Source organism: Mustela erminea, chromosome 10, assembly GCF_009829155.1.
Source record: "Mustela erminea isolate mMusErm1 chromosome 10, mMusErm1.Pri, whole genome shotgun sequence".
Taxonomy (NCBI): Eukaryota; Metazoa; Chordata; class Mammalia; order Carnivora; family Mustelidae; genus Mustela; species Mustela erminea.
Window position 1 is genome coordinate 92,252,668 of NC_045623.1, and position 140,817 is coordinate 92,393,484.

Below are 140,817 nucleotides of genomic sequence, written 5' to 3' on the forward strand. Positions count from 1 at the left end.
CCAAGATAACAACCAAGATTCTCAGGCAGAGAGGAAAATGGGCTGCAGAGAGTTCACATAGATGAGTGTGCCCAGGGCCAGAGAAGTGACTAAACATGCCCAAGATCACACAGCAGATGGTGACAGGGTGTGTCTGGGATTCAGACCACTTTCTCCCAATTCCTGAGTTCTTTCCACAAACCAGCAACCTGGAACTTTCAGGAAACGCCCACAGAAATGCAAATTAGCGCAATAGTAAGAAAACATTGGCAACAAGTTTTGAGGAGATGAAAGGTTGATGAGGATGTTGGGAAAAGGATATCCTCGTGTAGGCTACTGGTAGGGGTTAGATTGGTTTAGCCGCTGTGCGGAGCAATTCACAGTATCTGTGACTTTTTTTTTTTTTTTTTAAGATTTTATTTATTTGACAGACAGAGATCACAAGTAGGCAGAGAGGCAGGCGGTCGGGGGTGTCGGGGGCAGGGTGCTGGTGGAAACAGGCTCCCTGACGAGCAGAGAGCCTGATGTGGGGCTCAATCCTGGGATCCTGGGTTAAGCCAGGATCCCAGGCTTAACCCACTGAGCCACTCAGGTGCCCCTACCTGTGACATTTTTAAAATGTATCCTTTGACCCAGCAGACCCACACCTCAGTATTGTCTACCCCAGAAAAACACCCACCTAAGTGTACACAGGGGTGATCATTGAGGTTTTTTGTCTTCTTGAAAAATTAAAACCATTCTACATATCGATCAACTGGAGGAGGGGCAAAGAAAATACGACACATATGACCTGTGGAATAGTTTGAACGGCGGAAAAAAAAAAAGTCTCCATGTACTATGTATCCAATGTAGGAAGTTCTCCATGGAGTTTTGTGGAGTGAAAAATGCCAGAAGCAAGTTACAGAATGTTAGAGTATAAAACTACTTACATAAAACCACACAGACAGATGCACACTATTGTCTGTTTTCCATGGGTCAGTAGAAAAACACTTGGAAAATCCACCCCCCCCGCCCCCCCCCCCCCGCCACCCCGCCAAACTGATAATGGCAGTGACCTGTGGTTTGGGTGTGACCGTAGATGGGAGACCGTGAATCTGTGCTCTTTAAACGTGTGAAGAGGAAAGCCTATTAATTTATTGCTTGTGTCATCAAAAATTCATTATTAAAAAGAAACAGGTAAGAGAAAGACATAGAGGAGGAAGGCAGGAGCCCCCCAGGAGGCTGTGGCCCCTGAAGGCCCGCAAGAACAGGCGAGAAGAACCCCACCGAGATGGATGACTCGGGCAGGGGCTGAGGCTGGGGCGCTGAGCTGCGCAGGCCTGGAGCCGCCCCCGCTTTCCCAGAAGGTGCGGGCGGGCCTGGGGCGCTGGGCCCGGTCCCGGCAGGTGCCCCGCGGTCCCTGCACGCCCCGCGGTCAGCACACCTGGGAACCGCTGTCAAGCGCCCGGGGGCCTTCCCAGGCCTGGAAGGAGCAGACAGAGGCAGGTTTGGAAAGAGCAGGGCTGTTCTTACTGGAAAGGGAGAAGGGTTCCAGGCCAGCACCGCCCTGCCCTCCCCAACCCCCCCCCCAGGCGCCCCCGCCCCCGCTCTGGTGGCAGCGCCTCCCCCATGTCCTCCTCCCATCAGGGCCTGAGGGAACTTCAGGGATGGCTGAGGCCGGTGGGGAAGAAGGAGGTGGCTTGCCCCAGGTGAAGGGCTGTGCCAAGGCGGTAATCATAGGCTCTTTCCAGGCTGCCATATGCCCCTGGGTTCAAATCCCAGCTCCACCCTTCTGTCTGTGCCCTTAGCAACCCCCTCTCTTTAATCTAGCTGTCATTCACCTACCACAGAATTCGCCTTTTTGAAGTGCACCATGTTTAATAGAGTCAGAGTCATGCCACTATCACCTCCATCTAATCCCAGAACATTTTCATCACCGGGGAAAAGAAAGGCTATAGGAGCAGTCACTTCCCTAAGTTTCTCGCCCCGCCCCTGGCAACCAGGATTTGGCTTTCCTGTCGCTGTAGATTTGCCCATTTTGGGCATTTCATATCAATGGAATGATACAATATGTGGCCCCTTGTGTCTGACTTCGGCCACTCAGCACAATGGTTTCAAAGTTTACTCATGAGACAGCCCATGTCAGTCCTTCCTGCCTGTTACTGCTAAATAGTTGTCCGGTGCGGGGACCTACCACACTTCGTTTATCCTCTCATTCGCTGAGGGACAGTGGGCTTACTTCCTCTTTGGGGCTATTATGAATAACGTTGTTATGATCACTCCTGTAGGTTTTCTTTTAAGATTTTATTTATTTATTTGACAGACAGAGACACAGTGAGAGAGGGGGAGTGGGAGAGGGAGAAGCAGGCTTCCTGCCGAGCAGGGAGCCCGAGGAGGGTCTCAATTCCAGGACCCTGGGACGTTGACCTGAGCCCAAGGCAGACGGTCAATGACTGAGCCACCCTGGTGACCCTCGTGTCCAGTTTTTAAGCAGACATGTTTTTCATTCTCTTGGGGCTATGCCCAGCAGCAGAATTGCTGAGCCATATGGTAACTCAAGGGTTAACTTTTTGAGACACTGTCAGCCTTTCCTCCTATGCCCTATTTCTTATCCTCTCTGAAGCAAAGCTTCACTATTGAGACTTAACCTTGCAGACTGGCTGTAAGAGTTGGATGAGCTAAAGTATCGAAAGCATTTAGCACATAGTAGGTGTTCAGGTAGTGGAGTTATTATAACTACAAAAACTATAGGACTCTGAGACTGTTCCTTCTGCTTCCCTTCAAATCTGACCTGGCATCTACTCTTCCTTATCCCCACCTATTTTAACTATTTCTTTTTTTAATTTTTTTTCTCCCCCACCCTTTTTTTTTTTTTTTAAGATTTTATTTATTTACCTAGAGAGAGAGTAAGTGAGTGGGAGAGAAAAAAAAGCACATGAGCCAGGTGAGGGGCAGAGAAGCAGACTCCTCACTGAGCAGGGAGCCCGATGGGGAAATCAATCCAAGGACTCTGGGATCATGACCTGAGCCAAAGGCAAAGGCTTAAACCCCTGAGCCACCCCAGGCATCTATTTTACCTATTTCTTGAAATTTCCTTGAATTAGCCTTACTGTGAAGCCCGATTTCTACTCCCTGCTCACTTGGGTGCATATGCACACACACACACATTCTTTCTCTCTCTCTCTCTCTCTCTCACACACACACACACACACACACACACACACCCCATTCAATAGTGACCTAAGCTCAAGCTAAGTGGAAAGGTAAAATCTTTTCCTATCCCCACCCCCACCCCACATCCCGGTATGTTAGAGCTGGAATCCATTACTACCGGTAGTTCTCAAAGTGTGGGACCCAGACCAGCAGCCCCTGGGAAGTTGTTAAAATGCAAATCCTCAGATCCCATTCTAGAAACACTGAATCCAGGGACACTGGGGATGAGCCCCAGTGATCTGTGGTGATTCATTCTAATACACACTAAAGTTCCCAACTTGTGAAGGAGGAAACTGGGGCACAGACAAATGAGTTAACTTGCTTGAGGCCATAAAGTGATAAAGAACAGAAGCTTTGGAGTGATGTGGTCCTGGATGCGAATTCCACCTTCCCCATTTCTCGTTGTGTGACTTTGGACATGTCTCTTAACCTCCTTTACTACAATATCTGTCTCCGTTGGGGCTGTTGTAATAGAATGTCATAGACCAGGTGGCTTAAACATTTATTTCTCACAGTTCTGGAAGGTGGGAAGGGTAAGATCAAGGTGTCAGCCAGCTCTGTTCCTGCTGAGAGCACTCTTCCTAGTTTAGAGATGGCAGATGTTTTCTCCTTGTATCCCATGCCAGAGAAAAAATAATAATCTCTTGTGTCTTTTCTTCTGAAGGCACTAATCCCATTCATGGGGGCTCCACTCTCTCGACTCCCAAAGGCTCCATCTCAGAATACGATTGTTTTGGGGGTTAGGGTTTCAACATACGAATCTGGGGGGCTACAGTTAGGGTTTCAACATACGAATCTGGGGGGCTACAGTTAGGGTTTCAACATACGAATCTGGGGGGCTACAGTCTCCTCATCTGTAAAATGGGAACAGTGCACAATTACTCCGAGGGTGGCCGCTACTCCGTGTTAAAGGCAGAGTGAGGGCTGGAGCTCAGGCCTCCTGATTTCCAGGCTGGTCTTTTATCTTCGAGAAACTGGTGATCCTCCCTACACCACCTGGTAACAAGAATCCAGGAAACGTAACATCTGGAAGGTTGACATGCAGAGGAGGATTTCGTATTATTCTGTGATGCTCCAAAATGAAGAGCTGGGTTATTGGGGGTCGTTACAAGGAAGTAGGTCAATCGACGGGAGACGTTCCTAACTGAAATGGTTCAGAAACAGCATTCGTGGCTCCAAAGAATGATGAGAGCTCATCAGTGGAAGACCTCAAGCAGCACATGGATGCCCATCTTTCCATGATATTGGAGAGGAGAGACTCTCAGGGCAGAAGAAGAAGCTGGCGGGGGTGAGCTCTAAAGTCTCCTTATATGTAACCCACTGTAGTAGACAGGATTCGCATTTCCTCTGCGGCATTTGGCAGGAAGAACTGTCAATCAGGATGCTCTATTCACCCCTCCCGCCCCAGGGGAGGGCATATTATCCAGACTGGCCAACTACAGCATCCTTTCCTCCCTGACCACGCTGATTGGTTCAGGGAGTGCCATGTAATCCAAGCCAGGCCAATCAGACTCTTTTTCTGCTAGAGACGTCCCGTAGCCACGCCCATTCTTGAATTTCCCTGTCTCGAGAGTTTGTAGAATTGGTTTTTTGCTTGGGCGGCTCTGGGGTTTCGGTTCTTGCTACTGGTAGAAGTCTTAAATATGCCATGTAAAAAGGGGCCTCCTGGTGTTGGAGACTGCCTCGCCCAGCATTTCATTAAAAAATAATAATAAGAGGGGTGCCCGGGTGGCTCAGTGGGTTAAGCCTCTGCCTTCGGCTAAGGTCATGATCCCAGGGTCCTGGGATCAAGCCCCATACCGGGCTCTCTGCCGGGTGGGGAGCCTGCTTCCTCCTCTCTCTCTGCCTGCCTCTCTGCCTACTTGTGATCTCTCTCTCTCTCTCTCTGTCAAATAAATAAATAAAATCTTTTTTAAAAATAATAAGAAAAACAACACTCAAGGGCACGTGGGTGGCTCAGTGGATTAAGCGTCTGCCTTCGGCTCAAGTTTTGATCCCGGGGTCTTGGGATGAAGTTCTACCTGGCTCCCTGCTCCAGGGGTAGCCTGCTTCTCTCTCTGCTTCAGCCGCCCTCTCACTGTCTCTCAAGATAAAATCTTGAAGGAAGGAGGAGAGAGAGAAAGAAAAAGAGGGAGAGAGAGAAAGAAAAAAGGGGGAGGGGGAGGGACAACACTCAGAACAATAGAGGGTCCTTGGCTGGCTCAGGTGGGTTGAGCATGAAACTCTTGATCTCAGTTTGAGCCCCATGTTGGGATGGAGATTACTTTAAAACTAACAAGGGGCACCTGGGTGGCTCAGTGGATTAAAGCCTCTGCTTTCGGCCGCTGGGATCGAGCCCCTCCCCCCTCCCCCATTGGGCTCTCTGCTCAGTAGGGAGCCTGCTTCCCTTCCTCTCTCTGCCTGCCTCTCTGCCTACTTGTGATCTGTCAAATAAATAAATAAAATCTTAAAAAAAAAAAAAAACTAACTAACAAAACTGCCCCGGAGTTTAGAGACATTTAAAATCTTTATTCCCTTGGGGAGGGGTGGGGGGTGGGGGGATGCCACAGGGATTCCAGGCCTAACAGAACAAAAAGTTCCAAAATCTATTTTCTCCCTTTCTCCCTTTATACATCTCACTTTCGCAGCAGCTGTTCCTTTCTTCTTCAAATGTCTAAGCCCCATTTGGTTCTTAACTTTCATCTGCCTTTCCCAGTGTTTATCCATCCAGTCTTGCTGGACCCCTTGCTGGCCCAGACAGGAGAGGGAGAGGCTGTGAACCGAAGTGCAGTGCAGTTTTATACACTTTATTCTCAGAGTCAGTGGAAGAGGTATGATTATAAAATCTCACCTATGGAGGGAGGCATGACTGTGAAGTCATACTTGCAGAAGAGATACTGAGGTCTTTTTAAGTATGAGTCAATGTCAAGTTCAGCTTGGTAAACATTTAGTGAGTGGCGACCAAGCGCCAGCTAGGAGACAGGAATGAGGCTGAGTTGTCTAGGGTGTACAGAATTGTTTGAGCCCCAGATGTTGAAGGTCTTTTGCTCTTACGTATCATGGGCCAGGCTCTGAGGATGAGGATTCAGGAAGAGAGAGAGAGAGATTAAAAGCATGAAAATGATTTCTCTGAAATGGTGGTTAAATACTACAAAGGAGACATATGTGGGGACTGGGAACAAATCAAAGTCAGGAGGTGAGGAAAAGCACCCTGAGAAAGTGACATCGGAGTGGAGACTGGAAGCAGGAACAGGAGCTGGCTGGAGGGCTAGAGGGGGGGAAAAACCTGGAAAGGGAAAAGGCTGGGAGGTGAGGGGGGAAGGGAAGGAGAAAGAGAAAGAGAAAATGTGAGAGGAAGGGAGGGAGCGGGAGGGAGGGAGGAAGGGCGAGAAACCGGCAGGACTCTCTGTGACGCTGGAGCCTGGAGAACTGGAGGAAAAGTTCGAAGGGGAGGTGGAGGCCATGTTGTAAACTTTGACTTTGTGTAAGAGATCCTGAGCCCCCGGCGGTGGACCAGACGCCCCAAAAGCCACTTAGGATTTGGGATGCGCTTTGTTCTAAATGCGGAGAATCTCGGTGATAGTTCTTTCACCTGTGGAAAAGCAGGCTTACATAACCAGCCGGGAGCATTTCTTCACAACTCTGTTCAGTGACCTCGCACTGAAATGGACTGTGGAGGACGTAGTCACACCTGCACATACGCTACCAAGCAGGGCTTCCTCCTGCCCACCGAGACCCAGTTGTGAAACATTTCCCAATTTCCACCTTCCCACCGCTGCTTCTATCTGAGATTCTAATCCAAAGAGGGAGCCGACATCCTAGCACTCATGAGAGTTTAATGCTGTGATCTTTGCAAATCAGGAAGTGATCAAGCTTGGGGGATTTTATTTTTGTCTGCCCTTAACCATCTGGAGGAGGAATAGCAGAAGTTCAAACCCCAGGCTTTGAGGACAGCCAGACCGAGGTCCAAATTCCAGCCCCGTCACTAATCAGCTGTGTGACCTTGGGTAAGCAGTGGAACCTCCCAGAGTTTCATGTGTGCAAAGGGATCCTAACACCCACCTCGGTGGGGTGGTTGTGAGGATCAAATACTATAATATATGTAAACTGTAGCACTTGCTGTGTAACAAGGATTCAAATAAACATTAATGCTATCAAGGGCTGTTTTCGATAAAGAGATCGAAAAAGAGAGTAGAAATACACTCATTTTATTCCAGAATGGCCTCATTCTCAGTATTTGAGAGAGTGGAAAGAAACCGGAGCAGGGGGTGCCTGAGTGGCTAAGCCTTTGCCTTCGGCTCAGGTCATGATCTCAGGGTCCTGGGATCAGCGCCCCCACCCACCCCCCGCATCACGCTCTCTGCTCAGCAAGGAGCCTGCCCCCCCACCTGCCTCTCTACCTACTTGTGATCTGTGTCGGTTAAATAAATAAAATCTTTAAAAAAAAAAAAAAAAAAGAAAGAAAGAAAAGGAAGAAGCCCAAGCAGCACAGTGAGGACCTTTGTGGAGGCTAGGTTGTGGTCACTGGCTGAGATTTTCTGGCCCACAACCAAGAGGACTTCTCTGAAGGTTTCAAGAGCTGCAATGAGCTTGACCTTTGTGGTCTCCAAATGTCCTTTCAAGATGATACAGAGAGGCACCCAGACACATGATTTCCTAACCTGATGTGGGGGGTGGGGCATAGGGGAGATCAAGCATGTGACAGGTTTTGTCAAAAGAACAGGTTCCAGGATCAGACAAGCCAAGTGGGTGGAACAAGTGGCAGATGGAGACATTTCCCCATGGCCCTGTCCCCACTGCCAAGTGGGATTCGGGGCCTGAAAACCGCAGCTCACTGGCAGCTCATTGGTGGAAGACCCAGGCTCTGACTCAAAAGGAGATTCAAAGATACATAGGGGTCCTTTCATCTTCCTTGCCTTTGAGGTCCAAATATGGTCCCTGTGAGCCCCTGTGAAGAAGTGCTGACTGCTTAAAAAAAGGGGGGGAGGGTGCACCTGGGTGGCTCAGTGGGTTAAACCTCTGCCATTGGCTCAGGTCATGATCTCATGGTCCTGGGATCAAGCCCCACATGGGGCTCTCTGCTCAGCAGGGAGCCTGCTTCCTCCCTCTCTCCTCTCTCTCTGCCTGCCTCTCTGCCTGCTTGTGATCTCTGTCTGTTAAATTAATAAATAAAATCTTTAAAACAAAAAAAAAAAACTGCCGACTGAGCTGAAGTCATGAGGCCTATCTCAGAACCGTCCACAACTTTCTGAAGGTTTTCACCCAAGACAAAATCAAGGCAACTTTGAGGTCCACCAAATTCGGTGAAAATGCGTTCTCTCAACCAAGAACTGCTGGGCTACAAGCTGAGAGCCAGCATCCCGCACGGAGATGAGCCCAGGATACTCTTTGCTCTGTGTCTGCTCCTTGTTCATGGGCATGGTCACAGCTGACCCACGGTCGCCCTGTCGGATACCCACAGACCCCCAGAGATGACAAAGCAAGTTACCCAGAGGCGCTTTGGTGGTGGAGTCCGGCCTGGGCTTGAACCCAGAATCCAGCACGTGCGTCAGCCCTCTGGGCCTCAGAATGGCCGTGTCCTCAGCTGTAAAATGGAGGCTATACTTCCTTGGAGAGTGGTGACAAGAAAAAAAAAGAACATTTAATAAAGGAGAACAATAATTCCTTTCAGAATCTGACTGGAAATGCAATACAGATAAATTATTGAAAAACTTAGAAACCAAACATGAGCAGAAAGAAGAAATTTAAATATATATATATATATATATATATATATATATATGATATATATCTCTTCATCACCCAGAAATTAACAACCACAAACATGCTGGAATAGATCCTTGATCTGTTATCCATGCCTATGGACATACAGATTTTTTTTTTTTTAAGATTTTGTTTATTTATTTGGCAGAGAGCACAAGCAAGAAGAGCAACAGGCAGAGGGAGAGGGAGAAGCAGGCTCCCCACCAAGCAGGGAGCCCCACTCTGGACTCAATCCCAGGACCCTGGGATTCTGACTTTGAGGGGAAGGCAGCCGCTCAACCCACTGAGCCACCCAGGCGCCCCATGGGACACAGTTTTGTTAATGGGGCCGTATTTGGCTACTTGCTTTTCTGCTACTGAGTATGTTGGAAACATCCCCGAGTCATTACATATCCCTGGGCAACATTCTTTTAATGACAGTAGAGGCTCATTCTTGCTCGGAGGCGATTACTGTTGGGGTGCGGGGTAACACACCAGGGCTCTGGGGTGGGAGGCTCCCGCCTCCCGCCCCACCCCCCCCGAACGAGTCCCTTAGCTCTGGAGGCTGCCACTCCCGGTGTGAAGGATACACACGGTAACAGGACCGACCCACCAGATTTTCAGAGGGATTAAAGTAGACAGTGTGTGGGAAGGGCTTGGCTTAGTATCTGGTGCATAGACCTCGCTCCGACACCGCCAGCGGTGTCTGGGGCTGTGTTGTTAAACTGGCTCTGAACACTTCTCTTAGTCCTCTTTGAAAGCCCATACTGGAACTCCTAACTGGAGCTCCGAACTGCGGCTATTGATAATAAGCCCTTCTCCTTCCCTGCCCTCCCTCCACGTACGGATTTAGAGATACCCCCACCCCCACCCTCAGCGCCCTGATCCGGCTGAACAAAGGGCAGTGCGGGCACAGAGGAGCCATAGCGGTCATGGAGCGGAGGCGGCGCGCGGAGCCGGCCGTCAGCCTCGCTCGCGGCTGCGGGACTACCCCGGGGAAAGCCCCCGTCCGGCCCCGCCCCGGGCCCGCGAGTCAGCCTCCCAGTGGCTGCTGGCCGCGGCAACCTGCGGGCCCGTGAGCCCGGAGGCTCCGGGAGGTGGGACCTGGCCGTGCCAGGCGGGCAGCGCTGGAGCCGGCCTGGCGGGGGCCGGGCCGTGGGTCCCCCTGCTGCTGGGCCTGCTGCAGTCCACTCTAGGTAAGCGCGGGCGCCGCGGGGCGGGCGGGCGGGGGCCGCGGGGCAGCGCGGGGCGCCCACCCGGGGTGGCGGAGCTCGGGAGGGAGGGACGGGGCCGCAGCCAGCCGGCAGCCAGCCGCGCTGGTGCGATCGTCCCCGCCCACGCACCTCCCGTCGTCTTCTGAATTGGGACTTGGGACGAAACAGACCCAAGGCTTTGAAATTCCTTTCCCGTAGGAAACTGATCCAGTTTCCTAATGCCAATTCCGCTTTAGGTGCACAGGGAAAGACAGTGGCAGTTGGAAAAGCAGCCGCGCTGTTTTATAAAGTGCTGCTTAAGGTTTCCTAAAGGCACCGTCTCCTGCATTAATAGGAGACTGGATCCTCGCTATTAGGGGAAGTCCTGCCCTCCCTCGCAGTCCCCTTCCCTTCTTCGGGCCAGACGGTTTCAGAAGCGCCCAGACTGAGCGGAATCTGTGCGCTGTTGTTACTCTAACAAGCCACCTTCTTTTGTGGGCTCCCACTGGTAAATAAGGAGGCAGGGTACAAAATACCCTAGGCTGGGACCCAATCACCAAACCCCAAACACTCAGGAGAAGGTCCAATAGAGCCCCCAGTCTTGGACTTCCTGGTCTCAGGCTAACCGTTTAAGAGCAAGAAGGGCCCTTGGGCATCATCTAATGCTAATATCAAAAGCCAACGTTTCTTGAGCAACTTCTATTCCCCTACTTAAGTGGCACAACCCCACCATCCTATGAGGTAGGGACTGTTCTCTCCCTTTTCAAATGGGGAAACTGAGGCTCAGAGCAATGAGGGGAGTTACCCAAGAAAGAAAGCTCAGGAAGAGAAGCCTGAAGCTGAAGCAAGCATGGCGGGCTCTGGCCGTGGGGTGGGCAGCAGGAGGAAGACCATCGGTCCACCTGGGTCAGCTCATGGATGCCCCAGCCCCAAGCACGTCCACAGCAGGGGCTGTCATTGCAGCTGGTAAAGGACAGTGCCTCTGTGTGTATGTGGGGGTGGGGAGGGATCATCTGTCCCCCTGATTCACTGTCAACTTCAATAGTTTTCCTATCTGGATCTAACTACACTTTTACCTGGGAAATATTTAATGTACCCAACACAAACTGCTGTTTGTGATGTTGAGGGTAAAGCACAGTCAGATCCAGGTTCAAATCTTGACCCCCACACAAAGTGGCTGCGTAGCCTCAGGCAAATTATTTACCATCTGTTTCTGAGTCTAGTCCCCTGAACGGAAGCAGAGTGACATCCACTCCATAGGGTGGTTTGTCCTAAGGACGGAAGAGGTTTTGTGCAGAAAGTGTCAAACCAGTGCCTCCCACCCTTCCAGGGCTCAGTGGCCCATAACCACTCTAGCTGCTGTTTCTGCTCTGGGCGTGTGCTGCCACAAGATAATGTATAATCCACAGACTTTGGCCTTTGCAGCTCACCTGCTAGAAAGCTGGCAACAGTGACAGCATCTGCACCCCAGTGATCCAGTTCCAAGTGGGGATCACAGGATGAGGTGGAAGCTGTATTTAACCCATATTTTAGCCCATATTTGGGTTAAAAGGGCCAGGGGTAGGGAACTGAAGCAAGAGCCATCTGCAGACCCTCCCCATCCCCCCCCATGCCATTCTGTAACCAGTATGGATTTCCATCATCAATACACATTTAATTTACGCATCTTAAATACACATAAATACACCCTGTGTGACCTGTGTGTATACTTCAGGGAACTGAATTCTCATAGGATCCATGAGCTCCTAAAGGGCAAGAATGGAATTCTATTCCTCTTTGAGACTTCTGGCACACAGTGGTCCACAGATGTCATTGGCCAGTAGCGGTTCAGAGATGCTGGAAGGATAAACTTGAACAAGGCCCCATGAGACCCTCAGGAAGGAAGTGTGGTCAACAGCTCAGGATTTGGAGTTGACTAGGTCTGGCTTTGGATTCTGATTTTATAACTTATTACCTGACAAGTCTTCTGTTTCCCTCAACTCTACTGTGTTGATCACGGTTAGTGCCTACCTCCTAGGGAAGTGGGGAGGATTGAAAGAAAATGGTTAGGACACAATACACATTAACTGCTACCATCACCACCATTATCCCCATCGCCCTCACTACTACTTCTTAGAGATGTCAGGGAATTGACATTTGAATCAAATCTTTAAAAGATTAGATGGTAAAGAAAAAAAAATGTAAATGGTGAACACCAGGCTGTCAAAGACTCCTGGGTTCGAAGTCACCCAAGAGAATGTAGTTGTTTGAGAATGACGGGAACCAAGATTGGCTTCAGCCTGGTGAGCCTGCTGGGGAGCTATCAGGGAGAGGTCGACAAGATGGCCTGTCAAGTATTTCAGTAAGGAGCATGGACTTTATCCTAAGGACCAAGGAAGGACATGGAACTGGGGAGAGGCGTAATCAGGTGTATATTTCAGGAGGTAAGGGTTAGCAGTAGGGAAGACATGTCAAGGAGGGGACATAGGGGCCAGGTCACTGAGACGGTGACATCTAAGCCAAGATGTGAAGGAAGCAAAGGCATGAGCCTGACAGAGATCCAGGGAGGGGTCTAGTCTAGGCAGAGGGAACATCTCATGGAAAGGCCTGGAAGGGGAGCATGCCTAGCATGCTCTAGAAACAGCAGAAAGGCCTGTGTGGCTGGGAGCAGGGAGCACAGGGAGAGCAGTGGGTGGGATTAGGTAGGTCTTGGGGGTGGGGGTAGGGTTATAAAGGCTTTTGATTTAGCCTTGAACGAAGTGAGAGCCATTAGAGGGTTTAAAGCAGAAGAGCGACATGATCCGACTTTCATATTAGCCCTTGCCGCTCTATGGAGAATGGACTGAAGAGACAATGTTGGAAACAAGGAGACCAGTTGGGAGGCCTTTGGAATGACCCAAATTTCACAAAATTTCACATTCATTCAACAAATACTTTTTGTTCATCTTCTCACGGTCAGGGACCGAGGCAGGCAAGCTCCAGGGACATGACTAAGAACTGAGCATCTGCTCCTGTGACCCTCAGGGCTGTTCCCTCCTGGAGTCCAGCAAATCCGGTAGATGTTAGATGGTTCCTGTTGGAGGTCTTCCACTGAAACCCTCAGGTGCCAGATGGGCCACGGAGGCCTAGGGAGGTGAAGGGGCTGCGGTACAGGCAGTTAGTGGCATGGCTGTGATCGGAATCCTGGCCCTGGGTGCCCAGCCTACTTCATGTCTCCCATGTTTTAGCTACCCCAGATGACGCCTGCTTCTCAAACTCACTGAGCATGTGACTGCCCACCACCCTGCTCATCAGCTCCAGATGGCCCGTGTCAAGACGGTCAGGAGCCCTAGGCTTCATGACTTCTTTCTCTCCCACAGGGAAGCCCCTTCTCCCCCCTCCCCAGAACGTGACGCTGCTCTCCCGGGACTTCGGTGTGTACCTGACATGGCTCCCAGGGCCTGGCTACTCCCAGAATGTGACCTATTTTGTGGCCTATCAAAGGTAGGTGTGGGGTGTTTGAGGAGCCTGAGGAGGTGGGCAGAGGCTGGAGGGGCTTGTCTGGGACACCTGCATTGGGTGTCATCAGCTTCCTGGTTCTGTGTCCCACGGGAGACAGCTTGTGGCAGGTGTTTGGAGAGTGCATTGATAAAGGTCTGGAGGTAGGGGAATGATGCTGATTAGAGGACAGTGCACAGGTGTTGGGCCTACTGGGGCTCTTTTTTTACTTTTTTATTTTTTTTAAATTAACATATAATGTATTATTTGCTTCAGGGGTGCAGGTCTGTGAATCGTCAGGCTTACACAATTCATGGCACTCACCATAACACATACCCTCCCAAATGTCCATCACCCAGCCAGCCTATTCTTCCATCCCCCATCCCCCAGCAACCCTCAGTTTGTTTCCTGAGATTAAGAGTCTCTTATAATTTGTCTCCCTCCCCGGTCCCATCTTGTTTCATTTTTTCCCTCCCTTCCCCCCATGACCTCCACCATGCCTCTCAAATTCCTCATATCAGAGAGATCATATGATAATTGTCTTTCTCTGATTGACTTATTTCGCTTGGCATAATATCCTCTGGCTCCATCCACGTTGTTGCAAATGGCAAGATTTCATTTCTTTTGATGGCTGCATAGTATTCCATTGTATATATATACCATATCTTCTTTATCCACTCATCTGTTGATGGACATCTTAGTTCTTTCCATAGTTTGTCTATTGTAGACATCGCTGCTATAAACATTGGGGTACGCATGCCCCTTCGGATCACTACATTTGTATCTTTAAGGTACATACCCAGTAGTGCAATTGCTGGGTCGTAGGGTAGCTCGGGAGGATCTTTGAGAAGAGTTGGAACAGGGCTTGAGTAGAGCTACAGGGACCCAGTGGTGGCATTCTCCAGGGCCTGAATGAGGAGCTTGGAGTTGTTCCAGCTGAAAAGGGAGGGCAGACGTATCTCCTGCAGAGTCTGTGGTGGGCATCCCAGAGGATCATGTTTTTCCCTACAGAGCCTTGAGATCCTTCTCAGCCTGGCATTCCAGGCAACCATAACGAATCCAGAGAAATCCAAACGTGGAAGCAGATTTGCTGATCTTTGCACATAGATAGCAATCACTTGATGCTCTTTAGTAAGAGAGTAAGATGATGAAAGCAGGTAGTCAGGAGGACTCCTCAAGGCCGGGTGAGGAGGGTGAAGCAGGAAGGGGAGGTGCGTGCGGAGTATGCAGGACCCACCTGTGCCAGGCTGAGTTCTAATGTCTCGCATGAATGTTTCACTTCCTCCTCCCTATATACCCAAGCAGGTCTGCACTTCCCCCATTTTATTTTATTTTTTTTTTTTCAAGATTTTATTTTATTTATTTGTGAGAGAGAGAGTGCAAGTAGAGGGAGGAACAGAGGGAGCACGGAGCCCGACAGGGGGGTTCAACCCAGGACCCTGAGATCAGGGCCCGAGCGGAAATCAAGAGTCGGACACTTAACCAACTGAGCCCTGCACTTCCCCCAATTTTAGAGACCAGGAATCTGAGCTCAGAGAGGGGCTGTCATCTGCCCGAGGGAACAAGGGATGGAGCCAGAAGAAAAACCCCAGCCTGTCTGACCCCAAAGCTTACGTGCTTCCTGTTCTGTCGTAGTCCCTCCGGATGTGAGTAAGAGGGTGGGAAGCCTAGCTTGGAAAAGGGCAGATTGCCAGCAATCTCTCAAAAGAAAGAACTGTACAGGGGTGTATCAGGAGGCAGGAAACACCTAACAGGAACTGTGTGCTTGTCGTGTGTCAGGCACTGTGTCCACACTTTAACCGAAGTTATTCTCACACAGCCCCGTGAGGAGGGGTGTGGCACCTGCGGTCTGCAGGGCAGAAAACGGGGGCGCCCAGAGCATGGTTTCTTCAGTCACGCCTCTGAGAATAGTGGAGCCAGGATGGGCTGATTAGAGGTCAAAGTCCATCCTCCGGACCTTTGTGATACTGCCCTTCTCTTTTACACTTTTTGAACACCTGTGAGGATTCTTAAATGATGATATTCTAATTGTACAATTTTTTTTCACTTATTAGGTGGAATTATTTTACAAAAAGATGCTTCCTCTCTTAGAGTATTTGACATTCAGTGTACCTTTCAGATAGGTAAGACAGGACAAATGTTTCATTTTTTTGTGCAAGTTTCCAAGGTCATGAATTGGTTCTCTGTCATCTCCCAAAGGTGATTGATTTGGTTTCTTATCATTATGAACTCTAGTACTTAAACGTAGCTGATGGTCTCAATCTAATGCAACTTGTCTATGCATTAAAACTTGAATTATCCCATTTGGAGGCAGTGAAAAATCCTTTCAAGTTCGGTCCCAAGTTCTTTTATGTTTATTTTTATTTTTTTAAAGATTTTATTTATTTATTTGACAGAGAAAGAGATTACAAGGAGGCAGAGAGGCAAGCGGGGGTGGGGGAGAAGAAGGCTCCCTGCTGTGTTCATCACTTTTAACTTCTATTTCCCACAAAACACCAAAATGCAATTCAGCCAATGTCTTTGCCACTCTGTAACAAGGATCACCTTTCCCCCAGTTTCCAGTAAGACGTTCTTCCTTTGCATCCAAGTTCTTCCTAGAACCGCCTTTGACTCCCTATCCCTACCAACAGTCTCTTCAGGGCACTCTGGAAATTTCTAGCAGGCATCTGAAAATTCTTCCCGCTTCTAGACATTCCCCAGTTGCAGAGCCACTTCCACATTTTTTGCTATTCTTACATTAGCACCCTATTTATGGTACCAAAATCTGTCTTAGTCTGCCAGAGCTCCCAAGACAAAATACCATAGCCTGGGGGTTTGAACAACAGACTCGTATTTCTCACAATTCCAGAGGCTAGAAGTCCAAGATCAAGGTGTCCGCAGGTTTGCTTTCTCCTGAGGTCTCTCTCCTTGGCTTGCAGATGGTCGCCTTCTCTCTCTGTCCTCATGTGGCCTTTTCTCTGTGTGAGAGTGTGCCTGGTATCCCTTTCTCTTCCTTAAAGGAAGAGAAAGTCCTTAAAGTCCTATTGGTTTAGGGCCCCACTCTTATGACCACATTTATTCCTCATTACCTCTTAAAAGGCCCTATCTCCAAGGGCCTGTACAGTCATGGTGGGGGGGCGGTTAGGGCCTCAGCATATGATTTGGGGGGAATACAATTAAGTCAGTAATACCTAATAAATTGGATTTCATCACATTTAAAACTTTTGCTGTTAAAAAAAAAAAAGCCTGAAGAAAATGAAAAAGCCAGCTACTATTAAAAAAAAAATTCACCATATATATATATATATATATATACACACACACACACACACACACACACTGGAAAAGGACTAGTATCCAAAACAGATAAAGAATTCCTGTGCCTTATTAATAAGAAGACCGATCGTCCAAAAATACTTGAATCGTCATTTCACAAAGGAAGATACTCAAGTGGCCAAAAAGTACATAAGAAGATGGTCAGTAGCCTTAGTCATCCGGGAAATGTGAATCAAAGGTACAATGAAACACTACCACACACCAACTAGAAGGCTTAAAATGAAAGGGATTGACAGTACTAAGTGTTGGCAAGCATGTGGAGGAAATGGAATTCTTGCATTGTTGGTGGAAATGTACAGGGGCTTTGGAAATCAGCTTGACAGTTTCTTGTCATGTTTCACCTTCAGTTGCCAAATCTCCCAGATTCTACTCCTAACTCTTTATTTATGAGAAATGAAAAGCTACGTCCATACAAAGACTTGTACATGAGCATTCATACCAGTTTAAGTCATAACAGCCCTGACATGGACTGAGTCGTATGCCAGCATATTCGTGTGCTGAAGCCCTAACCTCCTGACATGAGTGTATTTGGAGATGAGGCCTTTCACGAGGTAATTAAGATTAAATGCAGTCATAAGGATGGGCCCTAAACCAAGGGAACTATGTGCTAACATTTTTGTTCATATTTTGTTTCACATGTGGCTCAACTAGTTCAGTTCTATTTATGTTCATGAGACCAACTTTGATAATTACACTTTGCTTTTTTGTGTATTTTACATACTTACTGCTTATTTTTCTTGGTTCAGTCATCAATTACTGAGTGAGGTGTATTGAAAATCTCTCATGATGATTGTGGATTTTCTTTTTTTTTTAATATTTTTTATTTATTTATTTTGAGAGAGAGAAAGAGCGTGAGAGAGAGCATGAGAGGGGAGGTCAGAGGGAGAAGCAGACTCCCCATGGAACTCAACCCCAGGGCTCTGGGACCATGACCTGAGCCGAAGGCAGTTGCTTAACCAACTGAGCCACCCAGGCGCCCGATGATTGTGGATTTTCTGTTTCATCCTACAGTTTTGTCTGTTTTTGCTGTATAGTGTATGTAGCTGTTTAGCAGGTAGATAAGAGAGAATTTTTATATCTTCCTGAGAAATGAAATAATTTCTCATTTGGTAGTGGTTCTTCTCATCTTTCATATTTCTGTGAACTTTGAAGTCTATATTTGGTCTCCTATTAATATAACTACACCAGGGTTGTTTTAATTATTATTGTTAATGTTGACATGCTATAGCTCCACCAAGAAACAAAACAGAGGAATTCTTCCCAAAACTCTGTTCACTTTGCCATACCCATCTCAGCCTCCTCCATTCATGTATTGCTCGGTGCCCAAACCCAGGAGTGACTGTGGATTCTCCTCTCCATGTATTCCACATCCATGAGCAGGTCCTACCGACTTTACCTCCAGAACATATCAGTCTAGCCCCTTCTCGCCAACCTCACCTCCGTTCTCCCTTAGACCACTGCAGCAGCCTCCCAACTGGTTTATTTTTTTTTTAAGATTGATTTACTTATTTGACAGAGGGAGAGAGCATGCGTGCACACAAGAGCCAGTGGGGGAGGGGGAAAGGGGGTGGGAGAGGACGAGAATCTCACATTGACTCCCCACTCAACACAGAGCCCCATGTGAGGCTTGATCTCACAACCCTGAGATTGTGACCTAAGCCGAAACCAAGAGTCAGATGCTCAACCAACTGAGCCACCCAGGTGCCCCAAGAGTGATCTTTTAAAAACAGAAATTAGGGCGCCTGGGTGGCTCAGTGGGTTAAGCCGCTGCCTTCGGCTCAGGTCATGATCTCAGGGTCCTGGGATCGAGTCCCGCATCAGGCTCTCTGCTCAGCAGGGAGCCTGTTTCCTCCTCTCTCTCTCTCTGCCTGCCTCTCTGCCTACTTGTGATCTCTCTCTGTCAAATAAATAAATAAAATCTTTTAAAAAAAAAAATAAATAAATAATAAAAATAAAAACAGAAATTAGATCATCTCAGGTCCCCTATTCAGAACTTCCCAGTGACTCCCTCGCACACTTGGAATAAAATCCAAGCTCCTTACCAGGATGCAGAGGTCCCACCTAATCTATCCATCCGCCCCTCCCCCCACCTCTCCAGCCTGTGCACACATCTCCCTCCCTTGCCCACTGGCCTGCTGCCATGCTGGCCTCCTTGCTTTCTTCCGGACAGGTCAGACTCCTTCCCACTGCAGGCTCTGCTTTTGCCATGCCTTCCTGCGGGCCTACCCTGACTTACTTGCTATCAAGGCCTCAAAACGACTTTCCTGGCCTACCTTTGGAAAGCAGTCCTCTTCCATTCCCCATTCCCGCTGCCTTTACCCGCTCCTGGGTTCACCTCACTGGTGGGATGATTGTCTTTCTCCCCTTCCCACCAGAATGGAAGTTCCCGAGGGCAGGACCTGTCAGGCCTTGTAAGTTCCCCAAGAATAATGCCCAGTATGCAAGTCCCTTCTTCGGACCCCAGTGACGTCTGAAGGTTGGCATCGCAGACATGCGTGTCCCCTCTGACAGCCACACAGCACCCAGCGCGATGCCTGGCACAGAGCAGGTGGCCTGAAAGGCCTGAATGAAGAATGCGGAAACCGGTTGTTAGCACTGACAGTAGCGGCCACCACGTGGCCCCAGGGGGGCAGGAGGATGGGGGGGATGACCCGCCGAGACCCCAGAGCTAGTGAAGGATGGAGCCAGGATCCCAGCACCCGCTTCTCCCAGAGCCTGAGCTCCTAACTAGACTGTTCTCATTCTGTCCCAGCCCACAGCGGGCTAGTAGGACAGGCAGACAGGTGGACAGTCGGGCAGATGGAGGGACAAGGGAGCACTTGTTCCCTAAGCCTTCTCAACCCAGAGGCTGAGTCCACAGCCCAAACTCCCCTGTCTCTTCCCTCAGCGCTGCGCCCCCCAGACGGTGGAGAAAAGTGCAGAAGTGCAAAGGAACCAAAGAGCTGGTGTGTTCTTTGATGTGCCTGGAGAAGCAGGACCTGTACAACAAGTTCAAGGGGCGCGTATGGGCGGCTTCTGCCAACGCCAGGTCCCCCATGGTGGAGTCCAAGTACCTGGATTACCTTTTTGAAGGTAAGTCTGTGGTTAAGGGACCTGGTGGGAGACTCCCTGTCCAGGAACTTTGGCTAAGTGGCACTGCTGTCCTGGCCACCGTCTCCTACGTCCCCAAAGCAAGGACAGCCACACGTAGCCTGGCTTCGTGGCGGTGGCTTAGGGGACTTCTGCCAGCACCGGCAATTCCATTTACACCTCTTTCTAGCGATGCTCTTTATCTTCTAGCCAGCACAACCTTAGTCATGAACTACGCAAGGCATTTTATGTATTTATTCTTATTTTTTATGTTCAAATTCTCTTTAAGAAACAATTTTGGGGGGCGCCTGGGTGGCTCAGTGGGTTAAGCCGCTGCCTTCGGCTCAGGTCATGATCTCAAGGTCCTGGGATCGAGTCCCACATCGGGCTCTCTGCTCAGCGGGGAGCCTGCTTCCCTCTCTCTCTCTCTGCCTGCCTCTCTGTCTACTTGTGATCGCTCTCTGTCAAATAAATAAATAAAATCTTTAAAAAAAAAAAAAAAAAAAGAAAGAAACAATTTGGGGGGGGCACCTGGGTGGCCCAGCCAGTTAGGCATCTTCATTCGGCTCAGGTCATGATCTTGGGGTCTTGACGTCGAGCCCTGCATCGGGCTAGGGAGTCTGCTTCTCTCTCTCTCCCACTACCTCTCCACACTGCGCCCCACCACCACTTGTGCTCTCTGTCTCAAATAAATAAACAAAATCTTTTTTAAAAAAAGAAACAAATTTTAAATTCCAGCTTCAAAAGTAACTTCTGTGCACTGTAGAAATTGGAGTGGGGGAGAGGAGAGAAAAATGGAGGAAAGCATCCCCCACAGGTACCGTATTCAGAAATGACCAGTGTTAACACTGAGCCAGGAGAGTACTTTTCTCTTCCCAGTGTATTTTATTTCTAATCCTAATGACAAACCTGTGGGGTTCCTTTTCACCAACCCATTTAAAAAAAAAAAAAAAAAAAAGTACGATTCACAAAAGCTAAGGAACTTGCCAGGATACACAGCTAATGAGGGCTAGAGATGGAATGAGGATCTGGATCTTTCTAGAATCTTGGTCATGGTACTGGACCAGACCAAGAGGGAGGAGGGGTAGTAAGAAGAAGAGAAATATTCAGAGAACAGCCTCACGGAGCTGAGATCTGTAACTGGCTGCCCCGTCTTCTCAAAATATGTGAGAGCAGAATATGGCTTGGAGAGAGAGGAGAAAGGGCTTGAATGAAAGGTGGCAGGGAGGGATAGTAGAGAGGAGGAGCTAACCTGGGTACGAGAGAAGCTGGCTGGGTACATGGATAAGAAGGGGAGAAGGGAGGGCGTGCAGGAGGTTACAGCAGAGAAGGAAGGAAGAAGGCTGCCTGGAAAGACACGGGCTACCTGGAAAGGAATCACGCGTGGATGGGAAGACGGAGGACAGGAAGGAAAGGCAGAAGAATGGATCTGTGGGTAGATAGGAGGATGGGAAGAGGGAAGAGGCGGAAGGACAGGAGGAAAGGGGAGGCAAAGGAGGAAGGAAGGAAACAAGGACAAGAAGGAACAACGTATGGAAAGTAAAGAAGAATGGGAGGGTAGGGAGGCGGAGGGGCAGGGAGGTAGGGGGCTGGCTAGCCTAAAGGCAGGAAGACGGCCCAAAGGAACAGGAAGAAAGAAGGGAGTGTTGGTTGGTAAGACAGGCTTGCAGGCAGCCAGGCAGGCTAGAAGAGCGAAGGACGAACCAGTAGTTGGGGGGCAGGGAGAAGCGAGCCGGGTGGAAGGAAAGATACAACGAGGTTACTTTTTTATTATTATTAATTGTGTGTTTGCCTCCTCCTCCTCCCTGAAGCTCTCCTGACTCTCCCACAGCACGCCCCCAAGCCGGAATGAGCCTTCCTGACTTTCGCCAGCCTCGGCTGGGGCCCTGGTCACTTACTCCCTTGAGTTTTGATAGTTGCATATTTCATTGCCTCCTAATTTCCTCCAACTCCTGGAGGTCAAGATCCCCGTTCCCTCCAGCTTCCTGTTCAGGGCTTCATATGGTATCAGTGTCCCCGGACTCTGACCTACAGAACTGGGAAGTAACACATGTGTGTGGTGTTAAGCCACCCTCTTTGTGGTGATGTGTCAGCAACCGTAGGAAGTGCCAGGGGACAGGATTTCTGACAGACCCGTGGTACGTGCAGGCACCCAGGTGCAGGGGGCAGCAGGAGGAAAGGCAGGTGAGCTGTGAGCCTGGCCTGTTCATTTCACAGTTTGCCCTTCCGAATGTTGAGAATAGTGATGTCTCCCTCCCAGGGTCACTGCAAAGCTGAAGGCTCTTGAGGCATAGTGGGTGCTTAACAAACACCAGAGCCACTTTTGCCTTTTCGGGAGTATTCTCTGAGTTGGGGGGTAGGGGCGGGGGGGAGGGGTAGACAGGCCTGCCTGGAGGCAGGGGGATGGATGCTGACAGGTCCTGTTCCGTTTCTGCCAGTGGAGCCAGCCCCACCCACCCTGGTAGTCACTCGGACAGAGGAGGTCCTGAGCATCAATGCCACTTATGAGCTGCCCCACTGCATGCCCCAACCGGATCTGAAGTATGAGGTGGATTTCTGGAAGGAAGGAATCAAGAACAAGGTAAAAAGCCCCTTTCCTGCCCCCCAGGCTGGACCTCCTTCCCCCACTGCCCCACCAAACCCCAGTGCCTCTCACCCTGCCTGCCTACTTTTTGCACACCTCCTCCAGGAAGCCCTCCCCACATACTTCTCACTCCTAGCAGTCACCTCTGACTCTGTAGGCAGGCCCTGATTGGCCTGTGCACCATCCCCCCACCCCGCAGCCGCCCTTCTCCACCTAAGAAGGCAAATATAAGATGTCCTGCCCATGCACATTATAGGTAGTAACAGCACACCCGTTTTCTATCCAATATATATATTTTAAGTTATGAAACCCTTTTTGTCCAATGAAAGCTGATTGAAGTATGATAGGCCCTAGGAGGCCTGCTTGCCAAGCCACTGGTTTCATTACCAACAAAAAAATCAGAAAACACAGATACGTTCTTGGAAGGAACCTAAAAGTGTCCAGAGACTACCACAAATATACAGCTTCAGACTTGTTTCTCATGTACGCACGTGTGTGTGTGTGTCTGTACACGTTGCTTGATGGCAGGGGTTGGCAAACGGTCTTCCGTAAGGGCCACATAGCAAATATTTTCTTATTTTGAGGGTCACGTGGTCTGTTCAGCTAGTGGACTCTGCCTGTAACACAGGACAGCAGCCACAGACGACAGGTCGATAAATGGGCATAGTTGTGGTCCAGGGAAATGCGATGTGCGGGGGAAAAAAAAGATGGCAGGCCAGATTTGACCCATGGGCTGTAGTTTACTGACCCCTTTTCTTATTCCTTCTTTCTTTCACGGAACCCCCCAACATTCACACTCCTGACCACTTGCTCATATATTCTGGACCCTAGGTCTTCCACACTGGTCCCTGTCTCCAGGACCCTTGGGTAAAAAATATAGTGGGAGCCACGGGCGTCATGTTAAGTGTTCCTCATTAAATTATGTAAAGAAACAAGTTCATTTAATTTTAATAATATATTTCATCTCATCCAATAAAATGTTATCATTTCAACATGTAAATAGATAAAAGTTCCTGACAGGTTCACATCCCTTTTGCACAGAGTCTTTGAAAGCCGATGTGGATTTTACACTCAGAGCTCATTTCAGTTTGGACCAGGGGCTGCTGGACTGGGCAGGGCAGCCCTGGAGTTTTCTGGGTCCGTAATGGCCGAATGACCGAGATGCTCCCTACCCCCCTGGATACATTGGGAGGCCCTGAGGGCGGGAAGCCTGAGGAATCTGGCCTCCAAAATGGGGACCTACAAGTCCCCACAGGCAGGGGGGTGCCCACAAAGGTGACCCTGAGGGACAGGGCGATTTTGAGTGCTCACCTTCTCTACTTTAAGACTCAGTGGAGAAGACACCAGCTAATGTTGCCTCCTCATGATTAGACTGTAATGCAGGGAAAGAAGAGGCAGGGATCCCAGGTGTATCCTCCCCCCGCCCCCCCCCCCCCCCCGTCCTGTCCCCACAGCGGGTCTGCCCACAGCCCCTGCTATCTCTCCAAACAGACGCGATTCCCAGTCACCCCCCATGGCCAGCCAGTGCAGATCCCCCTGCAGCCGGCCGCCAGCGGCCACTACTGCTTCAGCGCCAGGACCATCTACACCTTTGGTGATCCTAAATACAGCGAGTTCTCCAAGCCCACCTGCTTCTTCCTGGATGCCCGCGGTGAGTGCTGAGTGATACAGAAGTTAGGACTTCCCCGCCCCCACCCCCCGCCCCCGGGACATATTATCTCCATCCCATGGTGGTTAAGAGCGTTAAGTCCATTAAGTCCGGAAATAGACTCCCCTCGATTAGAATCCCAGCTCCACTGCACTCACTGTGTGTCTTTGGGTAGCTTACATCACCTCTCTGAATCTTAGTTTCCATAGTCGGTAGGACGGGTTTACTCTTATGAGAATTACACGGGATAATGCATGTGAAGCCCGCAGCACACATACAGTTAGAGATAGGAGCCATGGTCATTGTTTCTGCAGTTCTTTTTTTTTCTTTTTTTTTTTTAATGATTTATCTATTTGAGAGAGAGAGAGAGAGAGAGCGTGCGTGCACACACACGTGCACAAACTGGCAGGGGGAGGAAAGGGGGAGAGAATCTTTTAAGCAGACTCCCTCCTGAGCACAATCCCATGAGATGATCCTCTGAGATGGTCACTACCTGAGCCAAAACCAAGAGTTATATGCTCAACCGACTGAGCCACCCAGTTTCTGTAGTTCTTATTTTTCCTCACTTAGGAGCCAGCTGGGCATTCCTGGTGCTGCTACCACTTCTGCTTCCCCTGCTGTTGGTCATTGCCATAGGCTTTGTGATCTGGAAGAGCTTCAGAGAGAACCCCTGGTTTCAGCAGGCAAAGATGCCATGGGCCCTGGTATGGCAAGACTGGGCGTGTGCAACAGAGGGGGAGGGTTGTTGAAGAATAAGGAAATGGGGCTGCACTTAAAGACATGAGTCAGATAGAGTATCAGTTAGTCCAGACTGCAAAAATCTCCTATCTTCACGTCTAAATTTCCACCATTAGTAATTCATTCCTTTGGCAGCAAATTCAAATGGCAAATATACCTGGGAGGGAGACGTGCCTTAAGTCCCCATAGTGAAATCCTCTCTGCTATGGATTTGTCAAGTGCTGAGAGCAGAAACCCCAGCCTTGGGACTCAGGAGGGATGCCCAGAAGTGGGAGGGAGAGAGGGTGGTGCCAGAAGGGGAAATCTTAAAAGGATCCCAGCACTGAGTTCACAGTTTAACCAAGGGTGTATCTTGCCCAGGCTGACCCCGGAATCTCCTCACTTGTCTGCCGAGTCACTCCCTTAGAAGATGGGGCAGGGGAAAGCCTGGAGAGGTCAGAAGGGTCTGACTTGTTCAAATGAGGGCTTGGTGAGGCTGGCTAGGCTGTAGGTGCAGCTCAGTGGGCCCTGGAGTCAGGATGGCTTTGAGGATAGATTTTGGGTACCTGCTGCCCAGAAGTGTTTTCAAAGTCCCTAGCTCTGGGACCTGCAGGGAAATCCCATCTGAACTACAAGCTCTGTGTTAGACATCTCTGTGCTCTGCCACACCCCTCCACCTGCTCATCACATGGAAAGTCACCACTCAGCTTCCAGCAGCCAGCACCTGCCCTGGGGGGCTTCCTCTGGCCTCTGGTGTCCACTGCGCCCGTGCACGTGGCTGGCTGGGGAACCAACGTCACTGTCACTCTTCCCACCCTTCACCCGATGGTGCCCTGAGTTACGTGGGCTGCCCTGGCTTCCAGCTGCCCCCTAGGGGTAACTTGCCTGACAACAGCCTCTCTTGGTGGCTCTCCCCCAGCCCTAGTGAATTTTCCCTTACTGGTGTTTCCTGGGATCACTTCCCAAAAGAACTACTTACATTTGACTCCTTGTCTCTGGGTCTGTTGTCAGGAGACCCCATCCTTCAGGAAAGCCCGATTTTCTGTTCTTTTCTCCCCTCCCCAAATCAGGACTTTTCTGGAAACAGATACCCCGTGGCAACCCTTCATCCCAGTGGTCCTGAGCCCCTGGATATCTTGACCCTCTGTCCCCAAAAGGAACTGACCGGAAGGGTCCGGCCAAGCCCCGGAGTCAGGACCCCAGCCACCATCCAGGCAGGACCAGAGAAGAACAGTGCTGAGGAGGACGACGATGAGGAGGACGCAGATGCCAATGTCAACTTTCAGCCCTACCTTGAACCACCTTCCTTCCTAGGGCAGGAGCACCAGATCCCGGGAAACTCTGAGGCAGGGGACACCTGGAGCCCTCCTGTCCAGGTCGAAGGCTGGTCTGCTACCGATGCTTCAGACAGAAGCTGGGCCAGCGCGGGGGGCTCCTCCCCCTGGGATGAGTCTGAGTCCTCTTGCTATTTGGCCAAGAAGACGCCAGGACAAGGGCCAGATGGGGATGGGTGTCAGGAGCCTCTCCCACTGCCTGAATTCTCCAAGGACTTGAGTTTCCTGGAAGATCCCCGGAAAGATGACCTCTCCTCCTGGGCCAGCTGGGGCTCTTTATCACCAGGGCTGGATCTGCTCCTTGGGGAGCCCCCAGTTTCTCTCCGAACACTGACCTTTTGCTGGGACAGCAACCCTGAAGAGGAAGAAGAGGAGGAGGAGGAGGAAGAAGAAAGTGAAGATGGAGGAGGAAGGGAATCAGAAATTGAGGATGACAGTCCTGGCAGCTGGGGGGCCGGGCGCCTACAGAAGACTGAGGTCAGAGGTCGGACCCTGGGACATTACATGGCCAGGTGAGCCATTCCCCAGCTCCGCCCCCCACCACATCTGGTGCCACTGAGCTTTCCTAGGACTGAGATGCCACTGAGACTTGAGAGTCTGGGAGCATCACTGCTGAGGACATGGAGGGCTCTTGAAGCGTTTCGGAAACCCCAGAGTTGTCGTCAATTGCCTTGAGCAGTAAGAAGCCACCACATCGTCTTTGACTCACCAGCTTTGGGCTGAGATGCAGGAGGGGTGGAGACAAGAATGGGCTGAGGTCAGAGGTTGGTTGGGTGTTTGTATCACCCCCACTGCCTTTGGAGTGACAGGCCAGTTAGGAGAATCATCCCTGAATAGCATGAAACTGGTCAAGTCAGGTCACAGTGGACACCAGAGGCTGTCCTGACACCACATGGGGCCACCTGGATCTGGGGGGAGGGAAATGGGAGCACATCTTTGTCACTGTCATGGCTTTCTCTGGCACCTGCCGAGCTCCCCCACCTGCAGGTCTCAGCCTCCTAGTTCATGCATTGTCTTGGGTGGGCCCCAGTAAAGAAAGATCTAGTAAGCAGGGGATGTTGGAGAGGAAGGGAGAGGGTAGTCATTATTCAAATCCCAGCCTCTGACTCATGGAATTGCATACCTTTTATGATCAGATGACCTGGATTCAAATCCCAGCTCTGACGTTTACCAGTCATGGGACCTTGGGTAACCCACCTTCCTTCACTCTACCTGGGTTTTCTCACCCGTTGCTGAGGGTCCCGAGAGAGACGTGTAGTATGGTGCCTGGCACATCGCTGGTACTCTCTGCATGGTGGCTGGTGGGCTTCTCCATCCTCCCAGGCTCTGAGAAGACTCCTGGGCCCCTCCCACCTGTGACCCCTAAACTCTGAGCAACTGATATTCACCTTTTAGCGGGTCTCACCTCCGATCTACCTCCTGCCTTCTACCCTAACTTCCTCTCTCCTCGTGGTCAGGAAACTGCACTCTCAGAAGCCAGAGCCCAGCCAAGAGGGACCCTGACCCTTCTCCCCTTTCCCGGAAAAGAAGGAACCAAATGATCCACCTTCCAGGGTTCTGCTTTGTTGGGGTTGGGGTCGCAACCCGGCAGAGAATTGGACTCCTGGGCTGTGATCCCTGTCTTTGACAGCACTTTAGGCAGACTTCTTAATTATAAAGAAGTCCCATTTTCCCTTCTAGTTGTAGAAGTTGCTAGAAGATTCTAGAAGATGCTAGAAGAATCCAGCATCTTCTAGCAGCGAGTATGTTAAAGGTGAGGAAGAAGCAGTAAAGCATCCCCCAAACTGAAAGGGCACTTCGAGACTAAGAGATGAAGGAGGCCGCCGCATAGAGTTTATGCACAGTTTTATTCAGGGTAACTCACTGACGGGGGGATTGGGTGGAGGGTAATCCGTGCAGAGGCAAAATCCAGGCCTCCGTCCGCAGGTATAATAGAGCCAGGGGACATTCAGAAGGGCTTTGTGGTGAGATCAGAGGGTTTGCACACACAGAGGGCTGGAGCACACCTCCTTGACAGCTAATTTATCATTAGATCCTCTGGCACCACCTGTACGTCAGGAAGGAGGAAATCTATGTTATCTCTAAAATATTCATGGGAGGCCAAAACAAGCCTCCCACCCTCATCCCGGCCCTGGTGGGCATTTCTAAAGTATGTATATGAATCTCCAAGAGCCCAGAACACATAACCTCAAGAGAGGTCATGGAGTGAACGTGAACAAGACGGAGGGCCAAAGATGGAGTCGGTATGGTCAGCGCCCCTACAAGGGGACTCTCCTTACCTGGGGGGTGGTGCTGGGTGTTCTCAAGCCACTGCCTTGGGTACCCATCCCCACCAGCATATGGGCAAGCAGAGCTGAGTCTGTACCCACAGGGACCACGATTTTTGTCATTTTGTGGCTGGGCTTGGAACTATCATGGTTCTGTGACCTTGGCCCCGCCATTTAACTGCCAGGACTTATATTTCTCCATTTCTGAAGAAGGCGTCTTGTAGCCATTTTCCCCATGGAGGTGTGTCGTTTGGAAGGCAATATGAAAGTTGACCGTTAAATGAAAGATCGAGAAAAGAGCATCTGCTCCAGGGCATCCTCCAGGGCTTCTCAAGCCATGTTCCCAAACAGTTCTGGGTTTCATGGAGGGAGTCCCAGTCATAGGGGAAACCATGGGCCATAGGATCCCCCACTTCAACCAGAGCGGCCTCCCTGAGCCCTAATGTACCCCCGTGGCATTCCATGTGAGGGTGTTTAGGGGGTTCCATGGCTTAAGAAGTCAGCAAACCACTCTTTTTTTTTTTTTTTTAAAGATTTTATGTATTTATTTGAGAGAAAGAACGCAAGTAAGCTGAGGGGCAGAGGGAGAAGCAGACTCCCCATGGAGCAGGGAGCCCCATGTGGGATTCGATGCCGGGACTCCAGGATCATGACCTGAGCCAAAGGCAGATGCTTTACCGCTGAGCCACCCAGGTCCCCAGCAAACCACTTTTTTAATTGAATACCTGTCTTTTGTTTCAAACAAATGTCAACTCACTATGCATGTTCATAGGGGTGAGATGTCTGGTCTCTGGCCAACTAGGTCAACCCGTGTGCCCTTGCCATGTCAACAAAGTGCGGGGATCCTCAGCAAGGATTTCCAGGAGCACAAAGCTGGCAAGAGGCCTTCACCACGGCTGGGACTCACACATACATGCACACACACGCACACGGGCAGACACACACGTGTGTATGTCCGCGGGAGCTGAGGCTTGTCCGCGTCCCTAAGCACAGAGAAGAAGAAGGGCGTCTGGAACCCAGCTGAGCTGCTGCATGGAAGTAATTTCGAAAAACTAAAAGCTCTCATGACTACTGTCTTAGATCTCTGTGAAGGAACCACTCTATCTCTTTTCTTAAACCTTTTTATTTTTTTAAGCATTGCTTTCAAAATTTCATTTCTGAGAGAGGCTGAGTTTTTTAGTAATTCTCAATGCCAGCTCTTCTATCATCATTAAGTCATTAACAAAAAGCCACGGGAAGCATTAGGAAAGAGCGCAATGTTTAATGTTATAATTTGTCAGGTGCTCTCAGCCCTTAACTGTTTACAGAGCCCTCTCCTGCACCAGGTAGGGGGTGCCTAGCATGAGCTCTGGGCCAGCTGGATGGATCGGTGGGGGATACCCTAGGCTAAAGCCACACTGTGATTCTTTAGTGCCCTGAGATTATGCACTGTTTTTAGGCATTTGTATCCATGTCTAATTTTGTTCTGTGTTGATATCGTATTTAAATAATTTCTTAATGGTCTTGGGCATTTACCCTAAACTGTTCTAAATAAAAAGCTCTATTTTTAGAGAAAATGGCAGGATTGCATGGAGAGATGTGTGTGGTCTTATTTCTTGAAAACTCCTCCCCATTCATCTAGCTCTTAGACTACAAGGGTCTTGCCTTGGGTCCCCAGCACAGACCCAGAGACCGGGATGTGGACATATAAAGCAGTGCTGGGATTCCAGAAAGCACCAACAGGGGAGTGGGAAAGCCAGGCAGGGAGGGCAAGACAGCCTGTCCAGGTACATAATCAAACATATCACTGCTTTAGGCAGCTGGGGCTCAGTCCCCGCCTAAAGCAGGGCTTTAGGGGTTCAGTGTGGGACTCCCCAGATTTGTTCGTCCAGGAAGCAGGAGCTGGGGATGTATCCCCCAACCCTGTCAGTCATATGCAGAGGGCCACTCCCCGCTGCAAGTCCTTGATCTGTGCTGTTGGAATCCATTGAGCTGAGTGCGTGAGAAAGATGAGTACCTCGAGGTCGGGGGAAGAACACCCAGGTCACCAGCTACAGTGAAGCCCACGCTGTGCCCATGACTCTGGCATCTCACCCTATTGCAACGATGGTCTGGGGAAGGATACAGAACGTCTTCTGCGGCCAGCCTGGCAAACCTGAACTCATTCCAGTAGATGTCTGCTGAGAAGAAGCTCCTGGATTCCAGCAACTCTCCCAGGACCGCTTGGTAACTGACCAGCATGGTGCCTGCAGATTGCTATCATCTACCGTGGCCTGGGCTGGTGCTAGACCCAAGCTGAACCTATCCAACAAGTCTCTCTCCATGGAATTCAGAAGTCTTGGCTGCCTGGATCTAGAACAGGATAAGTTCCAGCCTGCTATGGTCCCATTTCCCTCTCCGAGGAGCAGGAGAGCACAGCGTGCAGAAGAAACAAGAACAAGGCAGCCCGGGGGCCTGCCGAGATGAGAAGTGATAAACCCTGGATCCCGTCCATTCCTGAGGCCCAGCTGCTACCCTGTCCCCAGCTTCCCAGCACCAAAGTTTTAAGTCAGCTCCCTGGGCTGCCAGTTCCTTATAACCGAATATCCTTGCCAACTCACAAAGGGACCAGACCATGCATGTTACAGCTCGTGATCAGGTCGGAGCATCTGACCCTTGAATGGATGTGCAGTAGGTCCTTTCCAGAACACAGGGCAGAAGTTCCTCTCCAAGTGATCCCCAGTTACCTCCCAGCCTGCCCTCGGATGCCAGGTCGCCTTTGGAGGGACACTTGGACTGTTTGCTGCCCACCTGGCAGCCAGTGGTAGGTTAGCAGGGCTGCTGGATCACATGGGTTCCTGGAGCTGGGAAAGGGGAGGGTTAGGGTAGCAGGTGTCACATCCTAAGAACTCCTTGAGGGAAGGTAGGGTTTTCCTCCTGGCACTAGCACCTGGCAAGGGGTGGGGGCTTGGTGTTGAATAAATTAATGAAGGAATGAACAAGTGAATTGACCTATGAACGGGAGTCAGTAGGGGCTGGCTGTGGCTCAGTTCCACATAAGGTAGCCAGAGCTTTGCATAGTAGATGACACCATCCCACATCTTAAATTCTTGTCGCAAGTGAATAACCGTCCTCCCTCAGCCCAGCTTCTGCTCTGACGGGAGGGGAGCCGGGGATCCATGCTGCTCGATGAGTGAAATGGTGAGGAAGGGAGCAGACACGGGAGACAACACAGTACCTTCACCCCCTAATTGTAACTTCTTATTTCCCATCATCTGGGACCTGATCGAATGGCTATTTGCTTGCAGCTTCCTTGGGTTCATTCACTGTGTGCACCAAGTAGGGTTAACAGGATGAGAGTTGGGGGGGTGGGCGTTTAAAAAAAAAAAAAAAAAAAGACTTTCTCTAAATGAGTGAGTCAGATCCTCAAGTCCATTACTCAAGAGATCCTGCTTGGTGCCTGGACCCATTCCAGCCCAGGCAGCCCCACCTCTTGGCATGTGATGATACGGAATGCAGAGGTCTGACAGCTTTTTATAAATTATCAAGAGGTTGTTTTTTTTTTTTTTTTTAACCCCCCTTCATTGCCTCTCTAAGTGGATGAGGAGGACGAGGCAGGGATCTCAAGGTAAGACCATCTCGGGGTACCCTGCCGTGGTGGGGAAAACCACCAGCAGGTGGTGCGAGGCCCCTGTCCAAGGGCCGATGCCTCCAGGGCAAGTCCTATCCATTCTGGCAAAGCAAAGCCGACCCCACAGAAAGCCTCAGCTTCTCTGGGCGCTATGGAGACATCTCAGCAACCAGATTCCAGTAGGGGCTCAGACTCCCCACACCCCAATTTCTATCTCTGAGCTCCAGGCCCTGTCGTGGAATGCCCCCCACCCCTCCAGCCACAATGCCTTATCTGTAGGATCAATGCCCTGGCTTCTCCCATCCCTTGGAATTTGGCCTCAGAAACTATGGAAAACTCGGACTCCTAAGAGAACATTTATCACTCCACCCAACTCTATGCCCAGACGTCCAGGAGTCCGGGTTGTTGCAAAGGTTTTTAAAGGCCCTCCCTTGGTCTTTAGTTCCTCGTTTTGCAACAGGAGACTCCCAAGAGAGCACCTCCTCAGAGACTGTCCAGAGACACAGGCATGTTCAATCCTCCCAACAAACACTGAAAAGACTTCCCCTTCCCTTTTGCAGATGAGAAACCTGGGGTCAGAGATTAAGCTACCTGCACACCTCAGGTTCAGTGGCAGAGTGGGGATTCGAACCTGGGTCTATGTGCCCACAGCCCATGTTCTATTCACTTCCTGGCTCCCGGGGCACACAGGAAGCTGGACACCCAATTCTAACATGAGACACAGATCTCCTTAATGTTTTGATGAAGAAACGTGTTCTTCTAAGCATGTAATAAGCTTCAGGAACTCCTCATTCTGAGAGCAAGCTGAAACGGTAAGTAGAGTCAATGAAGGCTGAGATGAATTGGCGTTTGTGTCACTGACAGTGGCCATGAGGGGAACTCTGGGATGTCAGGGGAGGTTTCCAATCCCAAAGTGACCACTCAAACTCCAAGGACCCTTAGAGGATTTCTAGACCCAGCCTCCTTTACAAACAAAGAAACTGAGGCCCAGAGAGGAGACGAAACCCACCAAGGTCACCTGGAGTCAGGTGCAGGCTAGGGAGCAGACCCAGGCTCCCGACCTGGAACACTAAGTCAATGTCCCTGACTGACACAGCTCAGGCTTGGGGCGGGACCCCAGAGTGAGTCTGATTCTCCGGCTCTTCTCTAAGAAGAGGACGGGGCTGCCAGGGCTTAGTCCCTCGCTCTCACCATCTTTGAACCATCAGGGACCCCTTTCAGGCTCTCTCCCTGCAGAGTCAGCATCCAGGGACACTCTCCCCTCCCCCAGCGCACACCCCACTGCCCTCTGGTGTTCTTGCTTCTGCAAAACAGGTTCTGACATCCCTGGGTGTTGAAGGAAGGGAAAGAAGCAAGTCACATTCCCGAGTATTTGTCATTTTAGGATGTGCTTTTTCCACAGTTTAGGGGTGTCCCACCACCAGTACTGGCCCGCTCCCCCAAACATAGTCATCCATTCAGCAAGTATGACCAGGCACTTGCTTTCTGCCAGCTCATGGCAGATGCTGAGATATCAAGGAGACCAAGTTACACCTTTTGTCCCCAAAGTCAGCAACGGGGAACACAAACACAATGTGTGATACACATGAGGATGGGTGAGATTCAGGAAGCCAGTGGAGCATAGAGCTGGGGCTCCTAACCCAACCTAGGGAGAGGCTCACACCAGGACGTCTTCCTGGAGGAAGTGAGTTTGAGAAGAGGTCTGAAGAATAAAGAGGAATTAGGTAGGGAAAGTGGGGTGGAAAGGGGATTCCAGGCAACAGTACAGCTTGGACAAAGGCTCACAGTCAAGATGATGCAAAGTGCATTGGAGAAATTCACCAGAAAGCAAATAAATGCATTCTTCTGGCAATCTGAAACAGAGAGAATGAGCAGGGCGAATCTGCTGCTGTACAAGTCAATTCAGTGTTGGAAAACTGCTCTATATTCAGCCACCTGTAGGGTACCGAGAAATACAAGGGGTGCTTTTTGCATTCAGAATGTTTTCTCCCTCCTTGGGGAGACAAGAACCATCGCATTTTAAAGACCAGAGAATGGAATCATTATGGAACATCTAGCAGTGGTCACAGCCATTCACTGAATAGTCCCAACAACCAAGAGAAGCCCATCACAGGGTCAACCACACTACCACACTAAGCGCTATGTCTTTAATCAAAAGAATTTACCCCCTTATGTGTACCCCCACTGCTGCTCTGGTTTTCCTGTTTGGAGGTAGTTACATAAAAGGGGGGGCTAGACTCTTCATGCAACCGGTTACGGTTAGGGTTAAGGGTTAGGGTTAAGGTTGAGGGTTAGGGTTAGGGTTAGGGTTGGGTTAGGGTTAGGGTTTCCGGATAAGGTTGGGGTTGGGCTTAAGGGTTAAGGCTAGTGTTGAGGTTAGAGTTAGTGTTAGAAATGCGGATTAGGATTAGGAGTTTTCAAAGATGGTGCTGATGTCTCAGCTTACCCTCTCTTTGAGTCTGTCCTTTTTAGTTTCAAGTGGGTTAGGTTCAGTTATTGTTAAGGGTCAGGGTTAGGTTTGGGATTAGTTTTATGGGTACGGTTTTGGGTTGGGGTTTTGTTTAGGGGTTAGGGTTAGTGTTTGGGTTATAGTTAGGTATTAGTTATAGCACTGGAGTTTGTTTTGTGGTTCCCAATAGTGTTGGGGTTTAATGGTTAGGGCTAGTGTTGAGGTTTGCTTTAGTGTTAGGGGTGAGGGTTAGGATTAGTGTTAGGGTTAGGTATTACTGAAGGTGTTTCTGATGTCTCTGCTTGCCCTTGCTTTGAGTCTATCCTTTTTAGTTTTAAACTGGGTTAGGGTTAGGTTTAGTGTTAGAGGTTAGTGTTAGGTTTGTGGTTAGGTTTATGGGTTAGACTTCAAGATGGGGTTAGGTTTAGGAGTTAGGGTTAGGGTTGGGGTTAGGTTATATCTTGGGGTTAGCATTCAAGTTAGGGTTAGGGGTTCAGGATAGATTTGAGGTGGGTTTAATGGTTAGGATTAGTGTTAAGGTTAGGGTTAGTGTCAGGAATGAGGGTTAGCGTAAGGTTTACAGTTCGGGTTAGTGTTAGGGTTTGGTTAGGGTTCGGTTTTTTCAATAATGTTTCTGATGTCTCTGCTTGCCATAACTTTGAGTCTGTCATTTTTAGTTTTAAACTGGGTTAGGGTTAGGGTTAGGGTTAGGGTTAGGGTTAGGGTTAGGGTTAGGGATAGGATTAGGTTTTTTCAAAGATGTTGCCATCTTTTAGTCTGTCCTTTTTAGTTTTAAACTGGGTTAGAGTTAGGTTTAGGGTTAGTTTTATGGTTAGGGTTAAGGTTAGGGTTGGTTTTAGGATTAGGGTTACCATTAGTGGTTGGGCCTTAGGAGTAAGATTGAGATTTGGGGTTAGGATTTTTCAAAGTTGGTGCTGATGTCTAAGCTTTCTTTTAGTTTGAGTCTTTCCTTTTTGTTTTGAATCTTGGTACACCTGTAGAATAATACTAGATCATCCCAAAGTGCAGGTTGAGAGCACTAGAAGTTCTTTAGGGTCAAGCTTTGCTGAGCTGAAGTGTCAATAACATCTTCCATGAAAGATTTCCTTCCCATACATGTTTGAAGAAGAGATGGTCTCTCCAAGAAAGAGAAAATGAAATTGCAGATGGTTGGATCAGTCTAAACAACGGCACTTCCCTTATGCCTTTTTTCTCAATAATGGTGTTTTTTAAATATATAAAACCATATATTGCCTCGAGGAACTTTAGAAAAATGCAACTGTGCTATGGAAAGAAAAGTAAGAACCACCTATTGTTCTACTAATCCACCTCCCAGAAATAATTGCACTTATATTTTCCTTTTATAATCCTAACATTTAAGACTTTTTTCTGTATGTGTGTATGCGGGTAGTTTTTAAAGACTTTATTATTCATCTTTTTATTTATTTATCTACGAGAGAGTACAGGTGGGGTTTGTGTAGGATCAGAGGAAAAGGGAGAAGCTGACTTCCCACTGAGTGGCGAGCCCAATGCAGGGCTCAATCCCAGGACCTGGGGATCATTATCCGAACCGAAGGCAGACGCTTAGCAGACTGAGCCCCTCAGGCGCCCCAATGTGTATGTGTGTTTTAACCATGCTTGTACTGTACATAGTGTATGCCATGCTTCCTCTCATTTAATAAAATATGGGGAATCTTTGGCCCCCTAACATTTTCTCCAGCACTATTCAGATGCAACACTATACTCATCTTGCATTGGGTGGACAAACCATTATTCATTTAGCCAGCCCTCTAGTGTTTGACATAGAGGCTCTTCCTTTTTTTTTTTTTTTTCCTATTTATTATTAGAAATGATGCCTTAATGTTCCCACATTCTTATCGTTTTCTGAAATTACAGGAAACAGCTACCACAAGTCCTACCTTCGTTCCCCCAAAGCACAGCTCAGATTTGGCTATTTTGTCAAACACACTTTACCAAAGACTCAAAGCTGATAGAAAGAAAACATTTACAACACACAAAAGAAAAATTTAAATGCAGATTGCAGAATATTACAGCCTACCACATCCAAAAGCCGTAGGCCATCATCCCACATGGGGAACTGCTTGCTATGAGGCACAAGGAGGAGCAGCAAACATCCTCCATCTCCTCCTGCCAGAACAAAGCCAGGCAGCCACAGCTTTTCCTTTGCTAACAAGGAACATTCTGGAATGTATTTTCTGTGCCCTTGCCTGCTCCAGTTATTGTCCTCAGGAAAAATTCCTAACAATAATAACACAGGGACAAAAGTCACATGCATCTTGCAGGTTTTTGAAACACAGCGTCAGGGGCACCTGGGTGGCTCAGTGGGTTAAAGCCTCTGCCTTCGGCTCAGGTCATGATCTCAGGGTCCTGGCATCGAGCCCCGCATCAGGCTCTCTGCTTAGCAGGGAGCCTGCTTCCTCCTCCTCTCTCTCTCTCTCTCTCTGCCTATTTGTGATCTCTGTCTGTCAAACAAGTAAATAAAATCTTTAAAAAAAAAATTCTTATGAAACACGGCGTCAAATTTTTGCTTTTTTTTTTTTTTTTGCCTCTGAGCTTCCTGATAAAGCACTGAAGAGTCTTGGGTAGAATCAGTCACCAGACCAGATAAACGAGCTGGCCTGTCACTGTTCCTGTCTTCTGCATGTAGGAAGGGGAACTCCCTTGGATCCTGCCCAGGACTTGGAATTCCGAAGCACACAGACCAGACACCTTTGTACCTCGCTCCCCCTGCTCAGGCCCCACCTCCCCCTCCTTTCCCCGCCCCTGTGGCGTGGCCAGGTGGAGCCCAGTGCTGCCAAGGCGGCAAAGCCTCTCAGCCCTCCATCTGGCCTCAGCCCAGAGCCAAGGCCAAAAGAGGGCTCTGAGCCCGGCCCCATGAGGACGCTACTGACCATCCTGGCCGCGGGATCCCTGGCTGGTGAGTGCCCGTTGCCCTGTGGTCAGAACTCCCCCGACACCCAAGACGGTTAACCAGGGTTCCATACACACACACACACACACACACACACACACACAGCTCCAGACAGCCAGTTTCAGTTTCTCCACCAGCCCTTCCCTGGGGGACAAGCTTCCCCGGAGAACTGGGGAACACCTCAGGGTATTGGGGAGGTTGAGAGGGTCCCTCAGATCTGGCTTCTTCCAGAGACTCAACTAACCTCAAGACTTGGGGAAGCAGCCAACTGTCAGAACTGGGGTGCCGGAAGCCCTCACCTCGGTGGATGGAGAATTGGCTCGAGGGAGGCAGACATCCTTGGACCCCTGGAATACTTCTGATACTTATACCATCCCTTCTTCTGCTTCTGGTCGACACTGGCCCAACAAGGGCAGGGGGGAGAAGGACAGATGGGCAAAACTTGACGGCGCCCTTTTTTCTCTCCACCACCCATGGGGCCCTCTTCTGACCCCTCATACTAGATTTAAAAGAGCATTAACTGGGGCACCTGGGTAGCTCAGTCGGTTAAGCGTCTGCCTTCAGCTCAGGTTATGATTACAGGGTCCTAGAATTGAGCCCCATGTCGGGCTCTCCACTCAGCAGGGAGTCTGCTTCTCCCTTTGCCCCTTCCTCCACTTGTGCTCGCTTTTGCTCTCTCAAATACATAAATAAAAATCTTTAAAATAAATAAATAAATAAAAGAGCATTAACTCTAGGAAACAAACTGAGGGGTGCTGGCGGGAAGGTGAGTGGGGGATGGGGTAACTGGGGGGATGGGCATAAATGAGGGCACTTGAAGTAATGAGCACTGGGTATTATATGCAGCTGATGAATCACTAAATTCTGCTGCTGCATTAAAAGATCTTAAAAACATCAGGGCCCTTTTGAAAACAGGACAAAAGCGCATAGTTTTCAAATCCAATAAAATGGATTTCTTGATTTAACACTGTAGAGAACATTCAGACAGATACATGAGATCCCAGATTGGCTCTCTGCTCCCCAAGACGTTTAATAAAATTCGGGGAACTTTCTCAGGAAGTGAACGTATTGTCTGAAGAGTGGGGAGAGCTGGCCCTTGCAAGGTCCCTTCTAGCTCAAGGGCAGGATGAAGCCCATAGGGGCCAGAGATTCCCAGCCTCTCTGCTGCTGTCCTTTTTGTCAGCTGGTGGGATCTCGTGTTCCCCGCTGCTGTCTGGGTCCTTCAAGTCTGTTCCACTCCGGCATCCAGTGCGTTGGCATTCCCAACGCACTGGTCCCTTGATGAGTGAGAAAGACTCGCTGTATTCCCCCAAAGACTCCATTCTGGTTGGAAATCTTAGAGGCTCTGGATCCTTGTGGATGGGGACCAAGGGGCAGCAACCTTAGGAGTTGTTACAAGACGAGAAGGTTCTCGGGGCCCCAGATCTCCACTGCCCTGGCATTCTCAGGCTGATTAGAGAATATTTTGGATTATTTTTGTTTGTTTTTCCTTATCTTCCTAACTTGTTGGCATAAAATTGTTTTTCCAAATGAATGTGGAAACTTCCTTTCATAGAAACTACCAGTCTGTCAGTTTCTAGACAACACATGTGTCCCTAAGGATTTCACAATGTAGACTTTCACCCAGGAAGTACAGAAACAATGCAGGCTGAGGAGTACATGATAGCTTGGGGCAGGGGGAGAATGGGCAGGGCAGGAGAGGGAGAAATCTCTTTTTTTTTTTTTTTTGAAGAATTTATTTATTTCTTAGAGAGAAAACGCTTAAGCTCAGGGCGCAGGGGGACAGAGGGGGAAAGAGAATCTGAATTGGATTCTGCACTGAGCGCAGAACCTGACGCAGGGCTTGATCCCAGGACACTGAGATCATGAACTGAGCCGAAATCAAGAGCCAGATGCTTAACCAACTGAGCCACACATGTGCCCCAAGGGAGAGATCTTGTTAGCCCTCAATGCCCCCCTAAAGAAGAGTCCAGCCAAGGTTCACCTACTCCATTTCTGGAAGTCAACTTCAGTCCCCTCTTGGAAAATGATGCCAACCTCTTCCAGCCTGGGCCTTTTACCTCCTGAGCATGTCCCAGCCCCATCCACCAGGCTCCCCTACCACAACTAGCCCACCAGAATACTGACCCCAACCAGCAACCTTCTCAGTGCTGCCCCTACCCCACCACTTAGCGGTAGTTAAGCCCAGCCCCAGATAGACCCTAGCCTTCTCTCAAATCCCACCCTCCCTCTCTCCTGCCCTAATTTTATCACCCCCACTGGAAGCCACCATTCAGTTCTGACCTCAGGTGGACTCTCTCCCTCATCTTAAGACAGAGCCCTGAATCCAGAACAGACCCCAATTCTGCCCAGACTCAAAACCAAACAAGAAGTCAGCCACACTTCAGGGCTCAGTAGCATAGCCATCACTTTGGCTAGAGGCAGTAAGACATGTCCTCCCCCTGTCCCTATGCCCTGTTCTGGGAGTTCCAGGAAACCTGAAACACAAAGGTTTCTATAGCTCTTGGGGCTGACCAGCTCAGATTCAAAGAGGAATGTGGCCTTAGATTTAACCAGTGGATACACAGCAGGGTTGGGCTGTCCAAGCACTCCTCCCCATCCCCAGGGGCCTCCTAAGCCCATGGACCCCTCTTGCGGGATATTGTATGTAGGCTTGGAGTGGGGAGTAAATAACGAACCGCTCCCTTACACCTTGGCCCTGTTGGTGGTCATGATTATGTCCGGGGTGGAGCGAGGCAAACACACATCAAAGACACATAGGCACTCAAGGCCCCAAGGCCTTGACGCAACTGGGGACCCAACCAGGTCCGCACCTGCTTATTTCCCACCCCAGCCACCCAGGCCCTTCTGAGCATGCTCAGAGCCAACTGCCGGCTCTGGCCGCCATTTTCCTGCAACCTCTCTTCCTTTCCACAGACCACGCCAGGAAGGCTGAGAGAATAGTTTCATAAGTGAAGTCTCTCATTTATCGTTCAAGATCGCTACATGGGCAGTGGCCCCTCCCTTGTGGCTCCGTCAGCCCCCCTCCCCCGGTCAAGTCTGTGCTCTGCCTTCCTCCCTGGGCAGGATGGGCAGGGACTGGTTCAGCCCACGGAGAGGCAGGAGCTCACAAACGTCCTCTCCAGCCCTGCTTGGAATTACTGACTCGGAGAAAGTCATTCTTTGGTGTTTCATTGAAGGGTCAATGTGTAGTTGAGCGTCTTTCCAGTATCCCGTGGGGGAGGGCGCCCGCCTCAGGTGTGCTCAGAAGGGAAGGACAGACAACCCCAGGTGTGGTCAGGGGCGTGGAGTAGACGCAGCGTTCACACGAGGCCGGCGGGGACACAGGGGGACACAGGGGCTGCAGCTGCTCTGGAAAAGAGTGTGAAGCTCTGGGCAGTTCTTCACAGAGTCAGACAGAATTACCGTCCGACCCGGGAGTTCCACTCTGAGCTCTACACCTGGCAGAACCGAAAACATAGGGCCACTTAAAAACTTGCACATGAACGTTTACGGCAGCATTGTTCATAATAGCCGAAAAAGTAGAAACAGCCCCAATGTCCCTCAGCTGATGAACGGATAAACAAATTGCAGAATAGCCACACCAGTGGGGTACTATTCAGTCATAAAAAGGAAGTAAGGGCTGACGCACGCTACATGAAGAAATCTCGAAAACAAAAAAGGAGCCAGACAGAAAAGACGCTTTTCATACAAATAGTCTAAAAAGTCCAAAATAGGAAGATCCGTAGACCCAGAAAGCAGCTTAGTGGTTGCTTTCAGGCTGGGGGGAGGGAAAGAAGAGAGACGGACTCCTAATGGACACAGGGGTCCTTTTTAGGGTGATGAAAATGGTCTGGAATTAGATAGTGGTAATGGTTTCACAGCTTCGTGAATATTCAGAAATATACGTGCATTTCAGAAACCCCTGAAATGCAAGCTTTAAAATGGTGGGGTTTATGGGCTGCGAATTGTAGCTCAATAAAAATTTTAAGAAGCGAAGGAGGACAGAGATGGTCCCAGAGTCCCTGGTGGGTGCTGGTCCCTCCCTCCTCGTCCGAGGGCTTGCTGGCGGGCTGGGGGCAGGATCGTCGTGCCCGTCTGCTCACCCTGCTCCCACTTCCCGCAGCTCACACTGCTGAGAACACCTCAGATCTTCTTCAGCACGTAAAATTCCAGTCCAGCAACTTCGAAAACATCCTGACGTGGGACAGCGGGCTGGAGAGCGCCCCAGACTTGGTCTACAGCGTGGAGTATAAAACGTAGGCTTCCCTCTCCACACAACCTCTTCGGATTCTGCTCTGAAGCCAACCATTCCAAGAAAATCCCCCTCTGCCCTGTGTTTCCCTTCCCCCCACCCCCGCCACCCCCGGAAGGATGGGACACAGCCCGAACCAGACCCTGCCAGACAGAGCTTTGCTCCTTTGTGGTTTCTTTTGCAAAGGGAGGATAAAATAATGGTTAAAAGGACAGATTCTGGAGTCAGACTGCCCAGGCTTACCTGCCAGCTCTGGCCTTTATAACCCGGGGCAATGCGGTAATCTCGCCTAGCCTCAGTTTCCCCACCCATAAAGTAAGCCTAGCAAGAGGACCTCCATCATAGGATCATCACGTAGATTAAACAAGATAGGCATGAGGGCTTGTGCCTGGCAGGTAATGAAATTGTTTTGTTGTTATCCGGGAGACTAGGTCAACAAAGAGTCGTGTCCACGCCCTCAAGCCCATGCCCCTCCTCCTTCTCATTTCCCTTCCTACACAGAGGAGGAGGTTGGCATGGGCTCAGGGGTCTACAAACCTGGGTTCCATCGCTGATCCTGCCATTTCGTCCTGTGGCAAGTCCCTTCCCAGCCCCAGTTCCCTCATCCATAAAACAGGGATAATAGTGCCTGCCTCAAAGGCTTATGGTAACGATGAGCCCAAAATGTGAATTCAGACTGGCTGGGTTCAAATCCACACCGGTCCCAATTTTACCTCTTTAAACATCAGCGTCCTTATTCGAAAAAGAGGGAGAACCATGTCTGAACCTCCCGGGATCATTGTGAGGACTAACAGATCAGTCACAGAAGGGGCCTGGGACACAGAATGTGCTAAGTAAATATTAGATATCATTATCATTATTAATAAACCCCAGGCCTGGTGCCAGGTCCAATCATTCAAGGTGTGCTCCGGCCCCTCCCGTGCCTACAGGTATGGGGAGAGAAAGTGGCTGGTGAAGGAGAGCTGCCAGCGGATCACCAGGAAATTCTGCAACCTGACCATGGAAACCGGCAACTTCATGGAGCCCTACTACGCCCGGGTAACTGCCATCAGCGCGGGAGGTCGGTCAGTCACCAAGATGACCGACCGGTTCACCTCGCTGCAACAGAGTGAGTGGGCACCCCTCACTGCAGGGGAGGGGCCGGGGGGAGGCCCCGAAGGGCAGGAGATAGTTCGAGATGTGGCTTTTAGGGAAGGTCGTCCCAACTAGAGAGCATCTGTGCACAGTCAGCCGTCTTTCTCCAGCTCCATCCTGGCCTCCCAAGGTCAGATCACCTTCCTCTGGCCTCTCGACTCCAGACAAGGGCTCCTAACTCAGTGCCCTACTCTGGCCCTGACTCTTCTAATCCTTAGTCTTGGTCCGGGTTTCCACATCACCTCCTAAGTAGGCATCCCCACTCTCAGCCCCAATGACCTCATTTCACTATGTCACCCCCTGCTACTCTCTGTCATGGTCAGCTGTATGTTGTCTTCATAGCTCCCATCCCCATCTGCAGACATGGCATCTTCCCGCCTGTATCCCACCTGCCTCTGAGGCAGTGGAATCCCACGTTCTCGGTCCTTCGCGTAGGGTCTGGCATGGACCAGGGCCCACAACATACCTGATGAATGCATGAATACGAGTCACCAAACTCCCCACGCAAATTGAGCAGGTGGTGGTGTTCACTAAGGGACTTCACAGCCAGGTGGCTTTCCAAGAAAAGAAAAAAGAAAATTAAACAAGTTATTTTTTTTTCTTGGCTTATTCAATTAATACATATTTGTCGTAGAAAATCTGGAAAATATAGAAATGCACAAAGAAAAAAGAAAGAAACCCAAAATAACGTGAACACTAAAACATCACCATAGCTGCTAGCAACAGTCTCTACTCTTTGGTGACCTGGTTGGTTGGGGGGTTTTCATACAACGCCCCTCAGGAACATTCGCCCACGTCATTAAGTACTTTTCCGCAACCTGACATTTCACGGCTGCAAAATGATCTGTTCTGTGGAGATTATCTTAATTTATGTCCTCAATTCCCTTTTTGAGGACTTTAACTCGGTTTTTCAATTTTGTAACAAAACTGAAGTGAACATCCTTCTAGCTCCGATATCATCCATCTCGGAGATCAATGCGCCCTTGAGGGAATTTTATAAATTCACTTCAAGGGGAATACGGCTCATGAATCCCCAAAATCAAGTCAAATTTTTGTATAGGTACATTTTGGGGGAGAGAAGATCTCTATCATTCATCAAATTCCTAAGAGGGTCTATAAACTAGTAAAGGTTATTTGGTTATTTGGAAGATCACATCTTGAGAGAGACTGAAGTCTCAGGCCTGGCCTTTGAGACCAAATCAATAATTTGGGGTGCCCCGAACATTACTTAGTTTATGTTGCTGAACCGTCAGTCCCCAAAGCTATCATTGCCAATAGACCAAGGGAAAGGGTCCTCTGAGTGGACTCAAGGTAGGGATTGTGGAGGCAGGGACAGGGGCATGGCTAATCTAGGAGGCCAGTGCCTCTCTCCCTGGGTTCTTCCCATTCACCTCTGGGCACCCCTTTGCCAGCCTTAAACCCAAACACCGGTTGCTAGAAGCACTTTTCTCGCCTATTTGTCTAGCTGCTATTTTCAGAAGCATAGCTGGGGTTGGGGTGGGCAGAGAGGAGAGGCAGTCAGTCATGTCCCCTGGTCCAGGGCAACCTCAGAAACTCCTGGCTAATTCCAGCCTTTTCTTTTTGTTTTTCTCTCTCCCTTTTCCAGCTACCATCAAGCCACCCGATGTGACCTGTATCCCCAAGGTGAGATCCATCCAGATGATCATCCATCCCACCTCCACACCTATCCGAGCAGGGGATGGCCACCAGCTCACCCTGGAGGACATCTTCCCTGACCTGTTCTACCGTTTAGAGCTCCAGGTCAACCACACCTACCAAATGGTAAATATATATGTGTCTCTGGTCCATCCCTCCCTGGGAACTCATTTCTCCGTCAATTAGATCTGCATGGCTTCAAGTAGAAAGGAGATGTTTTATATAAATTAACATTTTCCAAAACACAGCCCTCCCTCTTGTAGATCACACAGGCAAGATCCTGCTTAAGTCTCTGACAAGTCCTGCAAAGCCAAGACTCCAGTGTCATTTCATTGAATACGACTTCTCTCAAATTTCTTGACCAGAGAAACTCCTTTTATTTTGCATAATTTTTTTAACTTTTTTTTTCTAATGCCTTATAATATTCTGGAGAGCAACCTCTACTCACATCTTCAGATGTCCACTTTGGAAAATGCTGAAATCTATTTCTACTGTTGCAGTTCTTTTTGCTGGTTCTCCTCCACTGGCAGGAACTAGATACAGGCAGAGTCTTAAGATCACCAACAATGAAAGTTGGAAGGCAGGGGCATAAATGGTCAAATAATAGATGAGGTATTTCTTTTGAATCCAGAACACATGTATTTTCTCCTTAGCATGCGCCAGGGTCCATAATTCCGTTGAATGAATATTCCCAAGAGATTTATAATCTAGTAGATGGGAAAGGAGTTAAATAAGATTTTAAATAGCTATAGATAGAGGAAAATAAAGATTTGTGTGCAGTGGAGCAGGGGCAGAGAGGTGGGAGGGGAGATGGCAGCCCAAAGGTTCTGAAAAAAACTTCCAGAAAAACTTTCTGGTGCCAATACCAACTTTTGAGGCAGTCAATAATACACGCTTACTCTATCATTTATCCTTCATCACAACCCTGTGAGGTAGGGGCTACCTTCTCCGTCTTCTGAATGAGACAGCAGAGGCTCAGAGAGGTTAAGGCACTTGCTCAAGATTGGTCAGCAAATGATAGCTTAGTCAAAATTCAGATCCAGCATGGTCCCCAGCCCACATTTTTCCCTCCCTGCCCTAGACTGCCCCACCAGGATTGGAGAGAAAGAAGCAGGAAAACTTAAAAGCTTCCTGGAAAGCACAAAACTGCCCAGCCTGGCTGGAGCATGGAGACATGCAGACCAGTTTCTCAAAACCTGGCCCCAAAGGGCATCAGAATCTCCAGCAATATTTATTTAAAATGCAGGGGCCTGGGCCTTCCTCTAGTCTACTCAATGCAATTCTGCAACAGCACCTCCAGGGTCTGAGTTTTTAGCTGGCAGCTGGAGTGCTTCTTACCCTCCCTGACGCTGGAGACCTGGCGTAGGGGAGGCAAGGGAGGTAAGCCTGGGCGGACAGGCTGGGAGTTGGAGGTCTGGGGTGGGGGACAGAGGAAGTTCTATCCGTGGCAGTAGTCAGGGGAGCAACTAGAGATTACTGAGCAGGACAAGACCTTATCACACTACCTCTTAGTAAATATTTGGGCTGCAGTGAATATCTTACTGACAACTTAATTCAGTTTGTGGTCAGAGAACACACTCGGTTTGTTTGCGGCTCTTCTTTATGGCGCAGCATCTGGCCCATTTGGTGAGCGTTTCACGTGCACCTGGAAAGAATGTGTGTCTTGCAATTGTCTGGCGGAGCGCTCTGTAAATATCCGTTCCATAAAGGTGGCTAATCGTGTGACTCGGGTCTTCTGTGTCTTTCCTGATTTGGAGAAGACCTATCATTCTTTTCATTGCTGAGAGTTAAAAATCTCCAGCTAGCGGGGTTGCCTGGGTGGCTCAGTGGGTTAAGCCTCTGCCTTCAGCTCAGGTCATGATCTCAGGGTCATGGGATCGAGTCCTGCATCAGGCTCTCTGGTAGGCAGGGAGCCTGCTTCCTCCTCTCTCTCTCTCTATCTCTCTCTGCTTGCCTCTCTGCCTACTTGTGATCTCTCTCTGTCAAATAAATAAAATCTTTAAAAAAAAAATCTCCAGCTAGCACTGTAGATTGGTCTCTTTTCCCCCTAATTCTGTGCAGACTTGCTTCATGCCTTTTGAAACACTGTTCTTGAACACATGCACGTTTCTGATTGTTACAGCCTCCTGATAAATAAACCCTTTTATCGTTACAAAATGTCCTTTTTTTCCCTCCAGTGCTATTCTTTGTAGTGAAGTCCGCTTGTTATATGAATACCTGTGATTCATAGAGTCACTCCAGCCTCTCACATTCACAATCTGCTTGGTGCGTCTTTTTTTTTTTAAGATTCTATTTATTTATTTATTTATTTATTTATTTATTTGAGAGAGAGCGCGCACAAGCAGTGGGGGAGGGCAGAAGAAGAGGTAGAAGCAGGCTTCCTGCAGAGCAGGAAGCCCAGTGTGGGGCTCAATCCCAGGACCCTGAGATCATGACCTGAGCCAAAGACAAACGCTTAACCCACTGAACCACCCAGGCACCCCTGCCGGCCATATCTTTTTTCCTCCCTGTATTGTCGCTCTAACTGTGTCTTATATTTAAAGTGTATCTCTTGAACACAGTATTCTGACATCTCTGCCCCTTTTTATTTTGAGATATAACTCACATCCCACAAAATCCTCCCTTTGAAAGTGAACAGCTCCATGGTGTGACCATCACCGCTAACTCTTCTTATGCTATTAACTGTTTTCAAGTGCTCTGACTCCTCTCTCAACTCCAATCTGTTATTAAGACCATTCAAGTAGGATTTTTATTTAGATATTATATTTTTCAGTTCTAACGTTCCCAATTTTCATGGTTTCTACCTTCTAGTGAGATTTCCTAGTCATTTTCCTTCCTAAGCACAATTTCCTTCACTTCCTTGAGCATATTTATACTATTTATACTATTACTAGTATACTATACTATACTATATATACTATGTACTATACTATATATACTATATATACTATATACTATATTTATACTATATATACTATAAACTATGTTTATACTATTACAAGTTTACTATACTATACTATATATACTATATACTATACTATATATACCATATATTATATATACTATATACTATATTTATATTACTACTAGTATATTATACTATACTATATATACTATATAGTATATACTATGTATGCTACTATTATATTATTATATTATACTACTACTACTAGTATACTATACTAGTATATATTTATACTAGCTGCTAGGATGTCATTGTCTGGGAGTGCCTGGGTGGCTCAGTCAGTTAAGTAGTTAAGCATCTGCTTTTGTCTCAGGTCATGATCTATGGTCCTGGGATCAAGCCCCCTCATCAGGCTCCCTGATCCCTCTCCCTCTGCCCTTCCTTCTGCCCATGCCCCTGCTTGCACTTTCTCAATCTTGCTTTCTCTCAAATAAATCAATAAATAAATAAAACCTTAAAAACAGAGAAAGAGAAAATCATTGTGTGCTAATTCCAATACTTTGGTCATCTTGGAGTAGGTCACCATTAATTGTCATCTCTCCTGAGTGTGGATTATGTTTTCTCTTACTTTGCATGTCTAACAACTTTGGAATGTAGCCTGGGTGTTGTGAATGGTATAGTTGAGGGACTCTGGATTCTGTTCTATTCCTCTGAAGATTATTGATTTGTTTCGTTTTGTTTTGTTTTAGCAGGTAATTTGGCTGAACTTCAAACTCCAAAATCTCGGTCCCATTCTTTCACCTTTACCTGGGCTTCTTGGAGTTTACCCTCCTTGTTTTAGGGGCCAGGCTGGGATCTGGGCCAATTTTATACTTAGAACTTGGGCCTCCCTCTCTATGGATCTCTCCTATCTACGGTCTCTCGCCTCACTTTCTAGCGGTTAGGATTGCCCGGAACTCTGTCTTCTTACTTTCCAAACCAGTAAGATTACAAGGTTTCTATTTAGGTTTAAACCTTCCCACAGGTGAAGGCCTGCTTTCAAGCTAAAAGACGTGAAATTCACCCAATGTCTTTCCCTGCCTCCTTTCTCCAATATCTGCCTGCTTTTGCTTATTCTCCAGTGCTGACAGGTGGTTTTTATTTTGGCCAGAGTTTATAGTTGTTGCTTTAGGGAGGGTTGATCCAAAGAAGCTATAAATTACTGGGAGCAGAAAGAAGAGAGATCAAATGTGAAAATGAAAGAGAGATCAGAGTAGAAAGTTGGGGCCCACTGCAATAGTAGGGTCTGGAAATCACTTGGCCTGAAGCAGGCCAGAGGCAGTACAACATCTGGGAAAGGAGGAATTTTGGGCCACAGCAACTCTGCTGGATTGTGTCACATGATCTTTAATGTGTGCCCTTTCAACCATATGAGTGACACAAAACAATAAGTCATGAAATCTCTTTCTGTACTTCACCCACGTACATCACCCTCAAAAAATAAAAATAAAAATAACCCTAAACCCTGGCTTCCATGTGCCCAGAAAGGTGAAGATGTACCTAAAATGCAAAAAAACAAAGAAGAAAATTCTTAGTTTTTGAATGTCCAAGAGCACAACTCCTGGCCCTTTAAAGGAAGGTTTATGGGTCACTTAAGGCCAATTAGATAGAAGAGATGTGAAGGGGGCTTTGCCAGAAATGGCTTCAAGTTCTGGGCCTTGAATACTGGAACAAGATAGATGCTATGAATAGAGCTAGGGAATCACACACAGGTGCAGGTTTGAGGTTTGGGAAGGGGCGGGACCCAGACTTCTAGAAGACATCAGCACGTTTGGACATGCTGAGTTAGACATGCCTGCGGGGTGCCATCCAGCAGTGAGCTCGAAGTACACGTCCAACCTGACAGCTCTTGCTAAGTTTGGGAGTTTTCTACACATTGGTGATCTCAGGAGCCATGTGGCCAGATAAGATCACTCAGTGAGAAAGTGGAGAAAGAAAAAACTGGATGAAGAGTAAATCGTGCAGAACAACAGAATTGAGGCGCTGAGACCTAAGAGAGAAGTAGGATGAGTACCAGAATGATGGAACAAGGCAGCCAAGGGAGGAGTTCAAGGTCAAGAGGTTAGAGACACACCAGAAGGCAAGAATATATTAAAAAAAAAAAAAAAAAAAAAAACAGCACCAGCAGAAGGAGCAACTGCAAAGGAGCAAGCGCTCTTCAACGGGCAAGATGCAGCAGGAACAATGAGTGGTCGGCTTTGGTGGAGCCCATAGGCCAGGTGGGCCAGAGAGAGAGAGAAATGGACAGGGAGACAGGGACCGGGGTATTATCTCATGATATGGGCCAAATCATCAAAAGACTTAAATAGGGGAGCATTGGAATTAGCATTGAAATGATAATATTCTTTTAGAAATATCACTTTGACACTCGGATGCATATGGAGGTGGACGGGGGCAAAACCAGAGACAGGTGACCAATGAGGAAGCCACTGCTGGAGTCCAGACTCAAGGTGGTGAGGCCCAGTTAAGGCAGAAGCGATGAGGAAGGCAAGAGAGGGATGGATAGTCAGGGTTTTTTGATGTTTGATGAAGAAGGAAGAGGAGGAGAAGAGCTAGAAGAAGGAGAGATAATGATGTTGGCGGTGATGGTGGTAGTTATGGTGACGATGGTGATGGTAATGGTGCAGAAGGTAGGGAAATAGGAACAGAGCATTATGGAATGACCCACCAGTTTTTGGTTTGGGTAGCTGGTGGCACCATTGTATTGAGCACAGTGACCCAGGCAGACGTGTGCGCAGGCTGACTTGGGCTCCAAGTGGAGACTGATGACTAGGAGGAGTCACTCTGGGTTCTCTGTCTAATTTAGCACCTTGGAGGGAAGCAGAGAGACTACGAGTTCACTGGCCTGACCCCTGACACAGAGTTCCTTGGGACCACCATGATTTTTGTTCCAAACTGGTCCAAAGAGAGCGCCCCCTACGTGTGCCGAGTGAAGACACTGCCAGGTAAGTTCAGTGGAAACCAGAGGGAGGCGGACTCTTGAATTCAATGTCCGCCCTGTGCTCTCTTTCCCTGTAACCCAGGTGAGGTTTGGCAGTGTTCACACAACTGCAGGATTATTACTGTGTTACCAAATTCAGTCTTCGTTAATCCGTTATTGAGTTAGCTGATGGGTTATCATTAAACATGTTTAATCCCCGCCCTCCAGCCCACTGGGTTTCCTGTCCCTGGCCAGCTTTCTGTGTACCCTGGCAGAACAAATTTGCTTAATATTAACCCAGGTGAGATATCCTAGGAAATAATCTGCAGAAGGGAAAGCAGAGAAAAGTTCCCTCAGTATCTTCCAAAGTCAAAGAGTAGTAATAGTGATGAGAACTAGCATTTCTTTTCTTTTTTTTTTTTTTAAGATCTTATTCATTTATTTGAGAAAGAGAGAGAGAGGGAGAAAGCACAGAAGGAGAAGGAGAAGCAGATTCCCCATCTAGCAGAGAGCCCAACGTAGAGCTCGATTCCAGGACCCCAAGATCACGACCCGAGCCTAAGGCAGGCACTTAACCAATGGAGCCCCCCAGGCACTCCGAGAACTAACATTTCTGCAAGGCTAACCAGGGACCAGGCACCACTAAGTGCAATCCTTATGAACCAGTAACAAGACGGCTGTGATTATTGCTTTGTTTTACTGAGGGAGCCAAGGTTCAGAGTGGTTAAGTAACTTGCCCAAGGACATGCAGGTGGCGAAGGATAGAACTAGGCTGAATCAGGAGCACCATGGCACTACGGTCGAAATCGTTTTGAGCCATCGGCTCAGGGAGATGGTGCCCCATGCTCCCTTCCTCTAGCACACTGAAACTCGACTCTCATCGTTCAGCAGCATATGATATTTTTATTAGCGTTCATGTTCACAGAGATAGAAATGTTGTAATGCTCAGAGCTACAAGTTTAGAAGATGAAAGTGATAGTAGCGGGTCGGGTGGATTTGGAAAAAAGAGTCTCCTCCTTACTCATCAGCTTCAGAGTAATGATGTCAGTAGGCGATTTCAGTTTTGATGAACAGAGACGGGGTGCCTGCTAGAGGCAGAGTCCTAGGGTCAAGTGCTGCTTGGTAGAATCGTCATCGCATAGGTTCTGGTCCCTGGTATTGTTCAGAAACTCAACGCAACAGTCGCTCCAGGAGCTCACAAGAGACTGACTTCTGCAGCTGAGTCCAGTACATGAATTTTCAGGGGAAGAGGTGCCGGGTAGAGCAGCCAGCACTGGCCACTGGCATGCTCTTCCTGGGGAAAGCGCCACCAGAGACCAGAATAGAAATTGGCAAGAGTAGAACTGGAAAAGGAAACTGACTTTACAGGCACCACGCTGGGAGCCTGTATATGATTTGTGAACCTCTCCCCTGGAGGAACCAGAAAAATCTTGCCCATTCCTGACCCCGCCTGTCCCCCAACCCTGCTTTCTGACAACCTGAAGACCACTCCATGCTTATCCTTTTGTTCTTACGTGATCTAGCTCTTGATGTGATACTTTTTTTTCCCCCCTAAGACCATAGCTGCTTTCATATAAATCACATTTCTTATTGGCTAGTTCTTGCTGACATAGAGAAGACATATCATCCTTAAAAATAAAGTATGTGAATAACAGTTCCTACCATTTATTAAGTACCCACTCCATTGTCAGACACTGTGTTAAATGTTCCACATATATTGTCCCATTGAATTTTTATCAGAACCTTGTAGGTTGGGTAGCTTCTTCCCCAAGAGGAGGAACTCTGGCTCAGAGAGGCTGAAAGACTCACCAGTAACCACACAGCTGGTCAATGAACCCAGTTAGTTTATGTGATCTTGAATCCACACCTTGCAATTTTGTTCACAGCTAGACCTCTCTACCGCACATTTATTCCTCTTCTTTCCACTTCAGAGTGATATATCCTGCCCTTGACTCCATAGCCTGTGGTCTGTTCTTATGTCCGGAGTCCAGAATTCTCACTTTCCCTCTTGGGATGTCTGTCTACTCCTAGACATGTCACGGAGTAACATCCCAGTATCTTGAAACTGGAAAGGACTCTCACCCCGAATCCAGTTCTTACAGATTAGGCAACTAAGGCATCCTTGTGCAGTGCCTGTGAGGAGAGCTTTGTAGGTGTACACGACAAGCCTGGTTCCCACGGGTAATTGTGTGACCTTGGTCAAGTCACTCAGCCTCTCTGACACTCAGCTTCATCATCCCTAAGAAGAGAGCATCTCTGGCCCTCTCTCTTTGGTGGGATATCATAGGTAAAGCACACCACACAGTGCAAACAGTTAAGAGCTCCATAACTACTGGCTACTCTTTTTAATACAGAGTAGACCAGAGAGGGTCGTGCAGCAGAGAGAAGGCTTCTCAGCCTACAGTGGCTGAACCAGATCTCTGACACCACACACTCCAGAGCTGTTTCCATTACTTCTTCCTGCCTTCCCATGGGTGAAATGGCACATGGGAGTGGTCCGAGTCCCTGTCCTACCCCGCCAGAGCAGCACTGGTTTTCCCATACCATTAGGCATGTCTCGTAGAGACTTTCTGGCTGTGTCTTCTCCCTGGAGTAGCAACGGGAGTATTATGTGACGGGGGACAGGACGTCACTGAAGTGAGAAGCTGACCCAGGGAGGTCCAAGCCTCATGGGCTGGGAAGGAGCTGGAAGTGGAAGCTCCAGCGATTCCCAGGGTTCACAGCAATTGCCAAGGTCACTGGCAGCTGGTGACCAGCACCCCACGCCGAAGCCACCAGAAGGAATGAAAGGAGGGTGGCCTGGAGAGACCAAACCCCTGGAGAACACAAGTCACTAGTTTTAACAAAAACCCAGTTATAGCTTCCTGACCCCACGCCCCCAGCCAGTCCCACGGGGACAGGAAGTGTGTCACACCGAGAACCGGCTGTGGCCATCCCGCAGATGCGGGACCACAGGGAGAAGGCTCCACACTGAAGCCCTCAGTCGTCCTTCTGCTTCCCCTTGAGAAGCAGGGCTGGGTTTTCCCTAACACCCGCCCCCACCCAGTACCTCTGCAGCGGGGCGAGGAGGGCAGGCCCCTCCCATTGCCACGGCCTCCCTGCAGGGGGCTCTGCCTCTGCCCAGAGCCCCCTGCAGGGAGGCCACGCTGACCTCAGACCCAGGCAAAAGAGGACTGTTTAGAAAGCTCCACTCTGGCCTTCCTCTGGTCATGGCCTTCCCCACAAGATGAAGAAGAGTCTGAAGGTCAAAAGGCACAGGTCCCACTAGAGCCTGGGACCTCCCTTCTAGGCCACACTCTGGGTTCCTGGAACCCCGAGATCCCCTGAACAAATGCCCTGAGCCTCTGTTCCTTGCATCCCTCCTCCAGGGAGGAGATCCTCTGTTGATGTGCAGAACCTCAGCCCAAAGGGCAGCCAACAGGCAGCTCCGTATTGAGGGGAATGGATGAACTTGGCCGTGTGGGCAGAGGAGTCCACATCCACATGCACGAGACCCCTGGCAGGGAGGGATGGGGCCGAGGTGGGCCAGGGGACCATGGCAGGCTCTCTCTGTCCCTCCACAGTTCAGCACAGAACCCAAGGAGTCCAAGAATTCAAAACTCAAACCTGGCTTTCCAGGTTGTGATCAAAAGTGTATTTGTCAGGGCAGGAGAATACACATATGTTCCTGAGTATACGAATACGATATATAAATTCTGGATATTTAGACATCTAGTACGCGGCCCTCTCCTCGTGCTCCTGACCTAGCCCCGCACACCCTGGGGGCAGGAGAGGCCTTCCCAAGCCTGGCCAGAGAGGGCAGGGAGGAAAAGCACCCAGCCCCCAGCACCCACACAGGACCGGGCCCAGACCAGTCCCTGGCCTCAGTCTCCCTGCTCTGGCCCCTGTGCTCCCCCAGATCGGACGTGGACGTACTCCCTCTCGGGCACCATCCTCTTCTCCATGGGCTTCGTCGTCGCGGGGCTCTGTTACCTGAGCTACAGATACGTCTCCAAGCCGCCTCCGCCTCCCAACTCCCTGGTGAGCAGTTGCACCTGGGGCAAAAGAGGTCCCGGGGTGGGAAGGGGGGCAGATCCCCAAACCAGCAGACGACACAGGCCCAGGGACCCCTGGCTCTCCCTCAAGGGCAGGAATAAGCACACCGGGCAGAAAATTAGGCCTCGTTTCTCCTCTCCAACCTAAAGTGGGTGAAGACATGGCCCAGCAGGGTGTATTGGAGAAGGGTGGGTGATCGGAACTAGTGGGCTTGGAGTAGAAACCCACTTGTCTTGAAAGCACTCGTGTCAGGCAGGGAACGTGAGACCTGGGAGAGCTTCTACCTCTTCGAGGGGCTGAGGGGTCCCTGTGTGGACTAAGCCCCAAGTCCCACTGGCAGCCCCAAAATGGCGGCACGCGCTGGCTGTCTGCTGAAGTAGCAGGTCGGCTGCCGCAGAGGCCTGATCTGACGGGTCTGGGGCTCTAGGAGCTGGTTCTTGGTTATCACGTGAGGGACAGGGGAGCCTGAGGGCATTTCGCTCAATGTCAAAGCCCACAGGAGCTATCTCCTGTAGAAGTCTTCCGGCCTCCCCTTATCTGCTGTCCTTTCACAGCTGGCCCCTTCCATCAAGCTTTTAGGGACCCGTGAGTGAGGAGCTGTGTGGGCCACCACCTTGAAAGTGTACCCCAAGGCAACCTCCAATCTGAGTCACCTACTTCCTAGATCATTAGAAGGGATGGCCTCCACCTTCAGGGAGGTCCAGAACTGAGAGGAGTCTCTGGAAAACCAACCGGATGTGCGGCATGTGCATTTTGAAAAGTCCCCCCAGGGGACTACCCCATCCCCCCTTGTCTCCCCATGGAGGATCCAACCACCCGCGGCCCCTCAGGGGTCTTAGAACGCACCCTAATGGGTGGACTGTTGTTGTCTCCACACAGAACGTCCAGCGAGTACTGACCTTCCAGCCTCTGCGGTTCATCCAGGAGCACGTGCTGATTCCCGTCTTTGACCTGAGCAGCCCCAGCAGTCTGGCCCAGCCCGTCCAGTACTCCCAAGTCAAGATCTCTGGGCCCAGGGAGCCCCCAGGAGCCCCACCACGGCACAGTGTGTCTGAGATCGCCTATCTTGGGCAGCCAGACATCTCCGTTCTCCGGGCCTCTGGAGTGCCACCTCAGCAGACGCTGTCCTCACTGTCCTACGCACCCCAGGCGGCCCCTGAAGTCAAGCCCCCGTCCTATGCGCCCCAAGTAACCCCCGAAGCTAAAACTCCATGCTACGCTGCACAGGCCATGGCTGAGGTTCAGACTCCCTCCTACACCCCTCAGACCGCTCCAGACCGCTGGCCTTCCTATGGGACCTGCGGGGAAGGCTCTGGTAGAGACTCCCCACCCGTGACACCCTCTAGTCCCCAACACCGCAGGACTAAAGGTCAGCTCCAGAAAAAGGCACCAGCTGGAACCCATATCCCAAATGGCCTTTCTCTGCAAGGGGTGACCTCCTTGGATATAAAGGACCCCCAAGAAGCAAATTTTTTCCACCAGCCTCTGGGAGCTCACACGGACAGAGCACCTGACCCCAGGGTACTACATAGAGGGGAACCAGGGACACCATCTTACCTAAAGGGCCAGCTCCCCCTTCTCGCCTCTGTCCAGATCGAGGGCCACCCGGTCTCCCTCCCTTTGCACACTCCTTCCCTCCCATGTTCCCCCACAGACCAGGAACCAAGTCCCTGGAGCCTGTTGGAGTCCCTCGTGTGTCCCAAGGACGAGGGTCCTGAGTCTGGGATGGAGGCCCAGAGCCCAGCCTCTCAGGCCTTAGACCTGGAGCCACCCACAGAACTGGACTCTCTCTTTAGAGACCTGGCCCTGACCGTGCAGTGGGAGGCCTGATCAGAGAACAGGGCAGGTCGGGGCTTCCTCCTTGTCCCCACCCAAGCTCACATCATCGGCCATCACACCCACCCCCAACCTTGCCATGTGCTCTGCAGCCTTCCCTCAGGGGAATTCTCTTGAAAGAACCAGAGGAAAGAGGGACCCGGGGCCCCTGCCACGGCTGAGGGAGATGTCGGAGCAAAGCGGCATGATTAAGGACTCCGGCCGGAGGATTCTGAGTGTGCAGCACGTGCAGATGAGCTCCGCGGGGCAGGAGGGGACCATCAGAGTGCTGAGTGTTAATGCACGGAGACCTCGTGGAGATACAGCGCCGCCGGCTCCTAAGAGGCTGGACACGAAGTTCTCCACCCCACTCCCAGCCAGTTTCATAAGCTAGTTCGACAGAAAGTGAGATCTCTACCTCCTCCTGAGAAACGGAGCCCAGAAAGGACACCCCACAGCAGGCTGGGCCAAACCAGAACTTGGCCCATGATAGCACGATGGCAAGACTCCAGGGAGGGGTGCAGCCTGGGGTTCAGTCCCCACCAAGCTGCTGTTGAAAATCCACTGTCTCAACTTGGCTTTTCTGCCAGAGGCTCTACCCCAGGGGAAAATCAGGTCTGCCCGTGAGGGAGAACACACAGGCCTTTCCAGCCTGCAGAAGCTGTAGACCCTCTCCGGAGAGCAGGACTGGTAAGGAATGGGGCTGAGGGGACACACAACCCCCAAGAAAGAGTACGCACTTCAAGACTTTGAAAACTCAGCCTTGGGTTCAGCTCATCTGGGTTCAAATTTCCACCTTACCACTTAGCAACTGTATGACTTCAAGCAAATGAATCACTGCTCAAAACCTCAGTTTCTTCACCTGTAAAATGGGATCGTAAGACCGACTCCACAGGATTGTGGTGAGGATGACGTTAACAATGTCTATAAAGTACTTCTTGGGGCCTGGCCTATGGGCAGTGCCCAATCAATGTAGCTACGTCCCCTTGTGATTTTTTGTAATCGGGCCGCATGGTGAGTGACCCACTCCCCCAGCTCAGGGTGGCTTCACATGGGGCATCTTCTTGTGGGCTCAAATTATCCTGATTTTCTCAGGATTGCTCAAGGCCAGGCCAGAGGGGCTAGACTACCTGGGGGAGGTGGAAGGATGGCAGGGCCTTCTGGAAACAGGGTTCAAAGACAAATAGAGCCTTCTCTCTGAGGTTGCAGGGGGAAGTTGTTTGGGAGTGCGGTGGCATTCCCTGAAGATCTCCTTCCCCACACTTCAGCAGAGGCAGTGAGGTGCTCGGTGCTTGGTGCTTGGTGCTTGGTGCTCAGTACTTAGTGATCAGTACTTGGTGCTCGGTACTTGGTGGTCAGTACTTGGTGCTCGGTGCTCAGTACTCGGTGCTCACCCACTTGCCTTTCTGCCCCTGTGGCCGCTCTCCCATAAGGAAATGGCCTCTTGCTTGTGCTTACAGCGTGCTGACATGTCCTTTGTGTCATTCACCTCCCAGATGACCCTAGGATGAGATAACCAAGGTCCAGAGAGAAGGGACCCAGCTAGGGGCCTCCCACTGAAGCCGGGACACCGACACCGCTGGAGCTCAAACCCAGTGTTCCCGTCCTCCTCACAAGAAAGGAGCTTCCCACACTAGTGTGGATTCTCGGAGATGAGATGGAGGGGGCGCAAGGAAGGCGGCCCCAATGGGGTCCTTAAGGGGTCAGGACCGGTTGACACCCTGTTGTCCCGAAACCTCTTCTGAACATTTCTGAGAAACAAGATCAACGTCTGTTGCCTCAGCATGACCTTCCCGAGTATACAATGTCCTCCGTTCTCTGCACCCAGATGTGTCTCCCTCCTCTTCCTCACCCCCCACCCCACACACAACACAGCACCAGCTGGTGGTGCTCTTATCTGCTTGTTATTAATTTTTAACATCTCTTCAGGGTCACGGGTCTAGATCCAATATCTCCATAACAGAGGGGTGGGCCACCCTCCTGACCACCTCGACTGCTCTCTCAGCAGCCGCTAAGGTGGCCCCATGATTATTCCCCTCCCCCACACTGCAAACAAGTCTACTTGGCCAAAGGTTGACTGTCTTCAGTAATGAAAAACAACTTAACAGCTGGACTGTTCTCACCAGGTAAGTGGGACAGGGAGTCACAGAGATAGATCTATTTTTAAGGCCATAAAAGGGCTGAGGAGCTCTCTAAGGTCCTCGGGGTGACAGATGTCCCAGCTACTCCATGACTTTCTGAGGGTGGAGCCTGAGTGCTAAGGGGAGAGAGGAATGGCTCTGAGCCCTGTGAGCCTCCCAAGCAGGCAGCCCAGGCTGGCAGATAGGGCTGGAAGCAGCTAGAAGGCAAAGGGCCTGAAGCCCCTCTGGGCAGAGGCATTGGCATCCCTGAGTGTCCTAGGACCTGACCCCATTACCAGGAATCTGCATAGACTTGCCGCACCTAGCCCTGCCGAGGGAGTCTTCGCAGGAGTAAACAGATGTGGCGGCCGCTAGCAGGACTGCGAGCAAGGAGGAACTCAGGGAACCTGGGTGGCTCAGTGGGTTAAGCCTCTGCCTTCGGCTCTGGTCATGATCCCAGGGTCCTGGGATCTAGCCCCACATCAGGCTCTCTGCTCAGCAGGGAGCCTGCTTCCCCCCTTACTCTCTGCCTACATGTGATCTCTGTCTGTCAAATAAATAAATAAAATCTTTAAAAAAGGAAGAAGGAAGAACTTAGCCATGTCACTTAGGGGTTCACTCATCCTCCCGGTAAACTGCCATGGAACTTTGCGTTATTGATATTTTGTGAGGGAAAACGTGGCTTAGAAAAGTTACTTGCCCACATTGGTGTCCTAAACTTGCCACATCGTGAGAATCCCCTGGGAACATATGAAAAACCCAGCTTCCCCAGCCCCACCCAGACCCGCTAAATCAATTGCTCCTGGGGAATCCGTATTTCTAATAAACACCTTTGGTGATGCCTCTCAGGCAAGTGGAGGGAACAAGGTCCTCATACCAACAGTTTCCCTGTGGATTGCTTCAAATCACCTCCCAGAAGTGGCCCTTATTCCAGCCCCTGGATGGGGGTACGAGGCGAGGCTACTAGGGGTGGTATGTCCACCTGTGAAGTCTGCAGACCTCTGCCCTCCCACGCCCCTGGCCCCGGGCACATACAGGGGTTGCCCGAGTTCCCACTCAGACGATAGGGCCCATGAGACTAGAGCTCCTCCCGGGTCCCAGAGGCTGGGTCTCTCTGTGCCCCTCCCAGCTCCGAGCATCAGCCTGAACAAGGAGGCCATGCCCATGCGTCACCGCCAAGTCTGGTCCCCTGTGGCTGTCCCCAGCCTACGTTCCAGAAAGTGAGACAGAATCAATCAGCAGAGGCAGGAATGTCCTCACTTGCTGTGGCTGGTGGGTCACAGCCCTGAGACCCTGGCCCCCACGCTCAGCCCCTAGGCTGCTCAAGGCCACTTTCCTTTCCCACGCTCAGGAGGAAGTGGCAGAGGGATGATACATTTTGACCTGTAAGTCGGAGAAGAACCATAAGCAGAATTAACTGAGTGGGGAGAGGGACAGAAAGAGGGAGAGGGGAGAAGCAGGGGGAAAGGAAGGCTGGTATCTGAAGTAGTGGCTTGGAAGGTCAAGGTGTTGGGTACGTGAATTTGAACAACTGTCCTTAATGCTCATCCTTCCAGGGAAGGCAATAAAAGGGAGAAGAAGAGAAGGAAAGGGGAGAAAGAAGGAGATATTGAGGGGTACTACCACGAGGAGACAGCTACTGTACCCGGCAATTTATACATCTTAACCTCATTTGAATCTCACTACCCTTCTGCAAGACAGGTATTCATTCATTCATTCATTCATTCATTCATTCTTCAGCAAGCATATATGAAGGGGCTAGTGGTAGGGTGGGCGCTGTTCTTACCTCGAACTCACCAACAAAGAAACTAAGTTGGCCCAGATAGGAGGCCAGGGTCCCTCCATTAGGGAGCACAGGGGCCAGAGGCTGGGATTTCAACCGAGGTTTGTAGAATTCCAAGTCTCACCTCTGCTCGACCCTGTGACCTGAGGGGTCGGCTGTGTGCTCCTGAAGACACATCCGGACCTTCCCCAAGTGCTGCCCCAGGGAGGAAGGAGGGCATCACTGGGCTGAATGGGAATCCCACACACAGAAGGAGGGTAGGCTCTCAGCATTTCTAGAGCTACGGAATCATCAGTGGCGTTCTCATCTAGCCAGTGTCTCCAGGGAGCCAGGCAATCACGTGCCCTAATCCAATCTTCTCAATCTCCCTGGAAGACCAGCATCGTGGAGCCCACTGTACAGGGGCAGAAAGGTTGAAGTGACTCACCCAAGGTCCTACGGCTAGTAGCGGTGGCCCCTCCACCAGGCTGCCTTGGGGGGCAGGCAGTCACAGGACCAGTTTAAACGTCCGTCTCCTGCTGCTTTGGAAGCCCACACCGCCCTGCTGTATGTGCAGATTCACACTCACACCTCACGGACAGTGTATACACCTGGGTCTTGGAAAGTCCTTTTGAGGTCAAGTCCTTTGGAGGTCAGAAGGAAGACAGACACCAACTGTTCTCCCCAGAAGAGGCCTTTAACACTGCCGCCAGGGAGGAAGGGAGAGAAGCAGGGGAGCTTAGAAAGAGGGTTTCAAATAGGGCAGGAGATTAAGATTTCAGCTGAAGCGCTCCCTTGCATTCTCTCGCTTTCTCCCTCTCCCTCCTCCCATCACCCCCAGCCCCCGGTTCTGGAGAGCAGTCCCTGAGACACTAGGAAGAGCGATGGTGTTTCCGGCCTCAGGAGGAGGCCAGGGAGGGGAGTTGTGCTCTCTGGACCAGAGCTGACACCCCCTTCCTCAAACCTGGTCAGTCCCCAAGGCCTGGCTCAGGGGTACCTTCCTGATCGCCCCCCGCCTCCATTCCTGCCTGTCTTCCCCACCTAAACGAAAGCTTCCTGCACACCGTGGGTGTTGCTCTCCTCTGTCTGCAAAGGGCAGGCGTGAACGAAGGTGGGGGAAAGAACTGAGGCTCCGGAGGGGCTGTGGCAAAGTCTGGGAAGACAAAGTGGCCGCTCGGGAACCCCGAGAAATGCCGCCTGTGAAGGAAGAGGCCCCTGCCGGGGACACAGCCCACGCGACACAGGGCCTGGCGAGAGAAGCAAGCTGCTTCCATGTTGACCAGTGATACGGTACCAGCACTGAGCACTGGTTTTAGGTCACATTCTTTCCACTGTCTTGACGAAGAGTTCCACTGCTCACGGGGGGGTCAGATTAGAGACGCTGGGTGTCTGCCCCAAGGCGCCAGTCAGAACCCCAGCAGTGGGGAAGACCCCCCCCCCGTAGCTGCCTTCCCTCCAACCGGGCCTGAGCTCTTACCCTCCCTCTACTTCAGTTGGGGCTGGAGGTGGGAGGGTGGGCTCTAGAATTGGGCAGAAGGAATCCCGCTGAGGGAAGGAGCCCTGTGCGGAGGCTGGGGTGGGGGCGGGGAGGGCTCCACCTGTTGCTGCCGCCTGAGCGGGGCTGGCCTGGAGGGACAGCCCCTCCTTTCTGCCCCCCCTCCCCATAGTTCCCATCCATTGTCATCAACTGTCTCAGCGCTGCTATATTTAAGGCCCACGCAGGCTCCAGGATCACATTCTTCTCCCCGTCCCTGCTGAGTCCAGGGCAAGAAGAAACCAAGGTCCGGCTCATCCTCTGGAATCGTCTCCCCAGAGACGCCTGAGCAGGCGCAGCTGCCTCTGTGAGTCCCCTCCAGGGATCAGGGGTGGGCAGGGACACCTTCAGAAAGTGAGCCCCTCAGCTTTCCATTGGGAAGTAGGGTGTGTGTGTGTGTGTGTGTTGGGAAAGGAACCTGAGGGATCTGGGAAGAAAAAGTTCACGCGCGCTTAGGTAGCACCCTCAAGTGACAATCGGAGGGGACTGTGGCGACCCGTGTCCCCTCACTGTTCTGTGTGGCCCTCCGTCGTCTGTGCTGAGCCCTCTATGATGTGACAGCTGCTGGAGAGACGATCGGGAGTGCCCGCAGAGTGGACGGGCCCATGGTGAGCTGGCAGGCCCGGCAGAGCTAACAGACTCCTGGCCTCCGGAGGCCTGCTTGGCCCACCAGGCAGGCGGGGAAAGGGAGGAAGCCCTCCAGGCCTGACTCTCAGGGCCAGGAGGGCACGCGTCCAGCCCAGGCTCACTGGCAGGAAACCGAGGCCCAGAGAGGGAAGGGGTGGCCTCGGCCACTCCACGGCAGGGTCAGAATTCTGGACTCAGAAGCTGGCAGAGCACGGCTAGGCCCTGGGACCCAGCTTTCTGCCTTCGGGCTCTGCCAGCCACTCAGCCTCTGTGCCCTGCCCTTTCCCTCCTGAGGAAGGGGCTCAGCCTCCTTGCCCCTGGTCTCTGGGGGTGCCCGTGAGAGGGCCTGGTGGGAAAGCAGATGGCGGCTGGGGAGAAAAGGGGAGGCCATGCCGCGGGACCCATGACCCAGGCCTTGTACCCCTGGGAGAGGGCAGGGGGCTGCTTCCCTGCGGTCCGCATCCCGCCGACCCCTCCCCGCCAGGAACACATGCTGCTTCACTCCCACTGCTGTTTGATCCCAAGCAGTCAGTGCTTTAAAAATAATTGATGGCTCATCTGCTAAACCTGGGGGTGGGGGGTCTGGCTGCGGGAGGCCCAGGAGGTCAGGGATGGGTGCCAGTCACCGCCCCTCCCGCCACGGTGCTAATCAGGAACAGAGCATCCGGGGAAGGGAGCCAGCAGCTGATGCCAGGGAACGTTCCTCAGTTGCTGGAGCCAGGGCCACGGTGTCCCAGGAAAGGTGGGGGGAGGAGGCCTCCCCATCGAGGCCACTTCCCGGGGCTGTGAGGAAGGAGGCACAGAATGAGCCTGAATGAGTCATTCTCTGGGAGCTAGCAGAGCCTGTTCCTCGGGGTGGGGGGGCCACATGGGAAGCCCAAGGGGTGACAGTCCTCTTACATTCGGCTCAGGTCATCTGCAGGACCAAGGAGGGTTGGGGCAGGCTTTGGTTCTGGCTAACACTGCAGTAATCCAGATACTAAAAGGGAGCACACTTTTAGGAACTAAAAAGGGTAAATGCCCATGGAGATTGTCTCCCCTGACACCCCACAACAGGCCCACAGGGCCATGGTGCTCTAATGAGGCCAGTGGGCCCATCTCCCATGCTATGGACTTAGAGAAGTGGTACACACACACACACACACACACACACACACATTCCACCACTGCCAGGAGGACCTTCAGGGAGACTGGGGCCAAGGACAATATCAGGTCTAAGCCCGTCAAGGACCCTCCCGGGTCAGAGGCCTGCCCCCCTGAACTCCCACCTGAAGGAGATATGGAAGCCACTCCAGGGACTATGGTCTGAATCCTAGAGCCTCCGCATCAGAGGGACCCTCAGAGACCAGCTGTGACACCACGGCCCAGACTGGGGCAAGAACTTTGTGCTAGAACCCAAAACAGCTCGTTCCTGGGCCTCCCACTCTCCCTACCTGCCTCTCCACACTCATGGAGTCACTCCCGGATCCCTGAGGCTCCCTCCACACTCACTGAACCCAGCCCTGACTGGGTACCACCTGTGGCCCAGACCTAAGCCTCAGGAATACAAAGGGGGAGCCCTCCATCATGATTTCCTCATGAGAAGAATGGCCCTGTGGCCTACTGTGTGCCCAGTCACAGGCAAGGCCTGGTCTCGAGTAGACATGTGTCGTAGATGTCAAGAGCACTCAGAGTCCGGTGCCACTCAGAGTCCCAACCTCAACCAGCTGGGTGAACTTGGACAAGCACGTTCCCTCCTCATCAGTAAGACAGGAAGAAAATGGGGCCAGCACACTGAAAACACTCACTGTTGTTACTTTTAACTCACTTACAGTCTTGTTGGAGAGTGACGATGTACAAATAAGAAATAATTTCATAAGGGGAGGTGTTTTCTGAATCAGAGCTAGACTGTGGAGTGCAGACAGAAAAAGCATAAAAAGGATTAAAGGAGAGAAAAATTCTAGGTGGTGGGTAGTTTTTCGGCAGGGTTACTCTGAAAAAACATGCTAATATCTAACGCTTCCATGGCACTTGCTAGCTCCTAGCACTCTTCCAACGTTGACCACCACCCCGGAAAGTCAGTAGACCCATTTCACAGATGAGGAAACTAAGTCACAGAGTCTTGCCGAAGGGCACACACCCATAGCGGGAATGAGAAGCGGGACCACGCCCGGAGTCCCCACCCCTGACCCTTGCACCAATGGAAGTATGCTTTCTTGGCTTGGGCTGTAAAGCCTGAGTGGGGCTCAGCAAGCCAGAAGTGGGGAAAGGCTCCCCCCAGAGCAGCAACCAGAGCAGGCAAAGGCTCCGAGGTAGGGCTGGGTGGGCGTGTGCACGAAGAGTGAGGACATCCGCCCATCTTGAGTCACAGAGCAGCCCTCGGACACCACAGTGTTGGATCACTCATCAGTGGAGGCCCAGAAAAGGGAAGACTTTGCCCAGGTCACAGGCAGGGAAGGGCAGAGCTGTTGCTCATGCAGCCACAGAGTGCAAGGACTGATGCACTAGCCAGGCTCAGAGTGCGAAGCCTGTCTCTGTCCTGTTGGCCAGGTCCCTGCCCCCTCCCTGGTCTCCCTGCTGTCTGCCCCCTGGAGCGAGAAGTCCCACCCCACCAACTTCCCAGGGATGCCCGGGACCACGTGGGGAAGGGATGGGCAGGTGCCTGGTAGAATGACCGTGCACCCCACCTGGCAGGTTGTTGCTCTCGCAGCCATGACTCTGCCCCACAGCCCTGGAAATGTGGGGGAGCCCCGGCCCCCCCAGGCCGTGGAGGTCCACCGGCTGGAACACCGCCAGGAGGAGGAGCACAAGGAGGAGCGGCAGCACAGCCTGCACATGGGTTCCTCAGTGCGGAGGAGGACCTTCCGCAGCAGGTGGGATCATCAGGGACCCCATCCAGGCCACTGCCCCACCCCGAAGGGTCCCCAGTCTGAGTGGGGAGGCAGAGCCTGCTTTCCGGATAAGCCAGTCTGAGGTAAGAAGTTCAACACTGTCATCTGGAGACCCTTCTTTCTGGAGAATCCAGCCTGAGGTGGGAAGCACAGCCTTGCTTTGTGGAGATCCCAGTCTGAGGGGGGAGACACAGCCCTGCTTTGTGGAGGTCCCAGTCTGAGAGGGGAGGCAAAGTTGTGCTCGCTAGTGTCCTGAGACAGGTTAGGTAGATGCTGCCTTAAGCTCAGGGACGCTGGGACCAGATCTCCAGGCAATCCTGCACCAGCCCTTAACTCCCTTTTCCCTGGGCAGTGAGGAAGAGTATCAGTTCAGCGCTGCAGACTACGCCCTCGCAGCCGCCCTGGCTCTGACGGCCTCCTCAGAGACATCTCGGTAAGTCAGGTGACCTTTTCAGACAGCGCTGGGCTGAGAAAGGGCCAGTCCCCTGCCTCTACTAGGCTCCCACATTGGACTTACAGACTCTGCCCAGAGTTACATCTAGCACAGGGGCCTAGAACACTCTCTGGGTGGGTCCCCAGGCAGTAGTGAGACCCACCCCCGTGGGGGAGGGTGGGGGCCACACATCACCACGGGGCTTTGCCAGAGAACATTGGGAGGCCGAGACCTGGGTTAGAAGGCCCAGTTCCTGGTCCTAGCAGCTTGAAGCAAGTCCCTGCCCTATAAAATAGGGGGACTACTCCTAACCACTTGGTCGTCATGAAGGCAAGAGGAACAAAGACTTGTGAAAGGGCCTTGGGACTGTAGCCATAGTACTTATTATGCACCTACTGAAAGCAGGGCATTCAGGTATTTTGGAAGCAAGAGAGGATTAAAAGCTGCTCTTGTCCTCAACAACCTTCAAGTGCAGCTGGCAAGGCTGGCGTGGGGAGGCCGGGCGGCCCTGGCCAGGGTGCCCCCATGAACCCTGGGCCCTCGGCCGCTGCCGGCCTCTGCTGCGCAGGGAGTCCCAGCTGAGGCGCCAGACCTCCGCCGTGGAGCTGGAGCAGCAGGGGCAGAAGCGAGTGGGCTTCGGCAACGACTGGGAGAAGACGGAGATCGCCTTCCTGCAGACCCAGTGGCTGCTGCGCCAGAGACGCGACCGGAAGGCGCTGAGGCAGCGGGTGAGGGGGTCTGGGGACCTGCAACCCATCACGGGCCACCCACCTCACCTGCCCTCCTCCCAAGGGGCGCCTGGACATCCCGGAAAGAGTCCAAGCCCTGGTCTGGGACTGGGTCTGAAGGCTGGCGTCCCCGCCCTCCTGCCGTGTGACCTGGGGCAAGCAGCTGACCCTTCCTGAGCCTCAGTTTTCTCACCTGTAAAACAGATGTGTGTGGTGTATAGACTCTCAGGGATGAGGTGGGGATTTTAAACCAGACTGGGTTTGTAAACTGACCTTCCCAGAAGAACCTCTGGAAATACTATTCCTGACAAACATCAGGGATCTGAAGCCACCCTCGGTGCCCCCTCCCGGGGCAGGAGAGCATAGCTAACACTCACATGGGCTTTCTCATTGCCCATGATTTTTCACATACTAACTCCCTTAATCCTCACCACAACCCCACAGGAAGGTGGGGGAATATTATTATCACGCCTATTTTACAGATAAGGAAACTGAGGACTTGCCTATGGTCTCACAGGCGGGAAGTGGCAGAATCTGGCCTTGACCCCCCAAGCCAGCTGTTCCAAAGCCCATGCCCTGCCCTCTGTGCCACCTCGCCGCTCAGCTGACCCTCCCAGAGCCTGCGTGTGCGGGGGAACGGTGACAGCAAAGATGGGGAGATGTGATCCCCTGGCTCATGGGAGTCACAGATCCCTCCCGCCTCCAGACAGAGGAGAAGGTCCGGGAGGCCAAGGAGCTGAGGGAGCTGTGTTCCGGCCGAGGGCCCTGGTTCTGGATCCCTCTGCGCTCCCACGCCGTCTGGGAGCACGCCACGGTCCTGCTGACCTGTACTGTCCAGGCTTCGCCTCCACCCCAGGTCACCTGGTAAGCCACCGCGGCAGGAGAGAAGGGGGTCCTCACCTGCCCCCAGGCTCTGAGCTCGCAGGGTTAACGGAGTGTGTGTACTTTACATCCCAGCACCTCCTTCCAGGAGCCCACTTCCTCCCCCCTGAAGTTCTTGCTGCCTTAGGAAAGCTGTAACCCCACAAACCCTGAGCTCGGCCCGCCCCCCCCCTCCTTCCCCCGAGAGAGCAGCAGCTGCTCCAAGGCTCAGGATGGGTTATTCTTAGCCTCCTCCTGGCCAGCCTGGGGCAGGAAGACGGGGCCACTGGGGAGCCAGCCCTTGGAAAAATATGACTCTGGTGGCAGAAGGCAGCTGCTCTGAGCTGGGCATCTCCAGGCTTGGAAGATGATGGCGGGAAGCAGGCAGGGGACAGAGGAGCAGAACGGGAGGCAGGGAGGGCAGCCCGCCCCGGCCCCCCGCCCCATAGCGAGGAGCTCAGACCTGGAGTGAGAGCCCTGTGTCCAGTCCAGACCTTGCTCTCTCTACAAACGCAGGGTGTGGCTCCAGCCACATCTCAACCTCTCCGGTCCTGTTCCTTTCTCCTGTTCTGTAAAATGGGTTGAAGGCCTCCTGCCCAGCCTGCGTGTGGTGAGGATTTAATGCCACACTTACGGGGAAGCCTCAGAGCTTGAGAGGGGCTGGGAAAGTAGAAGACGCCATTCCTGGGAGTGTAACCACAGCAGAATCTGACCGAGGGGACGGGAGGGGAAGGGAGGTGGCAAGTGGCTCCCACTGTTTAGGGGGCTCCCTCTGGGTCTTAGACCAGGGGCAGGTATGCTGGGGGATGAGGAGAGGATTTCAGCAAATAGCTACCAGCAGAGTGATCGGCCCCAGCCCCAGACTCGGGCACTGAGGCATAGAAATGAACCAGACACAACTTCCCCTCAAAGAATGCTCAGCCCCAAAGAGAAATGTCATTGTAAAGAGAAGTACATTCATGGGTACAGTTGGGAATACAAGAGTAAAGATGAAGACAGCGAGGTGGCTGCCTCTCTCTCAAGGATCCAGGAAGGCTTCTCAGGGGAGGTGACACATAAACCAGATCTTGAGGGTGAATAAGGCCATGGTCTAGTAGGAGAGAGAGGATAAGCACATAAACAATAGAGATCATGAAGGAAAAAAGCAACATTGTATCCTTGAACCCACTTTTACTGACCCACCACTTTCTTCTCCTTTGAGCCCTGGGGCCACCCCTGGGTCAGGGAGGTAGTGTGACTTGTCTAAGGTCACACAGCCAGTTTGAGTCCGAATTCAAACTTGGATCTCTTGCCTCCCAACCGTCGGTGTTGCTACCAGCCTAGAGAGTTCGAAAGTGAAAATTGGGCTTGTTGTTCTTCCTTGAGGCACATGTAATGCTTCAGAAGTCAGAGACAGAGAAAGCACTTAGGGCCAGGAGCAATCAGGAGAGGCATCGAGGAAGCGGGCTTCGGGGCTGGTCCTAGCCAGATGACATGCACTCACAAAAGGGTGCAGGGAGCTGGAATTCGTGCTGGGCACTGGATTTCTATGGGGACCAAGGCAGTCCCTGGCTGCAAGAGGCTGGCTAGGTAAAAGAACTGCTCCTGCCAGCTGGCCTGGGTTGAGGAGGGGTCAGTGCCTCAGCTGTCCTGCCCGGTGGCCCCGCCCCGCCCTGTGCTGTTCTGGCACTGAGGCCCACAACTAAGGCATTCCGGAGGAGCCTCTCAGAGAAGAGACTCCTGTCCACCCTGCCAGCAGTGTTGCCACAACAGGGAACTGAGTGTGGTAAGTGGTAGAAGCTGAGTGTGGTAAGTGGTAGAAGCAAGGCCAGGCACCCCTCCAGCAGAAGCAACACAGGTGGCCCCCGGTGCTCCTGGTTTTGGGGATCCGGTTTTCCACCGTCGGCCGGTCGGTTTGGACAGGGTCATGCACTGTCCTGGCATTGGCCCCCAGGCTCTGACCAGCTCCTGGCAGACACCCTCCCCCTGGTCAAAAGGAAGATCCCGGCACACCCAGGCTCGTCAGGCGAGTACATTCATTCAGCAATTATTGAGCACTTCCTGAATGCAGGGACAACAACAGGACAAGTCAGGCAAGGCCCAGTCTGGCCACATTAAGGTGGTAGAGGTAGGCCCTGGCCATGATTCTAGATGATATCGGTATCAGTCTCCCAGGCCCAGCAGCCTTCAAAAGTAAAACCCAAGACGGAAATCTGTGAAGAAAAAAACATTGAGATAAATAATAAAAACCTCACTGTGTTATGAGGGCCTCTCTGAACCAGGCTGTGGGCCCGACGCCGCGCCTCGGTCATCTGGGCACTGTTTTATGACTGGCTGTCCCGTAGGGTCAGCTGCACAGCCTGTGTCTTCGCGGGGCTGCCTTGAGGTGGGAGACGGGGCCCCAGCGAGAGGCAAGATGAACACCGAAGTCTCTGGCTGTCCAGGCCTTGCCCAGAGCTGCAGCTGCTGCTTTTTCCTTTGAAAGTTGGAAGCTGGCCAGGCCGAGGTGTCTGGAATGTTCCTGATAAGTGGGGGTAGGGGGAACTGACTTTGGCCCCCAGGCCTAGGAGAGGTAGAAAGATTGGTTGTCAAGATATGGCACTGCCCTCCCCAAAGAAGACTTAGTTGGGCTTCTTTCAGAAGAGGGTGCAGCCTGGAAGGGGGGTGGTGATGGGGTGTGGGTGTGGCACTGTTTGGTTGCTATGGACACAAACAGGGTGTTGGGGGGAGCCGAGTCCCAGGAAGGAGATGCACTGAGCCCAGGGCGCCCTCTCTTGGCTGTGGCCTCCTTTCGACCTCAAACACCACTGGGACTGACTGTGCCCGCAACAGCCTCATAGACACAGAGGCCCAGAGAGGGGGACTGACTTGGGCAAGGTCACCCAGCCAGCTGGGTCAAGAACCCAGGCCTCCCAGACTTCACAGACTTTCACTCACCAGCCGTGACTCCTTAGGCCTCCAAACCCCAACAAGGGGCTGTGGACAGAGCCCCATCCCCAGAAATTCTGACTCCAGAATGATCTGGGACGCAGGCTGGGCACGGAGATTTTTTTAATGGCTTTAATAAGACGGGAGTTTATTTTTCTTTTGCCTGCGCGCCTGAGTTGGACAGGTTGGGGCAGCTCTGTGACTCTGCTCACAGACTCTGCTCCCCTCACTGCTGGAGGGCACAGCCCTGGGTTTCCTTGTGCAAGATGGCCACCGTCTGGGCCGCATTCTTGCCGTCACATGGAGGGAACTGTGACATAGAAGGGGGCAAAGGGTCATCAGTAGCGGCCACATGGCACTTGTGCTTACTTTGTGGTGACAAGTCTTAGTCACATGGCCACACCTAGTAGAAAGAGGGCAGGAGGGCGCCAGGGTGGCTCAGTGTGTTAAGCCTCTGCCTTCGGCTCAGGTGGTGATCTAGGGGTCTGGGGATCGAGCCCTGCATCGGGCTCTCTGCTCAGTGAAGAGTCTGCTTCCCCCACTCTCTTGCAGCCTGCCTCTCTGCCTACTTGTGATCTCTCTCTGTCAAATAAATTTTTAAAATCTTAAAAAAAAGAAAAAGAGGGCAGGAAGTTGGTGTCACACTGGGCGGCTCAGTGATGAATCCTGTTCCTTTAGAGTAAGAAGGAGGGGCCCCTGGATGGCTCAGGTGGTTTTGCCTCCTGGACTCCTGATCTTAGCTCAGGTCTTGATCTCAGGGTAGTGAGTTCAAGCCCTGTGTTGGGCTCCACACCCAGCATGGAGCCAACTTGAGAAAAAAGGAAAGAAAGGGGCACCTGGGTGGCTCAGTGGATTAAAGCCTCTGCCTTCAGCTCAGGTCATGATCCCAGCGTGCTGGGATCGAGCCCCGCATAGGGGTCTCTGCTCAGTGGGGAGCCTGCTTCCTCCTCTCTCTCTCTCTGCCTGCCTCTCTGCCTACTTGTGATCTCTGCCTGTCAAATAAATAAATAAAATCTTTAAAAAAAAAAAAAAGGAAAGAAAGAAGAGAGAAAGGAAGGAAGGAATGAAGGGGGAATGGCCACTGGAGACCAATGAACAGCTTCTTATACAAATTTCCAAAGGCTTCTGTTCAGAACCCCGGCAAGCTGTCTCAAAGCACCCTAATGAGCGCCAAGATAAAGAACTGTCCTCCTGAGAGGCTGACAAGGGAGGAAGAATGGGGCACCTTCTGTGGCAACCCCTTCAGAGGGCAGCTGCCACTAATTATAGGCTCCGTCTTCTCTGTCCCCCGACCCTTCCCAGAAGGAAAATGAACCCCGGAGTGTGGACAGTGCTCGGGGCACTAGAGAAAAGCTTTACGTATCTTGCTGCGTTTGATTTTCCCCGCAACCTTATGAAGTTAGTGGTCTTATTACTCCCATCTCACAGATGAGGACAACTGAGGTTCAGAGCAGAGAAGGTGCTGTCTCGCGTCCCATAGACAAGGGAACAGCACAAAGCTGAGGTTGGAATCCAGGCCTGAGAGCCTCCGGGTCCTGCCCCCTCAGAGCTACACTGCCTGCCACAGACCTTTGTGTCCCCACAGGTACAAAAATGACATGAGAATCGATCCCCGCCTCTTTCCCGCTGGGAAGTACCGAATCACCAATAACTATGGGCTCCTGACGCTGGAAATTAGAAGGTGAGACCCCTAGAGAGACCCATGACCTCCAAGCCCCAACCCCCCACCCACCCGAAGCCAGAGCAAGACTTCAAATCCTTATTAACTGAGTCAGCCTCGTGTTCAGAAGAATCTGGGGTGCTCATTCATGACATGGGGCCTCCTCTTGCCTCCAGAGAGTCAGGTTAAGTGGGTCTTATTCTGGAATGGGGCCTGGAAATCAGTATTTAACAGATATTCTTATGTCATTCCAATGCCCTGGAATACACGAGAAGAAATTCGGAGCCAGAGGCCAGCTGTATAGACTGAAGGCTGAGCTGGGAATGCTGCGGGTGCTCCCTGCCGGGGAGAGAAAACACACACACACACACACACACACACACACACACACACAGAGGCACAGGAACAAGGAGAGGTGGCTGGAGGGGAGACAGCTGGATGGGCCTGTCAAGAGATAGTGACTCTTAAGCATGGTTTTTTGTTGTTGTTGTTGTTGTTTTTTAAGATTTTATTTATTTATTTGACAGAGAGAGATTACAAGTAGGCAGAGAGGCAGGCAGAGAGAGAGAGGAGGAAGCAGGCTCCCTGCGGGACTCGATCCCAGGACCCTGAGATCATGACCTGAGCCGAAGGCTGCGGCTTAACCTACTGAGCCACCCAGGCGCCCCTTAAGCATGGTTTTGAAGGGAGAAGGAGTGGGGCTTCTGGGTGGTTCCGGCAGTTGAGCTCGATATTGGCTCAGGTCTTAATCTCAGGGTCGTGAGTTCAAGCCCCACATTGGGTGCAGAGCCTACTTTAAAAAAAAAAAAAAAAAAAAAATGAAGGTAGAAGCAGCATGCATGGAGTGTGGGCCCCAGGGGCTGTGAGCGCAGTGACCCCCAGAGCACACATTAGGGCTCCCATGAGCCACCACGTGCTGACTTCCTGCCGGTGCCAAGCCCTGTATAAGGGGACACACACACACACACACACACATACAATTAATGCTGCTCATCACCATTCCCGCAGGGAAGCCTTGTCCGTGGTGCAGTAAAGGGCACCCAGGCTTCAAAAGATGTAGGGTTCTGCATGGCTTGTATAGGGCACGACCTGAGTTTGAGGCCGTTCCCTCCCGCTGGGTTCCTTCCAATACACCAATCCCTTCCTCTCAACCAACTTGGGCTTCAGAGCCACAAATCTGGACAGGACATCGATCCTACCCTCCAGAAGCAAAGTGGGGAGACATGGACATAAGTATCTGACCACAGGAGACCACAGAGGGTGGGGGCCGTGGCTGGGCAATCAGGGAAGGCATGCAGGGTCAAGGTTGCCTGGAGAGGCAGGTGGGCCCAGTCCTTGAAGCAGGACAGATTCCCACCCCAAGCAGTCGGGTTAAGAGTGGGGATTCCAAGGAGCCTCTCTGCTTGCTGATGGAGCCAGATGGCCACAACCCAATGACTCTCTGTGTCCCCAGTGTAGCCCTGGAATGGACCCGGCACAAGCTCTGGGAATGAGATGGGGTTGGCCTGACTAGTAATGAGACCAAGGACTGAGACTGAGCACACCTGGGCATCTGGCCCAGTTCTGGCACAGACTGGCAGGGGTGCCCCGCTCCTGCTCTAAGTCTGTACCCTGCTCCTGCTCCTGCTCCTGGACTCTGATTGGGAGGTGTTGACAGGGCAGGAGGCTATGCCTGGGAGCGAACTTGTCACCTTAATGCTGGGTTGAATTCTGGGTGCTGTGTGACTCTGGGCAAGTCACTTAACCTGTCTGATCCTACCAACTCGGGAATGACGATCATATTTTCACAGTTCTTTCACCTGAGTTGGGTTAGGCTGGTGTTGTGTCCCTAGTTCTTCAGAGAAGGACATTGAAGTCCAGTAAAGGGCAGTGGCCAGTCCAAAGGCACACAGCATTTCAGAGCTGGGGCCTGAACCAGAGCCTAAAGTCCCCACCCCCACCCCCGCCAAGCCTTCATGTGAATGCCTGCCTCTCCCACCCACACGTGGGGACTTGAGTTTCCCATGGAGCCCAGCAGTCTCGGGGGGCCCTTCCTCTCTCCTTTTCAGATGCACCATGGAGGACGCAGCCACGTACACGGTGAAGGTGAAGAATGCCTATGGCCAGGCCTCCTCCTTTGCCAAAGTCCTTGTCCGAAGTAAGCACTCCCATTCCCACCAGTCAGGCTAGCCCGCAGCACCCCCAGGGTGAGCAGAGGAGGACGTGAATCTGCGCTTAGACTGGAGAATGGCCCCTTGATGCGGGGGTATTAAGCCTGGGAGGCCCCTTGATGCAGGGCTATTGGACCTGGGACCGGGTGACCAAGACAGCCATAGAGACTCACTTCCCTGGAGCCTGCGGAACAAGGGAGAGTCCCTCAGATTGCACAACTTATACAACTATCTCCAAAAGCCGTGTTCATTTCATTGGGCTGGCCTGGGGGTCAGGACCCAGCTTATGGCCCCCAGGAGGGTGGCCTGGTCCTGCCAGCCCTCCTGAGGGGTTCCTTAGGGGGAAAGGCTGAGCCTTCCCAACTCCCCCCTGGACCTGACTTCCCCAGTTGGGTTCTGGTGCATATTTCCCAGTGGAGCAGCTCCCGACTGGTGGGGTTCTCCCAGGGGCATCTGAGAGGACGGCACAAGGCGGGGGAGACACTCGGGAGTCAGCCAGGCCCATGTCCGCATTCTGGCTCTGCCACTGACCGGCTGTGTGAGCCTGGGGTACCTCACTTCACTTCTCTGAGCTTCCTTGTCTGTAAAGGGGGTCTCCCCGCATCGCACTCAGGTGCTCAGGTGAATTAAAAGAGATGGTAGAGGTAAAGCGTGACCTGTAGTAGGTTTGGGGAAGCCGTAATTCTCTCTTCCCCACACCATGAGGAGGGCGGAGCACAGCCAGCAGGCCCTGCCTCTGGGCCCAGGAAACTGCTGCCTTGTCCTCAGGGCCCCTGAGAGAGAGGTTGCACACACACACACACACACACACACACACACAGACACGTGCGCGCACGCACACACACTTACACACACTCCCTGGGCAGCAGACAGGCTGGCATCCAGCCCCCTCCCTGCCTCTCATCAGACCTTGTCCTTCACAGTCCTCTCCCCGCATCTGCCCTGTTCCCCAAATAGCTCTTGGAAGGCAGCTGTCCCCTCCGCCAGTCCGGCTTTCTCTGGAATTTGGGCTGCCCTTATAGGCTATGCCTAGATTCAAGACCAAGGTCAAGGATCAGGGCCCTGCCTCCCTCTGTCCACCCATCCTTCCCATCCCTTCTTCCAGACCCCTGCCCCTCTCTCTATCAAGGCCAGCAACTCTGGGATCCACCCTCAGACTCCAGCCAGCCTCCTCCTAAGGAGATCCACTCACAGCCATTACCATCACTCCCCTGCTCTCATCTCCATAGCAACTGGTAAAAGGCCCCGGGTTGGGAAGCAGGAGGTCTGGGTTCTAATCCTGAGTCTTTCACTGACTTTGTGTGACTCTGGGCAGCCTCCCAGCCCCCTCCAGGCATCACTCAGGAAGGGCCTTACCAGGGACCAGTCCCAACATGGGTTCAGGCTGCTGGGGTACTAGCTGGGGGATTATGCCTCAGTTTCTTCATCCGTAAAGAGGATGAAATGGCACTAACAGACAAGGCACTGTGAGGATAATATGTGAATTAATATGTCCCATGTGAATAAGAGCTATTATTAGGCTCTGTGGTCTTTGTCAACATCGCTCTGGATATCACCCGTAAGCCCCCAGATGGCCCTAGTCTTAGCCCCGCCCTTCCCCTGCTCTGTCCCCACCAGAAATCCCATGCTGACCAGAGTTGGCCTCTATGCAGACTGCATGATCCTGACAGTGGGTCTGGGCAGAGGATGGAAATCACCATTTATTGAGCACTAACTGTGTGCCCGGTTCTGGCTGAGGGCTTCGTTCATGTGAACTCACTTATTCAGAACCCCACTATCAGGAGCGAGGAGCCACTGCCCCCAAGTTATCGAGAAAGGAGAGGCCCAGAGGGGTGAAGGAACCTCCAGCGGCCAGAGGGAGACTCACCAATAGACCAGGATGGAAACCCACAGCCAAACCCTTGCCTCTAATCTAACAGAGATATGAGGTCTGAACCTTCTCAAACTCCATTTGCTTTGGATTTTCAGCTTACGTGGGGAAGGATGCTGGCTTCGATTCGGAGATCTTTAAAAGTAAGGAGGCTCAGGGAGCCACGGCCTTCGGGGAAGAGGGTGTCTGGGCTCCTTGTCATACCTTCTTCCATAGCCCCCTTCAGAATATTAACCAACCATTGTCCACAGAGACATGTCATTGCCTATGAGCTGTTCACACTTGCAGACTGGCTTCTGGGGGTCCCCGGGCACCCCAGAGTGGCCCCCAACTGCCGAGCTATCCAGGGGCCAAAACTGAGCGAGAAAGGCAAAGCCAAACTGACAAAAGGGCATGGCTCTTCTGGCTCATCTGATCCCACCTAGATAAATCTTGGCCCCACCTCCACCCACTCCTAGGACCGGGCCCCTCCTTCCTGGCTAAGAGCACCCCAGAAACTATGCATCCTGACTCAGAGGAGTGGAAATGTCCCAGGCTAGGCTAGGTGACCTCTGAAGACTGCTGCCCTAACGTCTGTTCCCACCCCAGGACTGATGTTGGTCCCCAACGTGGAATTCACGTCAGTGCTGAAGCCAGTCTTCGCGCGAGAGAAGGAGCCCTTCTCCCTGTCCTGCTTATTCTCGGAAGATGTGTTGGATGCTGAGCAGAACATCCAGTGGCGCCAAGATGGTGAGCCCCGCCCCCCCACTCCGTCCTGGTCCTCAGCCTTCAGGGGCAGAGATGGAAGCCAGAGAGGGACCACACTGCTCTTCATCTGGGAGGCAAGGGGAGGCCAAGGCGCAGTCACAGCCACTGCCCACTGATAGCCAGGGAGGGGAAGGATGTCTGACCCTCCTTCCCCACCTGTGACCAGGCTTGCAGCCAAAGGACAAGGAGCACAGTGGCCGACAAACACCCCTAGGCACCTGCTGGGGGCTGGGGGCAGGGGGTGGGAGGTGGGGGAGGGGGGGGAGGCAGAAGAGTGGGAAAGCCACAGCAAGCCCTGAGAGACATTTGTGATAAGGCTGAGATGTCTTCCCAAACGTGTAGACCTTCCAGAATGGAGGTCCTGACAGGAGAGGGGAACACAGAGCAGGACGGCCCCACAGTGTGGCCTCGGTGTGGCCTCAGGGCAGGACCCACTTCCTGAGCCCCGGAGGCCCCTTCACCGAGTCCCTGTCCCTCTCACTGAGGTTACACTGCTGAGTCCCCACTCTCCCCACACCCCTCAACAGGCCCTCTACCTTCCGCACTGATGCCCCAACTCCCTCAGTGAGCCCCCAACCCCTTTCCCGAGCCTCCATGCCTTCAGCAAGCCCCCACTCCCTTCACTGAGCTTACAACCCCCACCCACTGAGCCTCCAACACCCACAGTGACCCCCCCAACCCCCATGCAGAGACGCTGACCCTCACAAAAGGGCCCGTCTCTCATTTCCACTTTGTCACCTCCAACTCCTCCCTGGGCCTTTGACCACTTCTCTAAATGCTCACTCCCATGTTGAGCCACCATCCCCCCTCCCCGGACCTGGCCCCACTCCCCAAACCTTCAGCAGAGGAGAGTTCGGGGCCACGTTGGCAGAGCCCTGGAGATCACCGCCCCCTCCACAACTCCCCAGCTAAGCCTCAAGCTAAGCTTCACCCACACCAGCCATACCAGCCACACTGCTGCCTCAACTCAGACCATCTAAGGGTACCCAGGGGAAGCCAGGGCCCATATTGGACCCCTCCTCTCCTCAGGGAGACTACTGAGATCCTCAGGACGCCGGCAGATCCTCTATGAAGACCGCCAGGCATCCCTGAAGGTGTCCTGTGCCTATAAGGAGGATGAGGGGCTCTACACAGTCCAGGTGCCTTCCCCCTTGGGGCTCCAGGAGCAGAGCGCTTACGTGTTTGTGAGAGGTGAGTGGGGGCTTGGAGGGTAAAAGGTGTAGCTGGAGCCCAGCAACCAGATGGGCTGTGGCATCTTCGGCAAGTTTCCCTGCCCTCTCGGGGCCTCAGTTTCCCTGTTATAAATAGGGGTGTTGAGTGAGAGTCTCCAAGAATCCCTTTGGCATCCTATGACCCTCCAAAAAGATACAGCTTGAGTCTCAGACCTAATGGGAGGTGTGGAGGGAGCACTGAGCATGGGCTGGGATGATTCCAGTACCTGGTGAGTTCTGCCTCTTGGTCTTTAAACTGATTCAGGTTCAAATCCTGACTTTGCCACTTCATTAGCTGGTGACCTTGAGCAAGTCACTTTTCCTCTGAGACTCTGTTTTCCCAACCACAAAATGGAGGGATGCTACAGGGCTCAGTTTCAATACACTGATCATTCAGGGGCATAGAGTGCAATGGGCCCCTAATGACTGGTACTCCCACAGCCTCCCAGATGCTGTTGTTAAAAAGGAGGGCTCGGCAGGGAGCCTGCTTCCCCCTCTCTCTCTCTCTGCCTGCCTCTCTGCCTATTTGCGATCTCTGTCTGTCAAATAAACAAATAAAATCTTAAAAAAAAAAAAAAAAAACAAGGAAGCTATTGTTCAGGTCCTTGAGGACCATAAGATCACAAGTGAGCCCTGGAGGGTTCCCCCGAAGTGGTTGCTGGGAGGGAGTGGGAGGGTCCGTGGCCAAAGAGACACCAAGTGAGGAACCTTCCTCTTCCCCTCCTCCCACCCCCTACTCTGGGTCTCAGATGTAGCAGCCGAGAAGCCAGGGGCCCCGGGTTCCCCTCTGAATGTCCGATGCCTGAATGTGAACAGAGACTGCCTCATTCTGACTTGGACCCCACCCAGCGACACCCGGGGCCACCCCATCACCAGCTACTCCATCGAGCTGTGAGTCAGCCTCTTGAGGGGCAGAGCCTCCTGGGGGAGACCTCATGAGAGTAAGAGCGGGGGCCACAGGATAGAGGGAGCCCCATGCCTAGCCTCAGAACCGGGCGGGAAGGAGACCAGGTCATATGATATAGGGGCAAGAGAAAGGAATCTGTACCTCCAAATCTGTCATCTCCGGTACCTGGAATTCCACCACTGGAGTCAGCCGTGTGGACCCTGGGAGGGGCAAATATGACGTGCTTGGAAGTGAGCCTGAGTAGGTATGTTGGCTCCCTTCCTCTCTGAGTGATAGACAGAGACAGGACAGCACTGACCCGGAGGGGAGGGGAGGGCCCGGAACATCCCACCCCCTGCACAAGCTGCCAGGTCCTGGCCCTAGTCTGAGGTGACAGATGCCCTGCCTCACAGCAGGTACTGAAGCTGCGTGCCTAACCTCACGGAGTCCTTGCAATCCTGTCCAGGGCAGCAGGGGACTCTGTGGTGCCCCATTCTACAGATGAGGAAACTGAGGCACATGCGGTGATGACTTTGCCCAAAGTCACATTGCTTTTCAGTGGTAGGGCCAGGATTCTGACCCCACGAGCCCACTGTCCCATCCAGCTGGCAGTGCGTGCTGGCGTACCAAGTGAGGACAGTGGTACCCGGATGGCACAGAGAGCCCAAAGTCGGAGGGTCCATCTGGACCGCATGCCAAGTTAGGGAGTGGGCGGCCCCTGGGTAAAATCCGAGTTCTATCATTCACGAGGTTTTGAGAGGAGAGCAGAACTCGAACTGGTAGCCTGGGGTGAAGGAATGGCCTTCGTAGGGGCTCAGACCCGGCAGGTGTGAGTCGGGGGCAGGGCCTGAAGCCGGGGCCTCTCTCCCGCAGGTGCCAGGGCGAGTCTGCGCAGTGGGTTCCCTGGCACGAGGCCCCTGGCGGGACCTGTCGGTGCCCCATCCAAGGCCTTCTGGAAGGCCAGAGCTATCGGTTCCGGGTGCGAGCTGTCAGCAGAGCAGGCAGCAGCCTCCCCTCCAAGGCATCAGAACTGGTTGTCATGCGCGACCATGATGAAGACCGGAGAAAGACAGGTGGGTGCAGAGGCCCTGAGGAACATTCTAGAGCATCCATCAGGGCACTCTGAGGACCGCTGCATGCAGGACACAGGTAGCACAGACCCCATACCAAGCCTTATTTCAAGGGGTTGGGGGAGACAAGGCACAGCCCTCGGGAACTGCTAGTCTGATGAGGGAGACACAGTCTCAGGAACTCCTAGGCTGTGGGAGGAAGCACAGTGCTGTCCTTAGGAACCCCTAGCCTGAGGGGGAAGGGACAACTAGTCTAACGGAAGAAACACGAATCTGTCCACAGGAGATGCTAATCTGAGGGGGGAACCACAGCACCTTCTTCAGATACCCTGAAGGAAAAAAACAGCCCTGCCTCAGGAGCCCTGAGCTGGGAGAGATATGGGGGTGGTGGTGCAGGCACCACCCTTTCAGCCTTGAGGGGTCACCCTGACTTGGGTTTGCCTCCCAGCTCCGCCTTACCCTAGGTATCCGACCCCAGGCGCATCACTTCTCCTCTGTCCCCATTTGTTGCAAGGAGACAGGGCATCTCTCAGGGTCTAGAACAGCAGTGTTCCACTTTGGACCCTGGAGAATTGCGGGCTACCAGAGAGCACCTGCCTGAGGTCACACAATGAGGGGCCTAAAGGGCAGGACTGGGAAGAGGGTGAGGAATCAGCACCCCGCGTGGACAGGTCCTGCCCTGACCCTCCCTGACCCGGCCCCACCCCCACACACCCTGCACCCCCTGCTTCTCCCCCAACGTGCTCTGTTCTCCACCCTAGAGATCTCCTTTGACCTGGGAAACAAGATCACAATCAACACAGATGATTTTGAAGGTACGTGTGAACCTCCTGACACTCTGCCTCGAGCTGTGAGTCAGCCTCCTTTATGTTTCTGGAAACTCGGGGAAACAAAGTGGCCGAGAGGCGGAAGGTGTCTGTGTGCGGGCTATGGGGAGGCGAGGGCGGGTGAGGTCCATCTGGAGGAGGCCAGGGTCCTCAGGTGACCTCGGCCCGTCTTGCCGTGCCCCTTGTGGAGGAGGTGGCATGTTGGGGAAAGTCCTGGGGAGGACATCGGGAGACGAGGCTTGTGGCCCTGGCTCTGCCTGGCCCTGCTGGATGACAAGGAGCAAGTTCCTGCCCCTCTCTGGGCCCAGTTCCTCTTCTATGAAACGAGGGGTCTCTGAGGGCCCACCCCATCTCCTCCTCGATGACTCTGATTCCAGATTTTGTGACCATCCCCTCGCCCCCCACCAACGTCCACGCCAGTGAGATCCGTGAGGCCTACGTGGTTCTGAGCTGGGAGGAGCCAAGGCCTCGGGGCAGAGCTCCCCTGACATACACTCTGGAGAAGGTACAGAGACCCCACGGGCCCCAGCCCCAGGCTGGGCTGAAAAGCAGACACCGCCGGCGCATGGAGGCATCGGGGGCATGGGCAGGGGGACAGCTGGAGAGATGGCAGACGGTGTCCCTGGGTGGCTTTCAGAGACTAGAGGAGAATCTGTACCTGGAAGGTACCTGCCCCTCCATGGGGGCAGACCTTCCAAAGTGACCTGAGCCCCGTGTGGCCAGTGACTGGCAGCAGCTCCTGGGGCTGTTCGTGGAAATGCCCAGAATTAAGACATACAGATGATGGTGACAACAGTACAATCCACCATTTCCTGGGTACCTCCCCGCCCCCGGGTCTGGCTGGCATGGGGCCACACATCAGGTCCAGCAGGCATTCCTGGCCAAGGCCATGCATGTTGGGAGGGTACCCACAAGCCAGGGTCACAGTGGGCAGCCCTCCCATAGCAGGAGGTTGAGGACGGGCCGCCTGGAGGCAGTTCCCACCCACATGGGGCAGGGGCAGGTGTCTGGAGCTGTGGGCCGCTCGTGCATGCAGGGCGGATCTCACAGCGGAGCTGAGGCAGCTGGCAGGGTGAAAAACAGCGTGGTGTTAAGATCAACTCAAATCCTGGCTTCTGCTATGCAAGCCAGGTTCCTGAGCTCCCTGAGCCTCAGTTTCCTCCGGCGGCAAATGGAGAATGAAATAAGACGCCGCACGCAGCCAGCTGGGCCAGCAGCTCCGGGCCTGAAAATATGCCCCAAGGACACATTGTTGGCCCTAACCCCCCCTAGAGGAAGAGACGAGGTTTGCTTCTCATTACTCACCGTGCCCAGCACAGGACCTGGCACACAGCAGGTGGACAGTACAGGGTTAGTGAAAGTCCCAGGGAGGAGTCTCCACCTCCGGTTGTTCATACGGGCCTCTCTTGGCACACTCAGGGTGGGGGAGGGGGGAGGGAGGGGAGGGAGTTCAAATCTTGTCTCCGTGTGACCTTGGGCCAGTTATGGAGTCTCCCTGTGCCTCAGTTTCCTCTTCTGTAAAAGAGAGGTAATAACCATACACACATCATAGAGCCAATACAAGGACCAAGTAAGGCACCTATGGACTTAGAATAGAGAACACACATAGAGGCACACAGGAGGTGCTCAGCAATGTTTGCTGGTTTTATTGTGGGGTTTTGTGTGTGTGTGTGTGTGTGTGTGTGTGTGTGTGTGTGGCCAAGCTGAGTTCTGGACTCCTGGCAGGTGGGTGGGCCTTGGGAGGGGAAAGCATGGCAGGTAGGGAGTAGGGTGCACGGCGGGGTCAGTGAGTTCCCCCAGTGCTTCTGGATCTTTCCTGGAACCTGCACTGCCCTCAGCTCGTCACCCTCTATCTGCCCAGAGATGCAGGATTTGTGGCTACCTTTTGGGTCCCTTACGCTGGGGAGAGTGAACAGGTTTGGGGACACCCACAGCTGGGCTTAAATACCGAATACACCAGTTATTAGATGCATGACTTTCAGCCAAGGGACTTAAACTCCCTGAGCACAAGTTTTCTCACTGGTGGGGAAATTAATACCCCCCTTCAAGGTTATCATGAAAATTCATTCCTTTTCTCATTTATGGGTCCCGCCAAACATAGACTGAGCACCTCCCATGTGCCAGGACTCTTCCCGGCCCTGGGGACATGGCAGTGGATAAAACAGGCAAACCCCTGCCTCATGGAGCTAAGCTTCGAGTCAGGGGTGTGAGGACTGACGGTAAAGGAAATAAATCAGGAAAATCCTTAGCACATTAGATAGTGGTAGGCATAAAGGCAAAAGACTAAAAGCGGGGAAGGGGTCTGAAGTGTTGAGGGAAGGGATGGCTGACATTTTAGATTAGAGGCTGGGAGTTCTCCCTGAGAAGGTGAGTTTTGAATAAAAACCTAAAGGAAAGGAGGAGCCTACCAGAGATTTCTGCAGGGAAGAACATCCCCGGCAAAGGGGTAAGCAAGTGCAAAGGCCCAGAGGCAGGAGTTAGGCCTGGCGCCATCGGGAATAGCAGGGAGGCATGGGGCAAAGGGGGAGTGAATGTGACCAGACAGGTAGCAAGGGTCAGGCCACAGAGAAGCTTTGGCTCTAAGAGAGATGGTGGTTGTGGGCAGCCGGGGACAGTGATCTGACTTGTGTAGTGAAGGGATCTTCTGACCATCATTTGGAGAAGAGAGTGATGTAGCTCCGGTAAAAGATGATGGTGGCTTGGATCAAAGTTGTAGCAAGGGCATCAGGGTGGTAAGCCAGGGTGGGATTCTGGATGAATTCTGAAGATAGGGTCAAATGGATTTGTTGATGGAGCCTATTTGGGGTGGGAGGGACAAAGGGAAGGAATCCAGGATACCTTCAAGGATTTTTTTTGGCCTGAGCCACTTAACCTTAACTGGTTAAGGTCCCATTAACCAAATGTGGGTGATTTGGGGGGAAGATCCAGAGTGGAGTTCTGGACACGGCAGATGTGAGATGCTCGGTAGGCACCGGGCAGAGATGTGGAGGAGGCAGAAGGGTCCAGAGTTCGGTGTTCAGAGGCAGCCAGGGCCGGGGGTCAGAAGTGAATGAGAGCCCCCAGCACAGAGCCCAGTGCCAGGCAGCTGCTTCACCAATGCGCCTTTCTCTCCTTTGTCACAGTCAGTCATAGGTAGTGGCACCTGGGAGGCCATCCATACAGACACTCCTGTGAAATCCCCAAGGTTCGCCCTTTTGGATCTGGAGAAAGGGAAGTCGTATGTCTTCAAAGTGCGAGCCATAAACCAGTATGGCATGAGCGATCCCTCGGAGCCCAGTGAGCCCATCGCCTTGAGGGGGAAGCCAGGTACTGATGTGATGCCGGAGATGGGGGCTAGGCCAGGCCAGGCCAGGCTGTCAGCCTCCAGGGCCAGGGCCCCATCGCCCGCAGGGACAAAACCATGCTCATTTCCCTGTCCCTGACCCCTTCTTCCCATCTTGAAATGGCAAAGCAACATGATCTCAGGCCTGTCAAGTTTCAGAACACCAGGAATCGCATCTCTCTGGGTAGGGAGCTCGTGAGAGTTCGGGGATTTTTTTCCAGCTCAACAATTCATATGTTGCAGAATCTAGCTGGTCCAGTGCAGGGGCCAAGTGTGAGCAGGGGTGTCCCTCAGGTCTAACGCTATCCCACCCAAGCTCTAGCTCCCCAGGCAGGACGCCTCTCAGTAGCCACACTGTGTGGACCTGGGCGAGTCATTGCCTACCCGCAAACCTTGCTGTCCTCAGCTGTCAAATGTGCTGTTCCCAAGGCCTGGTTATGGCTCCCACCTCCATCCCTGAGTCTCCCAGGTGCAGCTCCGTCCTGGTCCCCACTCCGGGGCCCCTCCTTCTCCTGAGGCTTCCGGATTCTGGGGCTCTTTGAGTTTTGATAAGATCAGATCAGAAGGTTCCCTGCAGCTGTCACGACTGAGACTGGCCCTTTAAGGAGCCCAGCTGTAGCACTACCAAGCCCAGGGGAGCCTGGTGGGCTGCGGGGCCCATCTGGGGGAGAGAGCAAAGTCCTAGATTTGCTCTGTTCCAATAATATAGGAAATATATGTGTGTGCACACGTATATGCATATGTATTATATGTGTATTTGTGTGTGTGTGTGTATATATATATATGCATATATACATTCATAGCAAATATGAACGGGTTGGTGAGCAAGTGATGTTTTCCTTTGATTCTGGCCCAGTTAACATTTAGCCACAATTCAGGGTCTGACCTATGAGCGGTTTATGACTGAATGTGTGATCACAGTCTCTGAAGCACAAAGAAGTTTTAGGGCAAAGTTCTCGTACATGTCAGTAAAAGAAAGAAGAGAAGAAGGGGGGGGGGGCTGGGAGGGAAGGGAAGAAAAAAGAAAAAGCGTTTACTTGTATGAGAAAAGTAAGATTATTATACAAAAATGGGAAAACACCAAAAAAAGCAAAAAAGAGTGGCCGGGGAGGAGAAAGGGACAGAGACTGAAGATAAATGAATGGAGGCTTTCGTGAGGAAGCGGAGATATTTGGAGGTGAGAGGGGAGAGGACTTGTGACTAATAGGGCCTGGGAAAGGCACCCCCCCCCCGAGGCTCCTGGGTCATGCCTGCCCCCCCGTCCCCGCCCCCTGGATTGCAGGGGTTGGGGGGTTCTCCTAGCCTTTCCCCACTCCCCTCTCCTCCCCAGTTTGTTAGGCCAGCATCCTCACACAGCCCACGTTTCTGTTTTTTAGCTACTCTCCCTCCTCCAGCTCAAGTTCAAGCGTTCCGAGACACGCAGACATCTGTATCCCTGACCTGGGAGCCCTTGAAAGACGCCCCAGAGCTCCTGGGTTATTACATCTACTCCCGGGAGGCGGGATCATCTGAGTGGCAAACTGTGAACAACAAGCCCATCCAGGGCTGCAAGTGAGTTTGCCCCACCCCTCCCGCAAGGACTGCCCACACCTGCCGTTCCTAGTGTGCTGCTGGGCACTGTTCTTTCTTCTTCTCAGACGGAGGCATAGAGCGCTTAAGTAACTTGCCCAGACTCCCTTAGCTAGTCATGGAGACACTGGGACTTGGCCAGGACGACCTTGTCTTTGGCACACACTGGCTGAGGGCATCCTGTCTCTAGAGGAGATGGAATGAGTCTCGTCCCTCCTGGAGCTTAGAGACAGAGAGAGGCAGAGGATGCGGCCATGGAGGCCAGGGTTCAGGCTCTGCCTGCGCCCCTCCCTTGCCTGGGGCTCTTGCACTGACACTTGCCTTCCCAAGCCTGGGGGAGCCACAGAGCCCCCGCTTTCAGCTGGGTAGGACCACACTCTCCTCCCCGTTGAAGCTCCCGCCTCACAAGCCCCTGGTCCTTGCAGGCAGTGAACCACGAGGCTTCTGGGCTCACGTTTTGAGGCTCTGTGGGGTCAAGGGCTTGGGTGGCGAGGGCTCTCCCCAACTTTCCATCAGCCGGCTGGCTGAGCCCTGAGCACAGTCACCTGGGTCCTCCTTGGCCAGGAGCCTCTTGACCATCTGACCCAGAAAAAGGGACAGGACCTTGAACCCCACAAGTCATTGGTGTCTCATGGTCATCTGTGAGGGGTCACTCACAACTTGTTATTGCTAAAGATCCCAAGTGGGAGAATCATCAAAGTTTTTACAGATTCGGACAGATTTGACCAAGTTGTCAATAGAACATCTCCCTCCCGCTTGCATTTGGTGTGGTTCCATGAGGGAGTCACTGGAAGGGAGTGGCATGTCTGGGACACTTATCACACACGGTGTGGGGGGAGGAGGCACGGGCTTCTCTGGAATGTCTAGAGAACTCGTGTGTGCATGCCATCAGTGACATGTGTCATGGCTGGAAAGAGGCAACCACCACCGCCGGGGAGTGCTGCCTGTGTGAAGGCATCAAGGGAGCCCCGTAGGGCTGTGGGGGTCCGGTTCCCTGCCCTATGGCTGGCCCCACAGCACCAGGCTTTCACTGGAGGTGCTCAGACAGCATCCGAACGTCTGAATGGATGAGTAACAGACGGGCAGCTCTGCGCTCTGATTCAGGAGGCCTGGGCTGTCCCAACTCTGTTCCTAACGGGCTGTGTACTCTCGGCTCGCCTCTTTCCTTCTGGGGGAGGCCCTCTCTCCCCACCTGTAAAATGAAGAAATGGGACAGTTTGATCCCTCGAGATTCCCCCCCCCAACATTCCCACATTCATCTTCATCCTCATGTCCAAAACAGGGGTGTTATGACGAAGGCCCGAGTTTCCGTAGATGACAGGGGGCGCCGTGGCTAGATGTGTGCACGTGGCTGCCGTCACTGCTGTCATCGTCAACTTCTGAGGTCCACAGGGGCCAGTCTCTAGGGAGTCACCCCTGGCCTCACCCGTTCAGGTCCTCCCTGAGCCTTGTCCCCTTGGTGCTCCGTCTGTCTTACTGAGGCATGTTCCCCATTGGAGTGCGTGTCCCCGAGCAGGGAACTAGTTTCTCTGTCAGCCATCAGCACTTGATTTTGGTCCTCGGGTCTCGTCAGGGATGCCTGGCTGGGAGAAGCTCCCTGTAGGGCCAGATTTGCTGCAGGACGCTGTTGGTAAGGGAAAAGAGAGAAAGGGGTCTGCCATTTGCGTTTCACCAAGAAGGGACAGAATGAGGACATTTTTCTCTAAAGCAGAGCATATCTGGATGTAGGTAGGTCTCTGGTTGACAGTTCTCCTTGGGGGCCTTGGAAAGGATGCCAGGCTGCAGAATCACAGCACTCGGAATAAGGGACACTGTCGTGTTTCAGGGACGAAGCCCAAAGTCCTGGAGATGCGCCAGGTGGCACAGGTCTGGGGTTGGCTCCCTGGGCCATGACTGTGTGAGTTCAAGGTGGATAGCATGATGGTCTGATTTACAGATATTACAAAATAATGACCACCAGAGGCTTAGTCAACGTCTGTCATCTCATATAGATACAATAAAAAGAAAAGAAAGAAAGAGGGGCATACGGGTGGCTCAGTTGGTTAAGTGTCTGCCTTCTGTTCAGGTTGTGATCCCAGGGTCCTGGGATCAATTCCTGCCTCAGGCTCCCTGCTCAGTGGGGAGTCTGCTTCTCCCTCTGCCCCTCAACCCACTTGTATTTTTTCTCTTGTTCACTCTCTCTCAAGTTAGATTTTTATAGATTTTTTTATTTTTTTTTTTTAAAGATTTTATTTATTTATTTGACAGACAGAAATCACAAGTAGGCAGAGAAGCAGGCAGAGAGAGAAGAGGAAGCAGGCTCCCTGCTGAGCAGAGAGCCCGATGCGGGGCTCGATCCCAGAACCCTAGGATCATGATCCCAGCCGAAGGCAGAGGCTTTAACCCACTGAGCCACCCAGGTGGCCCGATTGTATTTATTTATATACCACAGAGAGCGAGTGCACAACTAGGGGGAGCAGCAGTGGGAGAGGGAGAAGCAGGCTCCCCACTGAGCAGGGAGCCCGATGCGGGCCTCGTTGCCAGGACCCTGGGATCATGACCTGAGCCGAAGGCAGACGCTTAACCGACTGAGCCACCCAAGGGTCCCTCTTTCAAATTAATAAATAAAATCTTTTTTTTTTTTTTTTTTTAAGAAAGAGATTATTTCTCCTTGTAATGAGGACTTTTAGGATCTACTCTCTAACAGCTTTCTCGTATATCACACAGTGGGGTTAACTATGGTCGCTGTGGTGTGTATTACACCTCGAGTATTGATTTCTCTTAAAGCTGGAAGTTTGTACCTTTTGATTACCTTCCTCCAGCCTTTCAAATCTTAAGAACATCACCCTCTAGAGTGCGGACACCACTGTGGGGGCAAGGGCCAATATCTTTAGGTAAGAGCTAGTCGCAAACCCTCAAATCCCACTGCTGGGGGCCACTTATCCCACGAGCTGTTCTAGAAAGTTCAGGGATGTCTGCAACCTGTTTGGCCTTCTCTGAAAGCTCGCCCATGTCTCTTCCAGGTTTACAGTTCCCGGGCTAAGGACGGGGAAGGAGTACGAGTTTTGCATCAGATCAGTCAGCGAGGCTGGGGTAGGCGAGAGCTCACCCACCACTGACCCCATCAGGGTCAAGCAGGCTCTGGGTAAGTCCGAAGGGCAGGTGCAGCCTACAAGTCTCTTTGGGGCAGCCCTGGGCTGGGCAGAGAGCAGGGGCTTATAGATCACATTTTGGAGGGTGTAACCCAGAGACCAAGGGACCGTATGTCTTCTGAGGGGATCTAGAGCAGATCCTGACCTCCCCCTTTCCTTTGGGAGGAAAGGACAATGGCCTGAGATCATAGGACGATATCTGACCAGCTCTGGACCCAGGTGTCCTGTAGGGAGCAGAGTCAAGGTTACCAGCAAATGCCCCTGGCTAAGCCAGTACCCCCCTGAGCAAAGTGGGCTCCCTGGGGACCCCCTGCCCCATCCGGCCACCCACAGGAAGCAGCAGTCCTCACCTACTTCCTCCCCACAGCCACACCATCTGCACCATACGATTTCGTGCTCCTGAACTGTGGGAAGAATGATATGGTCATTGGGTGGAAGCCCCCCAAACGTTGTGGAGGTGGCAAGATCCTGGGCTACTTCCTGGACCAGCATGACTCAGAGGAGCTGGACTGGCACCCAGTCAACCAGCAGCCCATCCCCACCCGGGTCTGCAAGGTAAGCCTGGAATGGGGCCACTGGCCTGGGCAGGTGGAGACCAGAGGTCACTATTGGAGGTCCTAAAGCCAAGAGAGGCCTCAGGTTCCCTGAGCCTGATAATCTGGCTAATTCTCAAGTGCAAAGTCGCATAACTGATCTCGTTTAAGGCCCCCTGGTCTTCCTGCTCTGATGTCTCCCCTGCCACCATACCTCTTTCCCCTTTGGTCCCAGCCCTGGTTTTCACCGTCTGTCTCTGTTCTTCAAGGTCAGTAACCTTCGTGAAGGCCACTTCTATGAGTTCCGTGCCCGGGCAGCAAACTGGGCAGGGGTTGGCGAGCTGTCAGCACCCAGTAGCCTGTTTGAGTGCAAAGAGTGGACGATGCCCCAACCAGGTGAGAGGTCCAAAGATGCCGAAGTCCAGCACCTGCCCCCGCCCCACCCTCCACCCCAAGTCCAACCAGTGAGATGAGCACCATTGAGCTTTCTGTTGGTCCCAGACCTCAGACCACTGGCTTTTTCCACCAAGAGACCCCGTAACCTCTGACACAGACAGTCTGGCTCTGGCCACAGACCAATGTCAAACTCCAAGGGCACACCACGAGGGCGACCCTCACCCTGCACACCACTCCCACAACCCCGTTAGCTTTTCCCCAAATGAGCCCTCACCTCCTCCCTAGGAAGGAAGGATCACAACCTTCCATCATTCTGTTCAGCTCGGTGCTGGTTTTTGCAAGTGAAGGGCAGATCATTAGTATGCGGGATGCTTGAGACAATAATTATGAACAATTGATATTTGTCGGGTACTTACCAGATACCACAGATTCCACAAGTTTTGCCATCAATGTTCATAACAGCACTGGATTTTAAGAACTATTATTATCCTTACTTTGCAGATGAGGAGACAGGAACATAGGGGCCGAATAACTTGCCCAGAGTCCCCATAGCCTGAGAAGGTGGAGCTGGGGCACGAACCCCAGTGAGGTCACGCCTTTGCCCTACACTGATCACTGAGAAAGCAAAGGTGTTAGAATGGTTACGGCCCCCTGGGATAGAGCAGGGGAAGATCAAGAGGGAAGATCACGGATACTTTCGGAAAAAGTGAGGCTGAGCCTGTTTTGAAGAGTTAACCCTATCTCAGGCCTAGGTCAAGACCAAGCTTTGTCATGAAACCAAGATCTGTCAGGTCCCTGCCTTGCCCAGAACAGGCACTTCCCGGCCCGGTTGTTACTGACAGACTGACAAGGGTTGGAGACTGACCACCCAGCTCGCTGCCCACCTCTCTGGCTGGCCCACACCTCCTCTGCCCCATCTCCCACAGGCCCCCCGTATGATGTGCAGGCGTTCGAGGTGCGGGCCACCTCCCTGATGCTAAAGTGGGAGCCCCCACTGTACACCGGGGCTGGGCCCATCACGGGCTACAGCATCAGTGTCCAAGAGGAAGGCTCTGAAGAATGGAAGCCAGTCACCCCAGACCTCATCTCTGGCACCCACCTGAGGGTGAGTCCCTGCCCCTTCACCCCCTAAACTCCCCCCTGAGCCTTCCCTGCCACTGGACATGGCAGGATTACAGAACATCAGAGCCAGCATGACCCTCAGAGATCACTGCCCTCACTTAATGTCAGCAGAGGGCCAGAGAGGGGAAGGGCCCCACCCAGGGTCACACAGTAAGTTGACAGTCGGGCTGGCTGGATGGCTGCTTGTCTTAACCTGCTCCAGGCTGGGCGGACTCCTCCCTAAACTCCTATCAGCCAGGTAGGTCAGCACTGGACATGCATCTCCCTTGAGCAAGGAATTCTGCTTCTGGGATTGGACTGTAAGGAAAGATTAAGCAAATGGGCAAAGATCTAAGGGCAAAGATACTCACTGCAGTATTATTTATCAACGTAAAAGTTGGAAACAATTTAAATGTCCATCTGTAGGGGCTTCGCTTAAATAAATCAGTGTATCCTTCAGACGGAATCCTGTGCTCAGTCGTATCAAGACTATGGTATTTTAAGGACAATGGGTTGGTCCTGCAGGTATGTTTTGACATGAAAATATATCCATCATAGGTGGCTAAGAAAAAAATCAGAATACAAGTAGGCTACTCACGTTAGAAAACATACTACATCTATATTTCATACATTAACAAACATCTACGCAGATAGCTATTTCTTAATTTACATGAGAAACTCTCAACTCTTGGGATAAATAAGAAATTTAGCAGAGTCATCGGTGTTATTCACCTGGGATGGTCGTTTTAACTTCTACTAACTCCCAGAAATTGTCCATGCCAGAAAACAAAATAAGTGTAGATCGCAGTGTTCCTAGCGGACACAAATCACTACTTTAGACCATCAGTGAGAATCCCGACTTCCGGGTTCCGGGTTGGGGGGAGGGGGTGGGGACGCCGCCCCGCCCACGCACCCCACCCCCACCCCCTCCGCCGCACACCCAGAGCCCAGCTCTGCAGCCAGCCTGACTCACGGCCCCCCTGTGTTTGAGGAACAGGGGGGACAGTTCTGTGATGTGGATTGGATTTTGTTTTCTGGAGCTCTAGGGAAAGGGGAAATGTCTTCTCCAGCTCACTTCCATGAGGTGTTTTTCCAGCGAGCAGGAGGGTGAGGGGTTTTCAAGACCACACTAACAAACAGTGTGCACTCCACGTTTCTCACGGCTTATGCGCATTTCAATGTCTAAACGGATCTTTACAAAATTGTTATTTCTGGCCATCTCTGGGGAAGGGGACTGCCAGAGAGGCGATAACCCTTCCTTTTATGTTGTTTATTGCTTTAATATTTTCCCAACAATTGTGTGTGTCTTTTATACTGCGGGGAAAAAAAAAAAACCTTTCATTTCAAAAAAATAACAGTAAACCCACCTAAAACAGAAGCAGGGAAAACAAGCCTTAGCCAGGGGGATGCTCTGAGACCACAGGGGCCAGGCTCCCTGTGGTTAAATCAGCCAGCCCCGGGGCAGCTGGTCTCAGAGAGCCCTGTGAGATGGACAGTCCCTCTGCCTCCCACATAGGTTAGCCCAGGCCAGGGCTGGGTGAGCCTTGGTTACTTGGCCCATTTCTGCAGTGCGGGTCGTTGACTGGCATTCACTCAGTCATGTAGTAAATGCTTCTTGACACCAACTTAGCACCTGGCCTGGAACCAGGTCTTAGACAGAAAGAGTTAAATAAGTCTTGGTCTTTAGGGTAACAGGCAATTACCAGACTGTGCACTGTACCACTGAGGGGGTCCAACGGGATTCTGGGAGTTCCATGGAGGAAGATAAGAGGCCCTTCCTGGAGTCCTCGGATCTGCCTGAGCTGAGCAGGCAAAGACAAGTTGGCGTTGGCTAGACCGAGAAAGAAGGGAGGGCATTCCAGGGAGAGGGCTCAGCAAGGGCAAAGGCAGGGAGCTAGGAAAGGGGAAACATGAGATGAACATGGGCACCTGGAGGGAGCCATGGAGTAAAGGGGACCCCCAGAGAGGAAGAACGCAGGAGGCTAAGGCCTGGTTAGGAAGACTTCAGGGACTAAACTGCAAAATCTGAACTTTACCCTGAAGGCCACTGAGAGGTTTCAACACAGACCGGCGTCTTAGAAAAATTGGCAGAAGGAAAGGCTGACTGGGAAGAAGGGCCTAGAGTCAGGGACAGCATTTAGGAAACTGCTGGACTAATCAGGTGAGGAGAAATGAAGCCTCGATCGGGGCCATGGCTGGGCCACGGAGAGAAGTCACGTTCAAGACATGCTAGGAAAATAAAATGTGAACTCACTGATTAGAGGTATAGGGCTCCAGAAAAAGATGCCAGAGATGGTCCCCCGACTTCTCTCTGGGGTGACGGATGGAGGAGAGTTGGGGCGCAGGAAGGGAGAGAGTCTCCTTGTGGAGAGGCAGGTGATGAGTTGAGCGGGCAGAATTCCAGGGCCCACGGGCGTGGGAGGCAATCCCCATGCAGGGACCCACTACGGCCTGGGACCTGGGTCCAGGGAGTGCACGCCGGGGCAGCCTGCACCCTGCTGAGTCCCAGGAGGGAAGGGCTCCCTCCAGCCCATGGCCAAGGCTGAAGAAAGGTCTGGTCTTCTTTGTCCTCTGTGCTCACGCTTGCCCACCCCTCCACCTCCCCCAGATCTCTGACTTGCAGCCGGGGAAGAGTTACGTGTTCCAAGTTCAGGCCGTGAATTCGGCAGGTCTGGGACAACCATCCATGCCCACCGACCCCATACGCCTGGAAGACAAGCCAGGTAGGAACGGGCAGAGGTGCTAGCCCCATAGGGCCGGGCTGTGCCACCTAGGACGGGTGGAGGTCAGAGGAGGGTCGGGAGGAGCACAAGGATCTATAGCAGGAGGGGACCCCATCCCGCTGCCCCCTGCCACATGTCACCCAGCTCTGACTTTCCTTCTTGCCTGTTTCTGCCCCATGCCCCACTCCCATTTCTTTCTCTGGGATCCCAAGATATGAGCACTTCTTTCTCCTTTCTTTCATACGCTGTATTCATAAATTCACACAGCTCTTCCTCAATGTTTAAAATAATACCCAGCTGCATTCCAGATGCCCCATGAGGCTTTGTCTCTCTTGCAGTCACAACTCCTGAGGTCCTCTCCTACCACACACACCAGGTGCTAAGGCAGATCCTCACACGGCCCTGGCCCTCCCCACAAGCCCCTGCGTGAGGGATCATCGCCCTGACCTTAGAACTGATTTTTTTGTAGCTCTGAATTTGAGTGATCTAGTCACACGGCTGGTCCATGACAGAATCACTCAACTCTGCAAACTATAAAGCACATTCTCTTTCCATTCTTTTACTTATTCACTCATTCAACCAATCTTGGGGGACATCCACATTGTACTGGGGACACAGCAGTGACGAGAAAGCAAGGGGCCTGCTCAAGCTTGGAGGAGGGGCAGGATGGACAGGAAGCAGAGAAATAATGACGTGAAAGTGATGATCTAAGAGGCTAGTAAGTGCTATAAAGGAAATGAACAGGGTGGTGTGGCGGGGTGGGGCTTACTTTAGCCAGAGCAATCAGGGAGGGCATCCCTGAGGAGGTGTGATGTTTGAGTTGAGAAGAAGCTGATCACAAGGCCTTGGAGACCATGGCAAGGGGACGGGCATTAGTATTTTATTCAAGCGCCATGGGCAGCCATGGAAGGTGTATGACCTGGTTTGTCACTTCTAAATATCTCCTGGCCCCCACCCTTGAATCCTGCCCTCAGATGCCCCAGAGATCAAGGTTGGTGTGGATGAAGAAGGCCTTATCTACTTGGCTTTCGAAGCTCCCGAGGCCCCTGACTCAGCAGAGTTTCAGTGGTCCAAGGACTACAAGGGCCCGCCAGACCCCCAGAGGGTCAAGATCGAGGAGAAGGCTAACAAGTAAGTGAGGGGAGAGAGGGTGGTCTAACTGGTCCGCAGGTGAGTCTGCAGAAGCTCATGGGTGAGACCACCTGGCAGGACTCACAGATAACGCACCTGCCAGGGGCTGCCCGGTCCCTCACCAAGGATGCCACGTACCACCTGAGGGAGCAAGGAGGGGACAGTGAATTTAAGGGCAGAAAGAACAACATTCACTAGCGATTCTCCTTCTGAAGGAATGCTGTGTGCCTTTGCACCTGTGTTTCTAGGGAAACTCAAAGCCCTTGGTTTCTAGCCTGGGCACTTGCAAATGGTGACTTGCTCCTGAAAGTTGTCTAGGCCCAGCACTCTCATCTGTAGAAGAAGGGGCTTGGGACCAGAGGTCAGCTGCCCCATGTCTTACTCCCCCAACCTCAGCAGCTCTGGCTTCAGCCCTGTCCAGACAATGACTGGAGTCCTGGGGGTTTAGGGGGAGAGACTGGGCAGTACAGCCAGTAAAAAGAGAGCCTGGCTCACAGGGCCACTGAAGGAGCCAAGCCAGAGCTGCCCTGGGTAGGGCTCCCCATGGGGATGCAAGGAGGCAACCATCCCTGCTGCCTAGCGTGGCCGGATCTGTGGCTGGGGTGCAGGGCCCCCGGCTCCCAGGCCTCCAGTGCACAAGGCGCCTCACTGAGGCTCTACTCTCCTCTGTCTGCCAGATCCAAGGTCATCCTGAAAGACCCTGGCCTTGAGGACTTGGGCACCTACTCCGTCATGGTCACCGATGCTGATGAAGACATCTCGGCCAGCCACACACTGACAGAGGAAGGTAATACCTCCGTTCTACTACCCCTCCCCAGAGAGGCTTTGATTGAGAGTCCCAGACGCAAATGGCCCCAGAGCCCGGCGAGAAGCAACAAAAATTAATAAAGCAATGATTTCCAGAGAAGTAGGCCCTCACCCACCCGTTCAGCCAGCCAGGCAGTTAACCAGGATTCATTGAGCACTACCCTAAGCCAGATACTGTCCTAGGCACTGGGCAGTACACCGGGGGCGGGGGGGGAGGGGCAACAGTCAAAAGTCCCCGCTTGGTGGAGTTCATGTCCTTCAGGTCTCCCCTTCCTTTTTCTACTTCCGATAAAAGCAAGGGTACCAGGATCCTTTCCCCTTCTCTTGGAGCCCGAGAAGTACAACAGTGCAGTGTCAGGATAAATTGCAGATGGTAGCTGGTCTGAGCAGTGAGGATGACAACAGGGAGCGGTGTGGACTGTGGCAAACCGGAGAGTAGATGCTGCAACCCAAGGGTCATCCACCTTTGATGATTTAAGCAGAACTGAAACCAGTGCTGAACACTGATGAGACTCACGCTCTGCTGTCTCCAGAATCACTGGGGGACCGCCCAGGGCCTTCCCTGCTGATTGCTTAGGGGACCCTCTGACTTTGTGAAGCAGCAGAAGCCAGATAGGCTCAGGGTCCAATTCCAGTTCCATCGTTCTCTGGCTTTCTTATCCTGAGCAAGTCACGTCACCTCTCTGGACATCAGTTTGCTCATCTGTAAGGGGAGTTTTGTTACTCAAACACAATGTTCTAGACACACCAAAGCCGTCCACACACAGGATACCTTTTGGGTTTTGTTTTATTTTGTTTTCACTTGCCACGAGTCCAGACTCATACTAAGGACTCTGGGGTTTACAAGGGAAAATGAAGTATGGGCTCTACCCTTGCCAATTCTTCTATCAACACATACATTTTTAAAGATTTTATTTATTTACTTGGCAGAGAGAGAGAGAGACACAGCAAGAGAGGGAACACAAGCAGGGGGAGTGGGAGAGGGAGGAGGAGGCTTCCTGCCAAGCAAGGAGCCTGATACTGGGGCTCAATCCCAGTACTGTGGGATCATGACCCGAGCCCAAGGCAGACGCTTAATGGCTGAGCCCCCATCAACACATATTTATTGAGCACCTACTATGTGCCACGTGCAGACACTCCCGGAGGTCCAGAGCTCAGCTTAGCAGAAGAGACAAATCTACAAACCTAACCCACAGAGGCAGTAAGCGAAAAGACAGCACGCCACCGAGCTACTCTAGAGGCTTGTAGACTGAAGTGCTCAGGGCGGGGGCCAGACCCTCCAAGATGGGACAGCAGAGTACAGTGGGTGAGCGCTGGGGCTCAGGAACCAGTGAACCTGGAGTGGGAATGGTGGTAGACAATAGCGCTCGCCCCACAGCGTTGTGTGAGGACAAGTGAGGTAATGTGGTGCCTGGCCCTGGTGGGCACCCACTTCTCGGAGGAGGTGGCCCTTGATCTCAGGGTGTCCTACAACAACATCCCCGATCCCCATCAGTGCCCGAGGGCCAAGACCCACAGCACTCACCATCACCCCCTGTGTATCAAGTGACTCCGGGTTGTGGGGGCGGGGGGGGGGTCTCTTGGGATGACCCACATGGACCCCACTGCCCAGGCATTTCATTTTCTGTGTTTTTGGCTTGTTTGTTTTTTTTCCCCCTTGATCCTTCCTGTCCCAGAGTTGGGCAAGCTGAAGAAGTTGAGCCATGAGATCAGAAACCCAAGTAAGCTGGGCCCACTGGGGTCTCCGGAGCAGAGCTGAATGGAGCCGAGAGCCAGAACCTAGCTGAGGGGCAGAGGATGGGAGAGTCATGGGGTTGGAGGGTCAGGGGCCCAGGGAGTCAGCCAACCCTGAGAGGGAAAGGCGTGGGCGGCAGGGCGCGGACTGGGTTTCCTCTCTTTATAATCATTATCACTGGTCCCTTAGTAGATTTTGGATTATTTAAACCTCTACTTCCCCGTTCTTCTTGTGTAAAATAGCTTTTGCTCTTCTTGCTTTACTTCTCTTAAATTCAAACCAAGTCATTATAAATCAGTGCAACATGAGTGAGCCGCATGGCCTTCAGATGCCTCAGGCACTTTGCCCTTTAAATGCCCAGGGTGCGCTCAAGGTGGGGCTGGTTGGGAGTGCGGAGGGGGGACCGGTGCCCCACGCACCCCCTCCGTGTCCTCTGCCTCCCAGCGATCAAGCTCATCTCGGGCTGGAACGTCGACATCCTTGAACAAGGAGAGGTGCGGCTGTGGCTGGAAGTAGAAAAATTATCTCCGGCCGCTGAGCTGCATCTCATCTTCAATGAGAAGGAGATCTTCAGCTCGCCGGTAACTGGGGCTTCAGACTGCTTGTGGGAGGTTCCGCGGCGCGGGACATGGCCTCTAGAGGCGGTGGTTCGCCACAGCCCAGCACCGCCCCCTAGTGGACATTTCAGAAACAGCCACATGCTTTTGCGGTCCTAGGGATGGCGTGAGGGTGGGGACACCTGGCTTTTGGTGGTGGGGGAGGCTCCTGGCTAGATGCCCGCCAATGCAAGGGACTCTCCCACAAATAAAGAATCCCCATGCCCCCCGACACACAACTTTTGAATGTCCTACCAGACATTCTTAATATTAAAAACCTACATTCATGCTCATAATTATCCAAGCCTAGACCCTAACCTGGTAATATAAATACAAAGAACTTCTGCTTTTAGTTTGCGGGTTTTTTAAAGATTTTATTTTTATTTACTTGAGAGAGAGAGAGAGCACAATCTGTGGGAAGGGGCAGAGGGAGAGAGAGAAGACGACTCCCCGCTGAGCAGGGAGACTGAGGTGGGGCTCGATTTCAGGACCCTGAGATCGTGACCTGAGTGGAAGGTAGACGCTCAACTGACTGAGCCACCCAGGTGCTCCTGCACATTTTTAATATACACCGAACAGAGACTTTTCCCTATAAGCCACTTTACTTATGCTTTTTCATTCATTTTCCTCTACTTCTCATACAAATCACTTTGACCTTCTTGCTTTACTTAACTTCCCTTACATTCAAACCAGTTCATTATAAAGCAGTGCACATGAGTGAGATTATGTCTGAGCAGCTACTATTGAAATACATTTTATTTGGCTTTTATTTCTTCTTCATTTGACAGTTGTGGTATTACATTGCTTTCCGGGGTGGGGGGCGGGGGGAGTGGAAATCATGTGTGTAGGTTGTATTAGACTGAGCCATGAACTGCCCATAATCAATCATGTTTTTACAAGCATGGCGATTTCGATTTCAGGAGAGTCAATCATGACATCTGGTTACTTGCACATTCCATCTCTGGGTGGCAAAGTTACCATCAGAGGATATGCGTTACAGAGAGGGGCACTGGTTCTTAAGAGAAAAGGGAGCTCAGGACTCCTACTCACCTCCTGTGGGCTGTGTGCCCTTCACCTCTTTGTGCCTCAGTGTCTGTATCTGTACAATGATAGTGGGTTGTGGGTTGTCCCAGAATCAGAAGAAGCAAATGAGAATACTGATCCAAAAGTTCTGTGTAAAGATTAATCATGACCTTGGCACATGGTAGAGGATGTGTGACCAAGTCTGAGGTCTGCCATGCACAGCATTGGGACTATTGGTTGTCCCTACAGAAGAATAAAATAAACCTAGCTGCCTCCCTCAAATCCTACATACAAATAAATCCAGAGGGAATACAATCCTAAATGTGGAAAATAAAATTTTTTAAAACTGTTAGAACACAACAAAATGTGAGTGTTAATTCTGGGGAGCAAGTTCACAGGCATTTTTCATATTACCTTTCATTCGCTTAGGGGGATTTGTAGAAAGAAGTAGAGAATGTGGCACTGTTGGGGGCAGTTTATTATTCATTGCAATTAACTCAAGCACCCAAGACTCTTTCCTGTGCCTGCTAGGACCCACAGTTGTTCCCAGGACCCTGCCCCGGCCTCAGAAGGCTTGTCGCTCCGCACATACCACCCCCCAAGTCCAAGTACACTCTGATTTGTGACCCACAGCACAAATCCCCTGGGACAGGAAAAGGGCAAAAAAGATTCTCCGGGTTTATTCTCCCCAGAACCGCAAAATCAATTTTGTCCGAGAGAAGGGCCTGGTGGAAGTGATCATCCAGAACCTGTCAGAGGATGACAAAGGGTCGTACACCGCCCAGCTCCAGGATGGAAAAGCCAAAAACCAGATCACCCTGGCGCTGGTGGATGACGGTCAGCCACGCCCACTGCCCAACCCCCACACGCCAGACCTCAGCCCTCTGCTCTCCGGCCTGGGGCCTTCTGTCCCTCCCGCTGCCCCTCTCCGGACCTGCGCGCCTCCCACTCAGGCTAGTTCGCTCCTCTGTGTTCACAGATTTTGACAAACTTCTGAGGAAAGCAGAGGCTCAGAGAAGAGACTGGAAGAGAAAACAGGGTAAGAATTGCTGGCAGGGGAGTTCAAAAGAGGCCAGTGTTCCGTGCTGGGGACCTGCTGGGTGCGGGGCAGGTGGGCTAATCCATCCCTCAGCTCCGCCGGGTCCCAGAGGGAGCCACTGCAATGCAATCCACTTCTGTCCCCGTGCAAGAACAAAACAGAGAGCGATACCCCCGAGAGTCGATCCAACCCTGAGAGTAACACCTCCGTAAATGTCGCGCCCTACGCAACCCCCTTGCATCGCCGCAGTCCCTGCCATGGTGGGGGCCGAGTCTGAGGGGCCTGTAATCACTAGCTGCCCCACCCCACCGCCGGCTGCTCCCCCACCTGGCCACCAGGTGGCGCCCTGACGGTGGGCATGTTTGTTCTGCGCTCCCAGGTCCGCATTTCGTGGAGCCCTTGCAGTGGAAGGTCACCGAGGACTGCCAAGTGCTGCTGACCTGCAAGGCAAATCCCCGCCCCCCGCCCCCGCCCCCGCCCCCGCCCCCAACTCCAGCCCCGCCCCCTGGCCCAGGGCGGGGCGCGTATGGCTCGTCCTGGTGGCTGTCCTTGCCCACTTTCCAGAGTTCCTGTGCTTGGCTGACCCGGAGGAGAAGTAGCCCCAGGGAGACCACATTTAACTGGGAAACAAAATTTACGCCCCCCACCCCCGCAAATGCCCACGGAGCCGAATTAGTGTGGTTTGGATCAGCCTCCAGCCAGATCTCCTGACTGCTCGGGCAAGGGGTGCTGTGGGGCGTGGGCATCTGGGAAAGGTGAGGGGTCCACAGATTGAGGGGTATTCCCTGACGTTTATTAGTAGCCTTCCCAGACCCAGTGCTCGGAATTCATCCGCCTCACGGTCGTCTGTGAGATGGGCATGGATCCGAAAACAAGTAGAGAAAGAGCTCAAGACCACACCCAAGCGGGAAGAGTCTAGAGCATGGTTTTAACGCGACGAAGCTGGGGCTCCTTCTCAACACTCTGCAGCCTCTACAGACGGCTGGAGAGTGTGCTCCGGGAATCCCCAAGCTCTCCCCAAGGCCCTGGACATACAAAGATGAAGAAGTGGGGTCTCCTTGGGCCTCTCGGAGCCCAGGGGTCTGAGGCAGGATCCTTAGAAAACAGCATGTCTCCTGCTGTGATGCAGGCACGTGCAAGAAATCAGTTAATCATGATTGAGGCACCCTGGGGTGCTTCAAGGAAGGCCTCTTGGAGGAGGTGACATCTTCCTTGCTTCCTTAAGATGCATAGGGACTTACAAGGACAAATAGAGTAGGGAAGTGAGCAAAAGGTAGAGGGAACACCATTAGTGAAAATCCAGAATGCGGAACCAGCAGAGGAGATACGGTGTGAGGAAGGGCTAGCTGAGATCTAGGAAGGAATCAGCTAATAGTGAGTATGGGGGTGGGAGAGAGTCAGGTTTGTGGGAGGAAAAAAAAGAGCTGGTGCATTTTTACTTAAAAATGTGAGAAAACATGAGGGAGTCTCTCTTCATGGATCGCCCTCTTCGTGGACTGCCCCTCAGGCGACCAACACCAAGAAGGAAACCCGCTTCCAGTGGTTCTTCCAGAAGAGAGAGACACCAGATGGTCAGTACGACCCAGAGACTGGAGTGGGAACTCTGTGCATCGAGGAGGTAAAAAAAAAAGTACAGCTCCCGCTTCAGGGCTCATACCCCCACTGGCAGCACCCAGAGCAGCAAGCAGAGTCAGGAGCAGGGCCAGGGGGAGGCAAGTGGGGCGCTCACCTGAAGCACAAAATGTAAGGGGGGCACTGAAAACTCAGTAATCAAGTTAATATTTCAGGCAGTATTTTTTTTTAATCAAAATTAATGCAAAAAAAAAAAAAAAGCCCATGGTGGAGGAAATAGCAAAATTTCAAATAAAGTCAGAAACAGTAACACTGATTTTTCCTTTCATTTGGATTCCATTTCTGGGCCTGCCACTATGTGGCCTGGGGCTGAAGGGGACAGGGAAACAGAGAGCACTTCCCAAGGCCTGAAGGAGAGGCTTCAAAGTCCAACCCAAGTTCTTGCTGGGCCGAGGGGTAGTTCAGACTTCATTTGGGGATGGCAAGCATGGGCCAGAAAGAAGCCCCTTGTCCTGGGCCAAAGATAACACACTTCCTATTGGACAAGGGCAGAGGGGTCCCCGGGTCCCTCCATCCAGGGACCCTCAGGGAGGAGTCCAGCTCAGGTGACTGCAAGGAGAGCTCATCATATGCTCCAGTTGGTGCAGCGGCCTGTGACGCCAAATGTGGGGTGTCTGCTTCTGCCCTCAGTTCCCCCTCACCCCCACCCCGAGGCCCAGAGACGACCCAAACCTGGATTCAAAGAGCTCTGGAGCTAGAAGGAGCCTCAGCAATCACGCATTCCAAATGGGTAAACTGAGGCCCAGAGAGGAGAAAGGGGGGAATTTTACCTGAGATCATGCAGAGTTAGGAGCAGGCCCGGAGTCCAGGCTGGTTGGTACTCCTTCCAGAACACATGCTGACACCATGAAATCTCTTATCTTTCTTTCCAGCTGTCCAAAGAGGACAAGGGAATTTATAGAGCAACGGTTTCTGATGACCGAGGGGAGGATGACACGATTCTGGACCTCACAGGGGAAGGTAGGAGTTGGCGAGGTTAGACATGGGCCACGGGGACCCAGGGAATCACACGGACTCAGAAGATGTGGGGTCAAATTTATGGGATCCCCATATCACTTGGAGGGAACAGAGAGCCTAAGTGACCTGCCCAAGTCTGCACAGCTGGTCAGTGGCAAGGGCCTGGTCTGCGACACCGACGCCCTCGTTCTCTGTAGTATACCACAGTGAGCCAAAGCCAGAGTTCGCTCCCCTGCCCCACACTGGGCCCCAGACTCCTCATCAGGCTGGTTGGCCCAGCCTCAAGAAAATGGTCAGCCTGGCCCATTTGTCCTCCCTCCATGGTGCCCCCTGCCCCATCAATCAGTGAGTGCCCCAGACCCCCTCCACCCCCAAGCCATGGGAATCATCCTGCTGTGCCCCCTGTGTGCTGAGCTCTTCATGGTTCCACCAGCTTTTCCCAGGGACATACCCACCCCAGGCACATCCCTGGGAGGTCCCTACATCAGCTGACCATTCTCTCCATCTTCCTCCAGCCCTGGATGCCATCTTCACTGAGCTGGGCAGGATTGGTGGTAAGCAAGCCCCACTCCCTGCTTCGCTAGCCCTGTCCTGAGGCAGACAGCTTCCAGGGCCCCTCCAGCCAGCCTGGGCTACCGGGCCTGGGTTTTGTTTCCAACCTCAAAGAATCCCTGCCTCCTCGCAATGCCACATTCCCCCCACCACCACACCCCCAGAGCAGGGCTGAGCTGGCTGGCCCCAGCATGCTCTGCCCAAAGGACCTTGGCCTTTTCCTTTGCCTCCCCAGCCCTCTCTGCGACCCCACTGAAGATCCAAGGGACCGAGGAGGGGATCCGGATCTTCAGTAAGGTCAAGTACTTTGACATCGAGTATATGAAAACCACCTGGTTCCACAAGTAAGTTGGCCTTTCCCTGCAGGCCAGGGGGGTAGAGGGTGGGGAAGGACAGGGGGCATCTGCCCCAGAGCCCAGTCCCAAGGGGTTGGCAGACACAGGGTCTCCCACCAGTCGTGCTGTCCACAGAGGGAGTCGGGGATAGGGAACAGCAATTAAAGGTAGAGAAGGGAGGTTCCCCAGCAAAGGTCAGAACCCTGGTGGTAAAACCATTTTTCCTGAACATCCGTGACCACAGAAGGATGATTGTCTAAAAGCAGCATCTGGGAACTGGGGGAGGAAAGGAAGACCAGATGGTCAGGGGAGTCACGGTGCCCCTATGGGTCTTGGCAGCCCCAGGCAACTCAGGCAGCCAGGCTGAGGGGAGAGGTGCAGCAGAGGGACCTGTGGCGCTGACGACTGACTGAGTGCCAGGGCTTGAAGGCAGGATGGATAAGTAATCCATAGAGACTCAGCCAGGAGCTAAGTGAGCACAGACAGCTTGAGAGCATCTTTTCCCAGGGCTGCTTGTCATTTGCATGCCTCAGCCTCGCAGAGCAGACATCACCGCACCTGCCCTATGGAGAAGGCTAGACTGACTTGGTCAAGTTTGTCAAATGAGTGAGAGCCAAAGCCAAGGGCTCCTTTCCCAACTAGAGTTACTGAGCCTAGTGACCAAGACCAGAGGCATCACCTCTGTGACCCAACACTGAAGACGTGGACCAAGTGTCTCTAGGAATGATGTTTCAGTAAAGACAGAAGGGAGTTTCTATGGTTTTTAAGGACTGGGGAAGGATGATTGTTCAAAGAAACGCTGGAAGGGTTTAAGCTGATGAGAAGGAAGAGATGGGGAAGTGACCCCCGAGGGTGGGGGAGGTGGTAGGCACTGACTGGGGAGCCTGAAGGACGTGTCACAGGTAGACTCAGCACGGGAACTTACCTGATGTGCCACAGATTTGCTGAACAAACAAATGAATGAACCAATGAATGAATGATGGAAGGATGGATGGATGGATGGTTGACCAGCTCACAGATCTGGAAACAAAACCCCAGAAGAGGAGTTTGGGGCAGGGAGTGCCTATAGCCCCAAAGCCAGCCAGCATGATGAGCTGAGCCAAGTCACACATTTCTTTGTCCTCATACCCAGAGAAAAGCGCCTGGAGAGCGGTGACCGGGTAAGGGCTGGAACCACCCTGGATGAGATCTGGCTCCACATCCTGGACCCGAAAGACTCAGACAAAGGCAAATACACCCTGGAGATAGCCGCAGGGAAGGACACCCGGCAGCTCTCAGCGGATCTCTCGGGACAAGGTGAGCCAGCCACCTGTCTGTCTGCAGAGAAACCCATTTAGAGAATCCTAGTCTTTGCAGGGAAGGGGACTCCTATCTCTCCATCCAGTCCAGGCACTGCCCTGAGAGAACACAGGATGGGGAGGGCAGCGGAGGAACAGTCAGCACGAAGCCCTGTTCCTGTAGGTCACAGGGGCTGAGGGGTTGACGCTCCCCTCCCCTCCCCCTCTTTCCTTCTGGCAGCTTTTGATGATGCATTGGCTGAGCACCAGAGACTGAAGTAAGTGCCCTTTGCATCTCTTGGGTGAATCATAGGCCCCTGAGGGTATGGCATGAGGTGGGTACAGGACCCCCTTCTGGGAGCCTGGGCCAGCTTCACCTTTCCCTCGTCACCCCCTCACCCCTGCTCGGGGTGGGCCTGATCTTTCACAAATGGAACTCAAACCTTTTACCCGTTTCTGTTTTTCAGAGCCTTGGCCATCATTGAGAAGAGTAAGTCCCCTCGTATTTCTGGTGTTTCCGTGTCTGGGTTTGGGGCACCTTCCCATGAGTTTACCTCCCGGCAGGCGTCTAAAGTCCCGGTTCCCCATGGGGTCTGTGCAGCCATGGGCAGCAGCAGTCCAAAAGCAGATGATGGATGGATAAGGGTCCAAGGTTCAGGGAGATGGTGGGTATGGACCAAGCAGGCTCATGGACAAGGTCAAGGGCAGCAGCAGGGGCCTGAAAGGCCCGCACAGACAGAAATGAGGCTGGGCGGGCTCTCTGGATGAGGCCTGGGGAAGGGACAGCCTCGGAGCTGAAGCTGGTTCTGGCCGGGGCGGACAATGAGGCCTCACCTGGTCTGGGACACAGGCCCAACCCCAGAGGGACGTGGCTTGGCCGCCGAGCAACAGGAACGCCCCCGCCAAATCCACCTACTTGAGCTTCATCACGTGTCCCCAGCCAGTTCCTCCTTCCCCACTCTTGAGGGCGGGGGCACCTCCCTGTCCCCTTCAGGTACCGGTCATTACCAGGATCACTTCAAGTCCATACCGCAAGCGCAGTATGTCCCCCGTCTTCTGTTGGAAAAGGCAAGGAAACACGTAATGCAAATTTTAAAGATTTCCACCCAAAATGATGAAAAGGGAGAAAAGAAAACGTGGCTTAAAAATAAACCCCAGCTCTGTGGAACCTGATTCTGGGAAGCAGCTGGCAGGAAACCATTCATCACTGGAGTCTCTCTTTTCCCTTCCAGATCGTGCCAAAGTGGTGAGGGGCCTGCCTGATGTAGCCACCATCATGGAAGACAAGGTAGTGAGCGACCCTAGCCTGTGGCCGCCCGGCCCACCCTGTGCTCCCACTGTTCTGTACCCATCAGAGATCATGGTACAATGTAGCATCATGGATTCAAGGGCAGAAAGAGCCAGCTCTCCGGAGCCCGGCCGAGTGACCACACCATGTTGGTCACAAGGAAACACTGAGCCTGGTGTCAGGCCCGTGGAGGTGTTCACCCCACCTCCCCAGGTGGCCCTGGGCATCACAGACTTCTGTCTGTGAACTTCCATTTCCATTCCCATAGGAGTTCTACTATATGATCCCTGAAAGCCCCTCTTGCCCTGAAAGTATGCAAGCCTTGTGTTCTAGAAAATGATCGATCATGTCTCTGTGGTGCTTACTTTGTACCAGACACTGCTCCCTGTGTGTGTACATACTGTAGTCTGTTTAATCATCAAGGCGGCCACAGGAAATAGAATATTAGTACTACCATTAGTCACTCTTTATAGCAGAACAAACTGAGACCCAGAGAGGTCAAGAAACTTTCCTAGGGTCACACAGCTTGAAGGGACAGAGCTGAGAGTCAGTCTGCCAGTGCCCAGCTCCAGAGCGTGTTTGACCCTTATACTGTAGTGCTCTGTGTTCAAGCTTGTTTGAGAATTTTCAAACCCCATTCATAAATCTTCTTACTAAAGCAATATAGTCTTATTTGCATGGTAAAATCATAACGACATATATGCGACAAAAAGCAATAAAGCAAAATTCAGGCCCGTGTGGGACAGATGATTGCTAGGGTAATGATGGAAATTCTAACTAGTAAGCATTCCTGTAGAAATCTTGAGGATGGAGGATGTGGGATTAAAATAAAACGTCTCTCCCTTTAATGTTATCCTTTTATGGGTTATAATAGAACTCACATAATAAATTTATCACCAGGAACAACTTGTACTGGGAGCTGTCTGGGGGAGTGAAGGTGAATGCCAAGTATGATTATAAGGAGATGAGATGGAGCATTCCCTTCCTGTCCTTTCTAACAGACCCTGTGCCTGACCTGTGTCATCTCGGGAGACCCCACCCCTGAAATCTCTTGGCTGAAGAATGACCAGCCTGTCACCTTCCTTGACCGCTACCGCATGGAAGTAAGGGGTTCGGAGGTCACCATCACCATCGAAAGGGTCAGCAGTGAGGACAGTGGGCGCTACGGTGTCTTCGTCAAGAATAAGTATGGTTCTGAGACGGGGCAGGTCACCATCAGCGTGTTCAAGCACGGGGAGGAGGCCAAGGTGCTGGAGAAGAGAGTGCAGGCTGAGGTTCCACCTGTGGTCTAGTCTGCGTGGACCAGCGGGGTCAACCAGTAGGTCACAGCCTGGCACAGGCCACGGGGCAGGCAGCGGGGAAGGGGACAGGGTGGAACCCAGGACAGGGGGGTGGGGGGGTGAGAGTGGAGTGGGCATGCCAAAGCGCAGAATTAAAGACATTACCAGGGTTCTGGGGGGGTCTCGGGGTTGTGGGATGGGCAAGACTCTCCATCCAAACTTTACATGAGCCTTGGCCTTTCTCATCTGCTAAATGGGAATTCCTACCCCAAGGGGTTGTTTCTGAAACACCCTGTATCAACCATATCCAGGGGTGCTCAACAGGAGGCGCTTTGTCTTCCGGGGGGACATTTAGCCATGTCCTTGTCACAACCGGGGGTGTCTGCTAGCATTGGGTAGGTAGAGGCCAAGGATGCTACTAAACCATAGCTCCCCACCACATAGGATTATCGGACCCCAAAGGGCAGGGGCACTGAGGGTGAGGAGCCCTGCTGTAAACCACTGGATGGCCATATCCTCCTTTAGGAGTCTGTGTTTTCAATTCGCTTCAGTTCAGCAAACATTGATCTGAGCCCCAGTGTCAGGCTGGGGAGATCCGTGGAAGCAGAAAGAAAGATGATATGCAGGCCCAACCCTCGAGGCTTCAGCCCAGCAGGAGAGACAGACCTGGGTACAAAAGACTCCAGGACAAGGCAGATAAGGACGACAAAATGGATCCAAAGAAAGTGCCACTAGTGGTCAGAGGAGGGAGAAAGATGCTTGTCCCAGTGGGGGAAGGAGGGCTTTAAAACACCTTCACGGACCTAGCAGAACTGTGTTGGACCCTGATGAACGAGTTCAGTTTGGCAGTGGTGTTGGGAGGAGGACATTTCAGGAGGTGGGGAGATGCTACCTGGCCGGCCTTGTGTGCCAGGCTGGAGAGGTGGACGACCTCAGGACCTCTCCCAGCTCGGGGAGCAGATACTGGTGTGACAGATATGGTTGGCCTTGCCCAGCGGACCTCAATCCAGACGTGGGCATGTCGCAGCCCTCCCACTTCCTTCTTTTTCAAAATAAGATTTGGAGGGATGGGGCGCCTGGGTGGCTCAGTGGGTTAAGCCTCTGCCTTCGCCTCGGGTCATGATCTCAGGGTCCTGGGATCAAGCCCCACATCGGGCTCTCTGTTCGGTGGGAGCCTGCTTCCCCCTCCTTCTCTGCCTGCCTCTGCCTACTTGTGATCTCTGTCAAATAAATAAATAAAATCTTTTAAAAAAATAATAAGATTTGGAGGGAGTGGGGTTTATAAAATTATAAATGTTTGTTGTAATATTTTGGAAAACCCTGAACATTATAAAGGATAAAATAAAAATCATCAATACTCCCACCACCAGGAGATAACCCCTGCCTCTGATTTCTAAAATGGCTTCTGACCTCGAGGATGAAATGAATGCCTCCTCCATCCGCCCCACACATGAGGGCAGCGTGGCAGGTTAATTTACATGCCCCGCAGCTCCCATTCCAGGCTGCCTGGGGAAGCCAGACCTGCTGTTCAGCAAAGGGTGTGGGGGGACACAGTCCCTGGCTGAGAACAAGCATGGGAATTGTGCAGATCTGGAAAACACACATGCCTAGGGTTGAAGCCACACCTCGCTGTGTGCTCTTGGGCAATTCTTTTCCTTTCTCTGTGGCTCACTCCCATCTATAAAACAAGAAGGCTGAAAGATGATTTCTGAAGGCCCTTCTAGCTGACCTAAGAGTTTTATTACCTCCCCGAACCTCACTCTCTTTTGCTTTGCTCATCTCCTAACTGGTGAAAAAGAAGGCTGTATCCGAGCCCCTGCCCCCTGCTCTTGTACTTGGCATCTCAGAGAAGATGTGGCTTCTTTCATGAGTCACTGCAGAATGGCTCACATTTCCAAGAGATCAGGAAGCACAGTAACCGTGCTCTTCTTGCTAATTCCCATGAGGCTCATGTGCTCATGTACGTACTTCATCGTAACACAAAGCACTTTCACATCTCCTCCACGAGATCGTCTCCACCCAGGGAGCAGGTAGGCAGAGGTCATGATGGTCACGTGCATACAACACTTCAAAGGTTAGGCAGCATTCTCCTCTGATCAAATGCAACAGCATCACTGAGTTGTTGAGTGCCCAAATGGTAAGTGGCAGAGTCAGGATAAGAACAAGAATCCCTGGGTCCTGGTTCAGAGGATGTTTTGCTCTACCACGCCACCCCCAAGCAATGTCCAAACCACTGGACTTCACCTTCGCCTTCTTCTCCCCTTCCCAGCCTCCTGCCCCCAATGGCCTCCTGCCCCCCCATCCCCCGGCCTAGGCTATTCTCAGCACCTGCTTGCTGGACCCCAGTGCTTCCTCCTTAGCTGCAATTCCCACTCGCTCCTGTGTTCTTCTTATAATGGTTCATCCTGGGAAACATCTCAGCTGGTCTAGCCTGATCCCCGGTACCTTGTGTGGGACTCAGAGAGGCAGAACCTTGCGTCTCTTATCTGGTGGAGCCCATCAGTGAACACAGGAGCCTAGCATTCCCCAGGATCCCTCTGTGGATCTCCCAACATGCTGGACTTCCAGGGAGCCAAGCAGGGTTAGGGGAACAATGGCAGTGCCTTCCCCCCTTTATCAGACCCCCAGGCCACTCGTCTCCTACAGGTACCTGTTCTGTCACTTTCTGCGTACCAGCCTGGGGAGAATCCTTGACCTAAAGCCTTAAGACCTAAGAATAAACACACAGCACAGGGAGCAAGAATCCTAATGGGAAATGACCAGCCAGTGTAATAATTAACCTCTAGCCACTCGGCCTTAGCTACCACACTAGTCAGATGTTTTCAATACCTTAAAATTTCCAAATCACTTCCAGCAACTTGGGTGACGTTTTCATGCCAAAAATACTTTCAGAAGTAACACTCCCCAGATGTCTCTAGCTAGAGGAAGCCAGATATTTTTTACTTTCAGCATTTTAAAAAAAAAAAAAAAAAAAAAGTATAAATCTTGAGGCCAGAGGAGTTTCAGCAAAGAAGGGCCCTGGGTTGGGAGCAAAATAAGTTGCAGAGACTGGAAGGAATGTGCCCTCCGCTCCTGGGCCTCCTTCAGGTCATGGAGCCGGCCCACACGCACGTCACTGCTTCCTATGTGAGCAGATCTAAAGAAAGAAACACGAGGCCACTCAAAAGCCTTTTTATTCCAATTACAGAAATGTTCATGATGAAATCAGTCTCTGGGCTTGCTTTAAAATACTCCAGTTTATTGGGTTTCTTTGGTTTAGGGGATTTCTTTTCTTTCTTTCTTTTTTTTTTTTAAGTAGAATGAGGGAGATAAATGAAAAAGTTAGCAAAATCTTGATGACTCATCAAGCTCGGTGGGTACAGGCAGTTCTACTACCATTCATCTGGAGTCATAGTAAGCTTTTTTTATCCAGATATTAGTCAAGGATATTAGACACAGACAAGAGAGCTGAGTTCTTTTCTTGCAGGCAATCTAGCACAGTCTGTTATTTTTCGATCGCACTGATTAAAATTAGTGCTAACACAGATACACTACAAGAAATCATTATCAAGTAATAGCTGTAGTTTAAAAAAATTGCATACCCATCTGTATGATGTTTCGCAAAATATATTTTCCTGTCTGTAGCTTGGATAGTCATTTATTTAGTGGTATTCTTTGAGGAGCATAGTTTTTAGAAATTTTTATGAAATCCATTACATCCAAAAAAAAAAAAATTGTACATCCAAATGACTCATCTACTCTGCATTCATTCAACACAATCTTTACTGAGCTTGCTGCATGGAAGGAATATACAAAATTAAAGTTGGTGCCACCAGCACAGACTTGGCTTTGCTTTATTCTGTGTGTGACTTAATTATGCAACCTTCCTGTATCTCTTCTGGAAAAGGTGGCTGCTGTGAGAATTGGGTAAAGGGAGGTTGTCCAAGGAACTAGCACAGTGCCTAAGTGGGGGCAGGGTCGGGGGGAAGACAGATGAGTCAGTCTGGCTCCCACAGAGTTCAGCACTTGTTTCTGCACATTTGTGACTGATGACAATACAGATGCTTCCAGAGACGGAAGCCCCCAACTTCACAAGGAATTTCTAAAAGAACATCTGTTGTATCTGTGCTCGCAAGAATGGAAATATCTTTTTTCAATTATAGAAATTATAAAGGTCGGTTGCAGATATATTGGACAACACAGAAAAGAACCAAGAAGAAAAGCAAAAATGTTCATAAGCCCACCACCCAGAAATAAGCAGAGTAGAAGACATTGTTTATTAACTAACATAACAGATATTCCTACTCCTTCCCTGCTGCAGCCTCTACTCTGGAAACTGGGAGGCTAAATATTCCCTTTTCCAGGCTCCCCTGAAGATGGAGACAGCCACAGGACCCAATTCTGGTCAGAGACTTAAGCAGAAATCTGCTGGGGCACCTCGGTAGGCTCTAGAGGTACCTAGAGCACCGTGCTACTCCTCTTCTTCCTTCCTATCTCAGATGTGGACATGATGCCTGGAGCTGAGGCAACCATCTTGTGACCATAAAGAAAACAGCATTGCGAGATACCATACCTAATATCACCAAGCTGCCAATGGCACTCCCTCAAACCTCTAGACAACTTATCAGAGAAAACTAAACCCCTCTGTATTTAAGGCACTATAAGTCAGATTTTCAGTTCCTTAGAGCTGAAAGCATTCCCAATTCACACACCACCTGTTAACATTTTTGGGGTTATTTCCTGCTGATCTTAACAGAGTTGGGAACTCTTATAATTTTACCTTCTGGACTTTTCATATGCCATCAAATCATAAGAATTTGTTCACATTCCCAAGAAGCATTCTAAAACCCCATATTTGTGTTTGTCTATCATGTGATTATGTAACATTTCCATATTCCTTAAAACTGTTTCCAATTTTTCCTTATTATAAATAAAACTCAGATGGACATCCTTGATATAGATCTTTGCCTACATCTCTGAAAAAAATTCAGATAGATTTAAGAAGAGGAATTGCTTGGCCAAAGAGCATGAATTATTAGATCAAAAACAGACTAGCTACACAGCAAGAATGGAAACCAGCAAACAGTGATGGTCTCTTGGGCCTTCCCCTCAGGGGCACAGGTGAGAAGTTAGTTGATTGGCCAACACATATTTTTATTGAGTAGCTATTTCACTCCAGGAAATATGCTAGGTGCTGGCAATATGGAGATGAACAAACCAGATAGGGACCCTGCCCATGTGTGAAATGCCATTTAACAGATGGCTACCCAGAGAGATGGCAGCTGATTTTTTTTTTTAAGATTTATTTATGTATTATTTGAGAGAGAGAGAAAGAGCAAGCACAAGTGGGAGGGGCAGGGAGAGGAGTGAGAATCTCAAACAGCTCCACACTGAGCACAGAGCCCAACAGGTGGCTTAATCTCACAACCCTGAAAACACTGCCTGAGCCGAAACTAAGAGTCAGATGCTTAACCAACTGTGTCACCCAGGATCTTACTTTTTTTGAACTGCTGCCAACTGAGGAAAGCATAGGTACACCATAATTTGTATAAAAAGCAAAAACCAGGGCACTTGCATGGCTCAGTGGGTGAAGCCTCTGCCTTCGGCTCAGGTCATGGTCCCAGGGTCCTGGGATCAAGCCTCACATCAGGCTCTCTGCTCAGCAGGGAGCCTGCTTCCCCCGCCCCCTCTGCCTACTTCTCTGCCTGCTTGTGATCTCTCTCTCTGTGTCAAATAAATAAGTGAAATCTTAAAAAAAAAAAAAAAAAGCAAAAGCCAACTGAGAAAATTATTTGTAATGGATATGAAAAACATAACACTAATATACTTAATATATAATTACAATCCAGTCATAGCATCAAACATGTTGTTGCAGAGGAAAAAAAAAAAACATTTACGGGCATGCAAAGATGTTCAGGATAGGTTTTAACATCAAAAAGCAGATTTCAAATAGTATATAGAGTGTGAATGTACTTGATTAAAATAAAGATGATATATATTTTTAGAAGACTAGAAGAATAAACATCAAAGTGTCAACAGTGAGTTATCTAGGTGATAGGATTACAATAGATGTTTGTTCTCTTACTGTATTTTCAAAATCTCTACAATAAACTTGCATTATATTTTAAACAGAAATGAGAAGTAAGACTATTGAATGTTTTAAAAACTACCACAGACATCTGCCCCATCTCGGCCAAGCTAGCCTCTCCTTATTCTCTGTGTTCCTTGATCCAGGACCATTTATTTTGCTCATTTACTTTCATTACTTTTAAAATTTCCATATGGTTCTTTCTTAAAGTTATATTTCTTTATTAAGATTTCCTATCTTTTCCTTCACTATGAACATATTTTCCTTTATAGCAAAGAGCATAGCTAAAATAGTTCCTTTAAAATCATTATCTGTTCATTTCAGGGCCAATCTTTGTTGATTATCTTTTCTCTTGAAAATGGATCACATTTTCTTCTTCTTTGCATGTCAAATAATTTTGGAGTGCACTGTGAATGTTATGTAATGGATGCTCTGGATTCTGTTACATTCCTCTAAAGAGTGCTGATTTTTGTGATTGTTGTTTTGCCAGGTAATTAAGTTGGTTGGATTCAAAGCACATTGTCTTTGGAAAAGCAGATCAAATATGAGTTTACTTCTTGTGTCCTTACCTGATCTGCTTGTAGTCATTCCTGTACATGTGCAATTTACTGGTCAGCCTGAGATTTGGAAAAAGAGTTTATAAAGAACTCGTGACTCCTCTTCTCTCTACCTCTTACCTTTCCAGGATTTCTCCTTCACTTTCCAGTAGCTGTGGTTGCCCTCAACTTTGCCCTCTGGGTTTCAGGCCTGAAATACTATAGATTTTCTATTGGGATATTAAAAGACACCCTCAAATTGTAAGGCCATAAAATATTAGAAACTCATTTTGCACCATTCTTTACTTCCCAGTGTTAACTTCTTTCCAGGATCTGCTGCTTTTGTTTATCTCTAGTCCTTCAGGTAAAATTTGGGGGTGGGGGGTAGGGGGTATAGAACACAGGTTAACAGCTACAGTTTGCAGGAGGATCAGTCTAGTTAAAGCCTATGTGGACATACCATCAGTGCAACTCCTCATTGTGATTTAGTGTCCTTGCTTAATCTTCAAGAGCACCTTCCAAGTGAGGAGCCCACATGGGCAAGGGGTCATGCCTCTCAGAGCAGCCATTCCTTCTGGGATTTCTGGCATTTGCTTTTAGATCTATAACACAGATATTGGAGAAGGTTGAGCACCCTTTGCCTTGGCATTGCAGAGACAGCCTAGCAGGTCTGACCCTTAAGTGGCTGCCTATAACCATACAGTCAGAACTCAACATACATTCTTTTGAATCATTTCAGCAAGTGGTAGCAAATCACTGAGCTTTGAGGATGGGTTTATTTTCAAAAACTGCTTAAAATCTCTTGGAGAAAATAGTATTGGCCTTAGACCCAGGCAGAAGGTTCTTCTTCCTCCAGGCCCCATGCTTTTATGGGGTACTCTCTGACCCTCTGCTGGCCACACCCCTCTCGATGGGTCAAGGAGTCCATGAAGACAAGGGAACAAGGCCATACAGAGTCTATGACATCCCCCCTTTATTAACTATGCACCCAGTATCCAGAAACCAGAATTCCCTGACCAAAAGTCTCCAAACTCACTTCCAGGATCTACATGGACCTCTCCCACAGGTGCAGAAAGCAGAATAATGAGAGTCCCAAAGATGTCTATTTAAAATAAACTATAATAGTTGAACAAGGAAGGCCTGGTCTGAATGCAAAGAAACCAATCTAAATTAGAACAAGGAAGCAATACACGGAATGAGTAGGGATGAGAATGGATTGGGGATATGGTGACAATGGTACACGTCCCTTGGGTAGAGCACAGCGGTTAGGCAAGTAAAGCCAGGCCGTCTGCATTAAATCCCAGCTCCCTCACTTAACCTCTCTGCGGTTCAATTTCCTCCTCTGTAAAACAGGGAAACTCTTCTGCCTTCCTCTTTGGGTACCTGCGAGGATTAATTATGTGTAGAGCACTTAGTAATGTACCCAGCATGTGGCAATTGCTCAGAAAAGATCAGCAATTTTTTTACTAGCCACTCCCAACAAGAAAACAGAGGCTCAGAAATGCCAGGGGGAAGGGGCGTATGGGAAAGACATAATCCAAAAATAAAACATGTCATGATTTTAAACCATTGCTGGTCGGTATGAAAGAAGAATCCATTTGAAATTGACTCTGAGGACACTCTCCTCTAGGGGCATTAAGTGAGCAGAGAAGGAAATGCCATATCAGCATATTACTTGGATCTACTTACGTGATGCTCATATGTAAATTCTGTTTACTGGAAGCCAAAGGTAACGCAGAAAGCTAAGGGAAAAGGAAAGAGGTTTAGGCAGCTTGAATCCACATAACATCAAAACGAGAAGAGAGGAAAGGAGGTTCTATAACACCCTATGAGAAAGCTACAGCAATGTCTAAAATTAATGCATTAAGAAATAACCACACAAAACCTATCTTTAGAGCTGTATGGGAAGCCACTAGAAGAACTAAAAACAGAAGTATTTAAAGTGCTGCCTCCAGACTGCCTTCTGAAGGGAGAGCAACTAACTGCATTCAGTTTAATGAATATGTCTCTAATACTCAATTTCTGGGTACACGATACTCAGTCTTCTAATCTCTAAAGCAGCCTGAAGTTCAGGTGACCTGGGTTCAACTCTCAGCATATTCATTTTGGCCTAATTGCTGAACCTTTCTAGAACTCCATATTTTCAGGTAGTGATGCAAACATGCCTCCATTCCTGGGCAACTGATGCTCTCCGTTTATCAGAAGATGGCTAGCAGCTGGGCTCTGAGGCCGCCCAGCTCCCAGCAGAGCTTTCCCATCTAACTCTGAATCCTACATTTAAAAGAATATGTTCACATAGCAGATTACAAGAACACACAGCTTGCCAGTCCGAGAGCTCAGATCTCCCCAACAGTCAGAAACCCACAGGCTATGAGCTGGGGTCGGGCCCAGTAGGCAAACAGATTGGGGGGCTTGGAGAGATTTGCACCTCCCGACTTTGCCCAGATGAGCTGGCTTTCCCAGCTCAACATCCTGGCTCATCTTTAGTTGCTCCCCACTTGCTTTTGTACTGATTTCGTAGGATACTAAAGATGCTTGATAAAGTTGTTTCATTATCCATCCAGTGCTCAGCATAGGACAACATTCTGAAATCATTTGTGTTCTAGAGAACATGAAAATAACACTCTGAGGGCCGGATGTTCTACTAGCAAATCCTGTTCCCACAGAGATGTGGATCTACCTGTATGTGCCTACACACATGTATATTTCATGTAAGCTGCTCAACACATCTCTACAATTGCCCTTTGATGCGTGTAAACCAATTAGGGAAATGGAGATCAAGGAGGGTCAGTGATTTGCCAGAGTCTACACAGTTACCAACTGGGTGACTCAGGATCCAAACCCCAGGCGGCCAGCTTTCAGACTCTTTGTCAGTGTACTGTGATGTCTATACAACACCTTTCACATTCTTCACTATTTTCCCTGAAAACCTGATACATGAATCATTAAATTCAAATAGCTAGATGGGGCTGGCCAACACGCGGCTATAGCTCACGGGATGTGTGGCCAGTCCAAACGAAAGATGTGCTGCAGGAGAAAACATACGCCCACCTCTCGGACTTAGCACAATGAAAAGATTATAAAATAGCTCATTTAATCATTTTACATTGATTCTGTGAGGAAATGATAAAATTTCAAATACATTGGATTAAATAAAATATTAATAAAATCAACTTCACCTGTTTCTTTGCATTTTTTTTTAATGTGGCTACAAGAAATTTTTTAATTTTTCATATGACTCAGGTTACAGAACCTGGACAGAGCCACGCTAGACTGTTCAATTAACAGAGACACCTGTGGTTTAATAGAAGAAAAAAAAAAAACTGCGGTAGAGAGGTTGGGGGACAGAGATCTTTGACAGCATCTAGCTGTGTGGTCTTAAGCAAACCACTTATGCTCTCTGAGCCTCAGGCTTCCCCACTGAGGGTCTAGTCCATATTTCAGTGAGCCCTTCCACCTTGACAGTCTAAGTGTGTACCAGCAACCACCTTGTCTCTCAGCACTTACATCTTTTTTTAAAAGATTTTACTTACTTATTTGACAGACAGAGATCACAAGTAGGCAGAGAGACAGGCAGAGAGAGGGGGGGCAGCAGGCTCCCTGCTGAGCAGAGAACCAGATGCAGGGCTCGATTCCAGGACTCTGGGATAGTGACCTGAGCCGAAGGCAGAGGCTTTAACCCACTGAGCCACCCAGGCACCCCTACATCTCTGTCTTGTGAGAGTTTCTCAGCCAGGAGTTCTATTTGCCCCTTCCTGATCATAAACTCTGTGAGGATAAAATGACAGTACGTGAACTCCCCTCAGCCCCCACCCTGATTCTCACTGCACCATAAGCAGCAAACAGTTGGTGCTTAATAAGAACTCATTGGTGGTTTGATACGGGTTTCAAGTCTATTCCTGACAGTTCCTGCTTCTTTTTCCTCCATCTCTCCATCTTTCCCCCGGATTTCCCCCTAGAGATTCACATAGTAGAGTTCCAAGAAGCGTGAAATGAGACTATAAGGTGGCAAAAGTTTAAGCAGCTTCTTGCAACCTGATAGGCAACAGGTGAAGGGAAAAGCTGAAGGGCTTCTAGCACAGGATTCGGCGTCTTCCTTGGATCATCAGAGGTGGCAGAAGCATACAAATAAGGGGGAGACTTTTCGCGCTCTGTTTCTCTTCGCCCACTTTGAAGAGGACTCCCAAGTCATGCTGTGAATTTTGAAACAAATTTGACTCAAATTAAAACACAAGCTAACTCCCTCCATGAACCTTTCCTCTAGAGTCTGCTTTTAGGCCAATGTTCTGAATTTAATGTAATTCTGAGCTGCTTGAGGACAGGTACAGGGTCTTGATCATTTTGATATCTCGGGTCTTCATGGTGTTGGGCAAACTGGAGACCAAAAAAAACCCCAAAAAACTCTATGCTGGCAACAGAAAAATAAATAGAAGCCAAGACAGCAGTTATGAAGGTCAGGAACTTGGGCTGTGAGGCATTCACGGACCGCCACCATACACAGAAGTGTGATGACAGGCCGGGGCCCCATGCTAGGACGTGAGTGGTTGCATTTCATCCTCTTAACAGCCCTACGAGGTAGGTGACAATTATGCTGCCCTGTTCAGTTTACCCGAGAAATGTGTTCCTTTCTAAAATATGTACTGAGCTCCTACTAGGGTCAGGCACTACTGGAGGCACTTGAGTCAGTATTCTAGTGGAAGGGAGGTAATAACCAAGCAAATAAATAAACAATCGTACCATCAATTCCACTCCTAGGTACGTACCCAAGGGAATGGAAACCAAGGATTCAAACAGATCCTTCTTTTTTTAAGATTTTATTTTTTTGAGAGAGAACAAGCAATCGAGAGAGAGAGAGCACAAGCACAGAGGGAGGAGAAGCAGACTCCCTGCTGAGCAAAGACACCCCCCCCAACACACACCCCCGACCCCCACACAGGGCTTGATCCCAGGACCCTGAGATCATGACCTGAGCCAAAGGCAGACATTTAACCCACTGAGCCGCCCGGCTGCCCCTCAAACAGATCCTTGTACACCTCATAGCAGCATTGCTCACAATAGCCAAAAGGTAGAAACAATCCGAGTGCCCATCAACAGGTGAATGGATAAGCAAAATGTAGTACATCCATACAATGGAATATTATCCAGCCTTTGAAAGGAATGAAAGTCTGACAGCTGCTGTAACACAGATGTATCTTGCAAGCCAGACATAGAAGGACAAGTATTGTACGATTCCTCTTACAGGAGGAACCCAGAATAAGCAAATTCATAAAACCAAAAAGTGGGATAGAGGGACACCTGGAAGGCTCAGTGGGTTAAGCCTCTGCCTTCGGCTCAGGTCATAATCTCAGGGTCCTGGAATCGAGTCCCGCATTGGGCTCTCAGTGGGAAGCCTGTTTCCTCCTCTCTCTCTCTCTCTCTCTGCCTGTCTCTCTGCCTACTGTGATCTCTGTTTGTCAAATAAATAAATAAAATCTTAAAAAAAAAAAAGAAAAAGAAAAAGTGGGATAAAGGTTACTAAAAGTAGGATAGAGAATGGGAGGAGAAAGGAATGGGAAGGTATTGTTTACGGGTGTAGAGTTACTATCTGGGATGATGAAAAAGTTCCAGAAATAGAGGTGATGGTTATATATAACATTGAGAATGTACAGTGCTACTGAGCTATACACTTAAAAGTGGTGGAAGTGGTAGATTTCATGCTATGTAGATTTCACCACAATAAAAAAAAAAAATCAATTTCAGACAGCAGCATGTGAACAAGGTGAGGCCATAAGAGACCAGGACTGAGAAGGGAGTTATTCTAGGTCGCGTGTCAAGGCAAATCTCTAGAGGATGACATTTGAACTGAGACTTGAAACGTGAGAGGTGTCAGCCATGTAGAGAATGTCCCAGGGGAAGGATCCTGCAGGCAGAGGCAACAGCAGAGAGAGGTTCTCTGGCAGCTGAAGGAGCCAAGGGCAGCAGGGACATTGGCAAACAAGAGGTGAGTATTAGGAGCTGTGGAGAGGTCAAGAGCCCTGAGGCCAGGAGACCGGGTAGGAGGCTACTCCACTGTCCAAGATCTTCTCTTTCCTATCCATGCCCTCAGCCCAGATTATTCTCCCAAGTTCCGTGGCCTTAAGGTCCATTTAGCTGCTCATGTTATCCCACTTATATCTCCCCATTTGTAAATCAAGTTCGCATGCATCATAGATACTACTCAGGACCAAACCCTATTATTTCAAAGGATACAGCAACCAAAAGACATGCACAAAACATTCCTTCCTTGGGGAAGTCTGAGACCATCAGCATGGCTCTCATAAGTACTTCCTTGCCCACACAGGAGACATTGTGATTTGGATTTAACATGTAAGTCTTAAGTAATTACATGTGCCATCACTTACATGAGGCAGCCATATTGGTTATGCGGCACCTTCTTTTTATGCCCCATTAAGTACACAGTGTATGTAACATTTTCCAACAAGCAATGCCCAATGAATTCATAAACTCTGAGTTTATTTATAATAAATAACCCAGGAAGATCAAATATATACTAATAAATGCATTTTACAGATAAAACTTATTATCTTTCTACTAGTACATACCATTTATTTGCTTACCAGGAGCCCTGGGTTTGTTGGTTTGTTTGTTTGTTTGTTTGTTTGTTTGTTTTTTAAGGATTTTATTTATTTTATTTATTTATTTGACAGAGAGAGAGAGATCACAAGTAGGCAGAGAGGCAGGCAGAGAGAGAGAGGGGGAAGCAGGCTCCCCGCTGAGCAGAGAGCCTGATGTGGGGCTCGATCCCAGGACCATGAGATCATGACCTAAGCGGAAGGCAGAGGCTTAACCCACTGAGCCACCCAGGTGCCCCCAGGAGCTCTGGTTTGAATACAGAATATTTACAGTGGGATCTGAGTGGAGATCTTTTTTTGTCCCCCCAAAGGGTCCTTGGTAAAAAAGAATAGGTTACAGGTCTGCTGCTATAACTGTAAATGGAAAGTAACTATGTTCTCACTGCAAAAAAAAAAAAAAAAGTAAACAGAACAAAAATACCTAAAATAAAAAGCAGAAGTCTCCCATTCCCCTCTCCAGTGTCACACACTCAAGACCTCCCTTCCCAGAGGTAACTACTGTTAGCAGTTTGGAGTGTATCCTTCTAGTCCTTGTTCATACATTCATATACATACATGTATATATAAAAATGTAACCACCTGTGCATTTCTGTTCATATAAACAGAATCATACTATTCGTATTTTTCTACTTGCTTTTCGAACATCAGTGTTGAAGATTTTTAATGACCATTCCTCATCCTGTTTAACCAATGTATGGTATTTTTTTAAAGATTTTATTTATTTATTTGACAGAGATTACAAGTAGGCAGAGAGGCAGGCGGGGTGGGGGGACTCCCTGCTGAGCAGAGAGCCTGACTTGGAGCTCCATCCCAGGACTCTGAGATCAGGACCTGAGCCAAAGGCAGAGGCTTAACACACTGAGCCACCCAGGCAGCCCAGTATTTTATTTTATATCCAGAACTAGTGTTTAGCCATTCACCTATCAGTAGACATTCAGGCAGTTTCCTATTTTTTCATCATTACAAACAATGACAACAGGCATTGTATGTGACCCTTATTCAAACACCATTGGGCCAGGTGCCATATTTCTAAAGAATAGAATATTTCTGTAGGATATAGTATTTCTGTGGGATTAAGTAACTAGAGGTGGAACTGCTATGTTGAATGGGAGGTATATTTAAGTTTTTGATAGATATTGTCACGTCTTTCTGGCCTCCAAGAAAGTTGATGCTAATCTATGCCCCAGACAACAGGGTAAGACGTACCTATATCTCAGCACCAATAACCAACGCTTGCTATTACCGAACTCTATAATAGTCTATAATAGACTACTACGTTAGTAGTCTAATGGGCTTAAAATGACAATCTCATTCACTAATGGATTTGTCCTACAAATATTTTTCAGAACTACTGTGTGCTAGTCTCTGGGGGTCTGTGTCCAGGAGGGCAGAGAAGAGAGCAACTGGCAGGTCATTAATTAAAAGGCATCCCTCAGGGGAAAAGAGAAAGCTCTAGCACAGAGCTGGGCATATGCACAGCCAGGGTAGGGATCAGTGGCTGAGCTAGAGAACGGGATAGGGGAGAGTTGGAAGCGACAATACGTGGCCAATTACAGATGGCATCCAACACCTGGGAGCAGAGTCTGGACCCTACTCAATGGATAGCAAGGAGCCAATGCAGCTTCTTAAGTGGCAGAATGGGAAGACCAAAACGAGTGAGTTCCCCCAAAGGCAGTCCCCAAGACAAGGATTTGAGTATGAGGGGTTTATTTGAGAGGTGATCACAGGAAGCACCAGTAGGGACGTGGACAAGTGAAGGAGGGAAGGGAGGAAGACAAGAAAGGGGTTGGGGGGCGGGTGCTGGGTGGCTCAGTGGGTTAAGCCCCTGCCTTCAGCTCAGGTGATGATCTCAGGGTCCTGGGATCAAGGCCCACGTCGGGCTCTCTGCTCAACAGGGAGCCTGCTTCCCCACCCCTCTCTCTGCCTACTTGCCTCTCTCTGCCTCTCTGCCTACTTGTGATCTCTGTCTGCCAAATAAGTAAATAAAAGCTTTAAAAGAAAAAAAAAGAAAGGGTGTGTTGATGAGCAGGCTGCTGCTGTGGCTAAGTGGGGCCCCATCCCACTGGGAATCCTCTGAGACTGTGTGGAACAAAGAGTTGTCCACCCAAAGGGCGTGGGGGCTGGGGTATTTATCCCCAACTCCACCTCTTATTAACTGGGGCATCCATCATCTGGGGCATTAACTCCCCAACATTTCTACTATTCCTGTGCACGAGACAAGCAAATTCCTGCAGCCTGAGGACACCTTCAGGCAGGGAGAAACAGGAAGCCATTCATCACACAGTGATGATCTACAAGTCATCTCCAGGGTGGGCCTAGGCAATGTGAGCTGGCACTCGTGGTATCTACGACCGAGTTTTAGGACAACTGACTGGCCCTATTACCATGACCACAGAAGAACCTTGAGTAAGAGCATGTCTTGTATTAAAAGAAATCTGCTGAGAATGTGTTATAATTTAACCTACCAGCACCTTTATATCCAAAGTCTAATCTAATAATCGTAACTGTAGTAGTTAAGACAAATATGGAAAAGTAAGTCAGATGATCTCCATAAAACACAATGAACTACGAGTAATTAGCCGTTTCCAAAAAGTCACTTACAACTGTCCCTTAATAATTTTCCCTGTGCCTCATGAGATCCCACACGCCATGTAAATAACTTCAGATTCTTTATGAAGACATAAAGTTTCTTCCTGACTTCACCAACCACCATCTACCAACTACCAACTACGTTCTAGTTCCAAAGAGGATTTCAATGAAATCTAGCAAGCATACTGGCAAGAAAACCTTGACCATCATCCGAAGGTTCATGGTAAGCTTAGTCTCATTGTTACTAAGGCTAGACTGTTTTTTTTAGTAGAGTAGCAAGACGAGGTTAGTCACCTTGCCAGGTCACCTGGTAGCTCAGTCGGTTAAGGGTCTGCCTTTGGCTCAGGGCACGATCTCAGCAGGGAGTTTGCCTCTCCTTCTGCCCCTCCCCCCAGGCTCAAGCTCGCTTTCTCTATCATCTGTGCTCTCTCTCTCAAAAAAATAAATAAAGTCTTGAAAGAAAGAAAGAAGAAAAAGAAAAGAGAAGAGAGGAGAAAAGAAAAGAAAGGAAACGAAATGAAACAAATTCACCTGGCCTTTGCAGTTTCCTAGAAAATTTTCCCCAGTAGGAGGTCAATGAGGGCCTCAGAGCAAATCATGGTGACAGCGGTAAGGCTTGTAAAAGCTATACTGGGACTAAAAGTCCGAAGTCCTAGATCTTAAGGCCCCATTACTTATTTGTTGCAAGTCCCCCCATTTATTCAGCTAATATTTAATTACTTCACCCAGAAGTCATTTTTCTGAGAATCTTTTTTGTGCTAGGCCCTCTATTAGGCACTAAAAATACAAAAAGTAACAAATGGGGGATCATATGATCACCTCAATAGATGCAGGAAATGTATTCGGTAAAAGTCATTATCTTTTCACGGTAAAAATTTTCAGTACACTCGGATAGAAGGCAAATCATTTAATCTGATCGTTGATATCTATTTTAAAATAAAACCCACAGAATACATCATATGCAACAGTGAGATGTCTGGCATCAGAAATAAGACCAAGATGCCCAGCATCACCATTTCTTCTCAACATTGTACCAAGGGTCCTAGCTAACGCGATAGGCCAATTAGGCGAAACAGAAAAATAAGAGTTACAAGGCTTGGAAGTTGTCAACTCTGTCATATATCAAGGGTCCATAGAAGTTTCAGTCTGTTTCTGGGATCTCTAATCTGTTTCATTGGTCTATTTACCTACATGTTATATACATAGAAAATTCAAAACAACTTCTAATGAACTATTAAAGTTAATCAGAAAGTTTAGCAAGGCTCCTGAATATAAAATACATACACAAAAATCCATTTTATTCCTTTGCACAGTTACAAATAGAAAATGAAAATTTGGGGCCCCTGGCTGACTCAGTCACAGCATGTGACTCTCCATCTCAGGGTTGTGATTTCAAGTCCCATGCAGGACGTAGAGCATACTTTAAATTAAAAAAAAGATAAGAAAATGAAAATTTATAAAAAGATGCCATGTGAATGGACACAGCAACCACAGGAACAGATTGTAGAGCCTGGAAACGTACTTGAACTTCTAAATAGCCTTAAGAGATGATAGAGTGACATTACCCACCAGTCAGAGGACAGTCTTTCAATAAATGGTGCTAGACACTTGGCTATCCATTCAGCATTCATCAGAAACCTAAATATGAAAAATAAAAAGTATAAAAATTTTAGAAAGAGTGTTCCTGGCTGGCTCAGTCAGTACAGCATGGGATTCTTGATCTCAGGGTCATGAGTTCAAGCCCCACATTGGGTGTAGAGATTACTAAAAAAAAAAAAAAGATTTTAGAAAGAATACTTTCATGACCTCAGGGTAGGGGAGGATTTCTTTAAACAACACACGAAAAGCAATAATCATAAGAAAAAGATTGACAAATCTGATAACCCTAAAATGTAAAGTTTCTGTTTGTCAAATGGTATAACATAGAGTGAGAAGACAAGCCACAGAGTGAAAAAGATATTTGAAATACAAAATACCTACCAAAGACAAGTAGGACATAGAATAAATTAAGACCTCCTACAAATCAGTATGAAAATGACAGACAACCCAGCAGAAAAGTAGGTAAGAGAATTCAATATAATATCACCAAAAACGGCAACACCAATGGCCAAGTTTTAAATGCCAGTTAAAATCACAAGATACCATTATACATCCTCCAAATTAGCCAAAAATATATTCATAATAATAACAATAAATTTTGATCTGGTAATGACAAGTATAGAGTGTGACCGTAGAGCAAGAGAAATGGCATCCCTATTTGGATGGAAATGTGTTTTGGTGCAACCACTGTGGGAAACAATTAGGAATTATCTAATGAGGTTGAAGATACCTAAATCCTTTGACTTAGCTATTCCACTTCTAAGTATGTGCTGTAGAAAATCTTGCCCAGTCATAGCTGGACACCAATTCAAAACTATTCATAGTCACATGGTTCCTCATAGCTAAAAACAATGGAAAACTCTGTTGTCTTCCACCAGTAAAATGGAGACACCCTGTGTCACAAATTCCCACAATGAAATACTATACAACAATCTAAAAACAAGGATAGTATCATTATAAAAGCCAGGTTAGTTATCAGGAGTAGGAAGAAGGGAGCTGAAGATCGAATTGTGAATGGGGAGGGGGCATGCTGAGAAATTTCAGGGTGCTTACGGTGCTGTACATCTTGACTTAGGGTGGGAAGATACAGAAGTGGTGTCTTTAATCATTAAAAATTCCCGGACAGCTAGGTGGCTCAGTCAGTTAAACATCAGCCTTCGGCTCAGGTTATGATCTTGGGGTCCTGGAACAGAGCCGTGCTTTCTGCTTCTCCCTTTCCCTATGTCCCTCCCCCCAATTTTTGCACTCACTCTCTCTCTCAAATTAATAAAATCTTTTTTTTAAATTAATTTATACACATGTAGGGGCACCTGGGTGGCCCAGTCAGTTAAGCATCTGCCTTCAGCTCAGGTCACGATCCCAGGATCTTGGGATCCCTGCTTAGTGGGGAGCCTGCTTCTCCCTTTCCCTCTGCCTCTCCCCTTGCTTGTGTTCCCTCCCTCTCTCTCTGTCAGATAAATAAATAAAATCTTTTTTTTTTTTTAATTGCACATGTGACGAAGCACCTGGGTGGCTCAGTGGGTTAAGCCTCTGCTTTCAGCTCAGGTCATGATCCCAAGGTCCTGGAATCAAGCCCCGCATCAGGCCCTCTGTTCAGCGGGGAGTCTGCTCCCCCTCCCCCTCTCTGCCTGCCTCTCTGCCTACTTGTGATCTTTGTCTGTCAAATAAATGAATAAAATCTTTTTAAAAAATTGCACGTGTGTACTTTTTTATAAAAGTGAGAGTCTGGGGAAAGAGACATGACAAATACATAACATAGTATTAAGATTCAGAATATACAAAAAAATTACTAAAAATCAATAGGAAAAAGACAAATGTATTAGTCCAGGTCTAGTCAGGAGATAGGACGCGCACAGTAATTTGAACAGGGAAAGCCCAAGAGCTAAGAACAGGGGGTTAATTACTAACGCCGACCTTGGGTGCCACCCCCTTCCCAGTGTTTGCCCCAGCACGGAGGCAGAGCCCCCACCGGAAAGAACGAATGTGAAAGAGCTTCAGACCTCATTGCAGGAGGTGTGTCATGGCCCACTAGATGGCAGAGAAGTTCGCAGAGATGACACAGGCCAGGGCTGGCCAGCAGAAAACTGGCCCCTTGAGCATCAACCAGACTCACTAGGACACCACTTGTCTAGAAAGCGGCCCAGTAGGGGCCAGGAGCACTCACTTAAGAAGATGCTCACCAGAGGCCCTTAACACTCATCACCAGGAAGCCCACGGGGGTGGCTCTAAAACTCAGTAGGCATAGCAGCCCTCGTCCCACCTGCTGGTGGTCACTACGCATCACAGGAGTGAGAAAAGAAGAACACAGGCATCGGGAAGGGAAGTGTCCCTCCAGTGTGCTCTACACACAAGGCCTAACATCATGGCGACCGCACAGGAGAACTACCTGGAGGGTTCCAGCTTCAGTAACACAAAGCAGGGCGTTAAAGGGTGGTTTTAGGGCCAAGATGCAAGGAATGGGTGACTGGCATCCCAAACAGTAACCCAGACTATCCTTAGAAGGATACAAAAGAAGCTGGTAAAGGATTTATCGTCAGGGAGAGAAATTTAACCTACAGCAGGGTAAAGGCACGTGCTTTCCACTGGCAGACCCGCAAGGGAACTTCCGGGTGTGAGAGGCCCAAAAGGAAATCTGATGGAAAAAGTTACCTGCCAGGTGCCATCAGCAGAAAGAGGCTGGATGCTGGACCATCAAACCCTAAAGCCAAACTGGGGTGGCCAGCCAGAAGAGGCATTCTCCTCTCCATGGAACTGTAAGTGGAGGTCTGCAAAAAAATGTGAGAGGACCTCAAAAAAACCCCACAAGGGGCGCCTGGGTGGCTCAGTGGGTTAAGCCTCTGCCTTCGGCTCAGGTCATGGTCTCAGGGTCCTGGGATTGAGCCCCTCATCGGGCTTTCTGCTCAGCGGGGAGCCTGCTTCCCTCTCTCTCTCTGCCTGCCTCTCTGCCTACTTGTGATCTCTGTCTGTCAAATAAATAAATAAAATCTTTAAAAAAAAAAACAAAAACAAAAACCCACAAAATCAGTTCACAAGACAGTCATCCTTGGACTTCCATCCAGCGACACCAACACCACATTCCTACTAAAACCACCAAGAAAAACCTTTCCCTCTCCCTATTCCCACCCTCAAGGGACCCAAACCAGCAGCTGGTGAGACGGGGAGGAAGTAGAAGGAAAAAGTGAAGGTGACTACCAAACCTGGCACCCACCCTGCAACATTCCAAGCCTCGGGAAAGAGGAACTTTCTTTTTCCTGGAGAGAAAGAGGGAGAGGGCGCACTCTCGCAGGTGCACGGGAACTTGCAGGTGTGTGAGCAGGCTGTGGGGTGGGAGGCAGAGGGAGAGGGAAAGAGAGACTCCCCAGCAGGCTCCACACCCATCGAGAAGCCTGACCCAGGGCTCGATGTCACAACCTTGGGATCATGACCTGAGCCAAAAATCAGGAGTCGGACACTTAACTGACTGAGCCATCCAGGTGACCTAGAATGAGAAACTTTACACTGGACAAGAGTCTTGAGTTTTAAGTCTGGTCTTTTTACTACCTCATGTGCCATACCCACAATAAGGGTAAACCCATCGAAATGGTGTCTCTTGGTCCCTTCCCGCACCTCCAAATGACATTCGTTCAATTTCTTAAGGTTTCCTTTTTTTTTTTTTTTTAAGATTTTATTTATTTATTTGACAGAGATCACAAGTAGGCAGAGAGGAAGGCAGAGAAAGAGGGAGAAGCAGGTTCCCTGCTGAGCAGAGAGCCCGATGCAGGGCTCGATCTTGGGACTGGCAGATCATGACCCAAGCAGAAGGCAAAGACTTAACCCACTGAGCCACCCAAACGCCCCTTAAGGTTGATTCCTATCAATCCCTTTCACAATTAAATGAGGTGGCTTTTATTTTTCCCCTTCCTACGCACAAATATTGTCTCTGTCTTTGTTGCTTAGAAACTTAATGATATTAATCCCCATTGGAGACCAACCCTCTCCACTTCAAGCAATAGAGGTGCTCATTTCACTTGAAAGATCATTTTTTTTAAATCTCAAAGTTCTTCCTGATTCAACATAGTGTATACGGTCCCTGTGTGCCTCAGACTTCCGAAGAAATGGAAAATTTTTTCCCAAAACACAAGTTTAGCTAAAATATGAGCCACAACAAATAGTAAGTGGCCTAAGTCATGCTGCTTTGGCTAATAAACATTGCAGAGACTCCAAGATGTAAATTAATCTGAATTTGTGCAGTCTTGTCAGAAGACATGTAAAAAAATAATTCTGGTTTACCCCAATTATTCTGAACGAAAGAAAGAACATAAACAAACAGAAAAAAGACCTTCAGAAGCACTCGTGGGGCGCCTGGGTGGCTCAGTGGCTTAAAGCCTCTGCCTTCGGCTCAGGTCATGATCCCGGGGTCCTAGGATCAAGCCCCCGCATCCGGCTCTCTACTCAGCGGAGAGCCTGCTTCCCCCTCTCTCTGCCTGCCTCTCTGCCTACTTGTGATCATTCTCTCTCTCTCTCTCTGTCAAATAAATAAATAAATAAAATCTTTAAAAAAAAAGTACTCATAAAGTTGTAAGCTCCTGCCAAGTTCTTTTTTTTTTTTTTAAAGATTTTATTTATTTATTTGACAGAGATCACAAGTAGATGGAGAGGCAGGCAGAGAGAGAGAGAGAGAGAGAGAGAGGGAAGCAGGCTCCCTGCTAAGCAGAGAGCCCAATGCGGGACTCTATCCCAGGGACCTGAGATCATGACCTGAGCCGAAGGCAGCAGCTTAACCCACTGAGCCACCCAGGCGCCCCCCAAGTTCTTTTTTGTGCACCACAAAACATTTCCACATATCCTTCCCTACTTCTGTCATCAGTTTATACCCTGGTTGATAGATCCATTTTCTTTTCTTTTCTTTTTTTTTAAGATTTTATTTATTTGACAGAGAGAGAGAGAGAGTGAGAAATGGAACACAAGCAGGGGGAGAGGGAGAAGAGAGGGGCAGGCTTTCCGCTGAGCAGGGAGCCTGATATGGGGCTCAATCCTAGGAACCTGGCATCATGACCTGAGCAGAAGGCAGACGCTTAACAACTGAGCCACCCAGGCACCCTGATCCATTTTCAAGACTACCAAAGGAAAACTTCAGATGCATGCCAGAAAAAACCATACTTTGTTCTCCTGAGCCCATAAACTGCAGCAGGGCTCCAGGACTTTCTGGCATAACTATATGAGTCACTCTATACAAAGATACCTATCCCATGCAAAGATCCAGCAGACCAGACTCTTTTCTTAAAGCATTTAATGGACATAATCACACTAATGATGACAGCGTACCGAACATGCATCCATGCGATCTCCCTATAAGTTAAAATACCATACCCCCACACACACACAAAAAAAACCTGACCCAAATTTATTCCATCATCCTAATTTTCCTCGGGAAGCCAAAACTTAAGGCTCTATGATCTGTGCTGCTGGTAAGTAATACATTTTCAGACTGAACTGTCCCTGAGGTCCGTGACAGTGTTTACGATGCTGTAAAAGTAGACAAATCTTAAAAAGAATTTTTGGAGGTGCAAACCAAAAGTCAGACTCCACCTGAGACTAGCAAAAGACTAGTGAAAAAATTATTTCCACCAACAGCGACTTTCTGGGAGTCCCTTCTAGACACCGTTGGATCCCAGCCACTCGTTCTCCAATCCCAAGGAAGACCCCTGCAATCGTTCTGCTGATTGGACCAAGTGCCACCATGACTTCATGCAGTCTTGGTGTTTCTTGCTGGAGAGACTGATCTCTATTCCTGTCTCCCTCCCTAAGGTTTCCAACAGCGATCCTACCCTGACTGTAAAAACACTAGTTTCCAATGATTGCCTCAAGTATATTCTATTCAATGTACTGATGCCCTGAGTGGACCACTCATTAGACTAATACTCTGCTGTCCCTATCATCAGCAGCCTTATCCTGCTTTTTTACCTCCCAATCCATGGAGCTCCCCAAAACGTCACTAGATGACGTTTTGAACATGCCACTCTCTCCTATTTAAAAGAACATGCCACTCTCTCCTATTCAAACCTCCTTTTACAATTAATCGGGACTTAGACCTAACAAAAACCTAAATAGAAAACCTCATCAAACAAATAATTCAAATAAAACTGTAAACCAACAACCATCCACCCACCCATTCATACAGTCCAGTAACATCGATGGAGCACTTACAAAGTGCCAGGCAGTTTACTAAGAGTTTTAGAGTAGCTTAGTGAAGGAAAAGACAAACTCCCTTCCCTTAGGAAGCTTCTATGGGGGAGAGGGGGCAGACAACAAACAATACACTGATTGTTTCAAGAGACAGAAAACACACCAGATTTTTTTTTTAAAGACTTTTTATTTATTTGACAGATCACAAGTAGGCCAAGAGGCAGGCAGAGAGAGAGAGGGGAGAAGTAGGCTCTCTGCTCTGCAGGGAGCCTACTTCGTGGGATCATGACCTGAGCCGAAGGCAGAGGCTTTAACCCAGTGAGCCACCCAGGCGCCCCCACACCAGATATTTAAAGAGAGAACTTATGGGGTGCCTGGGTGGCTCAGTTGGTTAAGCGACTGCCTTCAGCTCAGGTCATGATCCCAGAGTCCTGGGGTTGAGTCCTGCATGGGGCTCCTAACTCTGCGGAGAGTCTGCTTCTCCCTCTGACCTTCCCCTCTCATGTTCTCTCTCATTCTCTCTCTCAAATAAATAAGTAAATTTTTAATTAAAAAAAGAGAGACAGAGAGAACTTCAAGAATTGGTAACTAGGTAAATAAAGCTGTTCGCCGGGTAAGTGAAGGGTTAACATGCGAAAAGACTCCCAAGATTATCCTGGAGGTGGCCACTGCAGGAAGCAGCTCCCACCCCTAGGGCAGCGGGAACTCAGGGTGGAGGTTAGGACCTTCCCAGTGGAGAGAACACAGGGTGGAGGTTAGGCCCGGCAGAAGGAAAACTCAGACTTCTAAGGAGGAGGTGCTGCCTGGCGGCTGCTGGAATCTCAAGAAGGTGCAGGGAACCTGCTTCTGGAAGGTTTACAAACACCGCAAAGGACCTGCCACACTGCGATGATGATTTGTCGCTGCGGAGAAGCTCAGGAAAGCAGGAAGCAAACCGGAGGCAGCAAGTCCCTTCCCCATCCTCCTCGGCTGCCCCCGCCCCCTCCCCTGCCCCCTGCCTCCTCCCCCTCCCCCTCTCCCCCCCCACTTCCCCCCCACCTTCTCCTCCCCTTAGGGCGATGTCCCCCTCCCCCTCGGCCCCCCCTCCTCCTCCCCTCCCCCTTCCCTCCCTCTCCCCCTCCTCCTTGGCCGCCCCCTTCCTGCAGCTTCCGCAGACTCTAACCGAGACCAGCTGGCAAAGCGGAAAGGTCCTAATTCAGAGTCCCAGCACCGGCAGCGGAAAGAATACGGGAAGGTGGATTAAGCAGAATCATGTATAGATTAAATTATGTTACAAGACGGTAAGGGCTATGAGGGAGAAATAGAATAAGATAAAAAGCATCAGGAATGTGGGGAGAAGGAGGATGTTACATTTTGAGTAGGGTAATCAGGGTGGGCCTCACTGGGAAGGTGATGTTTGAATTGTAATTGAGAGTAATGAGATTTACTACTAATCTAACAATGACGGCCTCAAGGTGGCTGTTGCACTACCAGTAACTGACCCGGACTAGCGAAATTCTTCCTTCCTAGGTTTCTATTTAATTCAGAGCGGCTCCCACGTCTCTCTTGTCCCTTCTCCATCCTCTATAACAGGCTCTGGACAGAGTGTGGGATGTGAGCTTACAAAGTCCTTTCCTGAAACTGAAAAGGTATTTAATCTGACCAGTTTTTTACAGGTGAAATCCCCTGGAATGACTCCCATCTGCCAAGAACATTCTAGAGAAAGCTTGTTCTCAGAAACCTACAAGATATAAACACACACACATTCTTCAGGCTATGAAATTACTGATGGCCAGGCTGGGAATAATCAAACTGGTAAAAACACTCATCATCTCAGAAACCCTCTTAAACAGTTGGCCTATTCCACTACACAAAATATAAGGGCGTTCAGATAAAAAGTCAAACCCTGAATAGAGTGACCCACAGACTCAAATAGCCTAGAGCTACAAATGAAGACCACAAGGATATACCACAACATACCATCAGAATGGTTCCATTAGACTGAAAATGACAAGTGGTAACAGGGACCCAGAGCCACCAGAACGCCCCTATCTTGCCGGTAGGAATATAAAATGCTACCAGCTCTCTGGGAAACCTGTTTAGCAGATTTTCCTAAAGCTAAATACATGCCTACCTTCACATTCTGCAATTCTAACCCTAAGTATACACCCAGGGGAAGGGAGTGCACAGAAGGACCTGCGAAAGAATGTTCCCATCGGCCTGAATGGTACTAACCAATGACCGGAAATAACTCAAAGGCATCCAGAGATAAATGGGATAACAAACTGGTGTGGTCACAGGGTAGGCAGGACCCAACAGCAACAAACAGCCATCCCACACTCACCAACACAGACAAATCTCAAAAACATGGAATATTAAGTAAAAGGAGCCACACCGAAGAGCACATACTATATACACAAGAACAGGCAGAACAGGACAGAAGTCAGAACTGTAGTTACCTCCAGGAGGGGGCTCGTGTGGATGTGGTCACATGGATGTGTCTATAGGTAAAAAAAAATGTAAGGAGAGGGAAGGGGAAGTGTCCTGGGACCAGGAGCCACGGGTTAACTGTGGATCTTCTAGTTGCCCACCAGCCCACCAAACTGTTCCACTGCTCCAGGGTTCCACGCATTTCTGCTCCTTACAGAGAAACCATGGGAAGGCGGCTGATTCCCCAGTCCTGGGGGGTTGGAGGAAGAGGAAAGAGTAAATGATGCTCCCGCTTGCACGCTAACCCTCGCAGGGTTTTCGCACCTGTGCAGGAGGAACCTGAAGACTTGTCCTAAGCCACGCAAGGGACAGGCAAGGTAGACCCATACACCAAACCAAGTAAGTCCTGGTCACAAAGGCAGTCATCCAAATAAGTCCCCGAAAAGGAAGCAAAATCCTTTTCTTCTAGATGCCCCCTCACCCCATGGCAGGCCTGCCTCTCCCCCCCCCCCCACCCCCACAGGCACCTCCTTCCCTCCCACGTGCAGGTTCAAGGCAGCCTCCATCCAGGGCTGCCTGGTGGAAGGGGAGGGAAGCCCCGTTATTTTCCATTGGTTCTGGAATCTTTGTTTCCCTTTGACTTGCATAGTTTCTCCAGGGTTGATTTTAAGGAAGGGAGCTCATGAAACTGGTCACCAAGGAGTGACCCGAACAGGTAAGCAAAACGAGCTTTTTACCATTTCTGTCTCTTCTCGGAATGCCATCTACCACCATGTCCCTGTAAGATAATATTCTTGCCTGATGCCATGATAACCAAATGTTAATGGAATTATTTTGTAGGAAATCAAGCTTTCATCAAGAAGCCACACGGTGGGGGGGGGGGGGTGGCTGTGTGGGAAGAAGCCACATTGGGGGCCACCTGGCTGGCTCAGTCCTGGAGCATGTGACTCTTGATTTCAGGGTTGTGAGTTCGAAGCCCCATCTTGGGGGTAGAGCGTACTTTAAAAAAAAAAAAAAAACAGCAGCACCAGAAGCAGCCAGACTGAACTGAACCAGTCAGGACCACTGACCTCCCCTTTGAGCTCAACAAAGGAAGATAACCATCTTCTACTTACCGACTTCTTTTATCTGATCTTGAATCCCGTAGCTCCTTTCCCCTCTACGCAGACCCTTTTCCACTTGCCCTTAAAAAAATCTCTGACTCTGCTCTTTGGGGAGATGGATTTGAGGTTTGTGCCTCCCTTGCCCATCTCTTCTCCTTTCTCGGCTTTTCGAGTAAGTTTTTCTTGGCCTCACTCTCAGCATCTCTGCAATGGGCTTTGCTGCATTTCTGGCACAAACAAATGTGGACTAGCAACCCAAACCAGTTTATCATTAAAAATGTGGAAGCTTACAGCATCTTTTAAGGTTTTTTAAAAATTATTGTTGAAGTATAATTTGCACACAGAAAAATGCACAGGTCTTTTTTTTTTTTTTAAGAGATTTTATTTATTTATTTGACAGAGAGAGATCACAAGTAGGCAGAGAGGCAGGCAGAGAGAGAAAGGAGGAAGCAGGCTCCTGGCTCAGCAGAGAGCCTGATACAGGGCTCGATCCGAGGACCCTGAGACCATGACCTGACCTGAAGGCAGAGGCTTAACCCACTGAGCCACCCAAATACCCCTAAAATGCACAGGTCTTAAGTGACGAGTTTGGACAAATATATAAAACACTTAATACCAATACCTAAAACAAGTATAAAGAGTTAGGAGTCCCCAGAAAAAGAAAGATGAGACATAGCTTTCTTGACATAAGAAAAGTCGTGTTAGACCCCTGGACATCTTGCATGATCTATGTGCAACCCCCACTACTTGCCCAAAGCACATTTCTTGCAGAAGTTCATGGGATATGTTGAAATTGCAAAAGAATCAACCCCAGCAGTCAGTGATTTTAAGGGAACAAAAGAATATAAGAACAGCCACTATCCGGCCAGGAGATGACCTAATAATATCAAGGACAGTAAGTCAGTGGTAAAACTCCCAGTGCTGATTCAAAAGTAAAGATTGGCCTGATACACATTCTTGAGTTATCTCTGCAGAATCTGAACCCCTTGAGTGCTCAGATACCGGACCAACGAAAGCCAGGGAACTGATGGTACTGACCCTTGCTGGCCTCGCGACTTCGATCTCCAAAGACCTGGACTCTGTCATGTGAAGATGACTTTTGCCCCAAAGCCAGGCTGCATTCCCCATCGTACAAGTCCCTTCATGAATCTGTGTGCTTATGTGCTCCCTTGTCTTCCCTCTTCCCCAGCCTTGGTGTTGGAGACACAGCTCCCTGGTTTTCTCCTTTACTCACTGCAACTAAAACCCCTCCTTTTGTTTTTGTTTTTGTTTTTATTTTATTTTATTTTATTTTATTTTATTTTATTTGACAGAAAGAGACACAGTGAGAAAGGGGAACACAAGTAGGGGGAGTGGGAGAGAGAGAAGCAGGCTTTCTGCCAAGCAGGGAGCCCGATGCGGGACTCCATCCTAGGACCCTGGGATCATGACCTGAGCTGAAGGCAGACGCTTAATGTCTGAGCCATCCAGGTGCCCTAAAACCCCTCCTTTTGCTATTCTTTGGCTCAGTTGTGTCTTTGGCTCAACATCCACCAACAGGTGAACCCAGGTTTGGGTAACAGCAGGACCTTTTTATCAACCATGAACCTTCATGAACCTTTGCCAGACGAGCCCCTTCAGAGGTGACCCCTGTTCTGACTTTTACAGCCATGTATTAGTTTCTACCTGCTCATGAACTACAGATCATATTGATATATATCATATGCTACAGATCATACAGATATATTATCTTGCTTATTTCATTCAACCCTAAGTATATTTTTAAATCTAAAAAAAAGTTTATTTTTGATTATAGGTTGGGAGTGTGACTAAAGTTATCCAGCAGCTCTTGTGTCAGCCAAGTTACCACTTGCTTTGGGGTACCCCACTTCACTTAGCATGTGCCTGGCTCCACTTACCTAGGACAAAAATCCGGAGCAACACTTCATCTTAACACAAAAATTAGAAGGAAACATCGTCGACTGCATGTAATATCACAAACATAAATATTGAATCCACATATAAATATTGAATCCACATATAAATATTGAATATTACTCAAAATTCAGGTTTGAAATTATTGTTAGGGCAACTGGGTGGCTCAGTGAGTTAAGCTTCTGACTCTTGATTTCGGCTCTAGTCATGATATCAGGATCATGAGATCAAGACCCCACGTTGGGCTCTGCGCTCGGCAGAGAATCTGCTTGGGATTCTCTCTCTCCCTTTCCCGCTGCCCCTCCTGCCCCACCTATCTAAAATAAATCGTGAAAAAAAAATAATAAGTAAAGAAAAAGAAATTACCACTCTTGGTCCCCATGAGGCAGGTGGGAACCTCTCCTGTCTATAGAGCAAGGCAAAAGGGCCCGCAGTGACCACAGACCCAGATGCAAACAGGCTCATTAAATGACCCACTTCAAAATAGCCATAGGCCCTAGCTGACCAATTACAATCAAGAACAGGTCCTAAGATTACCAAAAAAGGGAAAATTCCATACATCCTTGCACGCTGCACCCTGTTAACTGTTGGGCCCTCACCACTGCCTCCAGGCTGGACATTCTCTCCTTTGCCTTCCTACCTGCCACTCCCTGGTTGTGTGTTCAGTAAGCTTTGGTATCTTTTGTTCTGCCTGGGGTGAATTCTTTCACAACTGCAGAGCCAGCCTCCACCGGATCCAAGAGCACCCCCATCCCAGACAAGCTTCCACATTGTTCTGGGTTCTGGGCTTCCTACCCTGCTTTTCTTTTTCTTTTTTCTTTTCTTTCTTTCTTTTTTTTTTTTTTTTTTTTAAGATTTTACTTACTTATTTGACAGACACAGCGAGAGAGAGAACACAAGTGGGGGGAGTGGGAGAGGGAGAAGCAGGCTTCCCACTGAGCAGGGAGACCAACCCAGGTCTCAACCCCAGGACCCTAAGATCATGACCTGAGCTGAAGGCAGCTGCTTAACAACTGAGCCACCCAGGCACCCCCCCCCCATATTCTGTTTCCAACTCTCCTTCCCCCACCCTCAATGGAGCTTCCTTAATTTCCCAAAAGTCTGACCTCACCCTGAGAGCCCCCTTATATTTGCCAAGTACAGGCAAAGCCTTCCAAATCATTTTCCATTTACTAGAATGTTCTTTTCACCAATTTTTTTTCTCCTCAAAAGGAACTTGTCTCTCCTGCTGGAAAAAAGACAAATTCTTTCAGTCAAAAGGTTAGTGACCGTGACCCTCAGAAATTATACCCAACAAAGAGATTCATGAGTGAACAGGAATGTCCCAGAATTGCCACAGTGACACATGGGGCAGGGGGTGGGGGGTTTGCTTCTGCGGTTTGTGTGCACAGATGAAGTCCCATTAACAGATAGAAAGATTGTGGGTTTCACCAGCTGACACATGGAAGGGCAGGAAACCAACGGCCTCCTCTCTGGGGCTCCTGGCCCCTTACTGGATCTCTCCAGGGGGGCTGCCAGGAGGTATCTCCCATGCTCTCTGCCCTTGCTGACCCACTCCCAGTACACACCTTGCAGCCCGCCTAGGACCAAGGCCCACATGTACCATTGGAATGGCCTCTAATGTAATTGCCAACACTGCCCAAACCACTTCTGCCCTAAGGCACCCATCCCAGTGGTCACCTCCCTTGTGCCACCAGCATCACACTGACTTGGACACCCAGCTCAGCTCTGATTGCAGAAGCCGTTGCCACCTCCTTAGCAACTGTCAAACAAAGCTGGACAGGAGTGAAAGCAGTAAAAACAGATTCTGTTCCGTGACTACTGAGGGTTGGGAAAATTGCTGAGCTCTGTTCCAATTTGTGCAAAGGTGACTGGGTGTTTTAAAGGAAAGATGAGGGAGGAGGAAGGGGAGAGGCTGGGAGATTACCCTTCCTAACAATGACTTTGCAAAAGGAATGGCTCTTAGGACCCTGGGAAAGCCACTCCTGACTTGTAGCAGATACCTGAACATCTGACAAGGACAGAAGAAGAAATTCTAACCTCCTTTTAGTAAATGGTCTAAAAAAGAGAGGTTAGAGCCTATGCCAGGTTCTGACTAGAACAGTGGAAGTTCTTTTTTTGACAGCCCTGAGTTTTTCCAAGAAGGACCTCAAAAGGGGGCTGGATCAACCCAGAGACTCCTCCATAGGCTTCTAGAAGCCCTGCTGGGGTTGGTCTGGTCTCTTAGTGCTGGGCAGGGTAGGGGGGTGGGGGTTGGACAGAGTCATCATGTGCCAAAACATCTTGCAATTCTCAGTACCCATTGCCCTGATCCTCCCCCTTAAGCTACTGACCTTCCCTTTGTTACTTGCCTACATGACTCCAACCTCCGTTCCTGCCCACAAGCTGCCAACACCAACACCAACTGCCAACTTATGTGTCTGTCTCTGCTATGGCCTATCTGCTGCTGGCAGGGGAAGAACTCCACTTTCTCTGTTGCTACAACCCTCCCAGCTTTTCCGCCCAGAGCACTAACCTTGCCCAGTGTCACCAGGAGGCATCACCCTGGGCAGAGGGCCACTGCTCATATCCCACCCAAGGCCCCATGTCTGAGTTCAGAGAGGCCGAATAGCTTCTTCCCCCATTGTCACCTTTCTCCCTGGAATATAATCCACCTACAGTTGGGATTATGAGAATCTATTCATCCCACCATCACTCCACCCCACCCCACCCCCACCAAATATGCTCGAATAAATTCTGTCCCAAGTGAGAGCAGAGTTATCAAATTATTTCCCCTGGTGCTCTCAGACTTATGTAGATAAACAGCTCTAATGCAGCAGGTTCTTTTTTTTTTTTTTTTTTTTCTATTTTACAATGTAATCCGATGTGGATGTTATCTTTGAATCCTTCCCCTCATCAAGAGGCAGCTAGGGCATTTGAAGCTCTCCCTCTGGGAAGTGATGGAGGATATAGCAGAACAAAGAGTCCATTCTTAGCTTTTGAGTTTCAAAATAGACCTTGAAATTCATGGCCAAGGCCATATTTGAGGTGGGGGGGGAACAGGAGGAGGAAGGCAAGGGTAGAAGGATGTTGAATTTTAAAATCTAAGTCATGAAAGATTCAGTGCATAAAATTTATGTCTCAATAAATTCAGAAGAATGTACAATAAATTAAGAGGAGTTTTTCTAGCCCCAGGATTTCGAGGAGAGCAGGGAAGCTTAGTGCTGGTGTGGCTCTGAGAAGGGGACCTTCTACCTGCCACCCTCACCTGTCCCTTCCCAAGAACAGGAATAACAGTGGACTCCATAAAGGCTCACAGAGGGCACAAGAGCAGAGAAGACCAGAAGTGGATGCCCTAGGGGGCTCATAGAAGCTCAAGCTCTGGACCCCTGACTTCCAAGGCGCTACACCTGATTTTAGAGTAGTAAAATCTACTGAGAGGGCCCCTGAAATGGTGTATGCTCCAGGATCTGTCCCTGAAGGGCCACTGAGCAGACCCAGGGAAAGCAGCAGTCCTGGGAGGACCTGACCCTGCCATCCAAAGAAACCCAGGCAGCCCATTTGAAGATAAAACCACAAGGAGCAAAGCGATTCATCCTCACTGAGGCCCCAAGCAACCCACCAGCCAACTGAAGTTGTAGAGTGATCCCAGCCAAGACCAGCAGAAGAACTGCCGTGCCCGGCCCACAGAAGCCTGAGCAAATAAAATGGTGGTTGTTATAAGCCACAAAGCTTGAGCATGGTTTATTACACAGCAATAGATAGCTGATAAAGGGAATTTGGACAGAACATTTATTGGTAAAAAGAAATTTTTAAAAAATAATAGTTTCTGTAGCGTGAGCCTTCTGTTTTTAAATATGTGTATACCCATGTATTCTGAGTATATGCAGAGAAAATGTCTGGAAGATCACACAAGAGACTGGCCAGTGGTTGGAAAAGGGGGCTGTGGGAAAAGAGAGGACACTTTCCATAGGCTTAGGCATTTACAAATGTGAGTTACATTTAAATAAAAGGAAATTCACTGAATACTTGGCTATGTACCAGGCACTGAACTAGGCATTAGGGTCCAAAATGAGGTAGGCATTGTCCCTGCCCTCAGGAAATTCCCAAACTGAGTGTGGCAACATGCAAACAGTGGAGCCATGCAGACACTATGATAGCAATTTGGGAGTTGGGGTGGGCAAAAGAAGCAAATGACCTGTGCCATGGGGCAGGGTGGGAAATGATAACACCAGGACAGGCTGAAAAAGTTCACAGCAGAGACTAAAAAATGGCTAAACTCAGAGAAGTTTAACAAAGTTGAACAAACTCAGAGAAGGCCTGAGCATTGGGCAGAAGGTGGGGATGGCACTTCCCTCTCTGGGCTTCAGATCTTCATTCCAAAATAAGGGAATTAGGTTAAGTAATCTTGGGCCCGTTTCTAGTTCTGAAGCTATAGACCTTCACCTTCTCTCTCTCTCTACACAGGTAGCATACAGTACAAATTACAGAACTAATACCATTTTTAGCAGGGCCTCAACATGTGGACAGAACTAGAAATCAGGTCTCAGGGATGTGAGCTTCTTAAACAGACTTACCCAGGCAAATACTAGTTTGTGCTTCCATGAATCAGGTGACATATGTGCGGATTTCCAATGTCAGGTATAGTCCAGGAAAAGTTTTCCCTCTGCCATCTCTCTCATCTCAAGTTCTCAGCTAACACTCTGTAACAAAAGACAAATTAACAAGAGAAAAACAAACAGAACTTTATTAACATGCATATCTCAGGCATACATGGGAGAAACTCAGGGCTGAATAACTCGAAGAAATCGCTTAGAACTCAGGCTTATGTAGCATCTTCAACAAAGAACAATACATTTCTAGAGAAATGGCAGCACACAGGAAAGTGTTTTCAGGTTTCCAAGGATAAAAAACTGTGTGAAAACAAATAAATGAGGGAAATTAATGGAGTAAGGTTTTTTTGAAAATCATT

At 50.3% G+C, this 140,817-nt stretch overlaps 3 protein-coding genes across 8 annotated transcripts; all 3 read left to right on the top strand.

The window, feature by feature from the left end:
- Positions 1-9,999: 9,999 nt before the first annotated feature.
- Positions 10,000-29,053, top strand: IFNLR1 (interferon lambda receptor 1). 3 transcript variants are annotated; one of them, XM_032302765.1, is made up of 9 exons: positions 10,000-10,088; positions 13,024-13,119; positions 13,424-13,547; positions 15,596-15,664; positions 19,744-19,928; positions 22,364-22,506; positions 24,001-24,160; positions 24,728-24,861; positions 25,945-29,053. In XM_032302765.1, the coding sequence occupies exons 5-9, from the start codon at positions 19,814-19,816 to the stop codon at positions 26,722-26,724; spliced, it is 1,332 nt and encodes a 443-aa protein (XP_032158656.1). In that variant the 5' UTR covers positions 10,000-10,088; positions 13,024-13,119; positions 13,424-13,547; positions 15,596-15,664; positions 19,744-19,813; the 3' UTR covers positions 26,725-29,053. The 3 variants fall into 3 exon arrangements, with proteins under 3 accessions (XP_032158656.1, XP_032158655.1, XP_032158654.1); XM_032302764.1 differs by lacking the exon at positions 15,596-15,664; XM_032302763.1 differs by lacking the exons at positions 10,000-10,088; positions 13,024-13,119; positions 15,596-15,664 and having other exon boundaries at positions 13,148-13,547.
- An 8,124-nt stretch (positions 29,054-37,177) lies between these two features.
- On the top strand, positions 37,178-58,773 carry IL22RA1 (interleukin 22 receptor subunit alpha 1). Of its 3 annotated transcripts, none has more exons than XR_004276341.1 (8): positions 37,178-37,451; positions 41,551-41,683; positions 42,609-42,787; positions 44,420-44,595; positions 50,220-50,358; positions 54,232-54,353; positions 55,248-57,085; positions 57,680-58,773. XR_004276341.1 is itself a non-coding variant. In XM_032303123.1 (7 exons), the coding sequence occupies exons 1-7, from the start codon at positions 37,409-37,411 to the stop codon at positions 56,196-56,198; spliced, it is 1,743 nt and encodes a 580-aa protein (XP_032159014.1). In that variant the 5' UTR covers positions 37,178-37,408; the 3' UTR covers positions 56,199-57,158. The 3 variants fall into 3 exon arrangements, 1 of the variants encoding a protein (XP_032159014.1); XR_004276342.1 differs by having other exon boundaries at positions 55,248-56,873; XM_032303123.1 differs by lacking the exon at positions 57,680-58,773 and having other exon boundaries at positions 55,248-57,158.
- A 2,874-nt stretch (positions 58,774-61,647) lies between these two features.
- On the top strand, positions 61,648-107,962 carry MYOM3 (myomesin 3). 2 transcript variants are annotated; one of them, XM_032302910.1, is made up of 38 exons: positions 61,648-61,906; positions 62,161-62,207; positions 64,900-65,078; positions 65,449-65,529; positions 66,098-66,257; positions 66,964-67,121; positions 71,611-71,706; positions 73,734-73,822; positions 75,804-75,848; positions 76,294-76,434; positions 77,482-77,643; positions 78,413-78,554; positions 79,423-79,622; positions 80,381-80,434; positions 80,824-80,951; positions 83,569-83,752; positions 85,145-85,319; positions 88,340-88,461; positions 88,836-89,023; positions 89,271-89,397; positions 90,324-90,502; positions 93,107-93,221; positions 94,196-94,352; positions 95,030-95,139; positions 96,836-96,880; positions 97,339-97,475; positions 99,206-99,350; positions 99,493-99,552; positions 99,932-99,999; positions 101,060-101,170; positions 102,057-102,144; positions 102,657-102,695; positions 102,929-103,037; positions 104,161-104,324; positions 104,547-104,583; positions 104,773-104,795; positions 105,538-105,593; positions 106,595-107,962. In XM_032302910.1, exons 2-38 carry the CDS (start codon positions 62,205-62,207, stop codon positions 106,883-106,885), a joined length of 4,368 nt encoding a protein of 1,455 aa, XP_032158801.1. In that variant the 5' UTR covers positions 61,648-61,906; positions 62,161-62,204; the 3' UTR covers positions 106,886-107,962. The 2 variants fall into 2 exon arrangements, with proteins under 2 accessions (XP_032158801.1, XP_032158802.1); XM_032302911.1 differs by lacking the exon at positions 62,161-62,207 and having other exon boundaries at positions 61,649-61,906.
- Positions 107,963-140,817: the final 32,855 nt, after the last annotated feature.

Excerpts from the sequence above, each read along its gene's own strand:
- IFNLR1 (XM_032302763.1), top strand. The coding sequence starts at position 13,402 with ATGACTTCTTTCTCTCCCACAGGGAAGCCCCTTCTCCCCCCTCCCCAG. Across the intron at positions 24,161-24,727 it reads CTTCTTCCTGGATGCCCGCG|GAGCCAGCTGGGCATTCCTG; the intron begins GTGAGTGCTGAG and ends TTCCTCACTTAG. Across the intron at positions 24,862-25,944 it reads CAAAGATGCCATGGGCCCTG|GACTTTTCTGGAAACAGATA; the intron begins GTATGGCAAGAC and ends TCCCCAAATCAG.
- IL22RA1 (XM_032303123.1), top strand. The coding sequence starts at position 37,409 with ATGAGGACGCTACTGACCATCCTGGCCGCGGGATCCCTGGCTG. Across the intron at positions 37,452-41,550 it reads GGCCGCGGGATCCCTGGCTG|CTCACACTGCTGAGAACACC; the intron begins GTGAGTGCCCGT and ends CACTTCCCGCAG. Across the intron at positions 54,354-55,247 it reads CTCCGCCTCCCAACTCCCTG|AACGTCCAGCGAGTACTGAC; the intron begins GTGAGCAGTTGC and ends GTCTCCACACAG.
- MYOM3 (XM_032302910.1), top strand. Across the intron at positions 99,351-99,492 it reads CCTGGCGCTGGTGGATGACG|ATTTTGACAAACTTCTGAGG; the intron begins GTCAGCCACGCC and ends CTGTGTTCACAG. Across the intron at positions 102,696-102,928 it reads TGAGCTGGGCAGGATTGGTG|CCCTCTCTGCGACCCCACTG; the intron begins GTAAGCAAGCCC and ends TTGCCTCCCCAG.